Below are 130643 nucleotides of genomic sequence, written 5' to 3' on the forward strand. Positions count from 1 at the left end.
TCCATTGATTATACTGCCCTTAATTATTTAAAAATGCAGAAGTAATAACAGTGACTGAAAAGTAGATGAGTGTCCAAAGGAACAGAGAAAAACAATGTTATCTTTATATTCAATAATGCTTCGAATTTAACCGAAAATAGGTAGAAAATTCTTATTATCTATAACTAAAACCTTTTTTTGACGATATACAATTCTATTATAATTTGTCCAACATACACCAACATAAATTATAATTTAATCAACTTCGCGTGCAGATCGCCGAAGCGACGTGAGCCATTCCCTCTGCAGATGATCAAAATTGTGCTGGCATGTCTTCGAATCATCCTCAGGGATGCTTCCCAGACCGTCGCCAATAGCCCATTGTGCAGCTCTAGTGTGACGTGAATGAACTACAACTACCTATCAACTATTTAAATAAACTGTCATTTTAAATAAGCCGTAGAAGTTTAAGCAGATTATTACTCGTGTATTAGGTACGAGGTAAAGACATCGAAATGTTAAAAATACAAAAGGTATGCTAAAACGCTTGATAATTCTGGAGATCGTTTTGGTTATTTTAGTGATACTTTAGAGCATGACATAAAAGTAATTTATTTGGCTACATTGACTTTTGAGATTCGTGTTTGTTATTAAATGAGGAACTACAATTTTGAAGGCAAAATTTCCGATAAACAGTAACACAGTGAACAGTAAAATTATCATATTAGCATATATGGCAGTACTTTTACTTTCGTTACTTGTACCGCCGGTACAAGTAAAAGGTACGTACTTTTACTTGTACTTCGTTACTTTTTAAATTTAGTACTTTTACTTGTACTTTCGTTACTTTTATAGGGAAAAAGTACAAGTATTTGTAACGGAAATATCGAATGAAATCGTTACTTTTTTCTAAAACTCGGTAAGCTTTCTAAAAAAAAAAAAAAAAAAAATTAAATTAAATTTTAAAAAAAAATGCTTATGTTTTTTTTTAATTTATAAAATTAATGTGCAATATATATGCATTCACAGCTAACTTCGTGCTTAAATACCTTCTGTTTCAACTTATACTGCACATTCAATTAATTTTTACTAGCTCAAAGATCAGAAAGCTATCTGTCTTGCTTTGTTTATGTTTGTGCTTTTAAAACGCGTTTCTAAAGAGTAAAACAATTTTAAATCAATGGTAATTTAAATAAATAAAAATTATAAACTAAAAATTAAAACCAGTAGATCATTTCTTTTTCGTGCAAATCCATGAAAAGTTTGATATTAAAATTATATTTGATTTTAAAATTATATTATACGATTATATAATAATATTCTTCCGAATTTAAAAATAAATTAATGTCCATAACTTTCAAAATTAAAAATAATTAAGTAAATAACAAAAATTTTGCAAAAATATTAAAGAACATAAGAATATTATTCAATAAAATTTTAGGTTACGTTGAATTTTCGATTTCCTAGAAATGTACTTTTAAATCGTTACTTTTTTGTTTAGTACTTGTACTTTTACTTGTACTTTTTACTCGTTACTTTTTAAAATAAGAACTTTTTACTTTTTACTCGTTACTTTTTTTAAAAATACTTATACTTTTACTCGTTACTTTTTAAAAGTAACGTTGCCATACATGCATATTAGTAGTTCAAATATCATATGCTTTTGTTTAATTTTTTGAATTCTAAAAATTAACAAAAATTGGATGATAAATACATTTATAGTAAAAAAAAAGTACTATTGTACTTTTTTTTTACTATAAATGCATTTACCATCCAAATATGGTGTTTTTGACAAAAAAAATTTCTCCTCTCCTACTGTATATTAAATTCCCTTTGGATATTATGTACAATATTATGTCCAAGGAAATATTACGTGTAACATAAATAATCACTGAAGATTCTTTTTGTACTGAGGAGCTTAGATATGTAGAAGTGTGTCTGCGTATTGTGTGTGTATTGATATCCATTCCTTTTCTTATAATGGTTTTGCACTTCTTAAATATTTTATACAAATATTTTTTAAACTTTTTTCTTCAATATTACATTGTAATATGAACTGTAATTTAAATTAAAATGCCCTTAACTTGAATTGCATATAAAAAGTAGAATATATAATAATAAATAACATTTTCTTACTGATAATAATAAAACTTATTTAGTGACTGATTTCTTAACTTAAACTAATGGTGAAATTTTTTATCGAGTGTAAATTGGAGACGAATATTTCAACTACCAACTCCACAACTCTGGTTAGCAATACCTGACTAAGATTGGAACATGAACTCCACTACAATTAATATAAGTTGAGGTCGTTTTGAGATTAATCAATATAAGTTGAGGTCGTTCTGTCATTAGTAGATACTAAAATGTATTTCTTTAATCTGTGCTTGGATTTTACAACGCAAGGAATTATCAGTTCTTCTCCTTTCCTCTTCACCATAAAATAATCTCAAAATGCAACTGATATTGGAAAAAATATGTGCACCATAATTTAGTACGAAAAAGTAAGACAATTTTAAAACAAAAATGATGATAGTTCGCATAATCCTTAATTAAACCTTTTTATCTTTGTATCAGTACTTCAGGATGAATTTTTCGACACATTTTTTCTGCTGAGGAGATAATGAAGTGAATGATAGATCCTTAGAAAGGTTAAGTTATTACATATGGTTACATATTACAGATAGTTATTCTTAAATATTATATCTAATTCTTAAAGTGCTTGAGTCATAGGTAATTTGCCATTGTACTTTCGGCGTTATCAGTGTCTTTTTTGCTGAGCAACTAAGCAAAAGTGATTTTCGGAATCTTTGGAGAAAAAAAATCTTTATCTTGATTTATATTGTTTTGTATTCGTCAATGTATTTACTCCGTAGTTTCCCACTACCTAAATTATATCACTTTCTTCAAAAAGCATTTAATCAGATAAATATCTAATTGTTGTAACGAAAGTTTCTTTCTAATTTTATTTGCTATGTGAATATTGTGAATTTAAAAAATTACTCCGTATGCCCTATTTAGGGCAATTCAGTTATTTTATTTATTATTTTATTTACTATGGACAAGACGTGTTAAAATAACATGATTGTTGTTTTTGTATAATAAACATAAATATCGATCAAGTAGGGAATCATTATTAAAACAAACATCTCCTTTTCCAATATTCTGAAATGCATCAAAACCTTTTTATAAAAATGATTTAAACCAAGTTTAAGAATATGCCAAAGAAAAAGAAAGCATTTATACTCTCTGAAGACCTTTTCTTTCAAACTAGTTAGATGATATAGTCCTTTGAAAAACACTTGTTGATAGGAGGGAAGCTTAGCTGCATTTCTTCAAAGGAGACATAAAACGATGGTGGAATATAAAATATCTTCATAATGAAGAAGTATCTTTCACAAAAAATGCAAAAACGTTTAAGTCATTCAATGAAAAGTTAAATTCTTTAAGCTCTCTAAGAAAGTGAAATAAAAACAAAATGCAAAAGTCAACGTCACTAACAAGCGGCATTTAGAAAAAAATTTATAAAAAAATGTACAATTAACCAAAAGAGCTTGAAAACACCGGCATTAAAATTCCACGGCCGTTTTTCTTTTAACTTCCACAAAACCCTCGCTTCAGGTAAGTGAATTGTGCTTTTGTCATGTGATGAGTGTCTGTCCCGAATCTTAATTCTTCTCAATCCCATAATTGAATTTTAAGAAAAAGTATGAATGAAAGTCTTCTAGAATTGAGTAAAGCAGCTTTAAAATTATGCTAATGAATACATAGTGCTTTCATTTTTTCTTATCAAAGCTCAAACTAAAGTAGAAAAAAACATTACAAATCGCTGATTGCAAGCAAAAAAAAAATGACTTTAGCTTTATTTTAGTTGTTTTTAATGAGGTGTTTTAGTTATTTTTTTCTGAATTTAATATTAAGTTGCTCTATTTATTTTCTTTAAATTTTTTATCGGATAACAGTACTTGAGCAGTTCAAGTTTGCAAAAAAAAGTGTTTCTACTATGTAGCTTTTCTATTGTTTTCAAAATTATATTTACTTTAAAATGCTGTATAATGGCCTTAGAAAAAAATTATTTGAAATTTAGATATTTTTATAAATATTTCTTTATCCTTGAAAATGGTAATGTTTTTTTGGAAATTATTTGAAGGCATATTGCATGGTGTTCTTCGTCAGGTATTAGTGACGAAGATTAGACGCATTAAAAATAATCTGATGTAATTACAGTGAATGCAATGCTTTGCTTTTAAATCACTTTTTTTCTACTACTAAAATAATGCCATTGGACTCCGTATTTTCTTTTCTTTGAAAAAAATTTCCTTTAAAAAGATTAACTGAAATATATTTATATTTTGTAAAAGTTTTAAATTAATAAAAATTATTTCTCTCCAGAGTTGGCATGTTTAAAATCTCATGATTGTTTAAAAAATGTCATTGATTTAAATCAACGGATTTTTGTTTGTTAAAAATAAAGTTTATATAAGTGAAAAATACTTGTTATTTAGGATAATTAATAAACATATTCGTAAGCTTGGGATTTTTTTTGATTTCATTAATATTTAAGATTTTGTGCAGTAATATAGAGGAAGGTTCAAGTCACGTGAATGTTTAAAAAATCATAGACATATTCTTAATCATACGTATTCTATCAAGCATATTCTTATGGTTGTGATCAATGGATTTTTTTAATTAAAAATATCGCTGATATAAGTCAAATATATTTTTGATTTAGAGGAATTGATAAACATAGTCTTAAAGCTGCAATTTTTTTTAATCTGACTTCATTAATAGTGAAGGTTATATACAAAGAAATAAATACAGAGTAATGTATATTAATTATTATTTAATACTCGAATTATCCAAAAGAATTTAAAAAAAGATTAAATGTAGATTACAATAATTTGAAATTTTGGAATTATAATTTGCCATTTGCTGTGTATAAAAGTTGTGTTCTCATTAGCTATTTAAAAAATAAAACGAAAAAATTAAAATATCATTCAAATAATACCAATTCAGTTTTAGTTCAAATACGTTAAGAACTGAACATCTAATTAAAGTAAATAATTTGCAAAGAAAGGCTTTCAATTAGAATTTAGATTGCAAGGGAATTAGAATTAGCAAAGAACAATTTAGAAAACACTTCTTAGGTTCCCTAATCTTAATTTATTTATTCTTCAATTTACATCTACCTCAAAAATAAGGTTAAATCCATGAAATATCAATCGTAAATAAAAATTACAATGATTTTTAGAGGTTAATTTTCCTTAATTATATAATTATTTTAATAATTTTAATTAGAAATATTAAATGATTTAGCTGTAATATAATTTTAGAGTTGTGTTCAGCATTATTAATGTATTTTATCAAAGCTTTAATTGATACATTTGAAAATAATCGGCTTTAAATAAAATAAAAAAACACGATTTAAATAAGAAAAATCTGTTTTTTTCCCAGCCCTGTTTTTTGGTGTTACACATATGTTTTTCGATTTTTGTTTTAAAAAAATGTACTAGATGACCCAGAAAATTGCAAATATTTTTGAAAAACAATTTAAAGAATAATGGAACATGATATGAATATATGATTTGCTGCACTCTGTTTAGGAAACGAGATTTAAATTCATCAAGTTTCGAAATCATTAACTGAGATCTTTTAATTTTTTGCTGTTGAATAGAAACTTTATGAGTCAGTGTGTTCTGTTGCATGCAGATTATTCCAACTGAAATATTTGCAAGGGCGTTTGTTAATTTTGTTCTTAGAGAGCATCATGAATTTTAAAAAATTCGGCTTTTATTTTTTAGTTAGTTGTGTCATCTGCTTACATAGTTTGTAACTATAATTCTAAAACTGAGGGAGAAAATATTTCTCAAAATGAACACTTAGCTGAATCAAACTTTTAAACATGCGATTCTTTTTAATTATAACTTATAAATCATTCTACAAATTCCGATCAAATTTTGAATTCTGCTACTAAAATTGCCTTAATAAAGATGATGTACAAACTTGTATATCCTACAATTCAAATTTTTCAACTACTGTTAAATAAATAATAAAAAATATATAATACTGCTAATTAAGTGGAACTACGGCATTCTTTTATCACTTTAATAAGATGATGAGGTGAAAGAAAAATAAATTTCAACAATAAAACACTATGAAAAAAATTATAAAATAAATAATAATTTTTGCAGCAAAGAAAAAATGAAACTCTCACTTCTCACATTTTCTTTCAGAATAAGGTCTTTTTGCTTATAAACTAAACGCGTATTTTTTTACGCGTAATATTTGCTTATACTGCTAATTTACTACAAATTTCACGGTAAAGACAATTTTTCCAAACTTAACGCAAGTAATACATGTGGCATGCAAGTAATACATAATAAAGCAATTTTCACAAACTGAAGTACATGACACAAAATTTAGTTAATAGGCAATATGAAACGTCAAATATTTAACATTTTGGTTCCTTTAATCAGAATTTGCATCAGAATTTGCATTTGCATTGAAGCAAAGAAATTGCCTTACAGCTGTACTACCAAGCTTAATTACGCATTCTAATTTTTTTTGCTGTGTTGAAATTGAAGAAAAAAACTATATTTTATCCGAAGAGAAATTCTTATTATTTATAAAGTAATTATATGCAGTTTGTGTAACTTAAAATAATCAACTTTTAACTGGGGAATTGTTACTAATTCTAAAAAACTTAGAACTATAAAATATTTAATTTAGTTAACTTCACTGGTGTGCAAAACTTAAGCAACAAGTGCGTTTTTTGTCATAACTCTACAAGAAATCATCTGATTGACATGAAATTTGAATATGATGTACATTATTTTGTACTTAAACGATGGTAAAAGAATAATGGCGCAGAAATGAATATAAAGCTTAAAGTAGGGTATGGAACAAAAAAAGGCTTTATTTGACATATAATGGCGTTACACAGGATTGCCTGAAGAAGCGTAAGTACAACTGGCAGATGTTCCCTAGTATGGGATATGCCCTCCCCTTACTGTAATTGTTGCTTGGCATCGTCTCTCCATGCTAAGCATCAGATTATTCAGAAGTTCTTGGGGTAAACGTCTCCATTCCTCCTTTAACGCATCTTTCAGCTGATGGGTGTTACCAGGAGGATACTGTCGTGTCGCAAGACGTCTCCCTAATGCATCCCACACATGCTCTATGGGATTTAGATCTGGAGAGTGAGCTGGCCAATCCATTCGTGTGATATCTTCACTTTCCAGTAGCTCTTGAACATTAGCAGTACGGTGTGGCCGGGCATTGTCATCCGTAAAAATGAAGTCAGGTCCAATGGCCCCTCGGAACAGACGCACATGGGGTAGGATTAGCTCATTGTAGTAGCGGTCTCCAGTTACGGAGCCTCGGTCGAAGATCTGAAGCTCTGTCCGCCCGTTCAACATAATGCTACCCTAGACGACAACTCCAGGACCACCGTAACGATCTCTTTCCGCGATGTTATTGGGATGAAATCGAGCTCCAACCGCTCTCCAGATCAACTGACGTTGAGAATCGCTTGTAGCACTAAAACGACTCTCATCTGTGAAGAGGACGCGACTCCATTGATGAGGTGTCCAGGTTTTGTGTTCTCTGCACCATTCTAAGCGGTGCCGCCGATGGCTAACTTTTAAAGGTATGCAGCGTTCAGGACGTCTAGCAAATAAGCCACCTTTGTGAAGGCGACTGGCCACTGTAAATCTTGATACTTGTCGTCCTGTGGCTGTGCACAGTTGCTGAAATATAGCGCTCGCTGACTGAAAACGGTTTCTTTTCGCCTGGAGGACAATGTAACGGTCATCTCTTGGTGCTGTTTTCCTTGGACGGCCACCATCCACCTTCCGAAGAGCTGTACCAGTAGTTTTAAAGGCATTCCAAGCACGAGAAACAACACTTTTGTTGTTTTGTTTTGTGAAACACACTGGTCACACTACGCCCCTCCTCAAGCTTCTCAATCATTCTTCCTCGAGTAAAGTCGTATAAATGATTTCTTGAAGACATGTTTCACAAATCAAACCACTTGCACTTGCAGCGAATGTCTTTAACTATGGTGCTCTTCATCCTTTTATCACAGCTTTGAACTGCGCGCGCCGACCCACAAGGTTTACGTACAGTTACATCACCTATGACGCTTTATTTCTAAAATTTGCATGCAAATAATCTTTCTACTGAATTGCGTGCATATTATACTACAATTTCATGGCAATCTTATACTTTGTTGGGGAGCTGTGGTCGATAAACCACTTGTTGCTTAAGTTTTGCACACCAGTGTTATTACAATAATTTACTACTTAATGTATAATCTATCTGCGTAATAAAATTTAAATTTACATATAAGTGATAAATAATAGATATTGTTGCCAGTTACCATAATAGGAAATCCCATGACCAGATATGTCATATTGCGCCACTAAGGGCGTTTTGAAAAAAGCATTTCCGAACCTACATTGTTATTTCATCGACAGCGTACCCCTACCCCTCATAGAAGTTCTAAAAACTGAGACCCCCATTATATAAGATATCCTTTAATATGTTCTTTTTGCGCTTTATTTTGAGTCTTTAAGAAACGTTCACTTAAATAAATTATTTCAACGAATCAGTCACATTTTTTAGTACTCCTTACACTATTATATTAATATATTTTGCATTGGTTATGTTCATATGCTACCATAAAATACTATTTTAGCATATATAATCAAATGAGTTCATGTCTAGATTATTTTTTAACGTCGTTAATTTTTATAATCTTAATTAAAGAGCTTTTATAATTTTCTTTTTATACATTTTTTATTAAGTTTTTATAAATTTTTTTTTAAATATTTGAAATTTTTAATAATATTTTCTTCTTTTATATTAAATCCTTTTTATCTTTTACTTTCTTTGTTTTTGGGTTCTCTTGCTTGTTTTTTATATCTAATGTATGTAGCACAACAAAGACATAAAGGATAAGGCGAAAAGAGAGAAAACGAGGAAAATTAAGAAAAATAATAAGTTTTATTTACTGTGCATAAGCTGCAAGTATATAGAACTCATAAAATTAGTTAATATGGAAAAAATATAAAAAATAATAAGTAATGAAAAGAGAAAAATAAAAGTTATTGAAATAAAATAGTTCGAAAAAAATTTTTAAAAAATATTAAAAAGCCGAGAAACAAAATGAAGATAAAATCATCTTCAGCTCACACGATTATATCCGCAAAGTTTTGTTCTATTTTCGAAAAAAATATTGAATGCTCCTCACTCTATTGTATTAATATATTAATACAATACCAGAAAGCACTCCTTCTTGAGGATATCATCGTGCGAACTGATGATGAGATTACATCTTTTCTCCATTTCTTCCATCTTTTTAATATTTTTTTAAATACAATTTTTATTTAAATATTTTTAAAAGTATTTTATTTCACTAATTTGCTTTTCTCTTTTCAATAATCTTTATTATTTTCCATGTTTTTTCTCTGTATTTTTAACTTTTTACTTATTTATATTATCTTTATATATATATATAAGAGAGAGAGAGAGGCTTTTCATATAAACGCATGATTGGGAATGAACCATTTTAAGGGATTTCCTTCTTTCGTAAGATGACTGTTTATATTTTGAATGTTTATTGTTTGTGGCAAAATAAAAACGATTTCCATATTAATTTATGCTAGATATTTGGATAGAAAGCTATTTATAGACTTTCGTTCATATATACTATCATAACTGCGAAGTCCACTTGTATTACTTGCATTAATTGGGAGGGTCCGCTTATAGGTCACAGTTTCTATCCATACAAAAATAAAAAAATTCTTTAGTACACTGGTCAATCAAATTTGAAACTTAAAAATTACTTAATGAAGGCATCAAATTAATAGTTTACTTTATAAATAAATTTATCTGGTGCAAAAAGTCAGACATCCAAACTATTCCGTCAATCGGCTTTATGAATAACTTATCATAAATTAGTTTTCACCTTAAAAATGAATCAGAGTTAATATTATTATCAGAAATAAAATAAAATAAATTGTTGTCCTAAATTGTTCAAAATTTTGTTAAAAAGAAATTGAAAGAATGAAGAAGGAAAATTGTTACTAACTAGATCCGTTTTAAAATTATCAGTCGCTCTTAAAATATCTTTATTGTGTTAATTATTTCTGTAAAATCTACGAATCACGTAGGTAATAATATTAGAAAAAAGCCTTATTGGCTAAGTTGGAATTAAAATCGATACACTTTTGAAGTGAAAAGCTAAAAACATTTCTTTTGTCAAAAACTTTAAGGGAATTTTGTCTATCTTCATTAATTTTAAGAGTTATATGTAGAAAGTTTGCTGATAGAATTCAAATATTAATTTTTTTAAATTAATTTACTTGAATAAATTTTTAGCTAAAACTTCAAATTATGAAACTAATAACTATAATCATCAATAAATCTAAGAAAAAAATTTGTAGGAAGATTAAGATTTTCAAACCATTTAATCTTGAAGAGAAAGAAAAATACTGTAAACATTAGTACTAAAATTATTGTCCATAGAGAAATCATTTATTTGTTGAAAAAGACGGTCATTAAATAGAATATCATTGTTCTTAGGTTAAATTGAGCAAGAATTCCTAGATTTTCTTCATCAATAATATCATGAAGATTAAATAGGGTATAAAGTTTTAGTTGATCATTAAGAAATTTTATTAATTGAGAGTAAGGTATGTAAGTTTTCATAGCCGAAACAGCTTAGAAAATAAATTCTATTTAAAGATTTTAGTATTGATAAAACTTCTGCGCTATTTTAAATATCCTAATGCATGTGATTAGCATTTTTGTATGCTTTTTAGTTTTATTTTATACCCTTTTAAGAATATTTTCAAAGTAAATATCAAGTTTTTCATTCTACTATATACGCCACTAGTAATAAACCTGAATTTAGCTGCGGTATATTAGAATTTGGATTGTCAAAGAGAAAAGGAAAATGTTTAATATCATTTGATTAATTATTCGTCTTTTATTGTGAGCTTTAATGTTCGAAATAATACTACCACAGCTGATGGTAAGTTTTTTGTAGGTAATACTGCTGTTTAGTATATCAGAAATCAGTTGTTTGTAAAAACAATTTTCAAATAATTGCAAATTTCTTAATAGCTTTTTGTTAATACAGAATACAGAATAAATTGAAATACGAAATTTTCTTAATTCTTTTATTTTCGTCTTTCAGTTTGGAGTTAAAATTTAAATATTTATGAAGAATTAAATTATTTTTTCACACACATATTGATTTTCAAAACCTCATTACAACTATTTTCTCTCACTAATAATATTTTTTGCATATTAATTGTCATTTCTCCTTCGTAATCATATTTTCTTATTCAAAAAACATTCAATTAGAAAATTATGTTGGTATAATAGTTTCAAAATAAACTCATCAAGATTTTTATTAAAGAAAAACAAACTTATTTTTAGAAGTAGGACAGGATGGTCTAAATTTGGAACCTAAAGATATCATTTTTACTTAGTTCATCATTATTAGTATTTGAATCTCAGAAACAGCATGATTACGGAAAATATCAAAAAAGTAGTGTTTTTTATTTATCAAATTTACAAAATTAGTTTAAATTATCTGGAGCTGAATTTCTATAATAAAAAATGAGTTTTCTTAAATATTTTTATATCTAAAAAAAGATGTGCCAGTTAGCTGAAATAATAATATATTTTAATTTAAAATGCTGTTTTACTTAAACTTTGTTTGAAAACAACTACAATTTCATCGGCGTGTTGCTACAAATCATCATATGATTCTGTTTCTGATTTTGATCAAATATAAATTTCGCTTTTGATCAAATAAAAAGTCGAATTTTTTTCAATAGTTATACGTTTAATAATAATAAATGCCATTAAAAACTGTAAAACATTAAACAATTCCTAATTTATTTATTTTTAAATTTAAATGATTTGTAAAATATTGAGGCGCAATGTAGAATGTCAAAAACTATGAAAAACTACAATTATATGTGATCTGTTCATTTCAAAATACTAAGTTCAGGATAGATTTGAGAATAAAAATGCTACATTTTATATCGAACATTTAATACAAAATTTAAAAATAAAAGTATGCTCAAAAACTGTTTAAGTTTAAAAACTTTATCCTGAGTTCTTATGATGCAGTTTGATAATCGGCCAAATTTTGTGCATCTCTACAGAACATTGAACAAAAATGAAGAAAATTAATTAGAATATGACAACCATTCAAATAAAGCTGATTCAAAATTATGAAAGAAAAAGCTCGTTTATGATTTAAATAGTGCTAACTTTGAATCTAAAATGATTGAAATTAGCGAAAGTTTGAACTAATATGATACAATCAAACTTAAGTTGTTTCAAGTCACTGTTTCACTTGAATTTAACTAGAGAGAAAATGGCTCATTAATTAAGTAAAAACTAATATGATGCAATCGAACTTAAGTTGTTTCAAGTGACTGTTTCACTTGAGTTTAACTAGAGAGAAAATGGCTCATCAATTAAGTAAAAACTAATATGATGCAATCAAACTTAAGTTGTTTCAAGTGACTGTTTCACTTGAGTTTAACTAGGAAAAAGATGGCTCATCAATTAAGTAAAAAATATTTCACGGTAAATACGCGTATTATTTCGTCATTCGTTCAGTTTAAGTGGGTAAGAAAGTCAATAAGGGAATCCGCCAATAATCATTTTCATTTTTATATTATTTGAAATAAACTTATTTAACTATGTATAGAAATGTAATGATGGTGTCACAGTTTTCCATTGTTATAGATGCCTTTTATTGGCCGAAAAATCATATGGTAGGATCCAGTTTTCCCACATCAATTTTCATATTGGTTTGGCTGTCATCAGCATAAAATTCAAAAGTCATAAAGGTATTGTTTTCCTATAAATATTTTTGTATCCTTAATTTAAAAGTACTTACCTGAACTGTTATCATTACGTTCTTTGATTCTGTTTATTTTCTAAATTAAATGTTTCTAAATGTCTTCTAAATTAAGCGTTAAAATTAAATGTTTTCTAAATTAATGCTTAAAAGAATTTTATTTTATTATTATTATTACTATAACGTAATTCTACGTTACATTTTACGATAATGTTATTTAAATCGGTTTCTGATCTTATTAACTGTTTTACAATTATTATTTTTGATACAAATTACATAAATATACCATTACGAATTACTTTTAAAGAGATTCTTTACATGATTTAGAACTTAACTTTCTGCTTCATGCACAAAATAAAGAATGCAAAAATTGTATTTAAAATACATCCGTCCTCTTAAAATATATTAAAGTTGTGAACTAACCAAATTTGTTATAACAATATATTTCGAATTTTAAATGTTATTTCAAAAAATGATTATTTAGAAAAATGATTTATCATGAGGAAAATATTTGGACATGGGAAGTGGTGGCATAAGTACTCTTTTTAGTACATACATATATTTCAGAGTTAAATAATTCCAAATGTTTTATGGCAAAAAACAGCAAAACAATCATTGGCGCCATCAAACAAGGGACTTAGACCCTTAGTTCAAATTCAAATGAGTAAGAGAAGGAAACTTTGTTTTTCAATTTCTTTGAAAATGATTCAAAATAACCTCAGCGACATTGAAGCTAAAAACTCATTTTTTTACAGATTGTCCCGAGTAAAAAAAAAAGAGATTTCAACTATTCGTCTTGGCGTAGTAAACGTAATCTAGAAGAGTTTCCTTACGTGACTTAAAGCAAGACCTTAACTGCGAAAGATAGCTCATATCATTAATCAAACACTTTCAGTATATCACGACCCTAGAAAGTAAAGATAACTCTAAAGCATGTTACACAGTCTCACTGAGAAGGTATCTTCCTAAAATTCTATTAAGCCAACTAGACATTCACTGGTGTTTCTTCAAAATGGCTTTTGTTCTAGAACATTAATCTTTTTTTTTTTTTTCATTTCTAAATTTAAACGTTTTGTCAATTTTTCATTTTTAAGTTCACTGACAATAAATCTGTGTATTTTAAAGAGCCTTTATATTTATCCTTTTTCAAAAAGGAAAAATAATGCATATTCAGTTTAATCTACACAATTCTCAAACAGAACTTGGCGCTGCTATTTAGAGGTGTACCCTTTATTATATTCTTTTCAATAAAAATTGTGTAAATAAATAATTATAAACCCAAAAATCCGTAATTAACAATTTAATAACAAAAATACTGCTTGGAAATAAAAAAAATTAAAAACAGGAAATTCAGTGAAGTAAATCTGCCAGGTGAACAATTTTAGGGAAATCGCTAGTTAAATAGCTTGAAGTGGTGATTTATAAGTCTACTGAATACTTTCACTAGATAATCAGTGTGTGTGTGAGAGTATTTTGCCCTTTTTATAGAGCATAATTTTAAATGAGTCTATACTTAAAAACTAGGCCGGCCAGGTGATCGAGCGATTAGCGCGCCAAATTGCGAAACCAATAGCTGTGGATTGGAATCCCTCTCTGGGCACGGATGTCTTTCTCAGTATGTGTGTGATGTGTGAATTTGGCCCATCCTATGAGTGGGTATGGCAGCGTGACGTGGGTAATGTTGCTCGCCTCCGTGACTTTGGTCACAAGATGCTCACTTGGCAACGAAAAATGAACTACACTTCTGGCACCTTCCACAGCGAAGAACGATAAGTTCAGTGCCTGCTATTTCAAAAAAAATTAACTCTTGAAAATTAATCATTTACTAAATACTTAACTCTAAAATGTTGAGTTTAAAATTAAAAGTACTTGTTTTCAAAAGTAGCAAGTAAAATTACTGAACAGAAAAGTAACATTTTTAAGGTTTTGACAAGAGCAGATAGAAATTAAACGCATTTGATAGATATTTAAAAAATTACGATATAAAATCATCCGTATTTCACAGCTAAAAAATGCATACATTTTATAAGGACTATCTTTTGTTTCTATAGATGTAGAGCAGCTTTCAGAGCAATAAATTTAACCCATTTCATGCTTTATTGTAAGCAATCTACTGACAATATCCATAGTGACTAAAAATTGGTGTTTTTGAAGCAAAAATAATTCATGAAGAGTGTGAATGCGTGTGACAATGGTGAATTTAGACTTATCTACACCCCTAAAACTACACATGAAAGCTTGATTTAATTTATTTCTTTTAGAAATCAAGTAGTTTTGCACGCAACATCTTGGATTGCTTAATACCGAATTTTAAAGGTTCTAAAATCGAAAGAAAAGACAGATGGCCAGGTGTGCTGTCATTGCAATGATGGATAAGCAATTTTCAAAAGCTGAGAGTAAAACACAAATCTAATCTTTAAGCTATAAATTTTCAGATATAATTCAAGATGAAAATTTTGGAACAAATTTATACTATTGTCCAGTGGCAGAAATTAACATTAACTAAAGCGAGAACTTTAAAAAAAAAAATTATCTTTATTAAATTGGCCAATTCATGATATTAACTAAGTCAAAATAGTATCAAAAAAACTTTTTTTCAATAAATTCCTATCTGATTATGAATAAAGTTAAGACTGAAATATAATCGATGAATAAGAGTATAACAGATAAATAAAAACAAAACAAGAATAAATTTTGTTGCGATGATTACTTGGTGATTATCTTGACAAATGGCATCCTTGAATAAGCTATATTTTACTAAAAGAAAGATTTTTGAGTAGAAATCTTATGCCTTGTCACTTGCATAAATATAACAATCGAAACAGTGTTTAAGTATTTTAACACCTTAATGGTCGCATAATTTTGAAGAAAACAAACACAAAAGTACCTGTTATCTTCTAATTAAGAAAATTAAATAAAACTAAGTCTATGTACTACAATATATGTATTCACTTTTAATTTTTGCGTTAAATTTCAGCTTGAAATAAAATTTACAAGTTTATGAGTGCTGACTTCTAGTTTAAAATTAACTATCTCTAAATACGTTGCAAATTGTCTTGTACTGCCATCTGGTGAATAGATAGAGAAATAAAAAAGATTCTGGTCTTAGTAAAAAATAATTTTAATATTTTTGGCAAATTACTCTTGAACATTAAACCCCGGAAATATTACGGGCACGAGAGATAGAGGGCAAGCTTTCCCTAGGTCATTTTGACGGGAGAGAGAGGGAAAGGGTCAAACTTGTTTATTCACCGACAAAATAGTTTTTCCAATCTTTTAATGTACTTTCCTTTAAATTTTATAAGGTATTTTTGAAACAAAATACCATTTTTTTCACGTGAAATAGTAATTAGTCTGAATCATAAAATGGCCGAAATCCCGATAGTTTCTCAGTAAATTGATTGTTCAGAATAATCTGCAGTCTTGAATTTAATTGAAAAAAATTATAGCGTTTTATTTCACCCAACACTGTAACCCTCCAAAGCAAGTGTTCGAAATTTAAAGGAATGCAACAAGTTTTATAATTAAATGTATGAATTCTTATGAAACAAATATCAATCTAATTTATTGAATAACACTGAAATCGCAATTTTACAAATTAAGTCAGGAGGGAGCGACATTCGTTTGAAAAGAGAGCCCCGCAAATATTAAACTACGTACCGGATAAATGATATCACCATCAATTCGTGAGATTACTTCCACAATTTCGGCAAAGCTCTGAAGGGGAAAGAAATTTTCTCCAGATCACTATAATTATGGTACTGCTCAGAGTCCGACCACAGGACTTTCAACTCCACATATTTTATTAACACGCATATCGCTTGTACTCCTTGGATCTCAGCGAAGTCAAGGATTAAACCCTGACCCCTCCGGACCGGTGTCCTATTCCCAACCACTAGGCTACCACGGCAATATGTAATAATTATTAGCATTGTTCTAATTTGTCGTTTTAACAAAAGTAAAAACTTGTACTTGTCTGAAAAAATCCCTAATATTGAAACATATTGCACAAAAATTAAGAATAACATTTAAAGCAAACTAGATTTCAATAAATATGTAATTATTATTTAAAAAAAAAAAAAAAGCATTAACGACGCTATTTCATTTTTCGTAGCCACTTCGAAATTTCCAGAAGACAAAAATAAGGAAAAATGAATTTTTTCAAAATTTTTGAAGGGCATATTAAGGTGTTTTAACTTAAAAATTTGAAATGAACTTATAAAAGTACTAAATTTTAATACTTACAAAATCTAAACAAACCTACGCAATTTTACTAGTAACTAATGTAAAGTTTAGACCATGCATAAGTCTGATATTCTAAGTTAACCCTCTACAGAATTATATGACAGCTCTTTTATAAGCCATTAAAATATTACCGGTAAACAAAACTGTCACCTAAATTCATTTTTAGTCGATATAATTGATATCCTGCAATATAATTGATATCTTTCAGATAATACTCTAAATCAAAGTTAAAAGGATAATTTTAATGCATGTCTTCCTTTTGTTTTTGCACTCTTTTAAATTCAGACTTCAATTTGCCCTAAATAAAATCTGCAGGTTTTTTTTTTCTTTTAAAAGAGGATGATCGCAAATAATGTTGATATATTTTACTTTGAGGAAATACAATTATTCAATACAATGGCTAGGCATTGTAGAATTCAGTAGAGTGTCTCAAACATTCGAACGAGACATTCAATAGAATGTCTGTTTGTATGCAAATTATGAAATGGGAGAAATATTATATACTTTGCCTAGTCAGAGTACAGACAGCCTAGTAATCATTCGTTAGAATTCTTAGGCGATAAGCGAAATTTTTATCATTTCATACTTTTCAGGTTGATTTTAGTCCTCGTATACAATGACAAGGCATTCTGTAACCAGATTCCGTACGTTAACAGTAAAATTTACCCATTTATTTATTACTTTTATTACTGTAGTACTTAGCTCTATTTTTTTAAAAGTACTGCAACGAATATCTACATACTTTAATAAGAGTGACTGGATATCTCTACTCAAAAAATTTAATAAAATTCATTAAGCTATAAAACTTATGCATAATCAATAAAATACTTGAAGCTTTTGATGCATAATAATCAATAATAAAGAAAATTTTAGACAAAGTAACAATGTTTCAGAGAGTAAGTTTTCTTAAACTTGCAGTGAAAAATAATTTTTTTTTTAATTCTGTGAAAATGAACTTTTTTTATTTCTAAAATTTGCATCGAATTCATTTATAACACCAATCAGGGCTAAAAAAAATTTTGAAGTAAATTTGAACAAAAAAAAGCAAATTTTAAGCAGCCCATCAGATTCAAATGACGTTAGAAAACTTTCCTTTAGTTTTTTTAATATAAATTAAAACATCGCTGAAAAAGTCTCTTCATATAAGTACGCGTGAAACATTAATCAGACGTAACTTTTTTTTTCTTAGCTTCATTAGCTTCATTTTTTTTTCTACTTAAAATGCTATGAAGTAGCAAATAATGGCACAAGTAGCTACTTATTGATTAGTATTTTAAAAGCCAAAAGGAAAGTCATAGAACCATGGGTAAACATTTTTTTTCTTCTGTTCTTTCAATATTTAGGAAAAGAAAATATTTCACATTAGAGTAATTCAATTAATACGGCGCTCTTAAAAATAGCCTTTTAATACCGCTGGTTACCTCAGTTACTTTTTTCATTACCATTTTCAATATTTAGTTATTTTAGAATCTGTTCACAAATATTTATTAACCGGTATTATGTTTGCATATTTCTTTTTTAAAAAAAGGCTTGTTTGTACTAAAACTAAGATCTAAAGAACAAATCTTAGAAGTCTGATTTTCGTTTTTTCAATATCTTCAGATTTGAAATCTTAAATATAAAGTAGTTATTGTTTATAATATTAACCAACTTTTTATAAGAGAATATATTTCTCTCTAAATACATTTTTTCCATACATTTTAAGGTTGCTTTTTCATGTATTTTTTATTTGCCTTTTTTGTTATTCATCTTTGTCTAAGTGAAATGATTTAGTTTATTCTGTCATTAAAAAGATTTTTCTGAATATTTCAATAATTTACAAAAGATAGGGAGAAATTTTCGAAATTTTCAACATCCAAAATAAAAATATATCCTAACTTTTCAGTAGTATAAAAAGTAAAAGCATTCCCACAACGGCCGGGGATGTTAAAAGCTGGTACAAATCGATCTGAAGTGGGGTGGGCTTTATGCCACAACTAGGAATCAAGTCCCTGTTCCCTACAATGTTAGTCCAGTTAGCCTGGGCCCGTGTCCAAGAGGTCGTGGGCTCGAAGACTCCCCGTGTTATAAATGGTGACTGATGCACGTTAAATCTGTCAAGTCACAAAGTTCTCCATGTTCCTATAACAAATCATACCTCTGAGGGTATTGATCCAAGAGTTTCCTTTTCTTCTGGATTGGTTCAAAATTACAAGGCTAGGAAGTTGAACATTAGTTGTCATAAACCAAAGATTGGGTCGGCAGTTCAACAACGGTTAGAAAAAAAAATGTTTGCCCAGTGACCTAAACATTGTGCCATCGTAGCTTATTATAAATATTTTCTGATTGCTACTGATCACCTGATGTTTTTTGTCATCTTTAAAGAATAATAATAACGAAGAGTAGTTAATACTTAAAATGTATTACCCACTTTTGCGAAAACTATTTTTCTAAACTGGTTAAACTTTCAGTGACTTGACTCATTCTAATTTTCATGACACAAGTTTTGTATTAAATTTTCAGCATATCGTCAATGAGCTTTTTATTCTAGACACAATTTAAAATGCCCTCTTAATAAAATAGATACAGTTAGAAATGTGTGTTTAAAAAAATGGAAACAGCAAAAACGCACCAATGCAATGTTCAACCCAAATTTAGAATCTAAATGAGAATTTTTTTATTTTTTAAACCTTAAGCGCACTCATTACGTCCCCAAAGTTTAGGGACAGGATGCCTGATATATTTCAAATTCAACTTTTCAGGCACACATCATATTCAGAAAACTAAACTATCAGGCGAGATCTATCTAAAATCGAACAACGTTAATTTAGCTCCAATATTATAAATTTACAGGGGTAGTGAAAATCTTCTAAAAACAACTTATTAATATTTTGCCGACCAGGTGGTCGAGTGGTTAGCATGCCTGACTGCGGAGCCGATGGTTGCGTGTTCAAATCCCGCTCAGGGCACGGATATTTCTTTCTCTCTGTGTTCTATGTCCTTTCTTCTGTGTGATTGTGACCCGCCCTATAAACGGGTTTGTGGTTGTGTGACGTGGGTGACGCTGCTCCACCGCCTTGGCTTGGCCATAGGTGCTCACTGGGTAACGAGAAGAGAGTAGCAGTTCAGGCATTTCTGAGGCCAATGGGAAATAGACCCAAGAGACCACCATTAAACAAAAAAAAACTTTTTAATTTTAATATCCTTTCAAAAACAAAAGATTTATTTAAAAAATAGACAAAATAGACAAGTTATTTAGGCAAATGGAGACAACATACGACGATAATCATCAAATAGATCACTACTTTATTCTCTAAAAAAAGAACAAATTTCATAAAAGAAGTTTGAAAAATGGAATCAAATATACCTTTTCTTAAATTGCGATTTTCTTAAACACTCATTTTGAGCTATGTCCAGAATAAAAAATTATCCACCAATCTGTTTTTCTTTCTGTTTCAATCTACATTCCAAGCACAAAATTAGTTACATTTTAATCTTTTTTATAGTTATATACTATAATTAAATATTTCAATATTTTAAAATACTTCGGAGCATTTTCTTAAACACGCATATTAAGCTTTGTCAGTTTCTTTAAACACGCATTTCTAACTGTGCCCAAATTTTTAAGCACGCTTTTCCGGCTGTGTCCACATTTTTAATCACGCATTTCCGGCTATGCAATTTCTTAAGAGCCCAAGTACAGCTGCGTCTGTTTTTTTAAACACGTATTTTCAGCTGTGACAACCGGAAAACTTTTATGTTGCCTGCATGTGAAAATAACTGAGGGCATTGTTGTGGCCTATAATAGTACGGATTACCCGTACTAATGTAGGCCAAAAAGAGCATCAATGCAATTTAAACAATAATATATGCTATGAAGTAAAATGGTTTTAGATTGGGGGTTAAAGATCCTTGCATCTCATCCACATCGAAGAAAATCTTTAGGATGTTTTGAATCCTTTCAAGATCTTTTATGAAGTTCTCAGAAATACTTTCTGCAGATTTTGTCAATAAGCTGATTATCATTAATGGCAAAGTAGTTTACTACAAAGTAGCATTGCAAGCACCAAAAAAATGATTAAATGCTAATTTAATTATGGTGATAGTTCACTCAACCTCATAGCATAATTTTTAGACTATGGAGAAAGCTTGATCAATTTTAGTTCGTAAAATGCTGTAGCTAAATCCTCATTACAAATCCATTTAAGAAACTTGAAACACTTCATGGAAAGAAAAGAAAATTAATTGCACGATAATTAATTTTTTAACTTAGTTCGAACCAGATTTATACATTTTGAATCGTGATTTAAGTTTCATTTTTGCTTTTTAAAAATTAAAATCAATAAAATTATTAACTGTGGGGTTATATTTTTATGATTATTTTTTTTTACTTTCTTTTCTCACTTTAATTATTTTCAGCACAAAATATATATAAATGAGAAACAAACCTTTTTTTATCTAAGGCATTACAGTATAATTTAAATTTATTTAGCAAAAAACATCAGGTTATTTTATGTAAATATACTTTTTTCTCAAAATACATTTATATATATAGATATATAGATAGATAGATAGATAGATAGATAGATAGGTACATAGATATATCTTGATCAAAACAATTATTTAACAAAATATTATTGAAAATTCCATTTTTCTACGAAAATTATGTAAGTAGGAAATATTCTTTCTCATTATATTTTGTCCGAGGGAAATATAGTCCAACAATACTTGGTTCGGGTGAAGTTTTGTCCAGCAATATTTCGACTATGTGAGATCCTGCCCTATAAAATTTTTCTGACTTAATCTCTGTCACATGATATTTTGCCAAAGTAGACTTTGTCTCATGAAATTCTCATTCATTGTCCGCGTGAAATTCTATCACACTATATTTTTCCTAAACAAGATTTTGTTCTACAATTATTGCTCATTTACTCCATGATTTTTGTATTGTTTGAGACGATAAATCTTCTTTTCGGCAGTGGCAAAATGTTTTTAAAACATAAGTTGCAAAATAAAGCTTAAAAAAATTAACTCGACAATACATACTATAAATATTTTGATTATTTTTAAGGTTATTCCGGGAAATCGCTTATTCACAACTGTTACACAACCAAATTTTGAAGTTAACACCAGCTAAAAAATATTGAATGTGATCTCAAATTTTCTAGATCAAGAATCTTTTCAGAGCAATCTGAATGCATTAAATTGCAGGAGAGATAGTTCTTCCAAATGACAGAACTTTTTTTTTTAAAAAGCAAAATGATAATAACAATGGTAATAACAATGCTTAATGGGTTCCCTTATTTATTTTATTCTCTCCCATCATAATAAAATTGAAATTGTGTGACAAATAGTACATTTCATGAAGTGTTCTTAGACTATAAATCATCCACACATATAAAAAAACGATTTTTTATGAAAAAAAGTTACAGAATAATATGTCACTATCACTTTTGATGCCAATCAATGCTGTTGGATATTCCAAAAACTCCAAATCTCTCGTTTTTTATTGATGTTAAAGGAAAAACGCTTCGAGACATTCAACAAATCTGAAAGGTTCTTTTCGTTCTCTTAGAAACCTGACAAACCGTGATATTTTCTTCTTTACATTCAGTTTCTGTATGCATTTGAACTGTTCTGATACGTCATAAGCTAGATGGGGATTTCAAGGATTTTCAGATTTTTGATACACAGAATAGTTTTGCTGTATAAAGAAAATGGAATCAATTTCACTAGAAATTGAATGTCTAGCCAAAAGGACAACAATCTTTTCTACAAACAATATTTTAAATTCAGAAAATCTTAGAGTTTATTTTCAGAATAGGTCAACTGTTAAATTCATTTTATGTCTTTCTTATAACATTTTTAAGCAATAAAATGGTTGTAATTGCTGAGTTTTCACTGTCCTTTAAATATATATATAAGGAAAAAATAGTTGATTATAGAAATCAATAAATAATTTAATATCATTATCACCTAAATAGCAGATCTCTACAAATACACAGGGATTCAGAACAAAGTTACAAACTTGGAGGAGAATTAGTACACATAAAAAGAATAAAGAACTGCACAGCAATCCTTGTCCGGAAATATAATCGTATACCACTAGCAGGGGGGCACCTTGTCAAGAGCTCACTTTTCCTACACTTTTGAAAAAAGAATTGCATTTACCAAAATTTCTTAATTTTGTGTTTTCTAGATATTATTGTCAAAAACACCATTAAAATTCGAGTCCATAAATCCTTTAATGACCTAAAACAATTATTTATGTGCCGATTTGAATGAAATTTTTGATAATAATTAACAGAAAACGTGAAACCAACCTAAAACTGAGGCAACTTAGAATGTAAGAGAACCAGGTTGAAGATACGTGAACAGTCAGCCAGATCGTATTGGGATGGCTTTTCTGAAGATGAAAAATGCGCAAAATAAAGAACAGACCACACTAAATAACTTTTGATCTAATGATCGGAATTTCACGTTCTACGACTCAATCTTAATGGTTCGAGATGGTGACCTCAAATATGCTAAATTATTTTTGTGATGATATTTAAGTTACGAAATCAAACACAAAAACGCACTGTCGCTGAATAAACATAAACGAATTTTATGATTGTGTGCAAATTTTTCATTTCGCTTAAAAAAGTTCTCTAGATATAGGGAAATACGCAAAAAGGGGTCCAAGCGATTAGGGGTCCAAACGATGGGGCGCTCTCCTGGCCAAACTATGGATCTTAATTTGAGCGAAATCAGCGGAATTCTCTCTAAGAAATCAAATTTTGAGTAAGTCTAATTTTTACAATTTGATTTCTCTGAAACTATTAGACTGATTTTGCTCAAATTTTGTATTTTGCCATGTAAAATGTAGTAATGTAGTAAATGTAGTAAAATGTAGTAAAGACTCACTAAAAATGTTTTTTTTTCTTTGCATGGAATTATCTTCGGTCAAACAAATTTCAGAATTGTATGCAAAAAAAAATCGTAATAATAATCATATTTCACTTAAACATATCTGAGATATACGCGAAAAGTAAAATTAACATTAAAGCTTTGAATCTATGGACTGCTCTCCTGTACTATATATAATCTGGACTGCTATATTTTGAAGGTCAGAAATCCGAATCCGTCGGAAAGAAGGTATGTTTATTCAGAAAAAATGCGTTTTTGTGTCTGACTTGAAGATATCGTCTGCACTAATTAATTAGTATATTTGAGGTCACACCCTCGAATCATTAAGATTGAGATATAATTCAATTATTTTACTGTCAGCATTATTCTTTGATCTACGAGACATTCGTAACTATCAGAATATTATAATAATATTAATATCTACATCGGATACTGGAATCATGTAGCTGTTATATTTTTAAATCGAATTAACACTAAACATACTAACACTTGATAAATACCTATTTCTACTATAGCCAGTCAAATGACCTGACTTTATGTTTCTTTATTGAATGTATGAAATATGGATGTTAAGAAGTAAATAAACTAAAAAAACTTTATTATAATTTTTAAAAAATGCATATTGGCAATTTTAATGAATTGCAAACTCAAAGACTAAGAATTTTTAATTCGTTACTCAACCCATTTTTTACATATACAGGGTGTTACCTTTGTACATTTTCGACAAACATATTTCTTGTAATTATTATTATTTCTATAATTCTTATAATTATAAGAATTTATAAGAGTTATAATTCTTATGCTTATTCTTATAATTAATATTATTTCTTCTAAGAACTTGTGCTGTCTTGACTGTTGCGACATTTTTCTGCGTAAAACGAACAGTTAGTTAGAAATGAAGTAAAGCTATCGAAATAAAATATTAGCTTTTTACCAAAATATTTAGTTGTTGTCACTTTTTCTTACACAAAAATGCCTATCTAAAATTTTAGGAACTTGAAATAACAAATAATTTCAGGTACTAAAATTTTAGATCTTGAAATCGGAATTCGCAGTTATTCTGATTGAACTAACCAGTCTTTTCAGAAATGTGCAACTAATTGAATGCTATATGTTGAACACGCATTCCATTGTATTGTAATATCTGATCCGATAACCTTATAAAGCAATAAATTGTTCTAACGGTCAAATGACCGGTTGTGGTAGAAATAGGTATACGGCAAGTATTATTCGAAACAGACGAAATACAAAAAATAATAATAATAATTGAGTAATAACTATATATAATTGTTAGAAAAAGTCATGAAGTCTAATGTGCAAAAACGATTAGATGATAAGTGCATTTTCAATGCAAAAGTTCTTAAACGGTCATTTGACCGGTAATTGTATATTTAGTGTTAAGTATATTTTTTCATAAAGAAATTTCGTGACACTACTTTTTCTTGATCATTTGGACAGTTAAAATGAGAAACGGCATGGAATTTTTTTTTAATTTTAGCAGGGGTAAAAAAGGAGTAAAAAAATCGACTTCAGATGAATTGGAAACCGTTATTCTACAGAAACAAATTCTAGTAAGTTCTCTATTATTCTTACGCATCAGAGTTAAATTTTTCCATAGGGGGGGGGGATATTTCCCAGAGCAACGACAGATTCCTTTAAATTGCCTGTTCGTTATAATACTTTCTTGAAGAATCTTTTTTCCATTTATCAATAAAACGAACAGTGATATCTTCTTTCAATTTAAAATTGTCTTGTTTCGATGGTTTTCATCTTTGTTGCTCTATTTTTAGGTAATATTCTAGCAAATATTTTTTTCCTTCTTCCAACATTTGTTCTCCAACTTTAGTTGTTATATCCGCAGATAGCGATCTGACAAGAAAATGTGAGCACCAAAAAAATAAAAACAAGTTTATTCCTTTTTTTTTTTTTAGAAATAAAACTAATCAATCAGGCGGATGTTCGATTGAGGGGATTTTTCGTTGAAGTGATAGCAAAGAATGCTACAAATCAAACACTTTTCTTTATTATTTCGAGATACTGGTATTTCATTTCAGAAATAACATCTTTCAATTTCCCAGCTTTCATTTTAAAAAAAAAATATAAATGATCTTTCTTCGTTAAGGTATTGCGTTTAAATTGATAAAATGTGTTGAAATAAAAAAAGGTCTAATTTGTTTTTAAAAACAATTGTATATTATCTGGAAAAAGTAACTAGCATTCTAAAAATTGAATCGGATTTATTGCGCTGCGACCAACATAAATAATGGTTATGAATCTAACCTATCGAATTCACTTTTATCCTTGACTAAGCGCAAGATAAATAAGTTGATACTCTACACCAGAGATGACGAACCTATGGCTCGCGTACCTTTAGGTGGCACACAAGAATTTCACATTAAATTATTTTTATCCAATTACATTCACAGAAGAAAACACTTAAATAAAAAAAATACTTCAATACCTGAGGCTATCAAAAGGTGAATTCAAAAACAGTACTATTTTGGGCTCCATTCCAGGACACAAGAGTGACTCCTCTCAACTATGAAGTCAATGTCAGAGAGGAGACAAGCTTTTCCTTGAAAAGTATGTTGAATGCGATAAATTGTAAAGAGACAACCCAAGCTAAATTAGAAATTGTGATGAAATAGCATATGAAAAATATAGTAAACTATATGAAAAGTATGGTAAAAATATATTAAATTTGCACAATGTTATGGGCAAGTATTTTTATCAATGAATTCTATATAATCGATTGTAAGAAACATCCTGGTTCAATGGTTTGGAATCAATGCAGTGTCTTTATAGATTAATTCTTAAAAAGAAATTTAAAAACAGCTTACTGACACTTGAAAATAATAAATTAAAATGTCATTGACCGAGCAAATAATAGAATGAAAAAGAATCTGACTTTCACTAACTGGCCAAATGTATCAGGATCCACCTAAAGCATTGGTGTAGGGAGCTTTTCTTTCATGGTTTCCTTAAATTCATGTGGATAAGATGTATGTCTGAACTATTTTATTGGAATTCAATATTAATCGTCAAAAATTGCGTTTATAGAAAACTTCTATTGCTGCTTCATATTGTATGTAACATAATCTAGCATCATCAGAAAGATAATCAATGTTAAATATCATAATAAGAATTATACAAAAAATAAAATAAAAAAGTATTTTTTCTCACAATTAATATTATTGTAAGAAAGAAACCTTTTTTATTTTTAGAAACAGAGTAATAAAAAAGTAGTATATACGCTGCAATAACAATTAAGAAAATAAATAATGAAATATGTACTTATTTTGCGAAACTATTAAAAAAATTACTTATGACTAGTTTAATTTTGAAAGCAAACTTGAAAAACATAATGCTTAGAGAACATAACCAAACATTTCTTGGTAAACACTATATAGCACCTAGACATATAGCCAAACTATCAATTTCTTCAACTTTCATGAAAAAAAAAAACTTATTTCTCCAAAATTATAATTTGGATGGAAATATTGTTTATAGTAAGTTGAAAAATTTGTTCAAATAGGCATTAATATTTATTTCACTATATTCTACAAGGAACTAAATATGATATTAAGTGTATGAAATTGTTTAACAATTGAAAGAAATTCAAGTAACAAATAAGTCATATTTTATAACAATGTTTACTTTTAGTATAATGTAAAAATATTTTTTTTAAATAAATCATTTCTGCCATACATTAGACTAATTATTGTTAGCAAAAAAAATTCGAAATTGAGATTTCTATGTATTTAACACTTTAGTATGATTAGCTACATATTGCAACAAAAAAAATTTCTGTAGTTCTATTTCAGTTTTGATCTAGAGATTAGCAATCGAAAGGAATTGTCAAGCAGCGTTTGTTTCTTCTTTTTTTTCAAAAAAAAAAAGAAAGATAAATAGATAAATAAATCGTGAAGCACTTTCGCTAAAGTCCATCCCAAATACGGAGCTTTTTTTTTTTTTTTAAAGAAAGGAGCTGGGCGTATAAGATAACGGCCAACTCTCCGAATTGTACTGAAATTTCTTATAAGCGGATCGAAAAATATTCGCACGCAATTATAAAATTCATTTGTCCAAACGTATTTTCATCGAAAATATTTTTTTAATAATTATTTATTATTTTACTTAAAAACAGTTAATAAAGTTTTGAGTTTTCAGTAGATTAATTTTTACATAATTTTAAAGAATGTCATTTCAGATGGCAAAAAAACAAAGCATTTTAACGGAATCTTTCGAATAGTTTAAGAGCCATCAAATTTTAAAAGGACCTATTTTAAAAATTCTCGCGGGTCGTGTAACACTGTCGTCTGTATCTTACTAATGTCATTAGCACTTAATAAAGCTAATGGATTTTGTTTATAAATTTATTTTGCAAGTTTGTGCTACTTTGGGAGTTTTGTTGATGTTTTAATACGACTATTTTATGCTAGTGGATGCAATCAAACGCACCTAAAATGTCAAATAGAAACTGTGGGGATGTGCCTATCTGCACTATTTGCTTATCTTTACTCGATTTAGCCTATTCATTTTCACTAAATTCATAAACGTAACAAAATGAGTTTTTTTTTAGAAAGGGGAGGAAAAAAAGGTGACTTTTTTTATGTGTTCCATTTTCCACTTACACTAAAAATGAGCATTAGAAAACTTTGAAAATAACTTTTGAGTTTTAGTGAAAACATATTAAACTAAAACTTAAGCGCGAAGTATCATTTTAAATAAAATATTCGCCGTCGATTTCATTTTCCCTATCCTTCCTAATATTTTAAAATGATAAAATTTTCATTAATAAATGTGCGTATAGTTACCATCTATATTTTCAGATGGCAGCACGACATATGTTCAAAGTAGAAGAGTAAATTCACTTCAATGCTCACAATCTTCGATTTTATGTCAAATTTTTAATTTGGGATTTCTTTTCTTGATACTTAGCAAACTTTTGATGATATGGGTCATTCTCACTGAAAAGGTATAAATAGACTAAAAAAATTTCTAAAATTAAAGTAATTAAAAAAGTTATAAAAATTACATAAATGCCTTTATTTATTTTTGTTATATGTCCTTATAATAATGGTCAAGTTTTCTATTTTATTTTTTACAAGATTTAAAATATTTTAAATTCTGCCTTGTCCACGGAGGAGATGTAATAGTCAACGGAGGAGACATTTTATGTTATAAAATATAAAATGTCAATGAAGACTAATTCATTAATTATTGGGTACAACTGATATTAGTTTAACATTAAGTAAATAATAAAATATTTCGTTATTAGAGATAGAGCTACTTCCGATTAATCATGCTACTATGAAAGGAAACATCCATTTTTAACCTAGGTGTACAATTTTTTAAGTAACTCTTACTGAATATTAATAAATTAACATGTAAAGACTATTGAAATAAAAATTCAAACTCCACATGAAAGTTGAGTATTGAGGGTACTCTTTTATGAACATTATATGCAAATTAAACATACTGTCATCCAAATAACGTTTTTGTTTTTTCTTTTTTCTTCTTGTTATTGTTTCTTTTTTCCCTGGGCACAAACGGCTTGCTCTATCAATTTCTAAACATTTAACTACATTTAATCACGATTTTTCTGTTAAATCTTTTTCTGATACAAATTTTAAAGTTTCTTGCTCTTTTTTTTTATTTTCTTCAAACAATATAGGGTTTTCTTTTAATTTCTGTCTAGCTTGTCTCATACTAAGTTTTTTCTGCTCCCTTCTCTTTTGCATTTGAACATTTGATGGCTTTCTTTTTTTACATTTTGGTTTAACCATTTTTTTCCTAAAATTTGAAGAGAAAAAAAAATGTTAAACATCACAGAAATTATTTAGAAAAATTGCCAATATTTACTTCTCCGTTAAGAAAATGTTGAACTTAATTGATTTTCTTTAAAAATACAAACAAATTAACACATTTGTTCCATTTTAAAAAATATCCATTAAAAGAAAATAGTTTTTTAATTATTAAAATTGTATTATGGTTATCTAACACATTGTCTCTTCCATTGACTGTGTCTTCTCCTCCGTGGAATTGTGATGTCCACGGAGGAGACAAAAACTAGTTCTTGTCTCCTCCGTGGAATTGTGATGTCTACGGAGGGGACGTCCATGGAGGAGACAAAAACTAGTTCTTGAATTTTTCTGATTTTTAATTTTAAAGTTACAAAAATGGGGCAGTTCTTTTTATTAAGTATACTATTTTTGCAATCTAAAATTCATCTATCAAAAATAAAATAATTTTCTCTTACCTTCTTTACCACGGAGTATACGGTGAGAACTTTGCCAAACCCCAGTTGCACACAACAATCCAAAACTGACACCAAAGAGAACAAAAACAACTGATAGTTAACATTAGAAAATGGAATGGTTACCTTTCCAAGAAGCTGTCTCATAGGGATTTCGCATATGCTGCCCTTTATTGCATATTTACCGAACTATATTAATTATCCATGGAGGGAGATTTCATTTTTGATTGACAAAGTTTACTAGTCATTTATTTTATAAAAATACATTTTTTTCAAAAGAATATTGAATGGAAAGTTACTATAAACATTTAACTAAGTAAAACTACAAAAATCATTAAAATAACATTTAAATTGTTTAACAGCCATTGAAAATTATTTTGTGTCACAGACGTAGGGACGTCCACGGATGGGATTTAGAAGTTATGTTTATTAAAAAATAAGAATGAAATATTAAATACATTTAGCAGAAATGCATATGATTTGTTAGTTAGAACTTTTCGAAAAATGATCAAGAAAAATATTAAGAAATCTGCTGTATTTCATAATATTTATTACTAAGGGACTTAAAAAATCACCTTTTTGTGAGAATGACCCATATAATATTATTAGGTGGCGCAATACATTTCAAAAACGCAGAAATTATAACGATCGCTCAATTAGATTAGGAGAAATAGCGCTTGATAATTTTTAGAACTTTTATAAATTTTTCCTCACAACTTTAAAGCAATAAAATGATACGATTTTTCATTTTGAGTAAGTGATTTAAAACTACACTCTCTCAGTCTTTAGATTTTTTTAATATCTAATTATATTTAAATTTAAATTGATGAAAATAGATTTGGTAGAAGCTTAAAAATTCCTTGAATATTAATTGCACAAAAACAAAGCTACTTATCAAAAATTCAAAAACAGGAACTGTATACTATTTAACCACCTATCAAAAGTTGTTGATTGCAGAAATGTATCGGCATAATTTTGTCGGAAAACATTAATAGAGAATTCAAAATACCGCACGCAAGTTTCATGCATTATAAATTACAGAAATTCCTTTTTGGAAAGTGAATTAAAACAATTTTTCTACATATTTTTCTTAAATTTTATTTCTGAAGACTTTATTTAAAAAAGAATAAAAGAAACTGTCAGTTCGCCGAATGAATTTGCAGCATCGTGTCGCCGTCTGGTGACAACAGTAAAAGACTAAAATTATGTACAGTGTCATTTGTTGCTAAATTAAATCAAATTACTGAAACGAACGCTTTGATATGTCCCGCTGCTGGATTATTTGTTTGAAAATTATAATTTTTATTCAATCTTTGAAAATCCACTACTAGGGAAAACTAATAAGGGATTAAATGCCATTAATCATAATGCTGAGGAATCAAAATATTATTAAAAAAAAACAGTTTATAATAGATTTTTTTGACATTACAAAAATACACATGCTATATGACAATATGCTTTCAAGCAAAATAAAAATATATTTTTAATTGTTCAATTTGCCTGATTTATTTCAGGCAAGTTGCTATAAGCCAGAAGTAGGAAAAGATTTGTCGCCACTACAAATAGATAGTATATAAAAAGTTTTTTTTTTCAATAAGTCTAAGCAATTTCATTCTAATTTCTCTCTCACATTGCTGAATTTTTTTTTTATATTGCTCGTGAATGTTCTATGAATAAAGCATTATATTCCCTCTCCTCAAAGCGGATGTGGGGATAGTAGTTATCGACCATGTCAACCGTCATCTGTAGATACCCCACCATAGAATCGAGTTAACATGTCTTATATACTAGTGAATTAGAATTATACTTTTGTAGTGGTAGATACACTACAGTACTCCTCCACCAGAAATATATCTGTGATAGAATTCGATGAACGGATACCACTAGTTCGTTCATTGCTGTTTTGTGAGAAGCCGGTAGAGCTGTATTAAGATCACAGTACTTTTTGAGTGCTGATCATGAGAGCTGTATTAAATTCACGGTCGTAAACGTTCCTGTGTTGCTTTTAGCAGTCAACTGTATACGTTGTACGGTGTGTGTGATCAATACTGAAAGCAACAGCGTGAGGAGGACAATGTCGCAGTTAAAAGTAGAAAGTAAACTGTTAAATGTGGAACATCCATAGAAGTGGGCGTGCGCAAATCGAAGTGAGAGTTTCTCTCAAGGTAGGCGTGTTCATATCACGTCCGGGTCACCAATGTGGGAATAGTAGTTATCAACCATGTCAACAGTCATCTATAAAAAGGTATTCCACCATAGAATCAAATTGACATGACTTATATACTAGTGAATAGGAATTACATTTTTGTAGTTGTAGATGCACTGTATGGGACATTCCTGTAACCGGATGCGGTGAATCAGTTGCAAAATAAACGTTGTTTTCCATCTCATTAGATTAAAATTTAAATTTTAAATTGACCGATGAAAATAAATTATGCATCGTTCTGCCATTTTTTTAAAGCATGTTAGTTTTTTGCTTTGTCCATTGCGAAAAATATTGTTAAGCTTTTTCACTGCTAAAGAATTTCTCATTCTCTTGTCACCTTCTCTTATCTTCACAAAGAAAGGAGAGAAAAGGATACTGCTCATGTGAAATGTTTCGGACAGCTGCATTTTTTTGGTCTTTTATCTGGACAACACAGATAATGAAACCGTACAAGTTGAAATAATTCATGAAATGCCCATTTAAAGTTCCTTTTTAATATTTGACCTTTGCACCAAACAATTTTTTTTTAAATTCAACCGTCGACGTGTTTATATAAATGAGACATTTACTTAAACTCTTAATAAATGATCGATTGTGAATACCAGGCCAGGTGTCTTGCAGGTAGGCATATTTACGTTCTTTTTTTTATGTCGGGAGGTATTGCCACGTGATGCATAGCAACTTCAGTGAAATATTGCCACGTTTTCTATCAAGCTATGGGAAGATGGTAGGAGGTGTAAAGCTATTCTGACTGAAATAGGTCGAATTGAATCGAAAAATGATGAAATTGGTGTAAAAATGGTATATGATTTACCATAAAGATAAGGAAGCCGCTGAAAACAAACTTTTGCCATTATTCTTGTCACCTTAATAAAAATAAAGCAATGGTATGTACATTGATCAATTTTTTTCAATTTTTTTTGTACTAATTAATAAATATCATTATAAATACTTATTTTATCCGTCGGGAACAACATTCCCAATTTTAGGTTTACGACTACTAATGTTCAACTCCGCAGCCTTGTAATTTTGAACCAATCCAGAAGACAAGAAAACTCCTGGATCAGTACCCCCAGAGGTATTGATTTCTTATGAGAATATGGAGGACTTCGCGACTCGACAGATTTAATGTGCAAAAGACACCATTTACTACACGAGGAGTCTTCGGTCTGTGGGGATCGAACCCACGAACTCTTGGACATGGTCCAGTGCCCTACTAACCAGGCTAGCCCGGTCTTATAAATAGTTATCATAATTTATGAACAATAGAATAGTTATTATAATTTATTTCAAAAATAACATTTAATGGTTTCCATATCATTGAAATTATTTTTAAAACAATTTATGACTTTATTCACTGTAATTAGGCAAGGATGGCGCCAGACTTTGCCCGTCAGGGAGTCAAGTCTCCCCCCAAAGGGGAATTCAAGCAAATTAATTCAAAATATTTAAATTAAAACGTATTTTATACTTTACATTTTTTTCTCGCATCCTTTTTTTTGAGTGTGTAAGAAGCTAAGATTACTAATTTAGATACCATAATGTGCAGATTCATTTTAATGTAAATATAAATAATTTTTTCTTCTGTTATCGATGTATTCAGTTACATATAGTGCAATTTATCACACATTGTAAGCTCAAAAATTACTTCTGTAGTAAAGAAAATATGTTGTCGCAGTCAGAAAATTTTAACGTTTCTTACTCTCATAACACAAACATTATTCGATAGTAAAAATGAGAAATTTCATTTACATTTAATAAAACGTTTAAAGAACATTTTGACATGAAAATGTTATTTTTGTATGCATTGATCGACTTTTGAATTATTTAAATGTTAAATTCAATTTTCTCTTCTGCACCACTCACAGGGTTCCCGTGAGTCAGGGAGAACAGGGAAAACCAGGAATTGTCTGGGAATTTTATTTTAACTCCAAAAATCAGGGAATATTCAGGAAAAGTTGCCATTTTTTTATAAAAACCTGGAATATTCCTATATCATACCTGGAAAATAGGCAGTCTTAAAATTATCAGCAACAGTAATCAGTTATTGAGATTCAAGATAAATAATTCTAACATCTATTACAATTATTTGTTGTAAATATTTCACATTTTAGTCAAGCTGAAATATTCTTTTCCTCTTGTAATAATACTTTTTACACAAAAAATCTAATATTTCACATTACAAATAAAAGAATCAAAGTTTACTGATGCAAATGTGGTCTCGTTTTTCATTGAAATTCACCTTGTATACCTCAAGGGAATCAAACAATACGCAATAGTTCAGTTTTGAAAATAAAGTTATAAATACATTTTTTGCACTGTATTCTATCTAAAGATATCATGCCCCGTTTAGCACAAACTTCGAAATGGTTATGTCCATTAAATTGTAAAATTCGATTTTTTTTTTTAATTGTTACACAGTGTATAATTTTACGGACAAAAAAAAGTTATTTTAATCAGAGGACTCTAGTTAATACGCATTGTAAATAAGAATAAAGACAAATTTCTCCTTATGTTTTCTTTTTTTTTTTTTTTTTTCAAATATGCTTTTAAAATGAACATCTATGTTCTGGAAAATGTTAAGTTCTTCATTTGAGAAAAAGAGCGAGTGAATCAGCTTAAAAAAAATTCAAACAAAGTATTTTAATTTTTTATTATTTCTCAATTTACAAATTTTCTGAGAAACGAATATGAACTAAATTACATTTTTTAAAAATTGCCACATATGGCTGCTATTTTTCCACCTATGTTTTCCTTTCTCTGAAAGCTGAAAGTAGACTTCTGTTTTGCTCTGCAGAAGCTTTTTACATATTGCCACGCGCCTGCAATGAATAATCTTTCACACAGCTACTTAATTATTGTTTTTCACACATCGACGAGAAACATTCTTCATCAATTGCTTACAATCTTGATATTTCATATAAAGCGTAAGCTTTAAATCTCGGTAATTTTAAGAGCAATTTTATAAGTGATAATCAGTTCCGCAGTGGACTGATCATTAAGACATGGTTCCCAGCAGATCACCGAAGTCAAGCATCACTGGCTGCGGTCTGTGTGCGGGATGGGTGACCACTTGGATTAGCCTGCGTAAGGACCGAGGATGTATGGTATTGGTTCTCGCTAAACTGTTCTACAGTAAAGTGCTCGACTTCACGTGCGGGTCGACCAGCTACCGAAGCGGGGTGGCCATCCCCTCTGCGGAGGATCAAAATTGTGATGACATGTTTTCGGGTCTTCCTCATGGATGTTTCCCAGACCGTCGCCAATAGCCCATTGTTCAGCTGTAGTGTGACGTAAATGAACTACAGCAACATAAGTGATAATCTAGAGTAAAATTAGTCTTTTTTTTTAATTTTAATTTTAACTCTATATACTGTTACAATTTATTTGCGAGATACTTTTTATATCATTTTTTTTAGCAAATTGAAATCATATTGTGAGAAGAGTATAATTAATAATTTACATAACTCTCTTAATAAAGAATCAACCAGTCATTCTCATGCTATTGCTGTCCTAGAGAATTGCGTGACTGTTGATTTCTTTGATGAATGGAGTTTCATGATGAATCATCGATTAAACGTTAGTTGATCCAGAGGTCAGCAAAGAAAAGGTTGATTGAATCTGAATATCGTGTTAATGGCCTCTCTTTTTTTCTATTTTTGCAAATTATAGAACAGTCTGCTATATAATTAAGAGAAAATGTGGTGATAGATATTCTTTAGTTGTAATCAATGAAATTGATGTTTTATGCATGCTTTTAATTCCAAAGGAAAATCAACAAAAGCTAAAATAATTAGATTAATATTTAAACAAAACTATATTTTTTGCATTTTATTTATTAGAATCGCTTATTTATTTGTTTCTATAGAGTTAAATTTGTACAATTTTGATAAGTACTATATATTGATTTAATGTTCCGCGTTTTCTTTTTCTATACAATTTCATAAACATTAGCAAAATAATAAAGAAAATCTTTCGAGTATTAAAAATTTGATAATGCAAACTGTTTTAGAATATTGAAGAAATGTTCTGCCGTATTAAAAGAGAGTATTTTAAATGCCTTCTATTTGGTCTTCTGGTATAGAAAGACAGTATTATTCTGTTTATTTTTCAGCAAAATATTTGTATTCAAAAATTTTATAATTTAATAACTGGAATTATTGCAAAATAAAGGTCCATTATTTTTTTACACTTAATTAGTTATAATTTGTTTGAGAACAAAAATATATGGTAGAACAATAAACATTGAAAGTTATTTGGAAAAATAACTTAATATAAGAGGTTCAACTCAGTTTCTAAGATAATCAACTTCCTGTATAACTACTTTTAAACTATATTTTCTGTACAAGAAAGAATAAAAAAATGCACTAAGTAAATGTATATAGTAAGTCAATTAAATGCTTTATTCAAAAATTTGAGAAAGGAAATTAAGAAACATTAAGATAGAAAGAACCTAAAAAGTATGATTCTAAAATCTTATATATATAATTCTCTAACGTGGCTCCCAAATTTTGGCTGTATTTCTTTTCCGTCGGTGGCAACGTTTGCTCTGTTTTGTTTACGTTACTATTTCTCTTACTCGGCGACAAAAAAAGCCTCATTACAACTCCCCGTATGGCAACGCTAGAAAATTGACCAATGATTGCCGCTAAAAATGTCACATGCCAAATCTAGCTGAGGTGGCTCAACATATAGCGCTTTTAAAAACGGAAACTGAAATAACCAGAGAGCATCAGCTGCGGCAATCTCATACTATTAAGCTAGGCAGAAGTGAGTAGTCTTTGTCGTTTGATCTCTATTTTATTATTTTGTCGAAAGCGCTTTTTTACACGAATTTACATATTACGAATTTATTTGACGATATTTGATTTATATCACGAATTATACTATAGCACATTTCTAATGGGTTTAACGAATTACATGTCATTTATTTGAATTCAAATTTATTTTAATGACTTAGTATTTGCTAAAGAGATGTAACTTTTTTTAAAAAAAAGTTTTTATATGGATTTGAATGATTGTTTTGAATTCTTAGAATTTTGAGCATTTGCAATGTACCTATGTTAGTAGTGAGCGAAGTGAGTTTGGTTTGCGATGCAACCCAAATAAGATTGCGTAGCAATTTTCGGGGTTTGGCGAGCGCTAGCGAGCAGGGGGCGCATCCCACTAGTATTTTGACGATCTTTTGTTAGGGTTTTGAAATTAAACATGCGTTGCCATGTACCGCCAAATTGTGTATCTCCCCACGGCAGTAAGTTTTAGTAAGAAGTTGGACTATACTTGCGTGGAGAAAAGGCAAAAGTTTTAATAACCATGATAACGGAATAGATAAAAAAAATAAGAGTGGAAAAACGCATAACCTTGAAACGACTTCATAACCTTGGTTGGTTGGTTGGTTCTAACGCACTTGCCACACGGGCAAGCCTGCTTGGTGAAACTGAGCGAATTTAAGGCAGAGTGCGATTCTTGTTTTTCAGTGGCGCCATCTATGGCCAAGAATTCGACTTCGCGACATCATACGCCATACCTGTTTATAAGGCGGACCCACTCATACATCCATTCATTTATCCACAGATCGTAATTTTAACCTGCATCAGAGAACGATCGATCTCCAATCCAGTAACCCCAGAGGTATTGATTTGTTATGGGAACATGGAAGACTTTTGCGACTCGACAGATTTAACATGCATCAGTCGGGGTTCGAACCCGCGAACTCTCGGGCATGGGCCCAGCGCCCTACAGACCAGGCTATCCCGGCCTTTCTTCATAACCTACTACTACTAAACTAAACTTAGTGGCGTGGCAGCCCATAGAGGGCGAATGCCTACTGTGGCCATCTCAGTTTTCTTGACCTTTGGGCTCTGAGGTGTAAGAGCAGATGTTACGATTGGGTGGTCTGCACAACGCGGAACCATTAGTGTTTAGTTCCCAATCATGCTTGGTACTCATTTTATAGACCCACTGAAGGAATGAAAGGCTGAGTCAACCTTGCCCTGCCCGAGGATCGAACGAAGGACCTGTGGCACGACAGCGCGAAGCGCTACCACTCAGCCACCTTGTGTCCGACTTCATAGCCATGATAACGGAAATGATAAAAGTGTGAAGAATGGAAAAAACCGTGTAACCTTGAAACGACTATTCTATTAACAGTAATTATAAACTTCCACGAAAATGGTATAACTGGGCATAAATCTATCAAACATATGCTGGCATAAATCTATCACAGAGGAATCTTCTTGGGTCACGTGGGCTATTCTGCATTTTTGAATGTTGACTCCTCTGAGTTTGTGGCCAAGAAAGATTATAATATGTCGTGGGCAGGTAGCACTTATTGAATTGACTCAGTCCGGGAATGACACTCAGGCAATTCCTACTTGAAATATTATGCGTGCAACTCAGGGGTCGAAAAAGCAAACATAAGAGCAAGACCATTTGAAGAAAGAAGACGAATAACTGCTTATGTCTATTTTCTTACAAAAATGTCTATCAGATCACCATCTGTTTCATTTTAAGGATAATTAAATTTTAAAAAATAATGAGTAAAATAGGTTCCGTCCAAAGAGTTTTTACACAATAAGGATTGGCCGTTCTGGGGAGAAACAATTCCTGTCCACGTAGAGATCAGGAAAACAAAGAAAAGTACAGTAAAAAAGACGACGTGAATACTACACTGGTGCAAGAAATTAATAGAATTTGCAGACTTGGTCGATTATCTCTAGAACTACTGGACCGATTTTATTGTAATAGATCTGTACATACATTGATACAATACAAAACAAATAACCATTCAACAATTGTAAGACACGCGCATGATCGTGCGTAGCACTCGTTGGAGTTGGAAGGTATGAAATTGCCACAGGACAATTCAGGCCATTTACCACAGGAAAAGATAAACTGCCTCATTTCAAGTATGAAATGACGCTGCAAGGCCTGTATATCTGTAAGAGGGGACCATACGCCATATTAACAAATTTTTTTGTTGTTGTTTATTCTGAAACCAATGTTTCATACCTTCCGACTCCAACGAGTGCTACGTTCTATCATGGCTATGATTAGAGCATGTCATGAAAACCATTTATTCTGTCAAGTTTACTTTTCAATTATGTATTTCTTTTACTAAACGTAATATGGACTATAATATTGAAAATCAGAATTTCTAGTAAACCATTCCCATATTAACGGTTAATTAACGATGCAAAAAAACGGTAATAACGATAAATTACTGAATGAATGGTTAGAATACCATATATTATGGTTTTATTAACCAGAGTTATGTTTTATTTTTACCAGGAGCGTCATTATCATATAATATGGTGATTTTTCTAAAAAAAATTAATCTAAAAAAATACTAAAAATCCTTCACTATTTTATTGCATTACTGTGCTTTTACTAACTAATTTCTTTTTGCGAGTTATGTTTATAAATTAATCTATTATTATACATTGAAATTAATACTATTTTATTGAAACTTTAAATTTTTCGAAAAAATAAATTAATAAAACTTGCAAATTGCACATCGAAATAAAACATTTCTATTTTAATAGAATGTAAATGCTCTAAATAAAGATTTCAATAGATCTAATAAATGCTCTAAATAAATGCTCTAAATAAAGATTTCAATAGATCTATTTCGGAATTTTTAGTGAAGACGAGGGCTCTCAAATAAAATATAACAATAAAGAAAATGGGAAGATAAATAAAAATTTCTTTGTTTTACTCAAAACAAAAACCCCTGCTTCAATAGAATTATTGTTAATTACATATTATTCTTATTTTACATAAAAACATGTATTATATGTATTTATATATTAGTAAGCATCTGTATTTTAAAAGAATGTTTTAAATAGATTATTAAAATATTGACGTGCATTCTGACTATCATCCTACACTGTTAAACATTTTAGTTTATCTCAACACTAAAATTGATGGCAACTACTTGACATCAAAAGGGCTGAGGGGAAACACGTGGAATGTTCATTTTCACTACTTTCGATGTTGTTGTTGACGTATGCCTGATAAGGCAGAGGGGTGCCACACCCATATGTCACACCCGTTTATAGGGCGGACCCATTCATACACCCATTCATTCATTCACAGATCGTAATTTTTGACCTGAATCAGAGAACGATCAATCTCCAATTCAGTACCCCAAGAGGTATTGATTTGTTGTGGGAACATGGAGGACTTTGCGACTCGACAGATTTAGCGTGCATCAGTCACCATTTACTACACGGGGAGTCTTCTGCCAGCGGGATTCGAACTTACGAACTCACGGACATGGGTCCATTACCCTACCGACCGGGCTAACCCAGCCCTACTACTTTTGATGCTACCATTTTTGATCATTAGCAGAACTAAAATTTATAATGAGAATAAGATGTCATAACAGTCAGAAAAGTTATTTTTACTATACAATTTAAAGTAAAAACAGTTAGAATATGCTAAGCCACACTAATTCTTAAAATAAAAGTAGTTTATAAATTACATCTACTCATAGCATAGAGATAATATTTTATTTTATAACCTTCGTTTAACAGCCGACCCAGTTTTGGGTTTACGACTACTAGCTACGTATGTTCAACTCCGTAGTCTTGGAATTTTTAGCCCAATCCAGACAAGAGAATTCCTGGATCACGTATGAGGTCAAATTTGTTTTCGTAAAGGACCTTTTGATGAACTAACTGAAGTTTGCGTTACATGGAGAGGAAAACCTCGAAAACCTCCTATGGTTGGCCTAACAGAAAGGGACTCTAACTCATGATCCGTCCACCACTGAGGACATTTTACGTCAAACAGTGATCGGTACGAGCAGAATTCGTATCTGCTAGCCTTCTCTGTAATTCGAACCCTGGTCACCTCATCAGGAGGCGAGCGTTTTACCCCTGAGCCACCACGACTCGTATAGAGAAAATACAAGAAGAATTTGAATAAAAGTCAAGAAAAAACTCGCACCAATATCCAAATCCAAAGCACGCAAGCATTGGTGCTTTCGAAAGCAAAAATAAATCGCGTATCGTATGAATGCCTGAGCTTAGTATAAACATTTCAAATTATTTTGAAATCAAGAGCTCCCTCACTCTATATTTACTACAGTTTTTTCAGTACATGTTTTTTACAGTTTTTGATGGTTTTTACCAGTTTTTGACTGTTTCGGTTTGCATGGCAAAATTCAGTTTTATGTCAAAAACCCAACACTGCCATTAAACTATTTTAAAGATAAATCATTTACTGCAAAGATAAAGAAGAATGTTGAACTCATATTTACAGAAAAAAACGACTTTTTTCTTAAATCTAAAGCTATAATATTTCACTCAACTATTTTTCTTTTATCTATTCACATCATCCATTTTTCGATTGTAAATAATAAAAAAACTATGTATAGAATCTTAAGATTTCAGATAAAGCAACTACCTTCCTCATCTAATAGAAATATTTATCCAAGCTCATTTAACAAAAGTCATAGATGAGACTATTCTAATCGATATAGGTTTTGACATGTAAACCAATACTTGATGAAAAATACATTATGTCAGAATCATTAGAAAGATGATTAATTGTGAATAATGGATATCATTGTCCTTCGATCACATGTTTTCGGGAATTATTAATATACTTCAGTAACATTGAAAATTTCATGAGTAATTGTACGCTTCCTAAGGTTAAAAAAAATAAAAAATAGATAAGGTAATAATTCCTTTTTTTGTGTGCATCTATTAATAATCTATTACTTCATTTACCAAAAAGCTCAGAAATATTAAGAAGTAATGAAGAGGCACAGCATGTTCATATACTGGGTATTCCGTATTGACTACCCACAATAAATAGTTTCAGAATCCTTATCAAAAATGTATACTAATTGTGGATCGCAAATTAAAGTTTTAACGAAGAAAAAGACAGAAAATCTACAGGAGGAGTCTTGTAGGGGGAATTGAAAATGATTATTAAAAACATCAAAATGTTTCAAACCAAAATTGAATCGATTTTTGTGTGTGTTCTGTATACTTAACGTTATGAATTGTGATTTGTCAGATTTTGGTTGCGTTTTTGTGCTAGTTAATGATTTCAAATGTATATACTTTTAGTTCTTCATTTTCAAAAATGGTTTTAAAAATATTTATTCAGTGTGGCTTTACGAAACATCCTGTATATATAAGTTACAGATTGAGTCATAACTATTACCAGCTGCTAAAAAATCCTTTTTGTCATTTTTTTTTAAAATTACTTTTTATATTTTTTTAGTTTAATGAACAGTTACTGTTTACATCGCACGATCTCAAAAACGGGACTATATTGTTTTTATTTATAGTTAATTTCAGTAAATGAAACAAAACATCTGTAAATACTCATTTACTATGTATTGACCCCCACATCTATTTTTTTATTATTATTCTTTTGGAATGAAAAAGTTAATTTTACTTTTCCAATACCTTGTCAAAGCTTATTTTTCATAGATTAAAATACTTTAAGTGAATTAAATTTCTTGAAAATAAATAGTAAATCATTTATTTATTTTTCTTTTCTAAAATCTGACTCAAAAATGTTCTTTGAAATCAATTGCATTTTACTGTATTCGTATATTTACTGAGACATTTCGTTATTTACCAAAATATATTTTAATATGCATTAATATTTTAAAAATTTAGTCATTATCAAAAATGCAAAAAAAAAATCCTGTTTTCTTAAATAACCAAACGAATATTAAGTGACAAATTTTTGGAATGGAAAGTTTATGTTAAATATATTTTTTTCGCAATTCGCTATAAAATTTGGATTTTTAATTTATCATGTTAAATTTAAATAATTCATGATTTAAATGAATTATCTGCTCATATTCTTTGTGAATTGATTTATGTAAAGTCAAAGCAAAGTTAGTTTATTGTGTCAAATCTGCATTAGAAGTAAAAGCACTAAAAATTTTAATGAATAATTGTTTTGCATGATACGTAAATCGTAAATGTAACACCATCTACCCTTTTGACTCGAAATAAATGGTAAAAATTCTTTTTATGATACACAAATAATCCATTTACTTAAAAGCAATATACTACAGCAAGAGCTCGTAAAAATTCTTTCTTCGTCTTTAAAAAAAAGTATTAACGGCTAAGTGGTCAATCCAGTATATCACGAACAACTTCTTAGAATATTGATTTTTAACGCTGAAAGCCTTTTGATGGTGCCAATAATTAACACAAAGAACAATTTCATAGGCAGTTTATAGTCTACAGATTATAGTGAATACTTTTAAGTTTATAAAACAGGATGCTTTTATTTGAACTCAATATATATCCAATAAGTAATTGATTTAATATTGTTTGTAAAGTTGCTAATCATTATTTGTTATCAACGTAAGCAATGATAATCATCAGTTCTTACGTTTTTTAACAGAAATATGAGAATCTGGCAGTCACGAAAGGTAATATTTTGCATTTAAGAGGCCATTTTTAAAAGCGTTAGGCATAGTTGGATACTTGACGTTATGATTTTGTTCAAATTTTCACGATTTATTTTTTATTTAAAACTATTAGACACAAGAATATTTTAGACAGGAGAATTAGAGACAAGAGATTGGTATAGAAACATGGTAGATTGAAGAATTGATTGATTGGTTCTGAAACATGGCATAGATTGAAGAATCAATTGATAGGTGCAAAAACATAGCTTTGATGAAAGAATTGATTGATTGATTGGTATAGAAACAAAGTACAGATTGAAGAATTGGTTGGTATGATATAGATTTTACGTGACCTTAAAATTGATTTTAAATTAGCAAGAAGCTGAAAATTTGCACAACTTTCAAGATCATTAAATGCCATTGCCAAAACTAGAAAATCACGAAATTTGCTGGAAAAGAAACCTTAAGTATAGCAGAAAAATAATCAATTCACAAGACTATGGGTACTGATTCAACTTTCATATAATAAGGCCCTAAACGTTGAGGCCTGTACCTGAGGAGTTGAATACAGAAATCGTTATGAGAAAGTTGTAAATTGTTTCAAAAAATGTTATTTATATCCAATATGAATATTTGAAGTTAACCCTGAAGTGAGCTTTAGAAGTTATATAAGTTTTATATGGAAAAAGAGCAAATTCTAACTCTCGCATTTTTATGCTTCTGACATTGCTATACAAATAAGTAGGGTAGTGATTCCTGTGTATTTTTAATACAATGGATAGAAACACTTCAGTTCACCAACAGTTTAAAACTTATAAAATTTTAAATAGAAAAGTGCAAAACGTTGCGTAACTGAATTTTTTATACACAAATCTTTTATAAATTTTAAACTGTTATTGGACATAAATAACTTCTAATCTACTAGAAATATTTACTTGGATGTGATTTCATTTATTTAGCGTGAAAAAATCACATCAAAAACAATCTATCGCTTGTCGGCTAACGAGTATGTTTTGCCCCGTTATCTCTCTCCCCATTAGTTAATTTAGATATAGATTAGAGGTCACTATGGGGAGTTAAACAAGACGAATATTCAATAGCTTCCTAGGGATAGGTCAATGTGCAAACATGGACGCAGCTCTTACTGGCAGAACCGCTTGTAAACATACCTGTGTTCGGGGTAGTTGTTGATCATACTACTGATGACTCTCCTGTTAGTGGTCACAAATGCTGAGTCGAGCTGACAATTGGTGCGAACCATTTCATTTCTCAAATCATGGTTCGTGACGTGTGCGCGTTACCTTGTAGAGCTTCGACAGTTAGTGATTTGTACCCACTAAAAATCCGACATGACGTTGACGGTCTGTATTACGTAAACTGTAAAGAAATCTCGACCGACACATGCAACAAATTCCGTTAGAACAAAAGGTTAAATTCCTTCCTCAATTAAAAACAGGCTGTTGTTTTTTTTTATTTTATTATTTTATATCCGTCGTTAAACAGCCGATCCAATTTTCGGGTTTACGACTCTGTAGTCTTGTAATTTTGAACCAATTCAGAAGACAAGGAAACTCCCGGATCAGTACCCCCAGAGGTTTTGATTTGTTATGAGAACATGGAGGACTTCACGACTAGACAGATTTAACGAGCATCAGCCACCATTTACTACATGGGAGTATTCGGCCGGCGGGGATCGAACCCACGAAGTCTTGGACATGGGCCCAGTGCACTACCGACCAGGCTTTCCCGGCATAAAATCAAGCTATTTAGTTTTTTTCCTTCTTACACAAATTACAAAAGTGTTTTTAGCCGAGAAAAATATTCAAATGTTAATTTAGTATTCTAATTTTAGTGCCAAACCTTTATTTTTAAATACATTACAAATGTCGCTACTGTCACTTGTTTTGCATAAATAAGCTAAAAATCAAAATATAGTGTACAAAATATAGCGTATAATTACAGTGTATAAAAATATCCAAGATAATATGGGTACAATTATTTAAGAAGAATAGCAGTTGAACGTTTGGGCACTTTATTATATCTTTGGAGCTATTTATGATATTCGTATAGATTTGCACATAGTTTATTCAAGGATTCGAATCCTAAGACAAACTTAAAGTATTAAAAATACGTATCTTTCATATAAGTCTTTTTTTTATTTATTTATATTATATTCAAATATGTTTAAACTACCGGGTATGCATAATTTTTAACAATACACATTTAAATGACAAAATCCAGAATATGAACAGAATAGTTCAAATAGTTCTTGAGACTGTTTTTATTATTATTTAGAGCGCAAAAAAGGACTAAAATTAACAATTAAAGGCTGAAGCTTTCAATTCTTCTCTTGATACAATGTTTTGGAGAATGCGGCTAACACCCTTCTCATACTGAGATAGTCAAAAATTCAACTCCAACGGGGAAGAAAAAGTTTTTTTCATTCAGAGAAAGTACTATTTTGTGTCTGATTTCATGTCCTAAGAAATCAAGTTAATTAACTTACTTATAGTTAGCCAATCGAATCATTAAAATTACTTCGTAATTAGAAACAATCAGCTTACGAAATCAAAAGTATTCTTTTTTTCTATTTCTTGCTCATTGTACATCAAAGGTATATTCCCACTAAAATTACGTCATTCTTATTTATTTGCTTTTTTGAATTCAGCAAACTCTATTTAGATATTATTTATTCAATTACTGGCTTAAAGTGAAATTCCCAAATGATATAACCGTCGTTGAACTGACCCAATTTTGAATTTTCGACTACGTAGCCTTGTAATTTTGAACCCCATTCAGAAGACAAGAAAATTCCTGGATCAAGTAATGGGAGAAATTTACTTTCATTGAAGTTTTTTGAAGCACTTTTCTTGATAGCCTTTTTGGGAGACTTTCCAGTGGAAGAAATCCACATTTGCGGTACATAGAAAAGAAAACTCCGAAAACCTCCCATGGTTAACCTGATGACGAGGGGACTCTAATCCACAATCCGTTTACCATAGAGGATATTTTACGTCAGCACTGTGATCGGTGCGAACCGGTTCTAGGGAACTTGTATTGACTGGTCATCGCTGGAATTCAAACCCGGTTCATCATATTTGGAGGAGAGCTCTCGATCCCCTGAGCTACCATGGCTCTAAAGAAAATTATTTTATAATTTTATAACCATCGTTGAACATTCGACCCAATTTTTGGGTTTGCGACTACTAGTGTGCAACTACGTAGCCTTGAAAACCCAATCTAGAAGACAAGGGAACTCCTGGATCAAGTACTGAGAGAAATTTGCTTTCGTAGACGTTACATGGATTGGGAGAAATTTGCGTTGCATGGAGAGGAAGACCACGAGAACCTCCCACGGTTAGCCTAACTGCAAGGGGACTCCAACCAATGATCCGTCTACCACTGAAGATATTTCACGTCAACACTGTGGCTGGTGCAAGCCGGATGCGGATTCGTATCGAACAGTCATCGCCGGGATTCGAACCCGGTCCACTTCATTTAAGGCGAAAGCTCTATTCCTGAATCATCACGGCTAGAACGTACGTTGCTTCTGACTTTGTAACTTGAAATATCTGTTCTAATCAATTTATATATTTAAAGTTAGGCAGTCAAACCGTACTGAATGAGACTTAGTACTTGAAAATCCGATCATCAGATCATAAGTTTTCAGGGTGTCCACTTTTTTTTCTTAGGCATTGTATTACTTTAGAAGCTTTGCAAAAAAAATAATAATAAATAAACAAATCAATAAAAAATTATATGTTAAGTGCGAATATTTATTTCATTTAATAATCAAGTTGCCGGCCAAAACACCTGCCTAATAGTAGACAAAATTAAGTTACTGCACTAAATAAGTATTTAAAATCGTTTTTAGTAAAGGAAAAAAGAACTATTGATCATGAAAAGGTTTACTTTCGCAGTCATTATAAGATCGAAGGACTTGGTTTTAATTTAACCTTTCCTTATCGAGAAACAATATTTTTTCAATCTAGATTATGAATAATAAAACAATATAGATTTTCGAAATTAGGCTTTGCTTACATAAAAATTGTTCATTAACTTCTATACACTATTACTTGAGATTAAAAAGAATTTCAAAGTATAGCCGCAATTTTTTTTTATTTTTTATTTATTTAATTTTTTTTTTGCTATGATAAATCTCAAAAAGTAATTTTGTACTTTTTTAATATGTTAATTTATTTAACACTGTAGGATAGTGACAAATAAGTTGTTTCTACGAATAATATTATGAAGTAGAAATCAAGTATTATATTGGAAATTCGTTGTAAATCATATTCTAAATCGACTAAGAGCTGTAATCTTTTTTAGATAAATTAATGAAATAACCTTAAATTGTGGTTCATATTATTTGCCCTTATAATATATATTTAAAATTCTCCTGAAAATACAAAGTTAAAAAATAATATGCAAATACGATACATTGATTAATATTTAAATAAAAAGACGAAAACATTATCAAAATTGGATAAATCACTTTGTACATTTCTAATTAATCTTTTTATTATAATTAATCTTTAAAATTAATATTTTTGAAAATATTTTCTATGACAAACAAATTGTTTTTAAGGTTATTCCGGATGTTTAAACACGCATTTCAAGTTGTTTTCATTTTCTTAAACAGGCATTTCAAGCAGTGTCTATTTTCTTAAACAAGTGTTTCAAGATGTATCCGTTTAATTAAAGACACAATTTTAACTGTGTCTAAAATAAGAAGATCTTCTAAAAAATTTTCCTCGGCTGAATTCGCTGGTATAATAGAAACACTTCTAAAATACACTCATAGATATAAAAGAAGCCTTCACAACCTGTAGAAAAGAATATTTTACTACAGGCTGCGAAGGCAAATTTTTTAACAAAAATAAGCATTTTTTAAGCACTTTTCAGTCACTCAAAAGGCTTAAGGATGTCAACTACGCAAATGTTTAAGGATTAAAAAAAATATCATAATTAGACAGAGTTGGCAAGCTTTTGACAAATGATGGTTTTATCCGGTTTCATTCGCTTGCCAGTGACGATGGCGATGACGCTTCACCAACGATGAAATTAGCAAGAGAAATAAAATTTTCTATCACTCTAAGAGAAAAAAATTTGTCAATGTTTAGTTGGTCCCAGTTATCAGCAAAAATTCGAGATATTTTTGGTCCGTTTCCAGAAGGCGGAAAACGAAGACAGAAATTAAGAATATCTTGCAAAATATACAATAAGTAGTACATGAGAGACGAAAATCCTTCCCACTGAATCCAGCTCAGTATACGCAAATGCCTACCCGCAAGTATTTCATGAAACATGTAAAAAGGAATGGTGATTTCATACACTAAGAACCAATGGTACTACGAAATAGACTGGGGGTTGAATTAATTGTGAAAACGTTGAATACGACAATGTATTTTTGCATAATTCGTGGTGAAAATAAACATAGTAAAGAAAAAGTCTCATTTTGGAAAAGGGAAAATTAATCACTTTTTAAGAACACCCATCGAAAAAAAACACCTTTAAGGGCTTTAAAAAAAAACAGAATTCGAAATTAAGCACCTTTAAGCACTTTATTGAAGAAGAAAAAACAAAAAGGAGATTTCAGTACCCTCTTGGGTCACTTCTAGAGCGTTCAAGCATGATGCGATACTTTCGAGTACTGAGCTATTTAAGTCCCTTATAATGACCTGCTACATTTCGTTCCACTGTTGCTGCACAAAAATAGCTAAATAGTTGAAACTCAGAGTCTGCCCTACTTGTCGCCCCAAGTGTTCCCAGACATGCTCCCTCGGTCAAAAATCTGGGGATTGAGCAAGTCAGGGAAAGTGGCGGAGGCATTCCTGTCTCATTCTTGCTGTGTGCGACCGAGCATTATCTTGTTGAAAATGGCTCCTGAGAGCCCAGCTATCAATAATAACACGCGTACCTGAGGATATCACTTGGTGGCAGAGAGGATAAAGTGTTCACCTCCTAATGAGGTGAGCCATTGGTGGACAGTAGAAGCATAATCTACTCCCGGCTCGTATCGAGCACAGTGTGGGCTTAAAATATCCTCACTGGTATTCGGATCATGGATTAGAATCCCCTTGCCATCGGACTAACCTTTGGAGAATTTCGTAATTTTCCTTTCTATGCAACTCAAATGTGGGTTAGTTCCATCAAAAGTCCTCCACAAAGGGTTTGTCATAATGCTTGATTCAAGAGTTCTCTGGTCTTCTGGATTGGGCTTAAAAATACAAAATTGCAGTATTGATTGTCGTAAAATTGGAATTGGATCAGCTGTTTACCACGGGTTTTAAAAATTAAATAAAATAAGACGTAGCTCGGTCACACGCAGCAACACTACACCAATTAAACTCCTTTCTCTGGTATGCTCAATCCCCAGACTTGTCACCGAATGAGCATGACTAGGGATGACACTTGAATGACAAGTGTCCCACTTGGGATGACAAGTTGGACAGACTCCGAATTTAGCCTATTTAGCGATGTTTTTACGTGACTGTGGAATGAGATGCCGCAGATCATCATACGGGTCTCGTATCCCTCAATGTCCGAAAGTATCATATCATACATACGCTAGAAATTGCTTAAGAGAGTACAAAAATCTCCGTATATTTGTATCTTTTCCTGCAATAACTTATTAATTTTCTTTGATTTTTTTTTAATCACTTACTTATATCAACGTCGTACTTAGGTAATTTCGTTTTATTCCGGCAACTCTTTCATGGATTGCAATTTCTATTTTTATGACAATGAGTGTAATTAAAGAAAATAGTTAAAATTATAAAGGTTAATTCTGACATTCTTATGGTTAAATTCTCTGATATTTTTGTTTTTTATGAGAAAATGTTTTCTTAAAAAGTGGTCTATTACTTCCAAGCTATTGAACAAATTTTTTGAAAGGACTTTATAGCTTTTTTATTAAACAGTATACATTGTTAAATACTACATAATACTCAGTATTTTGTCAACAGTGGAATTATGTTTCTAGGTTGACGTTTTCAAGAAATCCGAGTTTTTCGGTGAATTTTTTTTTCTACAGTTTTATTTATTCTTCATTATTTTATTAAATATTATTATGTTTTTATTTCTTTATTAATTTTGAAATTATTAATTAATTGGTTTATTTTTACATTTGTTGTAACAATCACATCCTATAATAGTAATTTCACTGGCGTGACATAATTTGGTTCAATATTAGTGCTAAAATGTCTTTAGTGCAAAATGCTCTTATTTTTCGAATGGTTCTAAAAATGCATCTGAAATTTTTAAAAACGCACCTGAAAAAAGGACAATGAATGCATTTTTTCAAAAATTTATTAAGAAAATTGAAAAATACAGTTGTTAAATTTGAGATTCAAAGGACAAATAAATTTTTATTAAGATATTAGTTTTTATAACAAAAATAAACAAATTTCACCACTTATCCAATTGTGATTAAAGAAAAGTTAAGTTTTTTTTTTCTTTTTGTGAGTTATGAATCATTTTTAGTCCCTTATAGGAGGCGTTTCTCTTAAGGTTTCGGTATCCGTAGCAACGCTTAAGATGAGCCAATCAAAAATTGTTGAAACATCTAGAAACTGCCTATGAACATTATATTTCTTCGAAAGAAAACTTACAGAAAATATTTTTCAATAAGTAAACTAACAAACGAAAGTTTGTTTTATTTGGAATAAGTACATACATAAACGGAAGGAAGAAGTTATTAAAAAATCTTCTCGACAACCATTTTTTTCAGCACATTTCGCTTAACCATTTAAGGTAAGAACTGCTAAGAAATACTTTTTAGTAAAAACAAATTTGTTTTAAAAATTGGAAACTGGTACTACTTATTAAAACTATGTATGTAAATCTTGTAAAAATATATCAAAATAATGAAAAATAATTTGTAGAGTTCTGGATAGAAAATTCAACCTAGTATATTTACTTATTTAACTTTTTTCTCTCTTCATTATCTTCTTTTTCGTTTACATTAATTTTTTTTTCATCCTTTCTTGCAAACATTTATAAATATTTCATTTGTATGCTAGTTTATCCACTTACACAAAATCACAATTGTGCATGAACTCTCCACTTTATGACTACCTAAAATAATAAATAGATAAAGTGCAAATTTGTAAGATAAAAATCGTCAGTCAATGAATTTATGAAACCAATGAAATCATCAAATAGTCATGAAATGAATTTTCAAATTCATTATGATGCATAGAACAAAAAGGTTTAATAGCAAATGTTTCAATGCATTTTATGGAAAACAGTTTTATAATTCATAAGGATTTATAAATTCAAATAAATTCCTTTTTTAATAAATTAAAATAAATTTTAAAATGTTCAAAAATTTCCACTTCGTGAAATTGAGAGAGAGCATTCATTAGTTCTGTAACGCTTTGCTATAAATTTAGTTAGATATGGAGGAAAAATTAATTCTTTAATCTTTTTCATCTATCTTATGTAACATTAATTACAAATATTATTATATCAAACATGTTACTTAAAAGATCAAAAGCAATAAGGTATAATACCAACCCCTAAGTATGAAAATAGTTCGTGAACATACAAATCTGATCATTGCGTAAGAAGTTAGTTAGGGAGTAGCTTTATTTGTACATTTCATGCTTTTTGTACATTTCATAAATGTTTTATACCGTGAAATATTTGAATTTTCAGGTCATGACATGTCCCTAGAGACAACAAATGATCTTTGGGTAGATTATGCATCCCAAGCAACCACTCATGGTCTACGAAGGATAGTTGAAAGCAGAAAAACTGGATGGAAAATTTTCTGGGTTATTATTTTTTTAATAGCCCTAGCTGCTTGCACATATCATTGTTCGTTTCTAATACGAAAGTATTTAAATTTTGCCAAAGTAACAACAGCTGAAGAAATTCATTCTAGAGAACTTGATTTTCCTGCTTTGACGGTCTGCAATTTAAATATATTAAAGAAATCTTTCTTTGATGACCAGTTAGCAAAAAATCAAAATTCCACTTATAATAGAGATAAAGGTACGTTCTTTTGATATTTTTAACGTATTTGCTTAGATTAAAATAGAATATGCTTTTTAAACGAGGTATCTTTCAAGATGCGAAATATTCTTCATGCACAAACCAATTTTTTTAACCATTTCTATCAATACCAGGAGCTCATTTTCAAAACACATTGCAAATAAATTTATATCACATTTTGAAAACTTGATATAAACTATAGTAAAATTGAAAAAAAAATTAAACTTTATTTCAAATAAAATACTTTATTGAATTAATTTTATGGAATTAATTGTGCTTAATTAATTGTTCTTCTTCTTTCTCCTTTCAAATCCCCATTTCTAGCCTAGAAACAAGGTCCATGAGTTTGTTCGCCTTTAAAAAGTCTAAAACAAGTAAGGGTCTTTCTATAAGGTCTTGTTTTAAAAGACCGAGGCAGTCCAGTAGATGTTCAGGGGATGCCTGGACCGAAGAGCACTTGGTACAGAGGGCAAAACACACAAATTAACTGTACTTAATTGTGCTGAATTTTCCAAAAAAGTCCGTACATTTTTAAAATTTTTACGTAAATTTGCAATTTTGATCAAAACGAAGGTCAGAAATGGCGATAAAATCTCGATATAGAAATTAAAAAAATATTTATTAAAGTTAGAAATTCTTAACTGTTTTTTAAAACTCACTATTTGAAGTTCCAACTTATTTATAATTTTGATTGAAACAGATATTTTTGTCAGATAATAGGTCTCTTTGGAATCTTGTAAGCATATACACTCTTGTCTATAAATTACTGCAAATTGAGGATAATTCAGAATCACGTAGAAATTGAATTCTATTGTAAAAATTACACTCGAATTACACACATCTTCAGAAAAAAACATCAAATTACAGAAAGCCACCAGATGACGCCGATAGTATATAAGGAATAGTGGCAAAGAAATAAAATTGTTCACAAGCGTTCTGTAAGCCACACATTGCCATAACCGAATAGTTATGACACAGAGGAGGCATGAAGATGATTTTTTACGAGGTAGAATTATCTGCTGCCTGTAATATAACTCGATAATTTTATACTCAACATGTCTAGGCATCGTACGAACTGCATTTCATCACATGGAAGACATGTGATGTATTAACCATCATACCAACCATTAAGTTCTTGTAAAGGAGATATTTTTTATAATTGACCCAGCGAGTAAAGGTTTTATGAATGGTATCATGCATTATACACCAATTTTTTTGTCCATTATCTTTTGTTTAACAAATAGGCTTTATATATTAAGTCGCGTTTGTTCTGTTTCTGTAGCTTTATTTGCTGATTTTAACCTTAATTTATTAAAATGAGTGTATCGGTCACTCGCATTAACTTAGTTTTCTGGTTTTTAGAAAAAAATTATACGTCAGTATCTTGTTTTTTGCAAAAGCAATAATTTCTGCCCCTGTACTCTTACCGAAAAAATTACCATACTATCGGCAAACTTTTAAACTTGGATGTCACTTTAAATGCGTGCATAAAAAATGGATATAGCTCAAAATGCGTAATTAAGAAATTAAAATAAAATATGAAAATAATAATAAATCTTAATATATCTATGCATATCTTACAAAAAATTTCTTAAACTAAACCTGTTTCATAATTTTGAGTAAAAGAAATTTGACTAGCTTTAATATAGTTTCATAGATTTAATATAGTAGTAAAATTTAAAATTTGGCCCCTCTCTGACTGAACTATTGTCTATTCTAGATTACTGCTACCCCCTCCGTATTTTGAGGTTTACGATTCCAAATCCGTTGGAAATAAAGTAAAATTTCATTTTTTTTGCCTGATTTCGTAACTTTAATTATTCTAACTGCAGTTCCTCGAAATAAATAGTATATTCAAGATTTAGTTCTCAAAACATAAAGAATGTTTATCTGTACAAGAATCATCAGATCAAAAGTTATGCAGTCGTTTCTTTCAATTTTGTGCATTGTATAAAATCCCCGCATATTTCAACGCTATTCAAAAGTTTGCATTGCTGTCCAGATCTGAATCCTCTCTAGTAAGTCTGAAATGTTCTTGATTGAGCAATTTCAATTTTCAACTTTCTCAGTAGCTTTTCGGAGCTACAAATGGCCTTAATGGAGTGCAATTTATTGTTATGAGATTTTAAATTTATTAATCTCCTCAACAGAATGAGAGTTTTTCATGAGACTTGCATTACCAAGAGGATGCCCCTCCACAAGTGTTAATGCCCATTAAACAATCATAGGTTAGATCTTTAAGATGGTTACTTAAAAGAAGTTTGTTACTATGAAGTAATTTCACTTCATCAAGAGTAGTATATTTCCTCTTCATATTTTGGTCTATTTAGATAAAATAAGTTCTTCGGGAGATATATTTTGACGTACACTTTGTAACGAAGATGTTAAACACATGACTAAACTAGGCCTAGTTAAAAAATTCGTGATCATGAAATTGAAAGGATGAAGAAAAAAAAATTGAAGAAAAGTAGAATTAAAATAAGAGGCCCACTTTGGAATGATGTTGAAGATAGCAAGCTATCTCAACTGCTGTAGCCATGGTATGAAATGGATAAGAAGAAATTAGAATAGTAATGTGGATGAATCGAGAGACAGTCTGTGAACTACTAATAAAAACATCAATGTCTATTTATTGCTTTACCATGGAATAAAGAGGATGAAAAAGATTGAAAAAATTTGAATCAAGTGAAAAGCTGTCTGTGGAATAACAGTAAGAAGAATTAATTTTATCGGCTGCTAATAAAATCAAGAAGTATCGAAGCTTATTATGAGGAATTACCAACATTAATCACACAAGAAAATTACCCTTAATAATTTTTGCTCCAATGATCAGTTTTTCATGCATTAAAAAACCAATATTAATAGCTATAAGGTTTATCTGAAATAGGCTAATTAGCTAGGGCCAACTATTAGTTAAGTTACGGAATCAGACACAAAAACTTATTTGCTAAGATTATATATATTTTCTTTTCGTCCGATGTGAGTTTTGATTTTTGAACTCATTGAAAGTTTGGGTACCAATAATTAAGTCAGAGGAACAGTTGAAAAATCGGGCACCTTTCAACTTTTTACATAATTCAGTAACTATTTCCGTTAATTTAAAACATTTTTTTTTAATTATTATATAGTTCGATAATCTAAAGAAGATTTCATATAAAAAATATTTGATAGGAATAATTCATATATTTTTATGTCTTTATGAAATACTGGTAAAAAAACTTAATCTTTTAAATGTGAAAATTTTTTCATCATTTTAACTACATAATTTTAAATTACTAAAAAATCTAAATTCGATTAAAACATGTTTAATTTTGAGAAAAGAAAATTTAAAGTTCAACTTTTTAGAATTTTTACATCTCAGAAATAACATCACCGATTTTGATCAAAACTTGTATTTTTTCATTAAAAATTAAATATTTTAAATTGATGTAAGAATTTGTGTACTTTATAACTCTAAATATTTTCCACCATTATTAGTTAAATGCTAAAAGAAGTAATAAAGAGTAAATTAAATTTATTATTTTTTGCACGGCATTTCAATTGCGTGCAAAAAAAAGTATCATTCGCTAAAAAGGTTTTCGATGTATGGCAAAGTATGGAAAAGGTTAAAATATGGAATTTTTAATATACAGAGTGCAAAATAAAAAACTGACTAACTGACTAACTTTTGTTTTCAAGGTCGGATCTCCACTTTCTAGGACTCAATCTTAATGGTTCAAGGGGGTGACCTCAAATATGCTAATAAATTATTGAGGATGATATTTTGAGTTACGAAATCAGACACAAAAACGTACTTCCTCTGAATAAATAACATTTTTTGTTTTTGACGCATTCGAATTTCTGACTCTCGAAATATAGGGGTTAACCTTAATCTGAGAAATATTGTCCCAATAGTTTAATCAGGAGAGCGGTCCGAAGTTTGGCCCCTTAACGTTAACTTTACTTTTTACGTATTTTACCATACCTCGAAAATTTCTTAAGCGCATCAAAAGATTTTACCATGCAATTACAGAATTCTTTTATTCAAAGAAATCGCCATGCAAAATATTACTTTTAGTAAACATTCGTAATTTAAATGAATAAAAGTCAAAAACATTTTGAACTGTAAAGCATGCAATTTTCAAGAATACTATTTTGAACTGGAAAATGCAAAATTGAGCGAAATCTGTCGAATAGTTTATAATAATTAATCTAATTTTTAATCTAATTTTAGAACATTTTTAATTTGATTTCTCAGAAATTATTTACAACGGGGAGGAAAAGTTCTAAATATGCTTTTAATCATTTTAATTTAATTTTCTTAAATAAACTCATGATGGATATATTTTCCCCATTTTGCAATGTCTTTCAATGCATGTAAAATACATGCACGCCACCCAGTTACAAAGTTTTCGTGTTGTTGAAAGGATTTTGAAAGATAAATGTTTTTATAAACCTTAATGAAGCCTGATGATTTTCTGTCTACTATGTAGTATTCTAATCATATATGGCAACGTTACTTTCAATAAGTAACGAGTAAAAAGTACAAGTAGATGTACAAGTACTAAACAAAAAAAGTAGCGATTTAAAAGTACATTTCTGGGAAATCCAAAACTCAAAGTAACCTAAAATTTTATTGAATAATATTCTTATGTTCTTTAATGTTTTTGCAAAATTTTTGTTATTTATTTAATTATTTTTAATTTTGAAAGTTATGGACATTAATTTATTTTTAAATTCGGAAGAATATTGTAATATAATTTTATAATATAATCGTATAATATAATTTCAAAATCAAATATAATTTTAATGTCAAACTTTTTATGGATTTGCAGGAAAAAGAAATTTTATCTATTGATTTTAATTTTCAGTTTATTATTTTTATTTATTTAAATTACCATTGCTTTAAAATGGTTTTACTCTATAGAAACGCGCTTTAAAAGCACAAACATAAACAAAGCGAACACGAGGTTTCAGATAGCTTTGTGATCTTTGAGCTAGTAAAAAATATTTGAATGTGCAGTATAAGTTGAAACAGAACAGTCTACAGTTTTATTTGTAACAATGGCTAATGCTGAAGTCATACGAGAAAATCATTTTCCGAACATTTCTGCCAAACGGAATAATTAAAATTTGTAAACGAATTTTAGTATCTGCAGCTAAATTAATACCTTCTAGTTTTCAAGAGTTAAAATAGTAATTATAATAGTTTTCAATAGCACAAATAGTTCTGAAGTTCTTAGAGATTTGACTGGGCGTTGTTTGGTACCAGACCTGCAGCAAACAATAAATCGTCCAGCGATTTCGCATCGCGAAACCTCGAAAATGAATGAAAATAACTTGCTAATTAGTATTTTTATTCATTTTGCAAAATAATTGCATTTCGAAAGTGGTGTCACTGAGTCTGCTGCGAGAATTTCTCGGAACGTGCTTAGCCACGCTGAATAAGCGCTCCACGGGAGCACTAGAAGGTACTGCGGTAATAATTTCACAAATAATTTTTTTACGATTGGATATCGATTCAAAATTGATATGCTTTCCGTTTCGACATTTGAGCTCATGTACGCCATAAATTCTTCTGTCGCTGGTGATTGGCATGATGTTTTCAGCTTTAGAAAATTGAAAATCCCTGGGTTTTTTCTGTTACGTTATTAGTTATAGCAGGGTGTTTAGCTTGAACAATTCTTTCCAATTTTTTTGTAGCCTCCTCCCTAGCTATTTCTTCCAACCAATTAGATTTGAGGCAAGGTACCAGACCTGCAGCAAACAATAAATCATCCAGCGATTTCACATCGCGAAACCTTTCGTAGTTCAAAAGAGCCGTCTTTTCCCTTTCCTGAAAGGGAAAGGACGGCTTTTTTGAACTGCGAAATGACAATTTTAAAATGTCAAAGTATTTAAACACGAAGTTATCTGTGAATGCATATATATTGCACATTAATTTTATAAATTAAAAAAACATAAGCATTTTTTTTAATTATTTTTTTTCTTACCGAAACTTACCGAGTTTTAGAAAAAGTAACGATTTCATTCGACATTTCCGTTACAAATACTTGTACTTTTTCCCTAAAAAAGTAACGAAAGTACAAGTAAAAGTACTAAATTTAAAAAGTAACGAAGTACAAGTAAAAGTACTAAATTTAAAAAGTAACGAAGTACAAGTAAAAGTACGTACTTTTTACTTGTACCACCGGTACAAGTAACGAAAGTAAAACTACTGCCATATATGATTCTAATATGTTTCAAATAAAGCTGAAATCTACAGATATGGAAAAACATTTAAAAGTAAAAAGTGTTCGAATTGAAGAAAGGTATTTCAACTTGGGATGCAGCTTTATTTAAAAAATAAATAGAAAAAACTTGATGGAAAGTAATTACCATATTTTGAATATAGAAAATTTCATTAAAATTACTATACACTTTTGTAAATTTCAACATGATTTAATTTGTGCTTAAAGTTGAAAAAAGTAGGAATGGTTAAAGCATGAGTAGCATGAATAGTTACTTGTACCAAGTAGGAATAGTTACAGTATCAACAATTTATGATGCGCACTAAAAAGAAAAATTCTGGCATGATATGATAAGTTTTTTATTTAAGAGGCCTCTACCATCGCCATCTTGGATTCAAGTAAAATTTTTCTGTTTTTTTTCATGATTTTTTTTTCTGTACTTAACAAATCTTTGATGATATTGCATTATTCATCAGCACACTATCATTTAAAAAAGGGGGGAAATAAAGGGATGCGATTTAATAGATTAGGAGAAGTAGCTCTTGATATTTTTTAGAACATGGTTGCAATTTTCCTCAAAAATTTCAAACAATTAAAATGCACGACTTGAGATTTTGAGTCAGGTCTTACAGCTGCACATTTGTCAGTTCTTTGATGTTTTAAAATTTAATTTTCCTGCAGCTTAAACTGAGTAAAACCAATTTTGATGATGCTAAAAATTCTTATGACGTAAATTTAACAAAAACATAGATATTTATTAGATAACAATACAAAGATATTAAATTTAAAAATAGAAAAATTTATGCTATTTAACTACTTTTCAAGAATTACTGATAGAAAACTGTATTGGTATAATTTCGACTAGAACAATTAAAAGAAAATCAGCACACGTTTTCTATCTCAAATTCTAATCAGATGACAGCCTTGTATTTCACAAGCTTCCAAAAATAGCAAATATTCACCATAAGTTTACTTTTTGAAGTTAAATAAAGATGATTAAAAGTATGTTTCGAATTTTTCGATCCAGAGACCTCAAGTTAGAATAAAAACGAAAAATTTGTGTACTTCGATTATTTGAAATAAATAATTCAACGCCAGTTACCTTTAAAAGTGCATAAAACTCAAAGATGTTCTAAGGCCTATCTAACATAGTTTCAATTTTATTAATAGGTTTTTGTTTCGAGTCTGAAAGCCAGTTTTTAAATGAAAGTCAAGCAAAAGATTTGAGTGATATATGGGGAAACCTTGGAATAACACTTCAACACCTTCAAACATATGGACATAAAGTGTATGATTTAATTGTGCAATGCACATATAATGCAAAAGATTGTTTTGACCAAAGGTATGATTTATGTTTAGTTTATTAAAATAAAAAGAAACTGCTAATAATTTCATTGAAATTCTTTTAGTAAATCAAATGGCTATTACACTCTCATGAATTGCCTTGATTTTTATAGCATAAAATACGTATAAAAAATAATCTTTTAATTCATTGCAACTTATTTTCTCAAGGTACTTTTAAAGTTTTAAACGAAAACTATTTTTAGAAACAGATAAATGCCCACAAAGTTTAGGGTTTCATTGTGAAGTGCACATATAACGCAAAAGATTAATTTAATTAAAAGTAAGAATTATATATAATTCATAAAAATAAAAAAACTATTAATCTTATTATAAATTTTTATTAAATAAAATGCGGTTAACACTCTCATAAATTTCATTAATATTTTATAGAATATAATACATACAAAATACCTTTTCATATCATTGCAATTTATTTTTTAAAAGCACTTGTAAAGCTTTAAATGAAAAAAATCCTACTAATTTATACAAAAAGTTTTAATTGCATTGAATAAGTAAAACTTTTGTAATAACTGAAATAAAGTTTACTTTTAAATGCATAAGGTGCATAAAAAAATAACCATTCTTTTCTTTAAAACATTGTTTTTATAGCATACCTAAATTACTTCTTTACCTTTTTTGAAGGATAAGACAATAAATGAGACAAAATTCTTCCGTCAGTAAACATAAATATCTATGTGGAGTGTTTTTTAGAGCAAAATATCTCAAATGAAACCTTTCTAGAAAAATATATTACTATGTAATTGTTTTATGTAATATACTTAACAGATTCTACATAAGCAACACCGAAAATAATCACTAGATAAGTCAATACAGCAATAATCTCTAGACCTGAAATCATTTTAAACATTTCCATGGAATATGTAATCCTTTTCTAATCTATACCATTTTCAGAAAATACTAACCTTTTGAAAAATGGTGATAAAGAAATACGTATTTTGATCAGAAATTTTATATCCTAACTGCATTATTTAAAAGTAATATTGTTTATAAAATAGGTTGAAAATTTTACGGAAATTAAAGAGAAATTCTGAGAAACCACTTTATTGATCACTAAAAAAGTGGGGATTCACTATGATATAAGGTAACAATTAGTGAGAAAAAACACACGTATTTAAAGTTAAGGAAATATTAGGTAACTGTTTCTTACTTACATTATGAATTTCATGCGGCAACACATTATAAATTTCAATCTAACTTACTTTCAGTAGTGATGGTGAGAATATAAATAATAATGCTTTTTATTTCTCAATTGAATAATATTTCGTATACACCCTTTCTATGTTTTTAAGATACTTTTTTTTGAATTTATAGTATTACAAAATATTTGCCACTAGTGACGGAAAATATAACAATCACTGATTACCCTTCAACAAGATTAGGTTATTGCCATACAATCAAATTGAATCAAAGCACACTCGGAAAAGTTAGACGAACAGGTCAAACTCTTGGTAAGTATCGAAATTTTTAACTACATTAATATAAATTCTAAATATAAATAGAGTAAGAGAAATGGATAAATATAACTGGCGAAGCAAATAAAATGAAGTATGAAAAATCAATTTTTATTAATTAATCTTGGTTCCTGCGAGCCAACTGTACCTATCTTGTTGAGTTTATATTAAACTCTAGATATTTCTTTCCCTTATTTCTGAGTTTTGTGCCATCAGTGCCAAGATAGAAAATCGTATCCAATCACATATTGCTATGTGATTCCCCATAGTCCAAGTGTTCTGTGTCTCTCCTCAAAACTTGTAACCCCTATGCTGAGTCATTCTTGACAAGCAAACTCAACTTCTAACAACTCAGTTAATGGTCTAATGGTTATGATTATTTCAGTACATGGTAGTCTCAAAAGTATTCTTTAAAAGATGTAATGGAATCTCAAAATTATTCTTTAAGACTTTTTTACAGAAGGCTCTAGCGTAAAAATTGTAAGTACTTGCATCAAAATAATTCAGTGCACCACCATTCAATTTCAATTATATATTAGATATTTGAAAATTGAACTACATATTTTATGTAGGTCATAAATGTAATTTATAAATTTTTTTCGGTACATACAGTTACTGGACAAACATTTTTAAAAAAAATTCACACAGTTATATTTTATAAGTTAAATATAAAAATCGTAATGTGTAAAAAAACGAAAACGAATAATATTAACCATGAATCTCGTGCAAGACCATGCAGTGCTGCGTGATTCCTTTTAATGTAATTCTCCTAAAAATTTGTAACAACTGTTATGAATCATCCTGTTCAAATAGCCACAACATTCGAAATACAACGCAAAAATTCTCGTAGTTAAACCTAGAAAGCTCCTCAGGTCCTTTTGGAACTTAACACATGTTTCAACTTCGATATCTAAATAACTATTTGTTATTATCTCTCAAGGCTTTATGACTTTTTTTTCTTTACTCTTACATTAACCAAACTCTGAAATTTAAAATCGATTAAATTTTTAGTTTTGCTGAGGAAAAAAAACATTAATTTTAACATGTTAATTTTAACATTAGTTTTAACAAATAACAGAACAGCAATATTTGTTCTGTTCTGTTTATTTAGTTGCAAAGTATACTTCAATATAATGGAAATTACAAAGAAAATTAAATATGTTTGAGAAGAAGATCATTCATAAGTTTGTGATTCTATATCTTATTATGATGAAGAAATAGAAATTGACAAGAAGTTTCCTTATAATTTGATCTTTAAAGATGGAAAAAAAATCTGCCAAAAAAAACATACCCAAATGTTGGTCGTTTACAATGTGGTACAATTCTGAATCTAAGTCTTAGTCCTACTAGATTTCATCAATATGAATGGAAGATGAATATTTTGAACTGTTTTTTCCTAATAATTTGAAAATTTCAGTTTTGTATAAATTTTGAAGGGAAATAATGTATGTATAAAGAAAATTGGAAAGATCTAAATATTGATGATTTAGATGTCTATATTGGCCGTTTGCTGCTTGTGGGTGTTTACAAGTCGAGGAATGAAGCAGCGACAAGTCTTTGGGATGAATGCCAGAAAAGAGCTTTTTTGAGGGCTATAATTTCTCTAAATTCAAAATGATACCTCGAGTTATTCAATTTAATGATATAGAAACTCAAATGAAATTGAATGACGAATTTAATTGTATTAAGTAATTATGGGACAAACGGGAAGAGATTTTAACAAATTTTTTCAATCCAGAAGCATGCGAAAAAGTAAACGAACAACTTATTGCTTTTAGAGTAAAATGTCTATTCAGTCAATACATGACTAGAAAACGTGATAAATAAGGCATTAAAATCTGTCTTTTGTGTGACAATGCCACTTGTTATGTATCCAACCATATTGGAAACCAAACAGATTCTTCTCCAGAAAAATTCTAAGGATTGAGAGTAGTTATGAACAGATCCTACGATTTACGAGGGCGCAATATTACTTCTAATAATTTCTTTATTTCACATGAATTTGGTTAAATTTTGCTTCGAAGAAAAATAACAATGATTGGTACAGCAAAAAATAAAAAAATAAACCCTCTATATCATCAAAAATACTGAAAACATCGGGAAAAGAAAAATACAGTTCAACATTGGTCTTCATTAGATATACGACACTGGTGAGTTACATTCCAGAGAAAAATAAATATGTTGTTCTCTAAAGTACATTACATAAAATTAAAACAGTCAACCAAAGAAACCTTTATTGATTATAATGAGTATTAAACCTTTATTGACCTTTATTGACTTAAAACTTTAACCTTTTCAGTAACCTTTATTGACTTTATTGAGTATTATTGACTATAATGAAACCAAAATAGCTGTTGGTTCACTAGACGAAATGATAAGAGCCTATACTACAGAAAGAAAGACTAATTGCTAGCCTATCTATCGCAATATTCAGTAATATTTTGGGCATATCAACACACAACACTTTTGTACTTTATAGTAATCAATTTATATAAAGAAGATTGATTTATAGATGCCGAATATTTCTAGAAAACTTGGGTAAAAAAACTTCTAAGAAAGCGTATGGAGCCAAGACGGCATCTCCCAAGAGGAAAAACAGCAAAACTCTACATAACAATTACGCAATAAAAAATTCTAAATATAAAACAATCATGCAGATTAGTAATTCTTTTTCAAAAGAAAGATCCTTAGAGCCATCTTTGGCTCAATTCAAAAAAAGGGGATGCTGGCGAACGAGATATAACTTCAAGCTCTACCGACTCGAAAAGCAGCCCCAAATTACACAAATAATCAGCAGTAATAGGCTGAGATGGCTGATCCATCTATGGAGTAGCCCTGGAAATAGCTCCATAAGAATCGTCACCTTTAAGAACCCCGAGTGATCACGTGCCAGAGTAGACCCCCTACTGGATGACTCAACGACATCGAAAATGACCTGAAAACCCAAAACATTAGAGAGATAGGAGATAGATAGGTATACATAGATAGGATGCGCTGGCGGTTGTCAGCTGCTGAGGCAGACAAGGCCTGCAAGGGGTTGTTGCGCTGACAAAAAAAAGTACATAATTCATTTGATTTAGAAGTCGGTGAAAAGAGAGTAAGCTGTCACGTGTTTGAAAATATGAAAAATAAACGTACTATTAACATACAACTATTTTATAAGCAAAAAAAACATTTTAAAGCAGTTTGTCATAGATAAATAAGAATAAAAAAAATCTCTTATAAATAAAAAACTGTTTTCTATATTCTTTTCAATGTTTACATGAGTCTTAAAATACACGTGTAAAACAGGAACTGTAAATATATTATATTTTTTTTTCCCTTTTGTGCTCTGGGTTTAACGTTTAAGAGTAGTAAAACAATATATTTATTTTCTTTTAAAACACAGAATGTATGCGCGAATGTGCATGGGTTACTTTAAATTAAAGGAACAAATTGGTGGGTGCTACGTAAGAAGATTTTAAAAGTTAATGGCCTAACATAAAAGACAGCTGCATTTCCATTTTTTACGGAATGAGGAGTCAAAATCACTCCAGTTTATAGTAACCTCGAAATTATTCCTAATTTTTCTTTTCCAGTGCCGGATTTATATCTTTCAATTTATTTATTTTTCTGAATAAAATTTATTCTTAAGACTCTGTTAAAACATAATTTGTTATGGCTAAACTGTTGAGTATTTTAACTATATTTTTAAAGTTAATGACTATTTCAGGTTTGACTTTAACCTTGAATATAGAAAGAACTCAATATTGGGATTTATTATCACCTGAATATGGAGTTCGAATCATGGTTCACCCTCGTTACGCGTATCCAACAGTTGATCGGGGAGGAATAGTTCTTCATCCGGGTACCAAGTCTTACATGAGTATTAGAATCGTAAGATATATTTTTTGGCACTCTTTCTGTATATTTACAATTATGTTTTGTTTTTTTCTCAACATTTAAATGGGTACGGTCATCAAAATAAAAAAAAAAACGTATTCCCCTTAGTTACTTATGATTTGCTGTGACAAGATTTTCACGTATTAAGTAGCAAACTTAGTGACCGGAAAAGACAACCTTAAATACGTCAATTAATAGTGTAGTTAAGCAGTTCCCAAACCATTGGCCGCGACTTGCTAGTGGTCAGCGTGGTACTGGGACATGGACACTGGTTACAAGTTTAAGTCAGAGATGGAGAGCCTTTTTACCATGAAAGGCCACATTCAAATTAGGCAGTGATAAAGGAGGCCGGATAAGTAGATATACCTATAAATGTGACTTTTGTTAAATTATTATAGCTCTTGTATAGTTTTTTTTTTTCCTTAGGGCATTATTTGAAAACAATGTTTAAAAAATAATAATTACGTCATTTACTGAAATAAAGGTTTACAATACAAAATATTTTTGTTTTCACTTGAAGCCAATAATTTATTATAACATTAATATTTAATAAATTTTAGTAAACAACTATAAAATACTGTTTCAAATGAAAATAATAAAGTAGAAGTACTTTACAAATAATACTTCTTGTCAAGATTCAGCTACTAAATTGAAATATTTATGTTCCTTATGAATCAAATAGTGTTTATTTGTATTCGCTTTTTTCGACGTAGACTAAACTGTCTTGCACAATAAACACACCATTATTATTTTGCAAAAGTTAAAAAAAAATAATAATCTTACCTTCACCCTACATTAAATGTTCCATTTTCTTCACATAATTTTCCTAATATTTAATATTTGACCTGGCGAAAAATAAAACGAACATCAATTAGCATCTTTAAGAATGCGCATACTTACTAAAAATACACAAAAAAAATTGTGCATTAGTAAAATATCAGAATAAAACAATAACTAGATTTTCACAATGACAGATAACAATATAGCACGAGACTGCTACAAGCACTTACGATAACTCATCATGGTTATTATAGCTTATTATTAAGTACTTTATGATTTCGTCCTTAATTCTTTTAAGTACTGAATGTCCGCGATGGCTCAGTGGTTAGAGGTACTGGACATTATGGAGGACGAAGATTTAATCCGCTATGGCGGATGGAAGCTCACCCAGCTTCAGATCAATGTGCATCAGTTTGAATGATAATACGGTAAGAGTGAAATTGGAAAGATGCTTGAAATGTTACATAGGTAAGACACCCAGCATTTCAACCCCATCGTCTGGGACTTTGCCCAGTAAGAAATATACTTAGAGTTTAAAAAAGTAGGAAAAGTAATAGCTATGGTCATTTTCTTTAACATACATCTTTAACTGAGTTTTCTTGCCTAGACATGCAATTACAGCTGTTTCAAGAAAAAAAGCTGACCCACGATATTTAAGACATATATTTTTTACTTTATAATCAGCTGGTCTATTTCTGAGTTTACGACTATCAATGTTCAACTCGGTAGATTTGTAATTTTGAATCAGAACAGAAAACAAAAGGCGCACCTGGTTCAAGTATTGGGACAAACTACTTTTTAATGGAACTAACCCTCATTTTGCATTACATGGAGAGGAAAACTTTGAAACATCACACGGTTAGCCCAACGGCAAGGGGAACCGGTGATCCGTCTGCCAAGATGTCGGTCGGAGCAAGATGGGTGCAGAGTTCGTATCAACCAGAAACCACAGTTCGAACCAGGGGCATCTCATTGGAAGGCAAACTCTCTATCCCCTGAACCTCCGCGGAACAAGACGGACTTTTCGTGAAAGTCGGTCAAGTAATTGTGCTAAAGTCTTACCATTATTTTAAAAGTTTTTAAGGACAATTTTTTATTTCGTCGACTGTGCATTTCTATATTTAAAGAGGGGTATCGAATAAATCAAATTACAATATACAGGGTGTTTTGTAATCACTGAACTAAAAGGAAGTTATTACAAATAGTTTTCAGTTTTATCTGACACTAAAACAGAATTTGATGCTTTTTGACCAGCCATTTAACCACAATAACTATTTCTCAAATTTTAATTAAATTCTAATTCCCAGTTAAATAATATTTAGTGCCGACTGTTGTGAGTACTTTTTTATAGAGAGTTCAAAGAATATAAATTTTGTGAGTTGATTATAAATGATCTTGTATTACGATTGTCGAAAACGCACCAAGAAAGAATTAAAATCTGGTTACAGTGTATGAATTTTTCTCCAGAGATGAATAACTTTTTTAAAGAAACCAGATGAAAACAAAATTCATCTGGTTCTCCACAAGAATAAAAAATGCGATTCATGTAAAGCGATTTCTTGCAGAAATAAACGAAGATAAAACTTAAATATATATTTTATATATGAGAAATTGGAGAAAGATATTGAACTGGTATATGAATGTATCACTAAGCATTGTTAAGTTAATTCATTGATTTTTTTAAGGGAATAAATTTTTCACGCCTTATCAATTTTAATTATTTTCTTACGAGTTATGAAATATTTTACCTCATTTTAATTAATGTAGCTTCAAATTATATAATTTGTAACGTAGAGAAAATTGGTCAAACAAAAAAGAAAATTTAAAAAAATTTTTTTTTGCAATTTTAGTGAATAAAAACCGAATAAACACTATCATTCTAATGTTGATTTTTCTCATTCAAAATTACATAATTTTAGGAGACATGAAAATTTGTATAGCTTTCAATACAAGGCTTTCATGTATGTATACAAACTAAACTTAGCGGCGTGACAGCCCATAGAGGGCTAGGCCTACTGTGCCCATCTCAGTTTTCTTGATCTTGGGTGATCAGGTGGTCAGCCGAACGCTGAACCCCCAGTTCCCAAGCATGCTTGGTACTCATTTATCGACCCACTGAAGATGTATACAATACATGTAATTAATTCATTTAGTAATTTTATATACTAATACATTACTCAATATACTCTATATTCATATTAATTAGCAAGTGTTCTTTTTTGCGTAATATAAGTCATCATTATTATGTCTTCTTTTAGCGAGAAATTGAAAGACTTTCTACTCCGTATGGTGATTGCTCAAAAAGTTTTGAAGATTCTCCATTATATGATATTTTAAAAGCAAGAGACAGCTTTATTTTGAAGAGTCGTCAGTATTATACATATGAAGTAATACCAAAAATTAATCTTATTTTGCACTTAATTGTTTATTATCTAATATAAGTTGCATACATGGATTTCTAAATTAGACTGTCGGTTTTCAAAAAATTATAACGGGGAAACAGTTTTAAGGCGGGAAAAAAAAAGGTTTCGTAGCAGCAAATTTATGTAACAGTGTGTAAGTTTTTTCCCCCGGAGTTTCTGATTTTAATTCTCTGCAAGTTCATAATGTTTTTTACTTGTTATTTGATGTATGCACATTTCTTCCTCTCATCACAGCAAGTTTCTACTTCAGTTTTCCCTCTAGTGATTTGTTACATGTACATTTCTTCTCCCTATTACGACATTCGATTGTGACTGATAGTGGAGATTTCAAATACGTCATTGGCTAATTTCCATTAACAAAAATACCGAAAAATTGTGATGTAACTTTCGGTTAAAGCAAATAACGACGTAAGTAAAGCACAAATGAAAGTACAAAAATTTGACATACTATAATTTCAGTTCTATAAACGAAAACCTTTCTCAGTGTCTAAAAGGCAAATGAAGGTTGAGAAGCAAAGCGACAAACATATGCAAAGGGGTTTAATAATAAACCGTAACTGAAAAAACTAATAATCTAGCTAATGATCTTTCGAGTATCACATCGTTTCCCAGTATGTCCATTTTTAGCTAATCTGTTGCCTCCTGGGGCTCCCACCAAACTTCCTCACATCTGTGCCTTATCTCTTCATTGTGATTTTCTGGTTCCAACTTCTTATTTGGTCCCATTGTTTATATAGATCACTTTACACGTGTTTGTCTCTTTACTTCCCCACTTTCACTTGATGTTTAGACACTGATGAAGGTTTGTTAGGATATGTTATAGACAATATCAGCCTTCATCTATGAAAAGGTACCCCACCATAGAATCGAGTTAACATGTCTTATATTCTAGTTAATGGGAATTATATTTTTGTAGTGGTAGATACACTATAGTACTCCCCCACCAGAATTATATCTGTGATAGAATTCGATGAACAAATACCATTAGATGATACATTGCTATTTTGTGAGAAGCTAGGAGAGCTGTATTAAGATCACCGTACTTTTTGAGTACTTATCCTGAGACCTGTATTAAGTTCACAGTCGAGGTCGCTCTCGTGTTGCCATTAGCCTTCGAGTGTATACAGGCCGATGTTGTGTGTGATCGAAACTGAGTAACAACAGCGCGAGGAGGTAGATAATGTCGCAGTCACAAGTAGCAAGTCAACTGTTCAATGTGGACCATGCATCGAAATAGGCGTGTTCAGATAGAAGTGGTCATTACTGAGTGTATACAGGCCGATGTTGTGTGTGATCGAAACTGAGTAACAACAGCGCGAGGAAGTAGATAATGTCGCATTCACAAGTAGCAAGTCAACTGTTCAATGTGGACCATGCATCGAAATAGGCGTGTTCAGATAGAAGTGGTCATTACTGAGTGTATACAGGCCGATGTTGTGTGTGATCGAAACTGAGTAACAACAGCGCGAGGAAGTAGATAATGTCGCAGTCACAAGTAGCAAGTCAACTGTTCAATGTGGACCATGCATCGAAATAGGCGTGTTCAGATAGAAGTGGTCATTACTGAGTGTATACAGGCCGATGTTGTGTGTGATCGAAACTGAGTAACAACAGCGCGAGGAAGTAGATAATGTCGCAGTCACAAGTAGCAAGTCAACTGTTCAATGTGGACCATGCATCGAAATAGGCGTGTTCAGATAGAAGTGGTCATTACTGTCAAGATAGGCGTGTTCATATCGAAGTGGGAGTTTCGGTCAAGGCTCACAGGTATGAGAAGTAATCGGCAAATGTCAACATTCATCTATGAAAACGTACCCCTACATAGAATCGAGTTAACATGTCTTATATACTAGTGAATTGGAATTATATTTTTGTAGTGGTAGATACACTGCAGGTTCTTGTTTTTAGAACTACAACTAGAGTTCGTCATTTTTTTTTGTACTTATATTTGTGCTTCATTCACGTTGTTTTTTACTTTAGTCCACTTAGCCCAAAAAATTACCCTTTCCGTTGTTGGATAATTTTCCATTGTTTTTCTTTGATTTACAAGTTTACTACTTGCTATGATATTAGTCAAAAAGCTTTGAAATAAATATACGAGAGAAGAAAAATCTATGCCCCATAAATTTGCTGCAAGATTTTTCTTTTTAACCTAAAACGTTTACCTGTTGTAAATTTCTAAAAACCGCCAAATTAATTGAGGAAATATATATTTCTATAATTTGTTGAATATTTAGTGTTTTTCCTTTTGTTTCATTACGGCAATTCTATTAATTAACATTTACCCTTTCGCACCGACTGTCACAAATACGTGCCAGTATAAAACCGTATCAACCATGGTAAAAAGATACAACTGGCAATCAAAGTAATTCTTTAGCAGTTTATTTATGGGCGGAGCTATAATTGTTTGATTTATTTAATTCCCCATTACTTTGTTCAAAATAAAACTATTTAGTTAAACTTTGAATTAACATTGATTATATATATGATTAAACTAACAATAATTAAAGTAAAGGCAAAGTAAGTCTGTCAAATTAGAAACGACTACATTTAAGTTACCGTTTTTTATTTAATTACGTCCTGATCCTGATTTTGTACGAATGCTTTTCTGAATCACCCGTCCCCAAGGGGTTAAAGAAACAATTTTTACATCAACGTATGGGGCAAAACGAGAAAATTTGACTACTGGCCACTTTTCAACACAAGTGACCATTCTTTCAAAAGATGAACGGGGTGATCAAAAGGGAAACGCTTGTGGTATTTTGAGTTAGTCCGGAGGTTACTGAGTTCGCGGTTTGAGTCTAAAACTGTTGAATATGACAAGTCTTCAGGTGAGATAAAAGGGATAGCTCGAGGGGCATTGGTGGCGTGTTTGGCCAGCTTATCAGTGGTTTCATTGGGGGGGGGGGTGCCAACGTGTGCTGGTGTCCAGGCGATCGTAATTGATTTAACTTTTGCACTTGCTGAGACTATCTTATTTTGTAAGAGGAGGATGCTGTTAGGGGATTTATGGGTAGCTGAGATGAGGGCAGTGATTGCGGACTTACTGTCCGATAAAATAACGTAATCTAGATACTCGGTAGTGAATTTTGTGACTGCTAACCAAATCGCTAAAACTTCTCCGGCGAAAACTGAGTTAATAGGATGGATTTGAGAGATATAAGACATGTTTTTCCTTGAGCTAATAGCCGCAATACCAGTGTTCGTACTGGATTTTGAGGCATCGGTAGCCAGGATGACAAAGTCTTTCCAAAGGGCGTGGAGGGTTTCCTGTTAGCGAGGGAGGATTTCGTTGAGATTTTTCGTAGTTTGAAAAGGAAGATCGTGTACAAAAAGACAGAGGTTCGGGAGATCTGTGAGGAAAACTGGAATGTGGAAGGGGATGATATTGAATTTACTTATGCCTTTTTGGTTGAAGATGTCCTGAAACTTGAGGAAAAGGTGAGGTTTCTTTTTAAGTCTAGTAAAATGGAATTTAGGCAAAAGGCGATTTATTGGGGAGTGAGAGCCAAGGGATCAGTGACGGAGGTAGAATTTTTGAAATGACAGAGGAAAGAAATGTTTGCAGTGTAATGGATGCCGAGAATTTTGATGGAATTAACTTGGGGAATTCGTTCGTTAAAAATTGTTAACTGAATCGTAGGTGAGAGACGTTTGTTAGAGAAATTAATAGTTGCACTTAATGAAGGTGATATAGCCATTTTCCACTCAGTGCACCAAGTTTGAATGGTGATGAGGGCATCTTGAAGTTTAGCAATAACCCTGTCAAAAGACTTTGCAGCATAGTAAATGTAGATGTCATCAGCGAACACAAGAATTTTAACTCCAGTGGGAAGGTGTTTGTGAATGTCTTTAAGGTAACACATAAAACGAAGGGGGGAGAGGACACTGCCCTGCGGTAGGCCCTGGGGTTGCTGGAAATCTTTAGACGGGGTGTTGCGCCAGGAGATGTAGAAGGTTCTATTGGAGAGAAAGTTTTGCAAGAAAAGCGTTGTTTTTCCAGATATGCCGATCGAGAGGAGTTTGGTGAGGAGACCATCAATCCATACGTTGTCGTATGCCGAGACTAGATCGAGTGCAACACAAGCAATAAATTTTCTCCGTTCACGTGCTTCTCGTATGTCATGGTAGAGTATTGAGTGAGTTGTATTACAGTCACGAAAAGGGAGGAAGCCAGTGTGGGAGGGGGGAAAGATATTTTGTTGAAGGCTAAAATTAAGGAGCCTTTGTAAAAGCATACGTTCGAAGACCTTGGCGAAAGTCGAGGGGAGAGCAATAGGTCTGTAGCTGAGAATTTCTGATGGGTTTTTTCCTGGTTTTAAGATCGGAACGATTTTTGCTTGGGTCCATGAACTTGGGGGTTGGGCTGTATCTTGAATGACATTAAAGAAGTGAAGGAGCTTAGTTGGGTAACGGGAGTGAATAAATTTAATGAGAATAGCCGGAATGCGGTCTGGTCCGGGTGCCGTGTTCTTTGTTCGATGAATAGCTGCTTCCAGTTCGGTAGACGAGAAAGGGGTATCCAAGTGGTTGTAGCCTGTACCCCAGAATGAGAAAGGGATTGGGCAGGGGCTTTGAGCATGAAAAAAGTGCTCCCCAAAAAGGTTCGCTTGGTCGAGTGGGCAGGTGATAGCCGTCGCTTGGTGGATTAAAATCAAGTTTTCTGAGGGATCAGAGGAATTTCGAGTTGAGATACTTTTCAAGATTTTAAAAATGTTTTTTGAGGAACCTAAATTGGAACAAATTTTGTCCCAATTGATTCTTTTTCTGATTTTAATGTATTGGCGGAGTTGAGCGGAGTAGTGTTTGTATTTAAGCCAAAATGTGGATGAGACTTGTTTTTTAGCCTCACGCAAAAATTTGCGCTTTTGACCTAGCAGAAACGCGCATTTTTTATCCCACCACGGAGTTGTGGGATGCGGGGAAAATTTTGTAAATCGGGTATTATCTTTGACTACGGAATTGCAAGTATCTTCCATGTTCTTTGCGTTGAAATTATTATTTGACAGAGCTTGAGCGATTTCATTTTGTGCGTTTTGCAAATGGAGGTACGGGCGTGGTATGCAAGGGTTGTTTAAGGAGAATTTAACTTTGGTTATAATTGGAAAATGGTCACTATCAAAAGGGTCTGGGAAGACAGAGTAAGAAGATTTCTGGAAGAGTTCAGGGGAAACTAGGGTAAGATCTAATAATGACTGTTGATGATGTGTGCCGCCAAAGTGGGTGGGAGTGTTTGTATTCAAAATAGTAATATTATTTGTTAGGATCCAGTCGAGAAAGATATCAGCAGTTTGGGAGCACGAGACAGAGCCGAGGGCTCGGTGTCTTACGTTAAAATCTCCGACGATTATGAAGGGTTTCTCAATATTGGGAAGGAAATTTTCCAACCATTGTGAGGAGTAATTACCGTCTGGTGAATAGATATTTACTACCGTGATTTGTCTATTATTAACTTGAATTTTTACACCGAGGGTCTCAATTCGGGAAGGGGGGAGATTATGGAAATAAATTCTTTGAAATGGGATATGTTTTGAAATAGCTAAGAGGGTGCCACCACCTCTATGGTTAGGGGGGGGGTCACGATCTTGTCGGAGAGTAATTTTATTTTTAAAGTTAATTTGATCATCGGTTTGAAGGAAGGTTTCCTGAATTGCGATAATATCGGCTTCTGAAAAGATGTTTTGACTCAGCCATGAGCGTTTATTTCTAAGACTGCGAGCATTCCATAGCACTATATTAAATATCGGAATTGACATAGTTTATAAGAAATAAAAATAAAAGTTTGTTTTTTCCTTTTTAAGTTTTTCTAAACGCTTGGGACAGAGTATGCAGTAAGGTAAGAGTTTTCTTTTATTTTTAATAAAGCCTTTTCTTAAGGCTCAAGAGATAATTCATCCTCATCGTTATTCAACGGTATTAGAGGCATTGATAAGGAGTTGTCCATAGGCATAGGCAGATCCTGAACTATAGGGTGATCAGCTGTTAGGAGAGGATTTGTAGTGAATTGCACATAAGTAGGGGGTGTGTTCGATTTCTTCTTCTTTTTTGCCCGTTCTGGAGAGAAGTCGGATGAGTAGGTTGAGATTTTATTTTCTGTGATTGCACCCTGGGCAGTGGTGCTTCGTTGGATGTTAGTTATCGCGGGGATAAGAATATTATTTATAGAGGCCGTCAAATTCTCAATTTGGGCCGCCAGTATAGAAACTTGATTTGCGCAGGTATTCTCGACTAGCTGTTGCATGGAACCCGCGAACTTGTTGTGTTCTGATTTCAACTCTGCTCAGGTAATATATTCTCCTGGCACAGACTGAGTTATTTCTGCGTATGAGGGCTTTTTCAAATAAGCTATTCTTCTAGCTTCACTCATCGGAACATGATGGGTAGACTTAATTCTCATTAGTTTCTCAAAATTTAAAAATGCAGGACAATCACGCTGAATTGGACTATAATTGCCGTTGCAATTTCTGCAGCACTGGACCCTAGTACATGGGCCCTGATGTTCAGAGGAAAGGCCTCCACAGTTGTGGCATCTGGTTGGGGATTTACAGTATTTATCGGGGTGGGCAAAACTCCAGCAGTTTTTGCATAAGGTAACGCTATCTTGGAAGAGTTTAGTCTCATAGTATTGATACCAGAGACGGATTTTCTCAGGGACAACAGTACCTAAGATATTGAAAAGGATTGTGGTTGGCGGTTTCCCTTGTTTTAAAAACCGACGAATTTCTAGAACCTGTGTCTTGTTTTCTAAATTGAACTCCCGACTAATGTCCGAAACCGAAGTTTCAACAGGAAAGTTCCGGAGGATAAATTTGGAGGAAATACATTCTACAAGGCATTTAGCTGCTACAGGAATCTCTAGGATTGTGTTTATCTTTAAGATGTATTTTGCAAATTTCTAAGTCGTCACATTGGATAAGGAGCGACCCGCTTTTTTAGAATCTAATAGTTTTAATTTTTTTTGTACAGAAGCATTTAGGTCTGCTTTAAGGCGAACTGGTGAGGTCTGTGGTATAGCACAAGATTTTTCTTTTGCTTCAATGCTAAACCAAAAGTCTGCTGAGCCGTTGTTTTTAGCTTGAGCCAAAATATCTTCTATGGGCTCATTAGAGCACCACTGGTAGTCTAGGAGATTGGTCATTTTGACCGGATGGCCCCAAAAGGTACGGAGTAAAAGTGGCTTACCTGTTTTTTGGTAATCCTGAAATAGGGAGGGAGTTTTTAAACATCTTACTATAAATTCATTGATGTTTGCTTGTTATCCAAAAAAAAGGAAAAGGGAAATTCAGAAAGTAATAAAAATTCGAAATAAAACTTAAACGTGGCTTATCTTTAGTCACATCACTCCCTCTAAAATCCAGTTATTAGCCAACTGACTTCATGAAAAGGCTTCGGAAAACCAAAAGCCAGTTTTTTCAAGGGGGGTAATCCCATTGGCCACAGGAATGCCGGAACTGCCACGCTCTTCTCGTTACCCAGTGGGCACCTGTGGCGAAACCACGGCGGTGGAGCAGCGTCGCTCGCGTCACACAACCACAAACCAGTTTATAGGGCAGATCACATTCACGCAATCACACACAATGGAGAAAGGACATAGAACACAGAGAGAGATAAAGAAACATCCATGCCCTGAGCAGGATTCGAACCCGCGACCAGTGGCTCCGCAGTCAGGCACGCTAACCACTCGGCCACCAGGTCGGCACCAAGGAAATTATCGGAGGGAGTAAAAAGTTTTCCGCCAAGGGGAGATACCCGCGCCAACAGCAGTCAATCCGTAATAGTTAACCTCTGAAAGAGAACATTTACAAGTAAATGACATGCTTGACCACTGCCGCTATTTATTGTGCTTCTTAATCACAATGGAATGTCATGAACAAATATTATGACTCTCGGAAATCGTCGGCAATTTCACTCGAAATCGCGATAGATTTCAGTCCAGTGTTACAGATGCTAGCGCACTAATGTCATACCCCGAAAAAGTCTTCACCCACTGCAGAACTTTACGGCTAATCAACTGGTGGATATAGGTAATTCATGGATATCGGAACGACTACTGTTATTTTTATGTAAACTGTAATAGCATGTATATTATCTTCCTTAAACAGCAAATATTCTACCGAGCACTTATGTACAAGGTGCCTCAAAAATTCCATCCACTTCTATTAGGGACCGTCATTCTTTTTCATTTAGGCTAGTTTTTGAAGATTGTAATCTGTATTTTCGCTCCGCTATATCTTGCTAATGCTCAAGTGAAGTTTGATACAATTTTTTCTCACTGAAATCTTATTATTCGGAGACTTTTAATATGAATATTCTTATTGTTTCTTTTTTTAATGAAAATATCATCTAATATATATGTAAAAAAAGTTTTCAACTAACCTAGCATTTAGTGTACTTATAACAGAAACAAATCCATAATTTTTTTTTCAATAAAAAAAAAAGAATATTTTTGAACCGTGTTCGTGACACAGTGCGAGAATTCTTTTTCTTCTTCTTTAGAACTATGGAAATTGATCATTTTTGTTGTATCAAAAATCAAAATACTTTGTAAAAATATAAATAAATAATGTAAGGTAGATAATGATAATCTAAAGATATCAATTTATTTTATCGATTGAAATATTTTTTTAAAAAAAAATTTTTAAATTCAATTGCAAAATAAATATTTTCATATATTTACGTTTTTACCTACAGATAGTACCAAAAGAGAAAACAAGCATCTGTGCTGTAAGTATTTAAAATTCCAAAAGTCTAATAAACTCTACGATAACGACTGTGCTGAAGAAAAGCTTGAATTGCATTATTCAGATAATGAAACAGAGTATGATTAAGATGTGTCAACAGTAGTAAAGAAAATGAATATTTTAAACCGAAACTAAATAGCGAAAACCGTAACTGTTTTTTTTTTAATTTTGCTGTCCTCCTAGTTCCTTGAATTGTGAAGTGTTACTTGCAGAATAATCTGGATAGATGATAATACCAAGAATTACAGGACGTTTTTCCCCCAGATCGAGAACCATTTCATGGACGACAAACTTCATCATCATTTTCGAGTCCATGATATAACTCATTATTAAAGCGTTGTATAGGCTGAAACATATTTGTCATCTTAACCTATTAATTTATGTCCACACAATTGAGGTCCATGTAAGAAAAAAGTGCTAGTCCAGTATATGCTGAGTGTCTAGATGATACAGCAAAATTAAAAAAATCTCGGAAACAAGTGGTGGTAGAGGTATGCAACAAACTGTATGTTTATTGCGAAAGCTCTAAAAACTTTATATAGAAATTTTGGAACTTAGTTACCGACAGATGGCGCTGCTATCCATCGTCGACCAGAGTAATCAGTTCAAGCTTAAACCGTGAAATGTATTTGTCGTGCATTAATAAGCTTTAGCCGTGCATTTTATTGAATAACGTGTGTTTCTGGCGCTGAAATGTCCCAGTTTAATTACAGTTTTACAGCACTTTTAGTTTTTTTTTTTTTTTTCAAGAATTCTATAAGGCATGAAGTACCAGACAAATTTTTAAATCCCTAATTAGTTAATTACTAATTATTATTCATTTTATTTAAGTAATTAAATTCTAATTTTTTTTCCTAAAGAAACTGCATTCAATAAATAAAAAAATTTTAGTTAGTATTTTTAAATATTTTAACAATGTTATTTTTCATCAAAATAAAAACGAAAATATCGATAGGAATTTTTGAGATATATATGTGCAGCTATTAAAATAATAAGACACAAATTTTTAATTATGTTTCAAAAAATTTTATTAAAATTTTCAGTCAAAAAAAAGAATTATTATTATTTTTAGTTTTGCCAATCAGTTTGTCGGGAATTGCACCTTCTTAACAAGTGTGACTGCGTTGAAGAACAATTCATCAACAGTTCATTTAAATTTTGTAATCCTTGCAATGATAAGGAAGGTAAATATTTTCAAGAAGGTTATTTTTTATGTAGCACACTAGAATTTATTGAAAATTTTTGTAGCAATTACTAGATTTTAGTTGTTATTTCTTAAACTACAATAGTGTCGATTATCCGGACCGGTAGGAACTGTAGCCGATCTCGATAACAAACACTCCTTCCCGCATCCATTTAAAAATTGCTTTTGTCATTAGGTAACTTCTCACACATTTGCCAAGCTCAGAATTTTAAAATTTTGCGATTCTTCATAGACAAAACCATTTCATGTATCCGAACACTAAAAATGGTGGTAAATGCTGTACATCAGTGTGTTGTTTCATTAAGTGCTCAACTACACCAAAACCAAGTATAGTTCCTAGTTCAGTGAAACCCCTGGAATGTTTTTTACACTACTTAGCGTAAAGTATTCATGTTCTTGTTTATTATTCAGTAATGCTAAAGTTTATAATTACAGTAAAATAAGATGCACATAAGAAGCAGTAAAATTACTTTCATGACATACTCTAAAGCAAGAATCATAAATCCAGGATGCCTATATATATATATATATATATATATATATATATATATATATATATATATATATGTTACTGTGAATGACCGAAATTGGTGGTTGTTGACTTCAACCGGTGATGAATGTTGACAATCATCTAGTCGCTTTGGTAAATGTACGAAATTTATACTAGATCTAGTTAAGTGCCACTGGCCTACATCAATGTTTTTTTAAGGTCAAGGGCCACTGCCTAGTTTGCATTTAACCAGTACAGATGTTTTTCCTAATCTATCCTCAGCAGCTATTAAAATATCAAAGAAATATAATAAGATCAACGAATAAATCAATATCAAATCGGATGTAGCAAATATTTCGGACATTCACCAAAGCGACTAGGTGATTGTTGGCATTCACCGGTGAAAGTCGGCATTCTCTTCATTTCGGTCATTCACAGTAACATATATATAATAATTCTCTAAAAAAAAAGTAGCTCTTTAATCACACATCGGCAGCACAAACAGAATATTAATATGAATTTGAACGTAACCGAAATGAATATGTAGGAACTCGAACTTCACTGCTCATCCAGTTGGTCGATTAAAAGGTAAACACCATATCACAGTGATTTGTGAGACCGAACTAATGAACCTCTAACTTCTTGGGCTCATTGGAATGGAAATCAGCTCACATCAGAATTCGCGAGGAAGTGCGCGTGCTTGTGAGATAATCCGACTGATATTTGTCACAAACAGTGTTATTTGCTGTCTTCTTGTTTGCGGATATGGTATGCCGTGGTACTGATTTCATGGAATCTATTTATATTTTCAGAATTATTATATTTTTAAAATTTAGTTTAGATTAAAATGTTTACATTTGTTAAATAAATTAGTTTGTTTTTGTACCTCCTCACAACCTTCTGATGCAATATTTTGGTGTCAAGAGCAGAGGTTGGCTCTGAAAGTCGGAAGCAATAAAGTTGTCACTCTTATGTCTTATTGCCTCTAGCCTCTTCTTATCACCACAAATAAAGTTAAATATTATAAAATTAATTTATGCGACTGACATATTTATGTAAATCTTATGAGAACATAAATATCCTTTATACAACTAAAAACATGCCTGCATTTTATAACAGTTTAAATGAGTTATTTGTCAAATCAATCCGACATGAAAATTGAAATTACTTGGCAGCAAAATAATCAACCACAATCAATATTTTTAATCAATAAGTATTACGGGAGGCAACTTATTAAATAAGCTATGGTCAGTTTGTCAACTAATTTCAGCAGAGAGAACTTACCAGTACACATTATGTAAACAAACCACCATATTTTCGCACGTTTGAAATTGCACAATTATTCGCCTATAAATTTTATTTAGCATTTGTTATACTTTTAAAACATGACCTACCATCATTTTACGCTTACATTAAGTTTAATAATTTAAATATACACTAAATATTAGCCAAATTTACCAAATATTTTTACCAACGAGCTGCAGATTAGTGTAAACTTTATCAATTAGTGGTGTTAAGATTTAACTTCACCCTTTGACGTGTTTAAAACGTACGATTCGGTATTAACATGGAATAAAATAATCATTTTCACATATTTTAGTCTTCCAACACTAAATTCGGATAGGTATTACCCCACAGTTTTCACTGATTTGCAAAAATTTTCATTGTCATCATGAATAATCTTCATCATTTTCAGATTCGAGCATATATTTAAATTGCAGAAGGAATTTCTCTCTCTTTCACTCGATTTTGAAGGTTTTTCTTCTTTGACTTCAAATTTAGAATCTTCGTTTCAAAATCATTTGAAATTTTGATTCTTTATTTTCGTTCTCCATTTCAAAATATATCAAAATTTATCTACATTTTCGAAATTTTACTTTTTCATATGCTTCTTTGTTTTTCCAAAGCAAAGCTTGAAATCTATCGATTTTTTTTTAAGTATTCGATATAATTGAAGTGAAAATGTCGCTCAAAACAAATCAATCATTTTCTAAGAAAATAATAATAAATAAATCTCAATGCTGATAGCTTTTCTTCTTCGAACCAAATATATTATGTTTTATCTGTATTTTTGAAATTCAACTTTTTCGTATGCTACTTTCTCTGACCAATACAAAGCTTAAAATCAATCAACTGTATTAATTTTGTTTTAAAAAATACTTGATATAATTACAATGGCAATGTTGTTTCCATTCTCGCTTTTTATTCAGTCTTCTAAGAATGTCAAATTTTTTGACAATTCTTTTGAGCTTTTCCAGACAAGTTTTAAATAACTTTGGAAAGGGCGGGCAAAAACGCAAGGTTTTTGATCGATCTGGTTAGTGGACAATATGGTTAAACGACGTTTCAATAAATTGTGCTTCACTGAATAATCCTAGGGTTAAAAATGGGTCTTTCAAAATTATATTATTGGGTTAAACTATTGGAACATTAAACTATTAATTAAACTATTAGGATGCTAGGGTCTTTTAAAATTGCATTCGAGGTTTAAGCTATACAACTTTATTGGAAACATTTTCAACTGCAAAATAACAAAATTCAAAATATGTAAAATATGTTATAAGTAGGAATTATTTTTTTTAATTTAAATTATTTTTCATATTTCCCCAATGCTTCTGATTTCCCAAAGAAGTTATCAATATTTAACTAAAATATATTTTAACTCTTTTATTTTCTCTAAGAAAGATGCAAAGATAGGTTCAAGAAAGAATTTGATGATGATGAAAACAATAAATGCACCGTGCTCTGCAAGCCTGCATGCCAGTGAGTATACATAAACAATTAGATTTTTTTTTTTAAAAGAATCACCTTAATTTTTAGAATTAGTTTTTCTTTCTATTACTAAACAGTAAATTGACTACATGATTTATGCTAAGACGTGATTTAAATACACCAATATCGTTTATTAAATAAATTCAGAAAATTTTTAAAATTTCTAAATAATGAAGTCAGTTTAATATTCAAATTCGCAATATGGGAAGGGCAAGCTAAATAATCACATCAAACTTTAGTAAGCATTTGTAAAATTTTTCAATTAGCAAAGCTATTAAATTTTATATTATCAACCGAACATCATTATTATTTAATTATATTCGTACTTATGTCGAACATTTTGCAGCTTAAATTTTTATACTTGACATGCGTATTTAAGAAAAGGAAAAACACGCACTCAGAGATGTTGGGTATTGTTAGATTTAAAAAAAAGAACTACCAGATAGGCAAACACCGATAAATTTGGGAAATTGGATTTAAGTAACGTTTGGGGCAGTTTTAAAGCATTTATATATTTTATAAGATATGGCTAGTAGATTTTATTTCCTGACCGAATGTGAAGAAATATTCTTGAAAAATATCCCTATATATGAAAAAAAAATTCTAAATATTAACATTTATCTATTTTTTGTGAAAGGGTTTAAAATAATTTTTTTTAAAAAATTTTAAGTTTAACTTAATGTTTTTTTCACAAATATTACGTCGTATTACTGAGTTTACTTTCATTCAAGCTCCATATTTGTAATTAAAAATTGCATTTTCTGATGTTATTTAAACCTCGGGTCTTAGAATAATATCTACAGTAAATATTCTCTCTTTGTACTTTTTCTCTATAACTATCTTTATAATATTTTCACAATCAATGATTAGGAGGAGGACTTATTGTCAAAAGTTGCATTTGAACTCAATATATTATTTTTTATCTCAAACTACATACCTTAAATGAAACTAAATATTAAAAATACGTAATATGGTTCACATTGCCTATCGAAATTGGATATCCTATCTCGTAATTTTGCTCTGGTTTTTATAGAAACTCTGCATATTGCCTTTGGACGACTTTAAAACTGAATTTCTCTGAATGTTCTCTTGATCAGACGGTTATTAAAAAAAAGCAGTAGTTAAAAATTCGATTTTCTTCAAGAATTATTAAACCGATTTCGTTCAAATTCAGAATTAAGTAATTTAAAATTACGTATTTTAAAAAAGAAAAAAATTGTGCCTGCCTTTCCAATTTCGCTAGAAATTCAAATCTATCTATTTGTGTTGGATTCCGTAACCTTAGAAAATAATAGCAAGCATTAATTAAAAAGCATATATAACATCAACCCCTTCAAGCATTAAGATTAGTTTTTGGTATGTAGAAATCAGATCACTATAACAAAACTTATTTAGGGTGGGGTTTTTTTCGGGGGGGGCCTCTCATCGTACACTGGTCAATTAGTAGAGCATCAGCAAATTAAAACGCAGATTATAACTTAGATATAATTAGAGAAAAGCTTTCTGGTTTTTCGATACATAATAATAATTTTTTTCATTTAGCGAAAAATTTATATACTTCATTGAGAAAAATATTAGTTTTATTATGAATGTAAATAATGTGTTTTATAACAAATCAACGAAAAAACCTTTTATTTCTTTAGAGATACCCGGTATGATGTTACTTTATCAACATCAGAATGGCCTAATTTAGAATTTCAAGAATTTGTCCTTGACCGGTGGCCTGACCTCAGACCAGACTTTCTAGAAAATCCAGATGATAACAGTTCCACCCAACTAAATGAAACATTTATTAAGTAAGTCCAGTATTTGCAGGATCCTCTTAATAATAAAATATTGGTCGAAGAAATGATAGTTTTCGTTTATTTTCTGATGAAACAAGATATATTAACTACCATGATATGTTATTATGCTAAGTATTTCTGGAGAAAGAGGAAAAAATGCACAATATAGAAGTGTTTGCTCACCCTCTGTGTGTATATATGGGTCATTCTCACGAAAACTGTCATTTTTCAGTTCATGAAATCCCAAAAAAGTAAAGTGAATAAAAAGCTCTGAAACTTTTTATATTAATAGAAATATGTAATGGCATTATAAAGAAAGTATATGTCCTATAAATTATACTTAATATTTAAATTAATTAATTTTTTAAATAATTAATTTATAATAATTAATAATTAATTAATTAATTTAATAAATAAATTAATTAATTTAATAAATTAATTTATTAATTTTTAAATTTATTTTTCAAATTAATTAATAAGTAAATTAATTATTTTCACTATTTAAAAAGTGAGAGGAATGACACTAATAAAGAGGGAATGATATTTTATTTTAATACATGCTTTTATCTAAGTTACATCTACCTAAAGTTTGAAAATGATAAAATACTAAGTATATCTAATATTTATTATAATTTAGTCTTAGATATTTAATAGTTTTTACAGGTTTGGGAAATAAAATTGGCTGGCACGATTGAACAAAAAAAAATTTGATAATATACTCATCTTGAATCATTCCCTCACTTCAGCGTCATTCCCTCACTTTATACACTAGTGAGGGAATGACGAATTCAATAAAATTTAAAAATAACAGTTAGGCCTAATTAATTTCTGAAGTCAATCACATACAATTATATTCATGCAAGAAAGCAACATATAATTATCCACTTTCTCGATGAAGTTGTATTTTATTTCACTCTAAAAAATGACATGAGGGAATGACAAATGTAAAAAATTTTACCTGGTTTGATTCATTCAAATTTATTCAACAGCAAAGCTTCTTTAAGTTGAAGATGGAAACATACTGCAATTTTGTTCTATGATGCCAGTTGTTTACTTCTGAAGTTTTTATTAAAATATTTTTATTCTAAGAAGATTGCAGGTGATAAGAACATTGTTGTGAGGGAATGACGCGAAACACTGGGGACAAAGTTTAAAATAGTGCTGTGTTAATATTTTTATCAGAAATTAAATATAAAATTGATTTTCTGAATTCTATATTTCAGTATTCTGAAATAAAAAACACGAATTTTATTTTATTTCAGAAACAATTTTTTTCTTTTTTTAAATCAGCAGTGGGGACAAGTGAGGGAATGACATATTGGTATATTTTAATCACCTAAAATAAATAAAAAATACAAATTGATAATTTTATTTTTATTCTTTTGTTAGCTTGCATTCCGAAGGACACTTTCCCTGAATTTTTTTTTTCGTAAGCTGTAAAACAAACATAAAATAGACTGGGGACATGAAAATGACTGTTTTTGTGAGAATGACCCATATATATATATATATATATATATATATATATATATATATATATATATATATATATATATATAATAAGATAAATAAATACAAAGTAAACACGAAGAAAGATAAGAAAAACAATAATCCGTTGCCAAAATTATTTACTAAATAATTACTTTGTAAATTTGTATAATTTTTCCGTATGCAAATCCATTTTGGGCAAATCCGTGGTCAAAATTATTTACTAAAAATTTCCTTTACTAAAAAATTTCCTTTGTTAATTTATACAATTTTTCCATGTGCAAATCCATTTCGGGCCAATCCGTGGCTAAAATTATCTACCAAAAAATTTTTCTTTGTTAATTTTTATAATCTTTCCATGTGCAAATCCATTTCGGGCAAATCCGTTGGTACGATTATTTACCAAAAATTTATGTATTAATTTTTCCATGTGCAAATCCATTTCGGGCAAATCCGTGTTGAAATTTTCTACTAATTTTTTTTTCTTTGATAATTTATATAATTTTTTCATATGCAAATCCATTTCGGGCAAATCCGTGGCTAAAATTATTTGCAAAACAGGCAATTTATGTTTCTCTTTTCTATTTTATCTTTTTTCTTAAATAAATATTTATTTTCTAATATTATTTATGGTCAAATTTTTAAATTATCCAGCATAATATTACCTCGCGCACATCCTTTTCGGGCCCATCCTAGGTAACTAACAAATCAATGCACATCATAACAAATCACTTCAGCAATGCAGCAAGAACGGCACTTTAAATTCCTCTAGTTACATTCAATTTGCGCTATTATTTTCATATTTTGCAATCTGACAATCTTATTGCGAAAATATTTTTAAATCATTCTTGAAAAATTTCCTGTTCATGTAAGTACATCTGATTTCGCTACTCGCTTTATAGTTTTTGTTTTGTTTTATACTGTTTTTTCTTTTTCTTTTATTTTATTTTCTGTTTTTACGCATTATTTTTACTTATTGCGTTCTACTTTATTTGTTGTAATTTTTGTAAAAAAATTTTTTTGAGTGCTCCTCACACTATTGTATTAATATATTTTGCTTTGGCTATATTGATACAATATCAGAAAGCACCCTCTTTTGCGGCTATAATCATGTGGGCTGATGAAAAGATAATATCTTTTATTTTTCAGTTTTTTTTCTTCTTTTAATCAGTTGTATGTTATTATTTTCATTAATTATTATTTCCCCCTCCTTTTGCATAGGTCTATAATTATATATATATATATATATATATATATATATATATATATATAATAAGATAAATAAATACAAAGAAAACACGAAGAAAGATAAGAAAAACAATAATCCGTTGCCAAAATTATTTACTAAATAATTACTTTGTAAATTTGTATAATTTTTCCGTATGCAAATCCATTTTGGGCAAATCCGTGGTCAAAATTATTTACTAAAAATTTCCTTTACTAAAAAATTTCCTTTGTTAATTTATACAATTTTTCCATGTGCAAATCCATTTCGGGCCAATCCGTGGCTAAAATTATCCACCAAAAAATTTTTCTTTGTTAATTTTTATAATCTTTCCATGTGCAAATCCATTTCGGGCAAATCCGTTGGTACGATTATTTACCAAAAATTTAGGTATTAATTTTTCCATGTGCAAATCCATTTCGGGCAAATCCGTGTTGAAATTTTCTACTAATTTTTTTTTCTTTGATAATTTATATAATTTTTTCATATGCAAATCCATTTCGGGCAAATCCGTGGCTAAAATTATTTGCAAAACAGGCAATTTATGTTTCTCTTTTCTATTTTATCTTTTTTCTTAAATAAATATTTATTTTCTAATATTATTTGTGGTCAAATTTTTAAATTATCCAGCATAATATTACCTCGCGCACATCCTTTTCGGGCCCATCCTAGGTAACTAACAAATCAATGCACATCATAACAAATCACTTCAGCAATGCAGCAAGAACGGCACTTTAAATTCCTCTAGTTACATTCAATTTGCGCTATTATTTTCATATTTTGCAATCTGACAATCTTATTGCGAAAATATTTTTAAATCATTCTTGAAAAATTTCCTGTTCATGTAAGTACATCTGATTTCGCTACTCGCTTTATAGTTTTTGTTTTGTTTTATACTGTTTTTTCTTTTTCTTTTATTTTATTTTCTGTTTTTACGCATTATTTTTACTTATTGCGTTCTACTTTATTTGTTGTAATTTTTGTAAAAAAAATTTTTTGAGTGCTCCTCACACTATTGTATTAATATATTTTGCTTTGGCTATATTGATACAATATCAGAAAGCACCCTCTTTTGCGGCTATAATCATGTGGGCTGATGAAAAGATAATATCTTTTATTTTTCAGTTTTTCTTCTTCTTTTAATCAGTTGTATGTTATTATTTTCATTAATTATTATTTCCCCCTCCTTTTGCATAGGTCTATAATTTTCCTTTGTTTTATCTTCTTTTTGAATACTTTTATCGATATATAGTGTCAGTTGTTTTAGAGGTTATTTTAAATTATACAACTCATGATGGTGCCGGTTTTGAATCGAGCAATGTACACTGTTGATGCTGCTATCTAGTAGCGCGTTTTAGAACTAAAAGTTTTTTCGACATTTCCTGTAAAACAAAAAATAAAAATTACTTTTATCATTTTATATGAATTTTTACTTTATACCAAAGCGTAGTTTTAATGTTTATAACGTTTTTTGGAAAGAAGAGGAAAAAACTATATTAAAAGAGCTTATTTTGAAATTAAGTAAAATTCTTGGTAAATTTGAAAAATTAATCTTTTATAATGATTACTCTCTGTTAAATCTACTAACTATAAAAAGATTAGTAAAGGCATTATTACAAATTATATGGGGAAGATTTCAGCGTCGGACCTTGCACCAAAATAATCTCCATATTTTGGCAACTACAGGGCAGTGGTCCTCGAGGAACGTGAGAAAAAAATATCTTAGATGGAAACCAACTCGAGGTGTAACTCGTAACCACCCGCAATCCTCTTTTTTGCAAGTTTCAAATTCTTTTAGTGCGTTGACAAATGTAATTGAAACAAACAGGTACCGATACGAAAATATCCCAATTATGTGTGCATGGCGGTGGGGAAAAAAGCTTTTTAATGTGATTGCATACTTATTTAAATTAAATTATTTGGTATCAGTAAAATAAGTTCTTCTTGCATTTTTATTCTTTTTTAGAAAATTAATGAGCATATTTTAGCAAAAGTTAACTAGAATATGAAAAAAAATATTTACATTTTTTAAGAAAACTAAATATAAAAAAAAACAAGTTTTTAAAACATAAGTTAACTATTCATTAATTTAGTTTTTCTAGTTCTTAAAACAATAGTTCATCATTTATTAAACATAATGTAATTTATTCAAATTAATTTTAAGAATATTCTTATGAAATTATTTTAAAATAATTTCTTCATATTCAATTTTAATGAACTAATGTTTGAAAAACTTTAAAAATTATAAGTTAAATAGTTTGAAATTCTGAGATGTAAAAAAAATTATACGAGAAGATTTGAAGTTGCCCATAGTTTCTTTTAAACTAAAGAAAACTAGAATATACACTTTTTCTCATATAATTAAATTGAAAAAAAATGTTTGTAAACAGTTATTTATGGAAAATTGAAATATATCGAAAATACTAAATTTAAAAAACGTGAATATTACTGCTTAAAAATTTAAATTTAAAATGATTTCAGAAATTCAAGATAAAAATAATTATTTAAACAGATATAACTAAGTAAGTTTGAAAAATAAAATAGATAGAAAAATTACAATTGTAAATTAACGAATCATTAAAAGGAAAAGCGAAGTATTTTTCTTTTGTGACACTGGTTGAAATTGTATCTCCGTCTTTTGAGTCAGTAGGTAGGATTTTAGTTAATAATAAGTTTTATTAATTTTCTAAAAAGAGAAGAAACATATCGATTATTTTTAGAAAAGGCACTGTATTGGTAACGTACATTTAAGAATATTCAACTCAAAAATTACATAATCACTCATTAGTGAGAAAATTAACCCTAGCAGCAAAATAACTTGGGCCCTCCTGGAGCCAATATTCATTAATTTCGACTCAATCAGGGTAAAAAGGATCGGCATTTTTCTGATATTGGTCCTACATAGAATTGTTAGATTAACCTAATATTTTATATCCATTATTCAGCCAATATCGGCCGTATATAGAATTGTCCATTTCCAACAATATTTTAAAGCCACTTTTTAACCAATATCGGCCCTAAATATTTTTTTTCCAACATTAAAAACTATGGCTCAGGAGATACAGCGTTCGCTTTCCAATGAGGTGAAGCGGGTTCGAATCCCAATGATGGCTGGTCGACACGAATCCACATCTGGCTTGCACTGACAACAGTGCTGACGTAAAATATCCTCTGTTGTAGACGGATCATGGGTTAGAGTCCCTTTGCAAACATATATAGTCTGTCATTTTAAAGAACACCCTTCGCTATTCATCTGGAGCAATGGCGGTGTCTATGGTAACGAGTTGTAACTATTTCAAGTAGGAGTGTTGGATAAATCTTTAAGACAGGTTTTTGCTCGGGTTGAAGACAAAAAGGGAATTTGCACCAATTTAAGCTTGATATATATATTTGTAATAGTTCTCAAAAATTTTTAGTAAATCAAATCAGTCAAAAAAATCTCGATTAAATTTAGTAAAAATTTTCAAAATACGAAGCTTAGTAAAACTAATAAATTTTGCATAAAACAAATGGAAATTAATTTCTATAAATTTAATTTCTACCAAGCTACGATTTTAAAGTTGAGTGTAATAAGTTTGTATCTTTTGCTAACTAAAGTCCAAAAATTTAATACCAGTTCTATTCTTATCGGCAATTTATTTGAACATCCCAAATCTTTTTTTTTTTTTTTTAAATTGTTTAAAGGTTTTATACCAGTTGTTGGTTCGGAGCCTCATTATTTCATATATTTGTAATAAATGACGATAAAAGTATTTTTTGTTAAACTTTACTAGCTTTTCAATGTATTTGGAGGAAATATACAGTAACAAACTTCATACGAGTATTTAGAACAAATTCCAAACGAGCAAAATGCCTTTTATCACATTTAACGGCTGTCAAACCAAACGTCCTTTATTAGGCTAAAAAAATAGTTTCTGTAGTTAAAATACATCTAACTCAAAAAGAGCAAAATACTGTTACTTCACTACATTAAATATTGGTGCTCGGTGATCTATAAAAATCGTGAGAATTGAAAATGTTTGAAGCAATTGCTTTAAAAAAAAAAAAATAGTTGCTTAAGAAACACTTCATTTTAAGATTTTTTTTTTCTTGTTTAGTTAAATCAGTCAGTAAAGTAAATGTTGTATTTTGTCAATAATATTTGAAAAAATACAACATTTAATTAAAATGTCATTATTTGTTTTAATATTGTACTTTTTCTTATTATTTAGCAAAAACTACTTGAGAGTTCACATTTTTATTCAAGAAATGAATTATCTTCGGTTTATGGACATTGAAGCTTACACGGTAACGTATCACGAAATTGACTGTCTTTAAAATAGTTTATTAAGTAAATTAAACGAAATTTTTTTTCTCATTTATTTGCGTGCATGATTTTTTTACCAGAAATTTTTATTCTACATTTTAGTGTCTTTTTGAGAATGTGGTTATATTTGTTAACATGTTGTACTGTTGGTTTGTGGCATAAATAGCAATTCTTGATGACAAAAATGAAGCATAGTACTCTTTACAGAACGACAGGATAAAATTTTCCCAACTAAGTTCCTTCTTCCCAAAAATCGTGCATTTATTTGCACACATTTCTAAAATTATTAAAAACTTAAAGCTTAGGCTGACAACAAGTACCTAACTATGAAGGTATTTTGTACCTAACAATTTTGGCACCTAACTAGTTGCACCACCTATTTGGTGTGAGATGTGAGCGCCATACTTTGAATTATAATATGGTACAGTTTCTTGTTCTCATTGCTGAAAAAAATTGCGTTGTTGTGACGAAAGCTAAGCAAGATCACATTTTTATTTCTATTATCTTGATAAATAATTTATGATAACTGAATGAAAAATATAACTGAATGAAAATGCTTTTCTAAATTTGATACAACTATAACCGATTTGGATGACACTAAAAAATTATTTTCATGTTAAACACAAAAAAGAAAGAAAAAAAAGAGGAAGATACTTATTCCATCAAAAATCTAAAGACTGACAACTGGATATTATTTAATCACCGATCAAAAACTGCTGATTGCAGAATTGTATTGGAATAATATTGTCAGAAAAAAATTAATAGAGAATCTAAAATCCCGCATGCTTTATATCTCAAATTTAGATAGGGCAATGTACTGTGTATTGAAAGATACTGCTACATGCAGAAAATTTTTATCATCAGTTGATTTGTGAAAATTAAATAAAGAGGATTAAAAAATATCTTCATAATTTTTCCTCCCCGCCTCAATCCTTTCGACAGTTGAGTGCGGTCGGGAGAGAAAGGTCCAATTAATAGCAACAAGTATTAGCATGTAACAGCGAAATCCAGAAAAGAAATTTCTATCTTTCACAGCAAAATTTTACGTATTATTGCAAAATACCTTATGGGCCAGTACATATACAGGATGTCTTAGGATTATTGAGATCAACTTCAAGAGGAGATAGGGGACATCACAAGGATTCAGAATTGCATAGCAGCCCATAATCGGACGCGTCATGAGAAAGTAGTACGACAAGAAACAAAGAGACACAAGACTAAGATAATTTAAAATATTTTTTGGTCAAACATATTACATTTGCTGTGGTAGATGACATGTGAAAATATCACAAAAGATGTTCAAAGTTTCTACCATTATTACTACTAGTGATGCATGCGTTACACCGGCGGGGGCAATGGATTGGTGAACTCGCTCAAATACACGTGAATTATGTTGAATATCCGCAGCAGCACAGACGATTCTAGCTAACAGATCCATTTTGGAATCACTATGGGTTGCATACACGCCACTTTTCAGTGCATCCCTAAGAGAGAAATCCATTCTGCTGAAATCAGGAGAGCGTGGTGGTCAGGAAACCAGTCCACCATCTTGTGAACAACACGGCATAGCGAGGAACGAAGACGCTTCCGACCAAGGGTATCTATGCAAATTAGAATCCTTGTGATGTGTCCTACCTCCCCTCCCCTCAAAGTTTGTCCCAATAATCTGGGGAACAACCTGAAATATTTATATTATATATATATATATATATAAATATATATATATATATATATATATATATATATATATATATATATATATATATATATATATATATATATATATATATAAATATATATATATATATATATATATATATATATATATATATATATATATATATATATATATATATATATATATACAAACTTCTTTAAAAACATTATACATCAACAAAAAACATTATATTTATGAATCAATTTTTATTTCATTTAAATTTTAAAAAAACATTTTAAAAGATCAAGAAATTTTACCATTAATAAAAAGTTACAGAATTGATGAAAAATAAGATTTTATCACAAAAAAGTAGGGGTCTGTCGTTCCCCTACCTAACTTCTCTACTACTACCCTTTTGACAATTTATATAAATAAAGAAAATATTATGGGAAAAGTTGCATGAATGCATTATATTAATACTGCAGATTAAATTATGTTAGATTTCAGTTAGATTCCACTGCTGAAGATTAAATTTGATAAATTTCTCCCATTTTATTTTTAGCTTCCTGAGTTGTTTGCCGATTTAGGTGGTTGTTTAGGTTTATACATTGGAGTATCTGTCATATCTATCATCGAATTTCAAGAACTGTTATTTCACATACTAGTTCTGTTTGCAACAAAATTAAATCATAGTTTCTACATCGACTCTGGTGGTTCACTAAACGACGGAAGAGCCAGAAGCCGGTCAGTTGATGATTTGATCAGATTCTCAAACAAAACTTATGTTCGTGATCTTAGGCCTGACGGACCAACACCGCCATCAGTTTGGGTTCGTGGAAAAAAAGGATGTAAATGTCAAAATGCATTCACAATCAGTGATGCTCAATATTTGTAAGTTTTTTAATAGATACTTGCATTCATAATTAGAATTTCTTTCGAATTTTGTTTACAATTTCAGAAAAGAAAGAACTAATTTAATATAATTACTAGATCAATAACTCAGACTGTTTCAAATTCAGAGCACATCGAAAATACCACTCGAAACTTAAAAATGTTTTATATCCCATAAATGTTCTATGGGATTCATGTCGGGGGATTAAAAAAGCAAAATTATTCGCTGGAATTGTCCAGAGCGTTCTTTAATTTAAATGCGAACAATTAAGGCCCAGTGACACGGCGCATTGTCTTCCATAAGGCTTCCATCGTTGATTGGGTACATGAAGTCCATGACTGGCAGAAAGTGGTCTCCAAGTAACTGAATATAACCATTTCCAGTAAATTATCAGAGCAATCGGACCATAGGATGAAGTCCATGCCATGAAAATGCAACCCAAATCATCATGGTTGTTGTTGTAGTTCATTTACTTCGCACTAGAGCTGCACAATGGGCTATTGGCGACGGTCTGGTAAACATCCTTGAGGATGATCCGAAGACATGCCATCACAATTTTGATCCTCTGCAGAGGGGATGGCACCCCCGATTCGGCAGTCCGACGACCTGCACGCGAAATCGAGCACTCTACGGTAGAACAGTTTAACGAGGACCAATACCGCACACCCTTGGTCCCTACGCAGACTGATCCAAGTGGTCACCCACCCGCACACTGACCGCAGCCAGTGATGCTTGACTTCGGTGATCTGCTGGGAACCGCGTCTTAACGACCAGTCCACTGCGGGACCCAAATCATTATGGAGATATCAAAATATTGCACAGTGCGTAGTTAACAACTTAGGTTCATGGATGGCTTCGTGGAGTGTGCGACGCACTTTAACTCCTTAACGATCGGTTAATTTTCAAGAAAACGGTCATAAAAGTTCCTATTTTTTTGGCTTTTGTATTTGTATTTGATCAGTGCTGCAACTAGTTTAAAATAACCTAACTATCTACAATCACCTTAAAAATATCCTGGTACTGCCCTCTGGTGTGTAAAATGAGAAATAAAATGTTTTCCGGGCAAAAGAAATTAATTAGCTTTATTCTTATTTGCGCGTTACTACTGAACACTCCAGCCCGTCAATATCACTGGAACGAGAAATAGAGGGCGTAACCTCACCCCGTCATTTTCACGGAAGCGAGAAGGAAGGGGTTAACTACCCCATCAGGTCTGACCAGCTGACAAAGCTACAGTTTTCCAGTCGTCTAGGGTCCAACCAATACGGTCACGAGCTCAGGAAAGGCGCAGGACGTGAGGTTCTATTAGTAAAAGCACTAGAGTCGTTTTCTGTTGTCATATATAATTACAGCCGAATTTCTCTGCACTATCCTAAAAGACACGTCCATTACACGTCTTGCGTTGATGCTTGTGATTATTTTACGCAATGTTACTTGTCCATTAACACTGACTATTCTAAGCACATCGGCGGTCTCGGTCATTCAGTACAGGCGGCTGGCCACTACGTTGTCCATGGTAGGAGGTAATGCCTGAAAATAGGTATTCTCGTACTCCTTGACACTTTACAACTATGTTGAATTCCCTCGTAATTTCCGAAATTGAATGTCCCATGCGTCTAGATCAAACTACCATTCAATTGGGCATAATTACATCAGATGGTTAACTTGAACATAAATAAAAGTACTGTCAGTGCACTATCCATACATACATTATATGCTCGACACTACTGACATCTGAATAGTTGCATATTGCTATCTCATGTCTTTTGTCCCCTCAGTGTATAATCTACATATGTATACACACACTTTGCTAGCTATGTTGGTTATTTATGGTCGGCTAATTGAATTAATTAAGAATTGACTACATTAAACTCAGACTTGACCATTGTTATTCGTAGAAAGACGCAGATCACGGATTAGTGCAAACAGATAATCATTCTAAAGAGTTATATGCCAAAAAGTTGCCTTAACAAATGCAGAAGTTTTGGCTCGTAATTCAGTTACAAACCATTTGAGAAGAAATAGTGCAGCGAAAGTTTTTCAAGATAGGGCAACACTGATATAAATATTTTTCAATGTATATGTAGAAAAAAAATATATAATTTTTTTATGATAAACACATTTTTAATTAAGATAATTTGTGACTTTTAGCTTAGAACTGATGTCAGACATCTATAGTGTTATGTTCTACAATGAAAAAAAAATCAGATAAATTCGTATTTCAAAATATAATGCAACTGTAGCCTTAAGTCTTTTAAAAGTTTATGTTTTCAAATTATAATAATCATGTTTATTTCAGAGCAAAGAGTGATGCCATCCACAATAATCTATGCCTTAACTGCTTATCAGGTGATGAAAATCATCTAAAAAAACATAACAGAAGAAGACATTTTAAAACTGTTATCAGTGCAGCTCCCAGCATCAGTCATTCAAATTAAGATGCATTTCAACAAATATAAAAAAAATAAACAATAGGAAATCTGTAAATAAGTATAACTGCTTTTCTTTCGAAACAAAGTATAATAAAAATATTCCATTTAAGTGAAAAAGTTTTGTGTAATTTCAAAGCATTTTAACCTTTTAAAATGGCACTTTTGAAAAGGTGGAAACAACAACCTTCACAGCAGATAATTATCGATGAGCTTATTATGCTGGATAAAACTAAAAATGCGTAATTAAAATAATGGACCCATCAGATTCCATTCTTCTAACTTCTTTTATGAAAATTGTTCCAATAAAAAATAAAATGAAATAATGATCCAAATATATTAGTAATGTGCTGACGTACATTTACCTCATTTATTAAAATTAGTCTATTAAAAAAACCTCTTGAAGTCAATAATTGCTTTTCGAAAACCACTTTAGACCAAAACCAAATTTAGATTTTTTAAAAACCACTTAATCGTTCAGTATTCTAAATACGAAGATATTTTTGAAAAGTTGCATCTGTAATACCACCATACAGCCCGATCTCGAAGAATCCATTTTCTTAAACACTCATTTTAAGTTGTGCACATTTCTTCGCGCTTCCTTCAAAGTAACGGGGTGAAGTTTCGCCCTCTATTTCTAGGGCCCGTGTTATTTCCGAGCTAGAGTGCCCGAAACCAATGCACCAAAAATATTAAAACAACCTATTGCTTATGCCTGCAATCATGTTTATTTCTCTATTTATACATCAGATGGCAGTACCAGGCTATTTGTTGTATTTAGAGACAGTTTATTTTAGACTAGAGACTAAAACATGTTTGTGATTAACACAAAAATTAAAAATGCATAATTATATTACACATGCACTTAGTTTAATATAATTTTCTTGAATAAAAAAATCGGCATTTTTAAGACAATTTTCTTCAAAATTAAGGGGTTAAACATGCTCTTTGATCTGTGTCATTTCTTAAACACACATTTCGGACTGTTTTCCTTTTATTAAACATGCATTTTGAGCAGTGTCCAGAATAAAAACTTACCGACGAAATTCTAAATTATATTGATATTTATGATTCACTTAATATTAATTGCTAATGCAATATACATACATAAATAAAATAAAGCTTTTTTCATCCATTAAAGGATCTTATACAATAAACTAATAATGGATATTTTCTCTGTTTGGCAGCATCTTTCAATACAAATTAAAAACAAGCATGTCACATAATCATAATTTGAGATAAAAAGTGCAGTGTTTCTCTATTAATTTTAGAATTTAGTTTCTTTTTCAAAACTTTTTGAATTTTGAAAAGTATTAAAAAAATAATTTACACAGTTCAAATTGTGGGTAAATAGAAAAAAAACTAATAAAATTGAAAAATTAAACAGTAACAGATTTGAAATGTTCGAATGTCCCCAACCAGTTTTCTGTATTTTCCAGCATTTCTTTGATACACGCTTTAACATTGATTATATACATGTTAATCAATGCTAACGTTGTTCCGTTTCAAATATAAAACATCTCGATTTTTAATACCTCCATTCTCTTGATTTTTGTGTTCATTTGTCGATTTTGAAAAATGTATGCGAAGATCTCCATTTATCAATTTCAGTTCATTGATCTATTATTCTTAATCTTTTGGTAATTAATTGAATTCAAACTTTGTTCACCCTATACTGTAAGTTCCACCACGCGTATGATTCTTTTATTTCAATCTTTCCTTAGGTTACTAACCAAAATCATTAGTATTCGTGACTTAAAATTCATATCTGTAAAAGCTTAAATAAATTCAAATGGAAGCAGAAAGTTTTGATTTGATAAGCAGTTAACGAGTTAACGGTCATTTAATACTTCAGCAATATTTTGCAGAATTTTTTAACATTTTAAAATTAAAATATTTAAAGAAATTGTGAATGTAATATTTCTATGTAAATAATTTAACATTGAATTTTCTTTCTCTTAAATTATTAAACTCAAAAATAGAAGATAAATAAAAAATAAGAAAACAAAGAAAAAATGAACAGGAAAAAAAACAAGAAACAAAGAAATTGAAATAAGTATGAAAAAGAAATATAAGGAAACTCAGAAGTTCTTCATTTGAAAGCTTAAAAATTTAAATTTTTCTAAATATTATCCAACAAAAACACAACAGGATTTCTTTTGTACTTATTTTAAGGTTGGGTGGGAGTAACTTCATAACACCAAACCAGAGTCTTGTTGATCTTTGCTTCAAAATTATTTTGGGGAAAATTTTATACTTGTCTTATTCTGTCTATTCCAGTTCCTTCTAAGAAAAATTTTTTTTTCTCATAAACAAAAATCTTGCTCTTTTCTCCAAGAAGCCATGCACAAGTTGCCACAATAGTGTTTTATGAAAGGCATTACAACAAGATTTAACAAATGGCCTGTCCGAAGTTTTTTTTTAAAAAAAGCAGTAACAGATATTTTGAAATAATTCATAATTTTCTTTTGAAAGAAATGTGTCTTCATGCAAATACTATTCCTAAGAAGAATATGAATTCCCAAAAACGTCAAATTGTTTCCTTACAAAAATAAGCATTTTCATTCTCAAGGTATAAATTAGCATACATTAAGTAAATATAAATTATCAAGCACCTTTCGGTCTGTAGAAGTTTGACAGTAGAGATAACATTAATTAAAACAATATCATAAGCTTTCATTGTCAGCAGTGTTGAAATTTCATTTCAAGCACACAGTACTAGAGAAAGAAACCTTTTGTCTCTTGTCAAGTTTCCTATACTGTCCATTCGTAAGAATATTTCTTTCTCTTTTAAGTAAGAGAAGAAATCTTTTAGTCCAAGTGAAAAAAAATAATCGAATAATATCTGTGAATTCTAGAAAAAGAAGCAGAAAAGCTTTTCTTTATTTAAAAATCATAAAACACTAAAAATATATTTACACATTTATATTTAGTTAAAAATATAGGTTACAAAATTAAATAGAACCAATTCTACATCAGGAACAAATTCAGTCCAATGTGATATTAACTAATAAAGTATTCACCCCTAGGACATCAAAATATAAAGCAAGTTTATAAAAAGCTCATAAAAACACTTTTGATATGCTCATATCAGAAGCTAAAACAAAGTATTCAATAATAACAAGCATATTCTCAAAAATAAGTTTAACTTTTCATGTATAAATGAATGCATATTTAACTTAAATACAGATAACTCATACAAACAGTATACACACTTCATAGTGTCATAAAAAGGCTGTAACAACAGTGCCCTCCTTAAGAGTTATAAAAGGAGGTTGGTGAAATGCACCACATATTTCAAGAAAATATTTCAAGTTAATGCAAAATCAAGTTAAAGATGGTAGTATCCAGAACAGAACAACACACCGGTTATTTCTAGAACCATATAAGACAAATAGTTAAAAACAAATAGTGCAAAATTCTTGCAAAAGCCAGGCATAAATAGGGAATCTAGCAAAACAAGAGAAACCAAATACCATGATCTCCAATGAAACCATTGCTGCTATTGGTGAAAAGACTCTAGGTAATCAGAGTTTTTACTTCAATATTTCAGTAGCATTTCTTAGGAAAGAAAAGGTGCAATCATCATCTGTCACTAAAATATTGTACTATTGCATATAATTAAATATTTGTACTAATGAATTGTTCTGTTCTGAACATATACATATTTAGCCAAACTTTAAATCTTTTTTAAATGCTTAAGCAAACAAGTGAATCAATTCCATATTATTCCTTAATAAAGATGAATAGTGTTGAAGCTATTATTACTACATACAGTCAATAGGAAAGATTATACAAAGATATAATAAAATAATATTTAAAGAAAGAATTTCTAAAAAATTGAGCTATTTTGCAACACTTAACTAATAGATGCCTAATAACATTGTCTAACTAATTGTTTATATATATGTATTTGAATTTTTGACATGTAAGGTAAAATATTTTTTTCTAACTCTAAAAACAAAGATTTAGACAATGAAAGATAAATGTTGCTACCATAAGTAAATTTCTCCTCTACAACTGTAAAAGTTCACAGCTGTGCTACTGTATTTCTTAGGGTATAACAGAGAGGCAATTTTAAGTTGGGCACTGTTACATAACAAATCCTGAGCACATAAAAATTGATAGAAAAATTTTGATTGGAATGATGAATTGTACATCTTCAAAATTTGCTCAGCAGAACAGAAAGAAACAAATAGTTTTTACTTCCAAATTAAATTTGTATTTACAGGAAGAATATTTTTAAAACATATATAAAAAAACTTAAATAAGTAATATTTAAAGTTGGCTAATTTTGATAAGGAATTATTCTGTACAAATAAAATACATTGAAAGCAGAAAAGTGATAAGACAAGCATAGCAAAGATTAATATTGTAAAGTTATTTTGTAGCTTAATAAAACACACAGCAACATATAGATTTTCATGTCTATCAAATTGAATTCATTGAATGGACGATCAATTTTTTAAAAATTGAATAAAAATCTATTTTTATATTTAAAAAACATGTTTGTTTTTTTTATATTTAAATATGAAAAAGTTTTTTTTAACATTTAAATATAAAAATGTATTTTTATATTTAAAACAAAATTGGTATAGACTTCATAGATTGTGATGTACAATAGTAGAATATAAAATAAGATTATTTAGCAAAAAAGTGGAAACAGGAAACTATAATTATCGTACCAATGGCAAAATTACCACAATTATCACAGATAGTGTAATTCTAATTACTCTAAATATACAGAGTAAAATTAAGTGTTTTAGGAGGTTCAGTTTATTTTAAAAATTTTTACAGGAGACATTTTGATCATTTTATTTTATCAAATTTAGGAAAGCCAAAAACTAAAAATAGTTTTACTATTGATTACCAAAAGTGTTTGTTTGGATATGAATAATATGGTATTGCTTTACTGAGTTTGGTAAGAATCAGTTTTTTCTTGATGAAACAAACAGTACCTTTTTAATTTAAGAATTAATTTAATTATTCTCCTATAACTTCAAATATGTTAATATCATGTATTTTTTTCAATTAAGATTTAGTAAATTAAAAAAACCTGATAAAAAAAGTTTTTTTCCCCATTACCTGTGATTAACATTCTCTATTACTGTTTATAGTTAGACTAGAATGGAACACTCACCATTAAAATGAACTCTCTGCCTGTTCCATAAGAGACATAAATGCACCTACCTCCCCCTTTCAGTGAAAATATGCATTTTTTTCTGTAAAAAATAATGCTCTTTCTACACTTTATCTAATTTAAGAAATGATACAGGATAAAAACTGTTACTATTAATACATATGTCATGAATACTATTACTGCAGCATATTATTTTTATTCAAAGTCAACATTAACTATTGTTGTTTCTACTAATATCTGCTAAAATATTTTGAAACTTCTGTTCAAATAATTTTTTAACGATAGAATGCTACAAATTTCAATACACTCAGTTCAAGGATGTCTGTCATCCGAAGAAAATTCTATATGAGAATTTAGCATGTTTGTTATACATATGTGTTGCTTTAATATGTATATTGATTATATTTAAAAATCCTTTATTATTTAAAGACTATCAGTATTGGATACCTAATTACAAAAAAAACTTCATATAAAAGCAAAAATAATAATGATATTAACTTATTATTGCATCCATTCATCATTAAATTTCTTAAAAGTAAATATTACATATAGACATTATAGATAGCTACTTATAGTATGGCAGAACACCAACCCGATATGTATCAAATTAATGAGAATACACCATAAATTAAAAGAATACAAAAATATCTAATATAATAAAAGTATTGAATACAAATATTTAACACAAAACAGATTAACAATAAGTAGTTTAAATAAACAAAATACTAAACAAATTTTAAATAAATAATTGCAGCTATAAATTAATATGTTAATAAGATAATAGAAGCAACTAGTGGTATTGTTAAAAACTACATAGAAAGGTATTTGTTTAAGTATTCATGTACCAACATTTACAAATTACTTTAAAATATCAATTTTAGATTAGTAAAAAAATATTTCTTCTAGGTACTTTCAGCAATTAAAATCAAGATTCTTAATTTTAAAACTGCTTCAGCTCTAGAAATGTATCAGCATATATTTCAGTAACATGGTTTCAGACAAAATAAAATGTTAATTTAAGTGCATACATAAAACTAGCCATATTTTTCTGATATTGAATCAGATGCAAACTAGTGTTTTAATTCTAACATTCATATTTTTCTAATACATTCTTTAAAGCGAACCTGAATCAATTCCGGAAGCCATATAAACAATTCCACTTAATAGTGCTGAGATCACAGTATTCAACTTTTGCTCAAAGGAGAACTTAAGAGGTAAAAAATTTATTGCATACCTGGGCATTTATAGAGATACTTTCAATACCTATTTAAAATCTAGTTTGAGTGAAGTATAACACACTTTTTGTCATACTTAATTTTGAAAATATTTTTTACCAGCCTAACATGAAATATTTGATAAAAATTAAATATGTAAAACTACTAAAATAGCTATATATATATATATATATATATATATATACACACACACACACATATATATATATATATATATATATATATATATATATATATATATATATACACACACACATATATATATATATATATATATATATATATATATATATATATATACACACACATATATATATATATATATATATATATATATATATATACATATATATATATATATATATATATATATAAGAAATATAAAAATGCCCATTAATACCCAGACTATAGTCATATATGTAATTGAAATTGTTAAAAAGAGTGTGAAAATTGTCTTTATGGAAAAGTACTATGAGACATTAACTTAAACTTAAAGCTGGGAATCGAGTTACATTGTCCATGACTGGGAAATAGAAAATGCTTCTCTTTTCACCATTTTTTAACATGTATTGCTCAACAGACAGTACAAAATAGTTAAGTGCTATCTTCTACTAATTCTTCATAATTTAGATTTTCATAAGTTCTATTCTCTGCAGTTAATTATTTTTTCTTAATTCATTTTGTCAAGAAATCAGAACTGTTTTTACATTTTCCCTCTAAAATAAACCAAGAATGATTAGAAGGTTGAAGCATGGTAAAAAAAAAATTATGAAAAATAAGAATTTGAAGTTATCATATGATTTATAAATTTATTTGAATTATCCTTTTTATTATGAAATAATCATAGTTTATTATTAAAATTTTTTGTATTTAAATAGATATTAAGGCAAACATACAGTAAGGCAATTATCTACTATATTCATAAAATTTCATCATAAAACTTCTCAATGACACACAAATAATCACAGAAAAAAAATAACATTGTTAGTAATGAAATAAAAGATCATAGTCAATTTTATATACCTTCCAAATTCTTTTTCCTAGCAATAATAAAATAATTAAATAATATTACATAGTTTACACAGACAGAGAGTGTATATAGATACATAAAGCATGTAACAAAAATGATAAGCAACATGCTACATTAGAATATCTATGTATATACACAGCCATAAAAATAGAAAAATTATTAAATACAAACTTGAGGAACAGTTTCACTTTCAGAAAGTGAATGATTTTTGATTTCTTTTGAACCTTTAGAGACTTTTTCACATATACTAACAACCGTTTTATTGAAGTCACGGAATTTATCTGCATATAAATGATGTCCGGCACCTTCAATTAACTAGAAAAATAAAATAAACATAATTAAAATCAAGTGTTTTACAACTAGCAGTTAATTAAACCAATAAAATTACGTTTTTACAAAAAATATTATAGAAGAAACTATTAGTGTGACATTTGCAAATTTTTAGAATTCTTTGGTTTTTGGTTTAAGAAGATAATAGTTAAATTTGTGTAAGACTCCAAGCATTATTCACAGAACAAAACAAAAAAACTATTATGTCTAACATACTCTGGGCACATGAAAAGTCTGATTGAACATATGTTTTTTATACCTACATGCCCAGCTGGACTTGTAATATTCAATTTGAAATAACATAGAATACTGATTAAGGACCTCTTAAATTTTGCCGAAAACTGCTAAAATGCCGGATAGAACAAATAAAGCACACAAAACAGAGAGGAAAAATATTGACTATATTTCAAAAGCCTTTAATATTACTGACTCTTATTTTATAAATAAGAATTTAGAAAACAAAATAAGCTCATTCTTCTGTTTCTCTAATGTTTATTTACATTACGTTTTCCTTAATCAATAAGCACAAGAAAGTTTATAACATTCTTTGAAAATAACATGTTGAAGGGCACATACTACCCAATAATAAAAAAAAATTCTCATAACATTACTTCTTTCTTAATTAATAATGTTACTCCATAAATACTTTTTAGTGCTAAAGACATCCATTTTAAAAATATGTTTTACTTATTATTTCTACCTTATCAAAATGTAATAAAAAAAGATGCTAAAATAACGGAGATTTTACTAGGGACATTTTTTGGGGGCTACGAGTAAAGTTTTGATACATCAGGCATAATTATGCTAAGTCAAAATTTATAATAATATACAGTAATTACATTTAGCAAAATAAAAATTATGTATATAAATCTTAATCTAAAGATTTTTTAAACCATTATTTATAATTACTTAAACTATAAACATTCAACATGCAGCAGTACTGGCAATAGCGCCATCTATTGAGGAATAAGAGAAATATTCTTGCCATCAGTGGATATTTTATCACCAATTTTTTTTGTTCAATTTCTTTAACAAATATGAAGAAATTTGAGAATTACAGGTAAACGGGAAATAGTCGCAAAATACAGGAGTCTGCGTTAAAAAACAGGAGACTTGGCAGGTATGCTCTATTCTTTGATAGTCAGTAAAAATATCTTTCGAATAAAAGCTTTAAAATAAAATAAGAATTTTGCAATAATCAGTGGATTAAAAATATCAAATGTTTCAATCCACTAATGTTAATTGCCAAATAATAATTTATTTACCTTTTGTATAAATTAAACAGCATGTTGGTAAATTGTATGGTTGACGTCTGCAGTGTCATCTTTCTAACGTTAAGTAATTTGCTTTTCTTGTAAGTTTTAAGTAGATTGTTACCTCTGATGTTTTTCTAAGTTTATATTTACGTTTTATCTCAATCAGTAAGCCTTCTATTATAAAGGATGCCTTGAATCTTACTTTTTGCCTACTTGTGAAGAAAAATTAAACTACTTTAAGATTTCTATAAACTCTGTAATAAATATAAATTTTTAATGTTTAAATGATTTTAAGCATAAAACTTTAAATGGAATGACTTATTTGTTTAGCAACAATTTTCATTAAATAAAAAGAAATACTTTTTGGGAGAAAAGAAGTTTTAAAAACTTTTTAAAAATGGAAAGGAATTATTATCTTAAATTTGGTTATGGAAAGAAAGAATGATTTGATTGCTAAATAGAATTTAATGACACAAGTGACTATATTTCCTCAAACATAACTGTGAATGTACTAAAATTAAGCAGTGTAATACAGCAAAAACCAATACAAAAGTAAAAAGTACTATAAAAATAAAAGTAGACAAATCCAGGATGAGTAACAAAGACTTTACTTTTTTTGATAATAAAAAAAAAGAAAATATAACGCAATTAGATTTGAAACTAAAGGTTTCCTCTAATATTACAATCTAAATTTATTTCCAATAAAATATAGAAAAACTATGAAAGTATTACATACTTTCACTTCCACAAAGGAATCAGCACGAATATCGCAAATATGATGTCCAGATTTACTGTCTATCCATGAACGTGAGCCATAAATAAAACTGATGGGAACATCTTGTCTAAGCATAGATATTCTTTTTATCATAGGTCGTTTAGCCCATCCAAATGGAGCAGACATAGCTTTAAAAGCAGTTTCACCACTGAAATAAAAAAATTAGTATTTTTGGAGGCAAAACAAAAACTATCCTTACTGTTATTACACTTTAGATTAAAAAAAGTTTAAAAATATGCATAATGCACTCTAAAAGTATGTTTATAAAAACTAGATGTTTAAATTAGATACAAGAACATAAAAATAGGTAAAATGTGTCTCAGAAACGCACAAGTAATTTGATGCCACAGTCCAATTTCAAGGAAAATATAAATAAAAAAATCATGTTCAATAATATTGATTTAAACCTACTCAGCAATTGCACCCAATTTTCGAAAATAAACCAAAAGTATCTCAATTCCAAAAGAAAAAAATAACGTTTTTATAGCAACAGTTATTATTTTCTATTGAATATGATCAGATATGCGGGCAGTTTGAAATGTTTTCTGTCAAGATTACAGATAGAGAAACCACCGGTTGTGCCAATTTTAAGCTGAATTGTGTGAACATAAATAATCCATTGGTAACACTTTCTTATACAACTCAAATTTCTGTTAAGGATAATCAAGTAATAATGGCACATAAATGTAGTACAGTGAGAAAATAAGATTTGAAATATACATTGATATTACAACTATTGTTATGAAGGATAATCAATAGATAATGGGGCATAAACAAAGTAGAGACAGAAAACAATGTTAGAAATATCGATTGATATTAGAACAAAATGGCAAATTGAAGAAAGGAATGTTTATATCACCATTTTTCCTTAATTTTTTTTTCTACTTCAAAATAACTATTGTGAATAAATAGAATTTCACACTCGGATAATTTCATTTATAATGTAATCTTCAAACAATGAAAATCTCAATTCAACATTTAAGTACATAAAAAAGAAGAGGGATTATAATAAAGTGTCACATAATAGTTAAAAATCAACTTAAGAGCAATAGCTGTACATAAATAGGACTAAGTGCCAAATTTAATTCATATTTCATAGGTTTATTTTAATATTCAAGTATTACTCTTTGTAGAGTGTTAGACAAATAAAATTACCCTCTATTAAGGGTGGCAAATCTATAGCATGTACTGTCCGGAGAAGCACACAAAAGATTTTTGAAGTCACACAGCAAAAAGTGTGATTTTTCTGAGTGCTCTAGTCAGCTCATTATAACTGAAGAGAAAAATCTCTAAAATTAAATCATTAATTTTTATTTTTGAATATTGAACATTCATTAAATGCTCAACAATAAAAATGAAATAAATATTACTGAAATTACTTTTTTTTAAATTTTTTTTTTCATTTTAAGCAGGTTTTTCATATTTTTAATTAAAATTATTACAACTTACTATATTTTTAATTTTTAGCACCGAACAGTAAAATGTTTCATACATCTACCATATACTATACACTGATAAAATATATAATGATACTACTAAAATAGACAAAACTTTAAAAAAAGCATGAGTAATTAGTAATATTATGAAACATTTCATTCAATTAATATTACCAGCATAATTTATGATATCCGTAATGTATATTTGAGTGGCTTATTAAAACTTAACATACTTCATAATGAAATAAACAGAAAAAATAGCTAAAAATTTAAAAAAAAACTGTAAACAGGAGAAATATAACAATCTTCATTACTGTAATTCATAAAATAAATTATAACACACAAATTAAGGTTTAACTGTTTATTTTGTCTTCGTCAAATACAACTCTATAATGTTTAGAATTAAGATAGTGTAATACTTTTTGCATATAATTCACATATACTAACAGATTAACAACATAATCAAAATTATTATGCATAAAAAATAAAGTAATTTGAAAAATACATTACAGAGAATGAATTTTTTTATACAAAGATAAAATTTAAATTAAGATAAAAGGTAAGTAATTTAAGAATGAAATTGACAAGAAATTATTCACAGGTAAAGCATTAATCAACATTTAAATGAGACAAAACAATTACCTTGGATACTGAGCATTGCAATGATAAATATAATCTGAAACCTCTTCTGGTTCAGCACAACTCTTAAATTTATGTAAGAGATCAGGTCGTAAACGACTGACAAGTTGTGGTCCTACAAGCAAATGGATAAAATTTAAAAAATATAAAAGTAAAATTTTCCGGAATCATTACAAAATCTGATTTAAATAATATTTTCTTTATAATCTGTACTTTTCTAAACACATTTTTTTATACTCTAGAATTTACAAAATTAAGCGTTTATTTTACATTAAATGTTTATTGATTTAGCTTGGCAAACCGTTTTTACAATAAATAGAATATGTTAAGCTCTTTAATACTGTGGTTTCAGTTTGTAAAAAGAAAATCTTATTGAACATACCAAAGTTTTAAAATAGATGAAAAATTTAAATAATAGAGCTAATAAAATAATAGAATGATAATTGCTTGTTAAAGTTTATATTTCTGGTAAATATCAGTAACACAATAAATTCGACAATTTTAATTATTAAAATGCAAAACCAATAATGCTTTTGCAAAATGTTTAAATTTTATAACATTGTCAGGTTACGTATGAAAAAGAAATAATTACAGTGTTGGTTGAAACATTTTTCAAGAATATACCTAATGCTCAGTGGCAAATGAATGAAAGCATAATTTAAACAGGAACCATGCTTTCTATGTGAAAAAAACAATATTGCTTACATTGGTTATTCAGAATGAGATTCTTCAAATGAAGAAAGGGTAATAATTTGTACTATAAATAAATAAAGCTAAATAACGTGAAAAAATAAAAATAATGCCACAAAAGTTATACAATACATAGTATAGTTTTGATTTCACAATCAAAAAGCTTATAAAACCAAAACCATGACATTATTTGTGTTTATATTGTTTGGCAAGATTCTATAAGACTCTTGTTTGGCAAGTTTTGCGAATTAGATGCAAGATTGCTAAGTAGAAAAATCTAAACAGAACAAATCTAAAAAAAAAATTTAACTAAGCAATTTTTCAAAACTTGCCTAACATATTGCAATAATGTTAAACATTCTATGAAGCAATATAATATTACACTACGCCATTTTCTTAAACAAAAATGAATTTGATAATTCCATTAAGAGAAAAAGACAATGAAGTCAAAAATATCATAGAAACTTGATGCATGTTTTAATTTTAAAAAAGAAATAAATTCTCTATGTAATTAAAACAATTTAAAACATAATTTATTCTGTATTTGTTTTGTTTTTTGTTATTCTTACATTATTACAATTGATTTGAGATATAATCATCTTCTGCAGCAATTCAATTTAAAATTTTAGAAATGCTCTACCACCAGAAATAATTGAAGTATGTATAAATATATTTACAGTACTATAAAATCAAATAATTCTATGAATAAATTAATAATTACTGAAGACGTAGTTTAACTTCATCTATTAGCAGCACCTTTACATTTAACTTAAACCACAAATGGATTAATTTTCATTAAACAGATTAGTTTTCAAGCTAAATAAAAAACTTGGATCAATTTTAGCTTTGTACTTTTTAATGATAGCCTTTTCTTTAATTTGATTTTTAGCAAAAAACGAAATAAATTCTTCCTAAATAAAATCTGAAATAAATAGTCCAATCCAGAAGACAATGGAACTCCTGGATCAAACATTGAAAGAAACTAGCCAAGAATCATTGCCCGATGATTAGCCTGATGGCAAAGGGATTCTAACCAATGACCCGTCAACCATTGAGGACATTTTACGGTCAGTGTGAGCCAGGAGCATGATTTGTATTAACCAGCTACAGCTTGGACGATTTGGCCACCATGAGGTATAAATAATTAAATCAATAATACAAGACTTTATAATAGGGTAGTGAAGATTTTAAAGATGTGAATAACTATATAAACATGACTTCAATTAGGATGCATAATAATAAATATTTCAAAATTTCCCCAATATATAAAGAATACTAAAACTTGTTTTTCAAGAACATACTCTTTTTTTTAAAAGAAAATATATGAAATGAGATAGCTTTAACAGTAAATTTTATAATTAATAAGTTTTATAATGAACTAACTAAGAGAAGAAAAATTATTAATTATATATTGGGTTTTCATATGAATTATGCAGGTATATTCTGGGAACATGATTAGCTTTTTTAAAGATGTGAATAACTATATAAATATGACTTCATTTAGGATGCATGGGAATAATACACATATCTAATAATAATAAATATTTTAAAATTTCTACAGGATATAAAGATTACTAAAACTTCTTTTACCAGAACGTACTCTTTTTTTTTTAAAGAAAATATATGAAATGAGCCAGCTTTAACAGTAAATTTTATAATTAATAAATTTCATAATGAGCTAACTAAGAGAAGAAAAATTGTTAATTATATATTGGGTTTTCATATAAATTATGCAGGTATACTCTGGGAACATGACTAGAATAGGATTTAATTTGCCAGTAAAAGAGATAGGTATATTTTGCTCAATGAAATTTGAAGGCAACAATCTAAAAGCGAATTTAAAAATTATCAAATTAGTAACAAACAAAAAATAATCACATTTTCAGTAAGTAGACAGTGGCTGGTAGACTCTAATAATTAAATAGCTCCTTTTTGTGTCAAACCCAATGATTCAGAAATTAATATTGATACAACCTTTTAATTTAATAGCCACGTTTCGCAAACATTTTTTTGCATGGATTAAAATACATTTTATTTAAAAAAATTTATATTAGAACTAAATTATTATTATTTTTTTTAATGGTGGGCTCTTGGGGGTTGTCCCATTGGCTACAGGAATGCTAGAACAGCTACTCTCATCTCGCTACAAAGTGGGCACCTGTGGTGCCCACGTCACACAATCACAACCCGTTTATAGGGCGGGTCACATTCACACAATCACACACAAAGGAGAAAGGACATAGAACACAGAGAGAAAGAAATATCCATGCCCTGAGCAGGATTCGAACCCGCGACCAGCGGCTTCGCAATCAGGCACGGTAACCACTCGACTACCAGGTCGGCTAGAACTAAATTATAGGTATAAACATTTAACTTAACAATAAAAAATAATATAAATATATAAAAAAATTTAGTTAATAAAGAATTTAGTTAAACATAATGAAATATTTGGGGAGGTTAAATACATTTAATGTGTACATTACTAATTTGAAATATGTGAATTGTTAAAGAACTCTCTTTCCACATGACTATAATTTCCATTATAAATTGATGGATTCCATTTCAGACTGATGGAAATTCAGTTTTTCAGAATTTTCCTTAAAATGTCCAATGTCCAGTCTTTCTACATCAATGTACTTTCATCATTTAATGATTTTCAAAGAAAAAAAAAGTGACCGGTAGTTTATTTCAGTCGTCTCTGTATTTTCTTGACTCAGCACATAGCGAGCGGTTATTTTCAGGACCAATAAACAACACGCTTTTTCTTTCAAAATTAGTATCTTCAAAACAGGAGAATATTAAAACTGATTAATCTAAGCAATGCAAATCACCACAAATAAAGTATACATACAAATTAAAAAAAATTATTTGATATTCTTGAAAATGAAATTTTTGAAAATATAAATAACCTTGCAATTAAAATTACAATCAAACCAAGCATCAAGATCAAATTCAATAAATGGAAACTGAAAGAACATTTATTGGATAAGTCTTGTTCTGGAAGATTAATATCACTAAAAGTTTGAGAGCCAATGTAAAACAAATTCTATAGCAACAGTAGAGGATCTGTTCAGAAAGATTGAATTTTGTTACTAAATCATTCTTAGTCACAAGCACTTCCGCTAAAAAAAAGTAGTTAATGGTGTTATATAAACCATTTTGTCTAATTGTAAACAAAAACAAACTAATATATATTATGAAATGACTTAACATAATACTTCAAACATTATATCTTTAGTAAATACTACTTTAGTTCTATTTTGTAAGAAAAAAAACATTAATACTGTAAAATCATTAGAGCATAAGCTACATTATTATTGCACTTTCAAGTAACAACTTTTAGTGGCAAAATTAAATTATCATTTAATTAAATTGAAAAAGTATATATAACAAACCCCAAGGTCCAGCTGCTCTTAATCCAGCAAGAGGATTAAAGGGCCTGAGCATAGCTGCAATAGCTTTAGCCCACATTGGAAACTCCACTTTTTTTACTCCTGAATCAGGAGTAGGAAATCCCCAAGGATCAGCTAAAATTAAATGTTTCACATGATCAGGATATTTAATTGCATAGGATGCAGCAAGAAAGCCTCCCATGCTATGGCCAAATAGAATAAACTGAGATAATCCCATTTTTTCTCTCCATTTTTCTATACCTGTAAAATAACAACAATGTATTACAGCATGAAAAACATTATATATATATATATATATATATATATATATATCAAGCATGCAACTGTAAATTTTCGACTTAGTTCAGGTTACAACTTAGTTGGATTTTCACCCTAAAACCTCTTTTTGGTTAAGTTATTCAACAGAAAAACTGTGTACAATGAAATTTTGCATTAGTGTAAAAACTAACTATAATAAACAATTAATATTATCTAACAATATTTATTGATGGGGAACTGAGTATAACAAGTTTTTAAAACCAGAAAAGAAACTTGAAAACTTTCAGTATAGGTCTTTGCCAATGCTATGTTTACGAAACCATGCGTGAATTTTATAATAAGATTTGAATTTATATTAATGCGTAATTTTACCATCTATTAGATCTATTTGTATTTCATAAATTTTAAAAAGGTCATAAGACATAATCGATTTAAAGAAATTAATAGCATCACATAAATAAAATATTATGGTCGCCATGCTTTCTAACTTTAACAAATTAATGTCAGATTTTTAAGTTTTCAGCTAAAATTAAATGGATTTGCAAATTCAATATTAAATAGCATAAGTCATATTGTAAACAGTTCAAGTTGATTTAAAATATAGGATGACCTCAAAGAATAAACTTTGATGCCAGTTAAATCTAAAGCGCTGTTTTATGTTGAATTTTAAGAGAAAAAATAAAGTATTCATAAATAAAATAGACATGTAAGTTAGATATTCAAAGTTCATCAACTGTTTATTATGGAGTTGTTAAAATAAAATATGTAGATAAATTAAGAAATGGCATATTTTGAATAACAAAAGTTATTGGATTGGCACTATAAAAGACCTGGTACGAAATGATCACATTAATTCACTTAAAGCAGTCGATTAAAATAAATAGTTTTTTATCTGTTTTTATACAATTTTTAGGCTGCACCTGAAGCTAGATCTGAGGTTATAATTAAAAAAGTACATTGTATATTGATTTGTTTAACAAGTAAAATTTTTAAGAGGATCAATCATTAATACATCACCATGTGCAAAATTGTTTAGAAAATTTTCTTATATAAACATGAATAAAATAAATATTCATTGTTAATTCACCTAAATTAGCAAATATAATACCACTTTCTCATGTCTCACGTGAGACAATATGATTAAAGAATTTAATTATAAAATTTTTAGGAAAATAACGAAGTTTTAAACTTACATTATAATTTCTGAATCTCATAAGTTTAGTTCATAAATTATAGGTCATTAAATACAAATATTCAATTTTGATATTATGAGCCATAACTTCATAGGATTAAAAAATTAGAACAAAAGATTTTAGTCACAATCATGAATGAATGATGAGTCTTCTTTTATTTATTTCACAAAATTATATTTCACTCATAAAATTGTATTTCACAATATAAAACTTGTTATTATTCAAAAGAAAGGAAAATATTGTAAAATAATAAATTTATAACAATAATGAAGTAATAAAAATATATATACAGATAGATATTTTTTAAAAAGCCAACACTTTTTATAGTATTTTATCTTTGCTTGCCATTGGCAAAAACCATGCAATTTATTTATTTATATTGTATAATGTATCAATCTCCACATAATAAATAAACTTAGCAATGAAATATGCATGTTTATATGAAAAACATATAAATTTAAGCAGCAAGAAGTCATAAATTATTTTCTCTTCCTTGTATTGCTCCGCTGTTACTAAGAAGCAAGCTTCTAACAAACTATTCATAACAATGCTATCAAAGGGTTATAGAAAAACAGTCACATCAAGTACACGTATGTTTATTAAAAAAATTCATGCTTTAAAAGCACATAAAGAGAAAACAATTTTTGAAATTCTGTAAACCAAAAAAACACAGTTAACAAAAAGAAAATTACACATAAATCTCCATAAAAAGAATAGTAAATTTTGATTTTATATGTACATATTTATAGTGATTCCCATTTTTATACTTGAAATTATTATCAGAAACAGAATAGAGCCTATTATTAAACTTAAAATATTAAGCAAAATTGCAGTTGTTGTGTAACAAGGAATTATGGCTTAAAATATAACAAGTCACACTGAGTTTGCTTAAATTTATATGCAATTAAGCAAATAATCTAGAAATATTTTAAAAATTTCACAAAAAAAGAAAATTGAAAATATGGCTATAGTTTTTTTTTTTTCATAAACATATCACATTTTGCTTTATAATTAAGATTTTTTGGGCAACTAATAATGAACCTGATATGGATAAAAATTTATCCCAATATGTATCAAAATTATAATCTCTCTTTAAAGGCTGTCAATATTCAAAATGTTTGAGAAAATGTAATTAAGTTTACTTTTTAGCAAACAATTATAAATTTGAAGCAAAATAGGGAAATAATAATACTGACTAAATATAACAATACAAATTTTTTCACAGCTAAAAAAAATTTTACTCAAGAAAATACAAGGTTGTTAAAAGGGATAAAGGACAGTTTCAAAGTTACAGTTTAGAAAGAGTAGCTGAAAATTTAAAAAAAAAAGGAAATTCATACAAAGAAGTTTTCGTCTTAATTAACATTTAATGAAAAACAGAACCTGTATTATGTGTTATAATCCTGATTACTATCAAGTTTTTAGTTTTTTTTACTCACGCAAAACATTTTTTTCTGCACAAATTCTAAAGTACATTTTTAAAAAAAATCCATTTTGAAAACATTTCAGTAGTTTGTTTCTCTTGTTTTAACTCATATTTTAGTTTTTACTTTGGCATTTAAAAATAACCTTCAAAGTCTGATTTTTTTTTGTCACACACTAAAAATAAATAAATTCAAAAAGTTAAAATTTGACTTAATTTCTTTCACACAGAAATCATTGGTTTTGATTATAAATAACAACTATTTGAATACTTTAAAAAACAGATAGATTTAGATCAGATGGAATACATAAAAAGCGTACTTTCTATTAGTTGATTTTCAGCAATTTCAGCATCCTTACTAAATGAAGGACGAGAACTATGGCCAAATCCCAAAATATCTAATGCATATAATGGGCGTCCTTCAGCAAGATCATCAATATTTAATATCCATAGACCAATGCCTGATGCAAAACCATGAAGAAGAACCAACGGAACTTCTTTCTCTAAATCAGAATTGATAGTGATTGTTCTTATGGAACAATCTTCATTTTCATGCTTCACTGACACAAAAGAGAGTTCATATGGTTTTTTCATAACTAAAAAAAGAAAAAAATTACTTAACATCAAAACACAATAGATCTCTATACAGAGTGTCTTATAGTAACTGTCTTTAATATATATTTTTACTGCTATAATATATATCATTACAGTCTACACATTAAAGGTCTTTTGTATCAATCATCGAACGAGAAAGTAATTTTGATTCATCATTGGTTAGAGCTTAATTTGTAATTGCTAATTACAAAAATAATCGTACAAAATATATTTAATTACCCTGTTTCTCATTTAAATCAATTTAAATAGAGAGTTTTTCCTACCAATTAAATATTCAACTCATTTCAGAACCATGCATAGAAAAATTGGTGTCCATTTAAATTAAGCAAAATAAAGCAAATTTTAGAAAAATATAATCATTTAAAAATAAAGAAGAACACATATAAAACATCTTACGAGAGAGCAGTTTTGCTTCTGCATTGGTTAGAGCTTCATTTGAAGTGGGGCACCAACGAAACATATCTGTAAACCAGGTGAAGATGGACTTATTAATCATAAAAATATAGGATAACCCAGTTAAACTAGATGCTGTTACTAACAAAGTTTGAATCCTAGAATGAAAAATGAAAGAATAAGTATTTCTCATAAGTCAATAAAATTTTTAAATAAAGAATATTTTAGAAACAGAAAAGATTTAACTAAAAATTTATATCAAGATATTAAATGAAAAAACTATTTAAATTTAAAACTTAATGAACAGTAAGCTAAAAATATTTATGGTGTAATGTAGTTCAGGGTTCGTAGTTGACCTAAGAAATAAACCAGAACGACATTTTTAAAATATTACTAATTTTTTTAGAATAAGCTAATTATTCTGCACTCAATTCAAGGTTGTGGTATTAAAAAATTACCAAATGTATAAAGATTTTTATTTTCTAAGAAAAGCATTAAATTAGATAATTTAGCTTTTAAATGTTAGGAAATATGTTAACACAAAAACAATTTTTTTTAATAAGCCCAATGTCATAAATTCCCCTTACAAAATAAAACCTATTTTTTTAAAAAATTATTTGACATGAAAATTTGCCAATTTCACATTAAAATATGCCATCGAAAATTCAATCATTACCAAACAATAATAAAATTATTAACCATATAGTGCAATTCTTTGTAATCATATTCCTTTACTTTATAGATCATTCAAATGTTTGTTCTAATAACCAATAATCAAATAATTATAAGTGTCAATTTAATTCTTTAGTTTATTATTAAAAACATTAACTGAGAATGAGCGTATAATTTAAAATGAGCTTTTTTATAGCTCTAAATACAGTTGATCAGACTGTTATTTCATTTACCTTGGTTCAGTCATTGTTTTTTCATAATGGGGCAAAGTTATCTCTTTTATTTAAAGAAGCAAAATCATCTCTTTTATTTAAGCAAATTCTTATTTTAAAAATTCAGCACATTCTTATTTCAAAATTTCAGCATTCTTATTTTAAAAATTCAGCATATTCTTATTTTAAAAATTCAGCATATTTTTTTTTTAACAAAAAGAAGAAAAAAATTCTTCTACTTCTTAAATAATATGCTCAAAAATACCTAACCTGTGATCAGGATTCTAACATGGTTTTTGCGTGTGTGACGCATGTATTAACAATTATAGGTACTTACGTATTAATGCCACCGCAGCTACAGATTTGGCGGTTTTTAAGTGCCGCCAAGTTACACCTAAAATTTTTGCGACAAATCATAATATGAAACACTTTATTTAATATCAAAGCACTTTCAAAATTCAAAACACTTTATTTAAAATCAAAGTAGTCAATCAGATTTCGGTGAAAAATGGGCCGATAACATAGATTCAAAACAGTCTCTATTTTCTTTCACCTGATGCTGTCACCATATAAACTCTAATAAATAAGATTCCAAATGATGCTAACAACAAGGAATCCAAAAGATAACTGCGTGCGAACATGAGGATTGCTCTTTATTGGCGTAGAGCAAATTCTGTTGCAGTGGCGTTAGTACGTAAGTACCCAATTATACTACTGCTGCGGTGGCGTTAGTACGGAAGTACCCAATTATACTATCAGAAATATCTAGTTTTAAATTCAAGAAGATTAAAAGTCATTTTTATATTTTTTCAATAATTTTTTTAAACCTTTAAATAATATGTCTATAATAGAATGCCTGTGATGAAGATTCTAACTTGAATTTTTGCATACATGATGTGATGTATTAACAATTATACTATCAAGGCAGTCTATTATTAAATTCAAGTTTTTTTTTTCTTGTTTCTTTTAACAGCATGTAAAAACTCTCTTCATTATAATAAAGGAAAAAGGCTGTTTATGAACAGTTATATTATGTATAAATGCTAATTTTTTTATGAATTTTATTTAAGGTCAGTCAGACACTTATTTAATAAAAAATAGAGCATTAAAAATATTTGATAATTGGGTATAATATAGCCTACGTCACAGGTTGTGTTGTTCCTACTAAATTTAACCCATGAACGGCATTTTCTGCGAGCCTAACTTCAAGCCACAAATAAACAAACGAAGTGTTCGATCGTTTAAATAGCTGCTCGCCAGATTTTATTGCATTATAAAGAAAAGTTATTGAAACTAAATACAACTAAATAAACAACAACAACTAAAACAAATAACAACAACTACTAATAACAATAACTAAATAAACAACAACTAAATTCCATTCGTTTAGCATTGTGTCATATGTTGTTCCTACTAAATCGAAGTAGTTGTGTTTTTTTCATATTATACCCAAATGTAATTTGAACAAACCTAAGATAAGAACCTTCTTAAGATAAGAAAAGTGAATAATTGTGTGTTTGTGATTATATATATATATATTTTTTAAGATATTATATCAACTCTAAGTGAAATTATGTTACACTGCTATAAGTTTTGATTAAGAATCACTTTCGACACTTTTCACAATTATATATCAATGCTTATTTAAAGTAACACAAACTCAGGATAGATATTTAAGAAAAAAAGACATTTTTATAAGAAAATTTACTGTTTTTTTTTCTCATTTTATGTTTAAACTAAAAGTATTCATAAATATAATAGCAAAATTAAGTACTTAAAAAGATATTTTTCTTTTTAAAACACAGGCTTCATTTTCCTTAACCCACTGACGGTTCTGCACGTAAAAAGTCGCATTTTAAGCTGCAGTCATCTCTGTATAGCAAAACCGGTTTTCCCATGTTAATAGATAGGGGAACTGTGTGTAGGGGAGAAACATTCTCCCAATTTTGCCCATTTCCTTAACCGCCAGTGGGTTAAAGAAAAATCCATTTTGTTTAAATTAGCCCATCTTGATTATACAAATATGATAATTCACTTTTTCAAGTATACAAAAATAATAATTGATTATTTGAAAATTCCTTTAAAAATTATTTTAAAGGCTGAAAGACAAATTTAAGTTATTAACCTAACATATTTACTGTTACAATAATAAGAAAAATATAACATTTCTACCGTAAGCACTCATCCAATTGAAACATTATCTTTATTTTTTAAAATCAAGAAACAATTTTTAAAAAAATATTTTATATATATATATTACATTGATATAATTAAAAACATGTATGTCAAAAATTAACCCTGTTGGTTAAGTAACATATATTTTTGATGTATCCATAAAAAGTAATTAATTTAATTTGTGTCACTATGCAGAATTATAAATTTATTCTAAAAATGGGAATGTTTCTGTAATGTGATTATGAAGAAGGAGGATTCAGGGTGCCATTTATGTTGAGATGGTGGAATATTAAGGTGTGGGTGGAATTTGTATTGGTATGGTATATAGTTGAAGATAATAATGCAAACAGAAGATGATGAAAATAATACTTGAACCAGATCAGAATTAATAAAAAGCTTTTATTTCATAGTATATTTGCAGAGCTCGAGATACCAAATATAAATATTATCCATAAGAATTTCAGTTGAATCAATTTTGTATAATAATATTAATAAGGACAGGCCATGGGAGACAAATCCCCCACAACCTGCCTAATCAAAAGTCAAATTAAAAAGTAGATGTAATTTGTTCCCAACGGACTCAGAAGCATGGGTTGGAGATCCAAATTTGGCGAATTATCAAAACATAACATAGCCAAAACAAAGCCAACCAGCATATCAATATTGGGTTTGAAAGAATACCTTGGCAATTACGAGTCGCCAACAAATTTATCAGAATTATTACAACCATGCAACTGAAACATATTTTCGGATAGAAAATTTAGAATTAAAAAGTTAGTAATAGATTTTTGTTTTCGATAAGAGGCACGACAGTGAATTAATAAGTCTGCCTAGTAATGAAATAAAAAGTATCCTTTATATTGATCTATAAGAGAAGAATAAATATTTCTATCTTCGTTTCAAAAGATTAAGTCTTTGATTTATTTTAAATATAATTCTATTAATAAAAATAAGCTTAAATAATAAAAGATATTTAAAAGGATAGGAAATAAATATGTAATGCCAATTGTGGCATCACATATATCCCCACTGGACACAGAAAAAAAATGTAATATTTTCACATGTAATTATCACAGTGATCTATGACAAAATAATCACCATGTTTTGGTGACTTTCAGGCAACAGCAATTTTAAAAAAAATCACAGTCGAGGAACAACTCAATTGGCTTATTAGCTCGGGGATATTTCCTTACCGTAATCTGTCGTGTCAACTACAATCACCAAATGAATTTTAAACTTTTATATTCTTTTAAAAAGCATCTAGAGGTTTACCAAATGGTAACTATGAGTTTCAAGTTTGTTTCCTTCTGTGATGCTTTTTTTTAGTTATTCGTGAACTGCTGCTCGGAAGTTGCCAAGAGTTTGAGGTTATTCTGCTGTAGATTATGAAATGGAAATCTACTTTAGCTTCCTCAGGCAAACCTCTATGGGTTTCTTTTATACTTAAATTACAAGTTTAAAATCCATTTGGCGGTTTAGCGATATGGAAATATAAAACTAAAATTTCTATTTTGAATTAAATTTTTGTCAGAGCTTAAAGATCAGATCTGTGTGAAGCTCCGACATTTTGAGAACTGCCAATTGCCTACATATTGTTATAAATTAAAAGTAATAAACATTAACTGACACATGTAATTCATTAATAAACTTCCCATAAACTCTTATCTTTCATATCAGACACTGATAAAAAAAAATAAGAATTAAAAGATTAATATATACTAAACAAATTACAGAATTTAAAACTAATTTATTTTTTCTTAAAAATATAAATTGAACAAGCTCATTCACTAAGAAGAAATAGAAATATTCTCGATAAATTATACACAAATTAAGCAATAATTCACACATTGATTAAAAAGGAATAACCAGAATTAAAGATATATCTGGAATAACTAATTGATTACTGGAAGTAAACACAAAGAGTAATTTAAATTTTTTCGAATTAAATAGAAATTTTTTTAGAAAAATAATTTAAAAAAGATTACCTTCCCCTAGAAGAGTTTTCCATTCCTTTAACATAATATTTATTTTTTTTAAATTTGATTGATTGCTTCAATTCCCGAAATAAAATTAAAAACAGCGATTTCGCCAGCTTTTGAACGTTAGGTCAGAGATTTATTAAGGAAATCATAAAATTAAATGTGACGATATGATGACTTGCATGTTTTCCGTTGAACAATTGTTATAAAACCAATTCTCGATTCAGTAAACTAACAATTACTAAATTACATAACAAATGACGCAACTCATAAGCACAGCCTGAAGAATATAAATTGTGGCTTACAGCTTTCATGGAAGATCAAACAATTTAAGGATTTATTCCCACTTGACTAAGGCAAAACACATAAGCGTGTGATCGCAAGCGCACAAACACAAATAAACCATAGTAGTATTGTGACTCTCAGTAGGTTTGTGACGCCATCTCGGACGTGCTAGCAAACCATAAACTAACGAGTTTAAATTTCTGAGCGTCGTAAAGTATTTTTGCTTTAGTTCATTTTTATAATTGTATATTTTTAAAAGCAATCAAGTATTTTTAAGTAGTGAATTTTTTGCTTTTTATTAGAATAAATCAATGTTATTTGTTATGTAATAACTCAATAAGATGAACTTGAAGGACTGTTTGATGCTTTTCATAAAGCAATATTATGCGTATTTCATAATAGAAAATGATTCAATAAGAATTTTTTTTTTTTAAATTTTAAATCATGATTCTTAATAACTATTTTTAATATCATTAAAACGAACCTCATTTAAGTGTATTATTTATTATGTTCTAATATGTAATCAAATATTGGACTTAATCATAGATTTGAAATTAAGAAGTGATACATTTTAATACTGAAACGAATAAGAGACAAATAAAAATTTGTTATATCATGGCAGAAAACAGGCAAATAAAGAAATTTTAATTTTATTGGCACATATATAAAACTGCTATTTTAAAATAGGTTCTAAAGAATTCTTTTAGAATCAAATGAAATACGTTTTCATAGAGCAGCAATGATAATAAATAAATTATAAATAATCTAGAAAAGTAGGCTGATTTTTAAGATTGTAACTTTTATATAGAATTTCTTATTTTCAGAAATAAATATCTCTTTTAATTTTTTTTTACTAGTATAAAAAAAAAAAAAGAAGTATTTTCAAATCTTAAGTTTTTCTATCATATAAATTTATTGAGGACAATCTTTCTTATAAAATTTGTTTAAAAAATATTACAAAATAGCGATTGGCGATCGAAATGGGCTGCAGGTGGCGTAGAGCAGAACTCTTTTCCTATGGCAACACTTCACATGCATTCCCCATTAGCGTGTGGAAAGTCATAGAGGAAGGAAGTACGTTAGTTTCTCTCTTGATTTTCATATAGATTAAAATCTTTCAACTTGAAACACTATATGAAACTGAAAACTGCATTAAACATAGTTCTAAAGAAAAGTATCATGGAAATTTTAAAAAATATTTTGTTTAAGTAAAAAGAAAAATTTTAAGAAAAGGGAAAATATCGTAGTACATTCCTATACAACTGAAAAGAGGAGGAGAGGGAAGGGAGAAGGGCTAAAGGCATGAAACCGGTCTCTCCCCAGATGGCGTATTCGAGTGTTGCGATCGCGAATTGATCTGGAAAATTATTAGCATGACATTCTGAGCAGAAATGGTTCAATAATTGAAAAGATTACTCATCGTAAAAGACAACAAAATATTGAATAATTTTTATAAACTGCATTTGAAATGGTCTACAATTTCTTGCTAAATCGTAATTAAAAAAAAAAAAAAATGAGGTAGAAAAAATAGTAAATCATTTTTCCTTTTACCCAATAAGGTACATTGAATGAATGGATGGGTGATCGTGTAAAGCTTAGGGTGGTGGCGCTAGTGGTAAAATTGCTCTTTCAAGACTTCCGGGTTAGTGCTTCCGATATATTTTCACGCCGCAGATTGAAAAAACGCGCCATCATATTATTGCATCATATCTTTTGCAGTATTTCACATGTACCGAGTTCTTTCTTTCAGCCTTTAAACTTCAGCATTATCATGTTAATATTATAATCATTAGAATATTTTCTAATTAGGCTAACTTAAAAAGATCTTTTTAGAGATATTTTGGCGACATTTTATTCAAATGTAGCCAAATAAGGGGTAAAATACAAAACATGGCAAACCTTAAGAATTATTCACAATGAGATATTAACTCTCCAAAATTTTTTTTGGCCTTACGACCTCTGAGAATCAATACATTTCTGAAAGCTCTTATGAATGGTACAATTATGTTTAGATTTGAACCCAAATTACAATAACAAAACTGCATAGAATATTAGGCTTGTTCACACATCGCCTCGTAGTCATAACATAAGCGGAGGGATACACCGGAAATTTTCTAAATTTCTTCCGGTTTAAGGACGCTTGTTATTGCTTACATTAGTCCACCCATCCATAATGTATACATATGTGTAAACTATTGTTTTAAAGCTTGTTTCTTCCAGACTTATAAGATAAACATAAAAATGGAAATAAATTGTGAATAGCACATTTCATCTGGAGCCATCAACTAAAAATTAAGTTATCCTTAGGATTGCAAAAATCTAAATTCAATTTTAAAGCAAAATAAAACGCTCCATTTTTAGTTTTAGTATTGATTATTATAGGGCAGTTCAAAATAATGAAGAAAAAAAATAACATAACAATTTAATAATTTTTTTGCCAAGTATGTGCGAAAGGGTATTGCAAGGAGGAAATATTGATTGGATAATTTTATAAACAAATAACATAGAGAAGATTCAAAATATGATGGCAGCAGGTTTTTTTTAAAAAAAATTACTCATTGAATATCTTTTTGTTTCATTTTTCAAGATTTTCAAATAGGGGGCGGTACTTGATGATTTATTTATAATATTTTCTTACTGATTTGGCAATTAATATTTTATTTTGATTTGGTTTTTCTAACTGTAACTGTAACTATTTTCATTTACAAGTGAGCGTATCATTTTTAAGTCTTACTATGATTACTTTTAAGTTGCGTTAGCTGGTTCATTATTTTTCTGTGTCTTTCAATTCTTGTAATTATTTCCTTTTATTTGTCTATCCATTATGGGATTTTGTCAGTTTTCGTTCTTCTACTGAGAACAGAAAGGCTCCTGTGTGTTGGCAGACAGTGTGTCCCCTGATGAAGTGCTGTCTTGTCAACACACATATCGTTTATATTTCTATTGCTTTCTCCGGCTTTTGTTATTTTAAATATCTAAAATAGAGAAGATTCATTAATATGAACGAACTACATTGAATAATAATTAAAAAGTTCTCCTCAATATTTTCTAATTAACAGAAAGAATCAAAAATTATATCTCTTTCTCCCTCTCTCTCTGTATATATATATATATATATATATATATATATATATATATATATATATATATATATGCGTTAAAAAGATTCATTATATAAAAAGCATGAAAAACAGTTTCATTAATATTCATCTAATTAAAATGGTTAACAATGAAATAAATTCCTATCTTATTAATATCATTTATTGCCTTTTTTTTCTTTATTTGCTTTCAAGTGTAAATATTTATGAAATTTCACTCTTATAAAAGTATGCTATCGTTAAGAATAAATAAGCTTCAAGTGCCAATCAACATTACTATTAATTTTTCTTTCATTCAGAAATACGACAAAACTGTTTTTATTACTAGTTCTTTAAAATAATAAAAATTTCAACTCTTTAATGACATCTGATATTTGTTTATATATATATATATTTAAACAAGATTCATTATAATAAGCTTAATAAGATAAGCTTCAAGTCCCAATAAGCTTTAGAGTAAATAAGCTTCAAGCGCCAATCAACATTGCTATAAATTTTTCTTTCATTTAGAAATACAACAAAACTGCTTTTATTACTAGTTCCTTAAAATAATAAAAATTTCAACTCTTTAATGACATCTGACATTTGTTTATATATATATATTTAAACAAGAAAAATGTTGTTTAAATTTATTTTATTTCACTTCTAAAAGTTTTGCACAAGTATACGAATGCTTTGCTAGTTTTATATTTTAATATTGGCTAACAAAATAAACAATACACAAAACATTGTATATCTCAAATACAGCTTCTTCTATTATGAAAATAATAAGCTTATTATAAAGTTAGCAAAAATGAATATTAAAATATAAAAGGTAAGTATCACTTACACGACTATTATTTCATCTCGTTTAAAGGAATTAATCCATTCATTTCCTCATTTTTTGTAAACTTAAGAACTGAGGCCCATTTTTGTAATTCCTTTTACATTTTGGGACTGCATATGCATATGACATTATTAAAAATTGTATAATAATGGTATATATATGTTTATGATAATTGTCTATTACGAATAACGTATCCGACGGACGAACTGGGCTGTTGTTCAATAAATGACAAATATTTGAAATTTGCTGCTTGTCGCTTGTCAGCTATACACTACTGCATGTGACGTCACTTAAAGACCTTGCTGATCTCAACGGCCTTATTTTTCGGTGGCTATGGATAGTCAGGGTTAGTCACACACACACACATGACGTAGATGATGAAGTCGATCATCATCTACTCCCTCTCAACTTTCCAAATATTGTCTTGAATTGAATCCTTAATATGGCGTTCCCCATGAAACGTAAAGTAATGCATGTTTCTTGTCAAATTTTTATAACTTAATAGTTCATTTAATTACATTAAGGCGCTAGTTTGGATCTAAAATAATCGATTTGATGCAATAGCATCATTGATTTTCAATTAGGGACAATCAGATTCAGAAAAAAAAACTTATTTTTAGTTTCGGTTTCGAAGTTTTGACTTTTTACAGAACTACGATTTCCGTATTAACTATCAATTGATTCAACAATATTCGATTATAAAATATTGGTGAAACGTTAGCGTTGTTCTTAATACTTTTTATCATAAATTAAAATGCGTAGTTTATTAGTTTATTTCGGAATTTATTTAAATTTTGAGAAATTTCGTACCTATCTGAAATAAAAAGAAATTTCTAATAGAAAAACCATAATGTGAAACTTCAGAACCACATCTAATACTGTACCAAGTACGATTGACTGAAGTATTTCTTTAATGTATGTATATGTCAAGTTTATCTTAATCGTGCACAGCTATTTTTAAAACATAATTTTTTTTCACTAAAAACTTTATTATTTTCAAAGTAAAAAAGGAAAAATTGTAATTAATTTTTATTTTAATGTTTTTACCTATTTTATTATTATAATTATTACATATTAAAAATATTATACAAAAATTGTTTTCTTATGGAAAATTTTATGATACGATAAGGCATATTTAATGGTTCCAACAAAAAAAAAATGTTTAAAGTACGCAACATATTTAGCTTATGCATTATCTGAATATCTTAATCCTACTCTGAAATTCAAATTGCGGAACATTAAAAATCTCAAAATAAAACTGTTTCAAATTATCTTTACTTATGAAGTATCTAGGATCCTCATGAAGTATCCAGGAAGACAATAAAAAAAGTTACATATATCTTTAAAGACATCGACGTAAAATGTTGATTATTTTAACACTCTTTAAGCTGGAACTAGACAATTGTTATTCTGCTGGTTTGACTGTGGCATGTTGAAGATCAATATATAATTTTTTTTAAATATATAATACATATACAGTCAAACCCCGTTACAGTGAACCTTCAAGGGACCGAAGTTTTGGTTCACTATAACCGAGAGTTCACTATATCCATTACGCAGGCAATTTAACTAATGGTTCCTAAATTCCTCCCTTTTATTGCGTATTATTCAAATAAATGACTGAGAAATATTATGTAGTGGCAAAAAATGTGTTATTTTTCATTAGTCTTTGTCTTGCGTACCAAAAAAATTAGTAATCTTTAGCTGATGAGCAATCTTCACCATCAGATATGGAAACACTTCCCGACTCTCAGATAATTCTTCCTGAATTTCTGTTATTCCGTTTTTTTAGACCTGTCTAACCTGCCATTCGAGCACATAAAAGTAATCTCATAAAATTGCTTAGCAAATTCATCGACATTTGCCAGATACTGGAAGATTGCGGCTTCTTCGATTGGTGAACCACTTCAGTAATGCTTCTTCATTATCCTTGTGATCTGCTTTTCTCAACTTCTTTCCACCATCTAAATTTTTTTCATGAGCAGAAATTATTAATTGCCTATTTTTCCATATGTTACAAACTGCAGATTTGAATAGTTTATATTCCCTGCAAATATCAACCTGATTGCATCCATTTTCAATTTTTCTAATTATGCCCATTTTATTATCAATGGAGAACGTTTTACGTTTACTGCTAGTCATCATTACATTTGAGACGCCTGTTTGCAGGATTTATTTTAACTGAACTGAGAGCAAAAAGGAGCTGAAATGGGGGGCCTTATCAACACATATTAGTGTCCAACTCTTTGACCAATAATGAATAATTACTCATTCCCTCTGACAGAAAATGCATATTGATCCCACTGACACCTTACAGGTGCATCATCTGCCTAGGCTGGAAACATCTGATTGGTTTGTTTAGGGTTAGGAAAGTGAGATAAAAGAAGCAAACAAGAAAAAATGCTTATCGATACATTCCCCTCTATAGATGGTTTTGAAATTCGTTATTTGTATTTAATTTGAAGTAGAAATTTCAAAATTATTACAAAAAAATTTTTGAAAAAATCAGTCGAATACAGAAAAAAGTTCACTATATCCAACTTCCTCGCTTTTTTGGTTCACTATATCCACAAAAAATAACATTATCCGTGTATAGCAAGGCACGGGACCGAAAATTTCGTTCACTATATCCGGGAGTTCACTATAAACCGTGTTCACTATAGCGGGGTTTGATTGTAGTTCAATTTGTATTTTGCCATTTAAAATTGCACTCATTAAAATGATATAAAAAATTTTATACCTTACCATTCATAATTTTTTCGAATATTATTAACTAAAGTATAAAAAGAGTGAATATTTACTAAAAGTTATATTTTGCATGGAATTGTCTTTGGATAAATGAATTTTATAATAATATAAAAATTTTTTTAATTCGTTTAAAAAGTTCTCGAGGCATGGTGATATTTGCAAAAATTAAATTAACATTAAGAGGTCCAAACTTTGGTGAGCTCTCCAGACCAAACTACTGGGACCATATTTCTCAGATTGCTGCCCTGTATTTTGGAGGTCCGAATCCGTAGAAAAACGGGTATGTTTTATAGGGAAAGTACGTTTATTTTGCTTAATTTCATAACTTCAGATATCGTTTGCACTAATTAATTAGCATATTGTGATTAGGTGACCACTTTGATGAGCCAGCAAAAGGACAGATGGTTTGCGGTATAGATCCTCGTTAAACTCAGGGCTGAAGAAAAAATAGAAGGGCTATGTCACTCCTTTGAAGAGCCTCGTGCCGCTCCAAGTTTCTGATTTTCGCCAGTGACGTCACGGCGGAGCAGCATCAACTTCTCGCTTTAAAAATATATTGTTTTGCATATAACTGGCATCGTTTTTAAACTTATTTCAATACATTCATTGTTTTCGATATTTTTCCTTTATTTTGAGGGGATTTTCTTCTCACCTGATTGCAAAAGCTTAACAGTGGTAGTCAACTTTCAGCTTGTGCGAAAATATAAAGGTGACATCAAATGAATTATAAAATGTACTGGAAGAATTTATCCTGCTGTGAATAAAAGCATTATGATCCATGTTTTTTGTTCAGATGTTTAAGAGCTTTTAATTTTGCCATTGGAATCGATACTGTCTCGTAACTTTAAACAGAAAAGAAGAAAACAATGTACAGGGTCAAAGAAACTAAAATTCTGAACTTCAAAAATAAAAGTTATTAATGCTTAAAAATTTTTCCTATTTAATAAGATATTTTTTAATGTCATTATTCAAAATATTTATGTGTTTTAATTATAACATTTTAATTTTAAATATTTATGAGCAAGAGTAATATTTCCATTATTATATGCTCAAAGATGACTTTTTTAGTAATTAGCATTTAAAAGTTTTGTTTATTAGTGATAATATATACCAAAAAATTGATATTAGAATTATGAAAAATAAAATATATTATGATTAGGAATCCCAATTAATAAAACATAAGGACACTTTTATAGTTACAATACTTATATATCGGACAATATGTTACTATAGTAACTTATGTGTTACTATACATAAAAGTCTTGTTATATGCTTTCATTTATTTAACAATAAAAGTTAAAAACTAAAGTTATAAAATGATATGACGATGATGAACCATTGAGATATTTTCCCAACTTTAATTGTTTTTTTTTGTTGTTTTTTTTACATTATAAGGAATATCAAGAAAATGTATGAATACTTTAATTTTGAACAGAAATAATTTGTTAGCAGTGTAAACATTCAACTCATTTCTTACTGAAAGTATAATCAGTAAAGTTTTCATATCCTCTAGTTCTGATTTTTGAGATTTGTGTGCGGCGTGACGTCATGAGGTGGGGAATTGTAGCTTCAGCTTTGAGTATGAAATGAACCAGCCTTTCTATATCTTCTCTTTAGCTCTGCGTTAAACTGCTTTACAGTGAAGAGCTCAACTTCTTACACAGGTCCTCGGTTTACCGAAGCGGGGGAGCCATCCCCTCTGCAGAAGATCAAAATTGTGATGGCATGTCTTCGGATCATCCTCAGGTATGCTTCCACGACCCTCACCAATAGTCTATTGCGCACATTTAGTGTGACATAATCCAACAAAAACAACCGATCATTAGATAAAAAGCTATTCAGGGTGATCTGTTTTTTGTTTTGCGCACTGTACAAATTTATTCATTCTTCGTCTGTATGACATAAAATGAACTCACGTGTGCAAGTACTATATGCATGTAATATATAATAATAAAGTTGTTTAACGTACGTAATTAATAACGTACAACGATATGTAAAGTAACGACATATACGAGATGTGATTAACTACTGCGTACTTACGTGTGCACGCATGTATTTTTATTTATACGTTTGTAGGTACCTGTATATGTATTTATGTACGTACATACGATATACGCTTGCGTCTATGTATGTACATACAATTCAGGTCCGTATTTATAAAATTTCATTCAATATACGCAAGTATGTACACAAAAATTTCCTCTTATTTTTCAGAGAAAGGAGCATCTGACGAGGAAGCAATTTATCTGAATGAAGATTGCTGCGCTAATTCATTCATGTTATATATGTTGTGAATTTACTGATGGTTATTATATACCCATAACTTGTTTTTTATGTAATTGATGAAATAGTTGATTTAATTATGGTAAATCTGTTTTGTATCATTCACTAATGGTTATACCGATAATGTTGTTTTTATATATTATCAAAATACCTCATTTAATAATGGCATATCTGCTTTGTACTGATGCACTTGTCATTTGCTAATTGTTATGATAATCATCATATTTATTTGATATGTTTTAACTAAATATGTTTGGAATTCCTCCATTCATTAAACGATTTTCTTAAAAAAATATTTTGTTATCATTAAATTTCCTACATTCATCATATTCTACATTAAGTGTGAAATAAATAATCAGTCTCATTTTACTTATTTTTTCAAAATAAGAAGATATTTCGTGTTGATTTTCTCTTTAATACAAAAAACTACATTAGCACTTTCGCACTCATTAAGAATTCTCTCACCATATAAATTTCTGGAAAGAGGAAAATAAGTTGAAAGAGAAAAATGTGCAGACCCTCTTTGAGTTCTAGATATGTTCGATTTATTTTGCTTTTACATTAATCAAATCATTGAATG

At 29.5% G+C, this 130643-nt stretch overlaps 2 protein-coding genes and 1 long non-coding RNA gene across 3 annotated transcripts; 1 reads left to right on the forward strand and 2 right to left on the reverse strand.

The window, feature by feature from the left end:
• The first annotated feature begins 51272 nt into the window (after positions 1 to 51272).
• On the forward strand, positions 51273 to 96079 carry LOC107450802 (acid-sensing ion channel 4-A). The gene is made up of 12 exons (XM_071188430.2): positions 51273 to 51616; positions 52523 to 52861; positions 60241 to 60412; positions 61747 to 61883; positions 65599 to 65762; positions 68807 to 68935; positions 78785 to 78896; positions 82088 to 82169; positions 83822 to 83974; positions 90887 to 90962; positions 93201 to 93529; positions 95830 to 96079. Exons 2-12 carry the CDS (start codon positions 52531 to 52533, stop codon positions 95966 to 95968), a joined length of 1824 nt encoding a protein of 607 aa, XP_071044531.1. The 5' UTR covers positions 51273 to 51616; positions 52523 to 52530; the 3' UTR covers positions 95969 to 96079.
• Positions 63005 to 85186, reverse strand: LOC147801096 (uncharacterized). The gene is made up of 3 exons (XR_015430897.1): positions 84921 to 85186; positions 66552 to 66613; positions 63005 to 64821 (listed from the first exon to the last, which is right to left on the reverse strand). It is a non-coding gene; the product is annotated as an uncharacterized LOC147801096 (long non-coding RNA).
• A 6933-nt stretch (positions 96080 to 103012) lies between the features above and the next one.
• LOC107449966 ((Lyso)-N-acylphosphatidylethanolamine lipase) lies at positions 103013 to 121085 on the reverse strand. The gene is made up of 8 exons (XM_087156128.1): positions 120830 to 121085; positions 115789 to 115943; positions 115098 to 115373; positions 111886 to 112143; positions 107804 to 107915; positions 105687 to 105873; positions 103536 to 103679; positions 103013 to 103050 (listed from the first exon to the last, which is right to left on the reverse strand). The coding sequence occupies exons 1-8, from the start codon at positions 120850 to 120852 to the stop codon at positions 103018 to 103020; spliced, it is 1188 nt and encodes a 395-aa protein (XP_087012254.1). The 5' UTR covers positions 120853 to 121085; the 3' UTR covers positions 103013 to 103017.
• Positions 121086 to 130643: the final 9558 nt, after the last annotated feature.

This window comes from Parasteatoda tepidariorum, chromosome 12 (assembly GCF_982258835.1).
Source record: "Parasteatoda tepidariorum strain Cologne lab strain chromosome 12, Ptep-v5.0, whole genome shotgun sequence".
Taxonomy (NCBI): domain Eukaryota; kingdom Metazoa; phylum Arthropoda; class Arachnida; order Araneae; family Theridiidae; genus Parasteatoda; species Parasteatoda tepidariorum.

Bases quoted from the DNA above. Each gene is read 5' to 3' on its own strand.
- LOC107449966 (XM_087156128.1), bottom strand. From the start codon at position 120,852: ATGGAAAACTCTTCTAGGGGAAG. The intron at 112,144-115,097 runs GTACGCTTTTTA...GTTATTTTACAG, and splicing joins TGAAAATCAACTAATAGAAA to GTATAGAAAAATGGAGAGAA. The intron at 107,916-111,885 runs GTTTGTTATATA...ATTTGCTTGTAG, and splicing joins AAGAGCAGCTGGACCTTGGG to GACCACAACTTGTCAGTCGT.
- LOC107450802 (XM_071188430.2), top strand. From the start codon at position 52,531: ATGTCCCTAGAGACAACAAATGATCTTTGGGTAGATTATGCATCCCAA. The intron at 83,975-90,886 runs GTAAGTCCAGTA...CTTATTATTTAG, and splicing joins CTAAATGAAACATTTATTAA to CAAAAACTACTTGAGAGTTC. The intron at 93,530-95,829 runs GTAAGTTTTTTA...TGTTTATTTCAG, and splicing joins ATCAGTGATGCTCAATATTT to AGCAAAGAGTGATGCCATCC.